This window comes from Vicugna pacos, chromosome 12, assembly GCF_048564905.1.
Source record: "Vicugna pacos chromosome 12, VicPac4, whole genome shotgun sequence".
In the NCBI taxonomy this organism is placed as follows: Eukaryota; Metazoa; Chordata; class Mammalia; order Artiodactyla; family Camelidae; genus Vicugna; species Vicugna pacos.
This window is the reverse complement of record NC_132998.1, coordinates 62,613,410-62,725,891: the sequence shown is the minus strand read 5'-3', so window position 1 is coordinate 62,725,891 and position 112,482 is coordinate 62,613,410. Positions and strand designations below refer to the sequence as shown.

The 112,482-nt window shown below is 54.7% G+C and overlaps 1 protein-coding gene and 2 long non-coding RNA genes across 5 annotated transcripts; 1 reads left to right on the top strand and 2 right to left on the bottom strand.

Annotated features, from left to right (window-relative positions):
• Positions 1-15,361: 15,361 nt before the first annotated feature.
• PHF21B (PHD finger protein 21B) lies at positions 15,362-98,464 on the top strand. 3 transcript variants are annotated; one of them, XM_072973675.1, is made up of 13 exons: positions 15,362-15,840; positions 16,687-16,752; positions 76,847-76,939; positions 79,690-80,040; positions 81,826-81,966; positions 89,810-89,861; positions 90,106-90,182; positions 92,465-92,519; positions 93,616-93,638; positions 94,654-94,812; positions 96,353-96,428; positions 96,764-96,867; positions 98,114-98,464. In XM_072973675.1, exons 1-13 carry the CDS (start codon positions 15,787-15,789, stop codon positions 98,330-98,332), a joined length of 1,470 nt encoding a protein of 489 aa, XP_072829776.1. In that variant the 5' UTR covers positions 15,362-15,786; the 3' UTR covers positions 98,333-98,464. The 3 variants fall into 3 exon arrangements, with proteins under 3 accessions (XP_072829776.1, XP_072829777.1, XP_072829778.1); XM_072973676.1 differs by lacking the exon at positions 15,362-15,840 and adding an exon at positions 16,337-16,517; XM_072973677.1 differs by lacking the exons at positions 15,362-15,840; positions 16,687-16,752 and adding an exon at positions 74,206-74,285 and having other exon boundaries at positions 76,847-80,040.
• LOC140700525 (uncharacterized) lies at positions 60,695-61,453 on the bottom strand. Its single transcript, XR_012078936.1, has 2 exons — positions 61,238-61,453; positions 60,695-61,112 (listed from the first exon to the last, which is right to left on the bottom strand). It is a non-coding gene; the product is annotated as an uncharacterized lncRNA (long non-coding RNA).
• Positions 72,468-74,683, bottom strand: LOC140700305 (uncharacterized). Its single transcript, XR_012078704.1, has 3 exons — positions 74,242-74,683; positions 73,531-73,632; positions 72,468-73,445 (listed from the first exon to the last, which is right to left on the bottom strand). It is a non-coding gene; the product is annotated as an uncharacterized lncRNA (long non-coding RNA).
• Positions 98,465-112,482: the final 14,018 nt, after the last annotated feature.

Genomic DNA, 112,482 nt, shown 5'->3' with positions numbered 1-112,482 from the left:
GGCCCGTCGACACGTCACGCCCTTTATAAACTCGTCCACACTGGCGGTTTAACTTGGATATGTGTAAATGGCCTGACTTCTACATCATGGTCCCTCTCTCTCTGGATATATGTTGTCACACATCCAATACCATACGGAGAACGTCAAGCAGAGGAAAAGACTTTAAATCACTTAAGGACTACCAAATTCTCACTTCTTTGAATGAACTAAATTTCCTCCCTCTGTGCTAAATGTAGGTCAGACTGTATCTGCTCCTGTTCATCTTGAGCAAAGGGAAAGAAACCCTGTGGTAGGATTCTCTTGCTAAAATTCCATCTTGTACTTTGGGGCTACTCCCCAGATTCTGAGCTCAAATCTCAGAGTCTGGCTCTGTCGGGTGTAGTTGCCCACGAGGCAGGAACCAAGCGTCAGAAGACCCCCTGCCGGAAAAAGGCCCGCCCCGCCCCCTGCCGGAAAAAGGCCCGCCCCGCGCCCGGCCTGTCGCGGAGAGGAGGTGGCTGGGAGGGAGCAGCCCCAGCTGCGCACGCACTGCCTGCTGGCCCTGCGCAAGGGGTTCACGCTTTGTGTGCTTTGGGGTAGTGCTTTGTGTCCCTGCCTGGCCCACTCGGTGTCACCATCGGGATGTGTGTGAACCCCTTGGTGCAGCGCCCGCACTCAACAGGAGCTCAGCAAAAGGGGTTCCCAGCGTGACACTCGGATTCCGTGGTAACCCCTGAACTCCCGCTTTGGGTGTGTGCTGGTTTCCCAGGACTGCTGTGAGCAAATTTGGGAGAAGACTCTTCTCCCAAATGAGATCACATTCACAGGTTCCAGGAGTCACGATGGTTGTACATTTTTGAAGGGCCACCATTCTACCCACTACAGGTACTATGTCCATGTCTCCTCCTATTGGCTGTGTGGTATTAGGTGGCCACCAAAATGGGGGACACAGTCCCCAAGAGCCTTGAGTCTCTAACGCTGTAATTTTGAGTCATCCTAGCCCGGCCTCTGGATCCCTGGGATCATTGGCCAATGGCTGTTCCTCTGTGCGTCTGTTTCCCCATTTTTAAAATTAAGAAACTTGATGGGGTTGACTGGATGATTCTCAGAATTTGAGGGTAAGAGTAACTTGGGACACTTTCAAAGTCTAAATGGCTAGGCCCTGCCAGTCAGCTATTCACTGGTTGATTTGATTAATTCTGTACTGCCCATGGTCACATCACTGAAGGTGGAGCTTTGGGGAAGTGGAGGAGTTTGATGGGAAGAGAAATCGAAATCTCTGGAACGTGGAGACGCTAAAGATGTGAGAACAGTTTAGAGCTGTGGTTTCTCGCATCGCAGATGTGGGGCATGAAATCAACTTAGTGGCTGAGAATAACATGAAGAACAGAATAGACACTATTAAGCTGCATAGCTGTTTTTCCCATGAAACTCTGACTCCGTTGCATGTATGTACATACATGACTGTGGGTCCTGGGTTTCTCTGTGCAGTTTGTTTCTTACTGTGGGTCAAGGTCAAAACAGCATAGAAGCCACTGCTCTGGGGGAACCCTTAAACAGAGGTGGTGGGGTCACAGAACCAGCCTTCTAACTCCTGAAGTCCCTGTTGCCTTGTGGAGACTCACAGCCTCTCTGGCTGTGGCTAGCGTTGCTGACACCCAGCTCCTAAGGGACAGTACATGCTCATGGGGACAGCTGGGAAGGTGAGTAGGACCAGTGCAAGTTGACAAGTTAGGAGTCACTGCCTGGAAAGCTTTGTTGAGAAGGATTTGCCGACGAAGCTCAGGCTCAGCCAGGAAGAGAGCTGGGATTGATTACTCATGTCTGCCTCAGGAGCAGGGCCAGTGTAGCAGCATATGTTGCTGTCTCAAAGTTGCTCTATCTGGGGTAAAAAAAGTGGGGTTGGGGCTAAAATCATCCTCCTGCCAATGACTTGAGGCATAATCAAAGTTCTCTAAACCAACCTTTCTTTATAAAGTGAGAGAAAATGGGCAAGATGCGGTCTCCTCTGACTTTGAGTTTAATTGGATTAATAGGGCAGGATCCGTCTCCATTCAATATTGCCTGGAGCCAGGGTGGTGTGTGTGTTTGTGTGTGTGCGCTCTGGACGGGGCGGGGGGTGGGGGATGGAGAGGAATCCATGCCCCTCGGGACACGTGGGTAGCTTCCTTTGGCTTGAAAGTGAGAAGCTCTATCTGAGTAGGGGGCTGGGGGACAGCGTAGGTGCGAGAAGGCTGGTGACTCAGCTGCCTCCTCCCTGCCTCTCCTAAAAGGGCCCTGCACAGTCAACCCTGGACCGAGGGCAGCTGCTTAGTTCACACCCCAAAACCAATTGACAGATCGCCCCAGGAGACCCACGGGGCACAGAAAGTCTGGATGGGGTGTGGGACACAGCTGGATCTGGGGCCTGGAGCCACTTGCTTCTGCAGACTTCGGCTCGGGGCTCCAGGTGACCGAGTGACACAGTTCAGGTCAGTCACCGCTTAATCACCCTGACAAGGGAAAATGAACTGTTTATACCGTGTCTGCCTCACGTCCTTCTCGCATATGTGTTTACCCCTCAGACTCTATTTATAAGCACCGGGTGCCAGTGCCCCTTGGTGCTGCAAACGTGCCCACACGTAGGACTCCTCCGCCCTCTGGTGACCCAGGTGGTCCGTGTGCAGGGCCCTGGGCTGAGTTCGGCGGGACACATGTGGGCGGGATGCCGTGCGTAGCCTCAGGGAGCCCTCTGTGGTGACACAGAGAGACAGACAGACCTGCACCTGGATGCCCGTGGCACAAGGCAGGAAAGTAAACCCAGCTGCGTGGGGCCCACAGGAGGGAAGAGGGGAATTCACAACTCTGGGCAGCTTAGTTCAACAAGCATGGAATGTGGGGGCAAGGCTGCTGGGGAGAGCCCGGGGCGCGGCCAGGCAGCAGCACACAGCCCTGGAACTGGACTGGGCGCCGGGGGGCCCGAGGGAGGGTGCGGAGGCCGCGCGGAGCATCGGGGGTGGGGGATGGTGGGAGGGTTTCCTCGGTCATTTTTTCGAGTGAGAAGAGCAGGCAGGAGCTGGAGCCAGGCTGTCGGGTTTGCAGCCTGGTCCCACGAGCTACTGAGCACTCCTGGCAGAGTCAGATGACATCTCTGTGTCTCAGTTTCCTCATCCAAAACGGGTGGATTTGCTGGCTAAGGCCGCCATAACAAAATGCCGCAGACAGGGGGCCTAAACTACAGACAGTTATTTTCTCACAGTTCTGGAGGCTGGACGTCCAAGATCAAAGTGCCATCAGCACGGATTTCTGGTGAGGCCACGCTTCCTGGCTGTAGACAGCCCGCTTCTCGCTGTGTCTCACGTGGCCTTTCGCCGTGAGTGTGCGGAGCTGGAGCTGGAGCTGGAGATGATAGGTAGGTGGATGGACGGATGGATGGATGGGTGGATAGACAGGTGCAGAGAGGTCTCTGGTGTCTCTCCCTCTTCTCGTCAGGGCTCCAGTCCTACTGGATCAGGGTTCCACCCCTGTGACCTCATTTCACCTTAATTCTTATAGATCCCATCTCCAAATACCATCACATTGGGGGTTAGGGTTTCAACACATGATTTTTGGGGGGACGAAAACATTTAGGTCATGACACAGGGGTCACGGTGGTCCGTTGCTCACAGAATTACTGCCGCAATTAAATGCATCACTTCAGCGAAATACTTTTCTCAACACAGGGACACAGAAGCACTCAACAAATAGCCATCATTACTACTATTATTACTGTTATTATAAAAAACTCCACATCACAGGAACCAACATGAAGTGAGCCGTTGACAACGGCAGCCTTGCAGCAGGTGGGTTGTGGATGGCGGGGCACGTAAGGGGGCAGCTTGGAGGATGACTGGCTCCTTGTGAGGTGCAGAGGGGCCTACAAGCCGGGCTGTGTCAGGAAACAAGGACACACAGTGACAAATGAAGGAGAGACAGGAGCCAAGACCACGTCCCCTTGGGGGTCACCTTCAGCCATGTGGTTTTGGCCAAATCTCTTGGTCTTTCTGAACCCCCATTTCTTGATCAAAATACCCCACAACAGAATTATTGAGAGCTAATGTAAAACATTTAAATTGTTTTTAAAATAGAGCTAATGTTAGTGAAAGAGCTCTGTAGATGGTAAAACATCAGGTAATAAAAAACATCTTCTTAATCAAATGCAAAAATATATATTTTTTAATCAGGTGAAAACAAGGTATTAGGTAAGGCAGTAGGGGAATATATCTAAATAGGACATTTGCACAGACAGAATTGGAGGTTGGATGAATGAAAGCGGGATGTTCTCAAGAGAAGGGCCAGCAGGTGTCCACCTGGCTGCACCTGAGAACCAGCACAAACCCCAGGGCCCGGGGCAGCCCCCAGGGACTTGCTCTAACTGATCCGGAGGTGGCCCAAGCATCCTGCCCACTCCCTCCCGCCACATCCTGGACTCCACCACCTCCTGCCCCAGACAAGTGTCCTCCTCTCTTCCTAGACCAGTTGGCCGTCCGTCTGGGCTCCTTGCTTCCACTCCGCCCCCCACAGCCCGTGCTCTTCCCACAGCCTGAGCATGGCACCCCCTGCTCCACCTTCCCTCACTTCTAGAGCCAAATCTGAGGTCTTCCTCCAGGGCCTGCCCGGCCTGGTGCTCCTGGGGTCCAAGGTATCTCAGGGTTTTGTTTGCTTGTTATGCATTTTCAGGAGGTCTGACATGGCAGCAGTTGTCCTGCGGGGGTACCCTTGGACATGTAACTGCTTTGAAATTCTTCTCTGGGCCCTGTCAGGCAAATATTATGAACTTCCAAATTCACATATTTTCCCACATACTTACATTTCTCCTTCCTCCCTGATTTACAGGCCTGAAACCATCTTCTAATTTCCCAATAAATTAGTAATTATCACAATTAACACTAGTCCGTGGCACTTGTCCTTGTTATAATAATGATCCTCGTTTCATCGTTATAAATGTTATTAATAACCCATAACTCCTTTAACTACTGTTCTCGCCAGTCACTGCCACGTGGCTGTTGAAACATTTTTACTCATGTCCTCACCAGAGGGTGACGAGCCTGGGACTAGAAGCCTGTCCTCCAGCCTCCCAGCGAACAGTGTCACCCACAGGCCACAGCCAGCCATCTGGCCGGTGTCTGTGAGCCCAACAGAGCTGCCTCGTGGGCAGTAGGACACCAGGCTGGGACCTCGGCTAGTTTTAGTTAGAAACAATTGCTTATGGGCTGTGCTTCCCTAGATAAGTCATTACCTAAGTTAGCCTCAGTTTTCTCATCTATATAATGGGGCTGATAACACCTACCTCAAGGGGTCTTTGTGAAGGATTAAAATGATTAAAATGAGATAACATGGAAAGCCTTTAACATAATGCTGGGCATTTAACATGCACTCACTCGATAAGCACATTATTATTATGATAACTTTAATTGCCCGTCGTGGTCCCTGACACGTGGTGGGTGCCAACAAGAGCTCTTTCATTTGGAATCTGCACACTCAGATGCTGCAGGGAGGCGGGCTGGGTCACCCAGGAAGTAAGGCACTGTTCTGTTCTGCTGCTTTGGCATAAAATGGGTAGAGAATAAAAGAGATTTTTTTTTGGAAGTCTTTGAAAGTTTTCAATAAACTATAGGAAAACTATGTGCTGAATATATGAATGAATAATCAAACTCACTTTCTATGCCTGCAAACACCAGCCACTGAAGGAAGAGGGAGCTGGATTTGGGGACGATGGGACATCGAGGTGAAGAAGTATTTCCCCTCATCACGGCCAGACGGAGACTGTTAAACCCAACCCGCTGGGGAGTAAGGGAAGTAACATCTAACGAAGCCAGGCCAGGGGTGACACTATTGAGAAGAATCAGGTCCAGCCTCAGCCCTCCAGTGGAAGGAGATTTAGGACTGATCAGGCTGGCTCCGAGGAGGTGGAATTCGCAAATAAGGCCAGCTTTGGCTGAGTAAGGAAAGGGAGTGTTCTAGTGTCCTGGGGCGGCGGTAACACAGTTCCACGGTGCGCAGCTTTGAACAACAGAAGTGCGTCCTCTCAAGGTTCTGGGGGCCAGAAGTTCAGAATCAAGGTGTTGGCAGAGCCGTGCTCGCTCTGAGGGCTCTAGGAAGGACCCTGCCCCAGGCCTCTCTCTTGGTCTCTGAGTTGCTGGCAGTCCTAGGTGCTCCGTGTCCATGGTCCCGTGGCATTCTCCTCTGTGTGTGTCTGTCTCTGTGTGCCCCCTCTTCTTATAAGGAAACCAGTCATATTGGACTAAGGGGCCACCCCACCCCACGGGGACCTCATCTTAACTCGATGAGGTCTTCAAAGGCCCTATGTCCACATAAGGTCGCCTTCTGAAGTTCTGGGAAGAATGTGAATTTGGGGGGCACATGTCCAACCCCATCGGGAGGGAAGCTGAAGGAGGGGCTGATGACAAGCCTTAGCTCCCCCTGCCTGCCCCTGCACGGGACCCTGGCCCACAAAGTGTCCCCCGGAGAAGCCTTGGGGAGGGCAGGGCCTTAACACCCCAGCACCCCAACCCCCCCTCCCTCACTCATACAATTCTGCTCAGAAACCTGAGGCTGCCCTGGACGCCCTCACTCCCCCCGCCTCGCCTGTCAACCTGTGCCACTTACACCTTCGCACCCCATGGGGCCCCTGCTTCACCCCATCCTGGACAATGGTCCCAGCCTCCCGGGTCGGGGGCCGAAACCCCTCCATCCAGTGGTAGCCGAGTGACTGCCAGTTACCGGCAGGTCCTTGCCCCAAACCTTCAAGGCCCATCTTCTGGCCTCTGATGCCACAGCCTCCTCCAGGTGGCTTCCTCGCAGGGGTGCCATCTGCACTTTGGGGACCCAGCTGAACCCAGCACTAGCAGTCCTGGGGGCCAGGTTCCCCTCACCCCACTGCACCCCCGGCCCTGGCCTATCCCAGCACCCACTGCACAGCTCACTTAGCAGCGTTGCCAAGAGGGAGGCGCTCCATTCACTGGCTTTATGCTCCCACTGGTGTGTCTGCCAAGTGGATAATCCCCACTTTAGAGGTGGACAGACGGAGACGCAGAGCAAATAGCTTATTTCATTTCATCACTTGGCCAATGGATGACAGCCAGACTTCAAAACCCCCTGACATCAGCCAGCTGGGCTGCCCAGCTCCTTTCCCACTGAGAACAGAAGCACAGGACCCCAGAGGGACATCATGGAGCCCCATCACCAGCCCCCAAGGAGGCCAAAGTCCGGGGCAGAGGTGGGGCAGCACAGCAGGGACAGCGGAGAGTCACTGAGCTCTTCTCTTGCTGCTCAGAGCAAACCTGCAGCTGCCTGTCTGGGATCCAGCCAGATGCCCTTCCCTCAGCTGCAGCCGCTGCAGACCTGTCTCTCAGAGCGTGATCCCTGTCCACGTGGCTCGCGGGCCAGACACTCAGGGGTATTTTGGAGCCCCCGTCTGGCCTAGCAGTCCCACCTGGGTGGCCTCAGCTCTAACTCCCCTCCAGCTCCTCAACCCATCTGCCTCTCCACCCAGGGCAGCATCCTAACCCGTCGCCCTGCCCCAGATACCTCCGCATCTGGATTCTGCAGACACTGTCATGGCAGTTTAAGTGTCAATGGCCCCCCGTCACCTGCCGACCATCCCAACTGCTTTGGGAAGCATCTGGCCTCTGCCTCTGTCCCTGGCATGTCTCCAGTCCTCTCCAGAGGGGACAGAAGCTGCCCTGCCCTGCCCCTCCCATGCACTGTGTAGCTCCTGTGAGCACCTGTGACGCTCCAGTCCCAGGAGCAGGCATGGCCTTGTGGGTTCGGAATCGGCCAGAGGGAATGACCCTGGAGGCAGCCCTGACCAGTGGTGGGCAGGGAGCTGGGGGAGAAGTGCCCCAGCTCCCTCCCCTTGAGTACAGCAGCTGGGAGCCCTTGGCCCAGCGCAGTAACCTGCTGCCTAAGTCACCTCGCTTGGACTCCCTCCCCACACCCCGCAGGCACTTCCTGGGGTCACACCCCGGGATCATCTCCCAGCTAAACTCCTTCGCTTGAATCCTAGCTCAGGGCCAGCTTCTGGCTTAAATCCAAGCTGGGCCACCTCCCTTCTCCTCTCCCGGCACAACTGTGTCCACACCCACCTGTGCACTCGGGCACCCACAGGGCCCTGTGCCCCGCAAGACCCTGCCCCACAGCTGCAAGTTGAAAGCAATGAGCTCTCCAGGATCTCAGTCCTCACTGACATCTAGGTGACTTACAAGTAACCTAACAGCCTTGAGCCTCAGTTTCCCCAAGGCAGCTCCCGCCCCAGGTGCTGTAGGGGTCAGTGAGATGATGGAGTATGAAGGCCGCCAGCAGGGAACGGGGCTCCCTCCTCAGTGCGCCCTGCCCCCTTTATACCTCCTGCCCGCATCTGTCCTGATCCCTCTTGGGAGGTGGTGGGCTGAGACTTGCTGTCCCTGTAAGACTGGGACCCCTCGAAGGTACCAGTGTCCCATAGCTTCTAGCACGACACCTGACATGTGGAGCAAAAGAGCTTTCTCTCCCTCTGTTCCCCAGTAACTACTCCCCTGGACGCACTTCGGCCTTGTCCACGGAGAGAGGAACCGGGCTCGGGCTCAGACGAGTGAAAACTTCCGTTCACTATTGCTCTGCAGGAAGGTTCCAGGGTCAGAGGCGCTGCTGGGTAAAAACTTCACCAACCCTGAGAGGGAAAGCCAGAGCACTGATTCCACTCCCGGGCTCTCTGGGACTTCCAGGCGCAAAGGGGAGCGAGAACAAGGGCCTATCCCCGGTGTGTGCGCTTCCTCCTCATAAGCGGCACCCTGCCTCGTGTGCTGCGTGCAGCACCCTGACTCCTCCTGCACGGAGAGCTGAGCAGCTGACGTAGAGTCTCTGATGCTGTGGGTGTGAAGGCACTGCTGAGGATGGGGCTTAGTAACAGAAGCTTTAGGACAAACACACCCTTAGGTGGGGCCGAGGCTCAGCTCCTGGCGGGGGCTGGATTCACCCCGGGTGGGCTTTTATCGAGGTTACCAGGTGAAAAGGGTGTCATCAGGGAAGGCGCTCATCCCACGTGACTGCGTGTGCTTACGCAGGGGAGATGTGGAGGCAGGCATGCAGGGAGAAGGCCTGTGAAGACGGAGGAACTGGGGTGGCGTGTCCACAAGTCAGTGAACACCCAAGATGGCCAGCAAACCCCAGAAGCCAGGGGAGAGTCCTGGAACAGTCTCTCCCAGAGCTCTCAGAAGGAACCAGCCCCACCTTTTCCTGTTTTTTTTTAAACAGCACTTTTAGGGGAAAAAAATTACAAACATTTGTGCTCAGGGCAGAGGCCCTGGATGCTGCATGGCAAGTGGGCTCTGCTTGGTGCCAGGAGGAAGGGTGGACGACCCTCCCTCTGGTGCATTAGGGAGGGTCCAAGGTGTGGGGACGGGGCTGTGATGGACACAGGTCTTGAGCTCCTCTGTTCCTCAGTTCCCTCACTCGTTGCGAGATGATCATCATTCCTGCTCTCCCAGGCCTGAGGAGCCGCCATGTAGATGGACTCAGCGGGGGGCTGACAAGGGAAATCAGCCAGCTTCAGGCGTGCCTTCTGTGCGCGCGGTCCCGCAGGCATGGTGCTAAGTCCCAGACGACCTGCGTTTCCTCCCTGGCAGATTGATGCTCACACTTTCTTGGCAGCAACCCCCACCCCCGACCTGACGGGACAGTTCGCTGCTCTCGTCCCACTTGTCGTGGGGATTCATGCGCCTGGCCGTGGAGATACCGAGGTGTCTGACCCCGCTGGAGATGTCAAGGGTGTTAGGTACATGTGTCACATGACTTTACTAAAACCCGAGATTCTGGTCTCTGTGGATCAGAAGACACCTGGCCCCGTGCCGGGCGCTCACCAGACTCCATGTTCGCTGCTTAGGAGGGGACGCGGGACCGAGGGTAACGTGCAGCGCTGCGGGGCAGTGGGAGCCCGTGCCTGGTCATGGGAGCAGAGGGCTGGAGCCCTGTGTGGGGTGTGGGTTTCCTGGGGCCGCCATAACAAAGCACCACAGACTGGGGACGGGTTGCTTAAAACTGTGGAAATGCTTTCCTCTTTTCACAGCCTGGAGGCCAGCGGCCCCACATCAAGGTGTCAGCAGGCTGCTCCCTCTGGGAGCGCGTCTTTTCCGGGCCTCCTCCCAGTTTCTGGTGGTTCTGACATCGTTGGTGCCCCTTACAGTATCTGAAGTCCCCCTCTGTCGTCACACGGCATTCTGTGTGTGCACGTGTGTGTGTGTGTGTGTATGTGTGTGCTTGTGTGTGTGTGTCCTCTCCCCTTCTTGTAAGGACACCAGTCATATTGGGTTTAGGGCCCGCCCTGACCCAGTGCGACTCTGTCCTCACTAATTACACGAAGTGCATGTGATGGGGGCCTGAGAGAGGAGAGAATGACTCCAGGAATGATGAATGGGCTGCTGCCCTCTGGGGCCAGGGAGCTCAGATTCAGGCATGCTGACACAGTTGCCCATCCAAGGAGATGTGTGGGGGCAGGGGGGCTATGGGCCTGAGCCTGCCAGTGGCCGGCAGGTGTGTCCCAGGTATGCCGTGCAGCCTCTGAGCTGGAGGGCAAGTGACTGGATGGGACCTGGCCACCCATTTTGCAGGAAGCAGAGTGACAGTCTGTGATGCTGGCCCTACTCGACCCTGGTGGAAGCCAAGTCTTCTGCACCGGCGTCCCAGGCTCTAGACGGCGCCATTCCCGACCTCCAGCCACTGCTCTAGACTGAGGGGCACTGTGCCAGGTAAGACAAGGTGGGGCACTGGGAGGACAGCACGCTCTGAAGTCGTGAAGCCTGGAGGGTGAGTTCTGTCTCCATCCCTCAGCTGGCTCACCATGCAACTCACCATCCAGGCTGGGATGCATCTGAGAGTCAAACAGGGAACTATTAAATGTCACTCAGGGTGACAGGCATAAACGGGATGGTACCAGGCTCCGTCCCATGTGTGGATACACCACCTGCAGCCTGTGAAAGTTTCTGAACCTCTTTGAGCCTCAGTGCTCTTATCTGTAAGATGGGGGTAACTGTACTCACCTTCAGGGGATCAAATGAAATAAAGGATGCCTTCTAGAGAGGACGGGGGGAAGGCTCTCAAATGGTGCCCACAACAGTAACACTAATGGAAAGTCCAGTCCCAGGGCAACAAGACTGAGGGAAAAGGAAGGAGAGCAAAACCAAGCGATGGATCTCCCAGCTATCTGCCGCACCCCATGGAAGGTGGCCGTTTGCTGGGATATGTGGGATGTTTTATAGGCCATCCAGTGGGCCCACTGGGCCCCAGAACATTCCAATCAATGGAGAACGGAGCCATGTTGATTTGCTGGCTCCTTCCTGAATCCTGTTTCTAGTTGGTCCAAGTTCATTTGATGAAGTAACTCACTCTCCTGGACTTCGTTGTGTTACTCAACCCCTTGGTCAGCCACTGGGTAGGCCGGATCTGTGCTCGAGGTGCAGAGCTTCACTCAGAAGCCAGAAGAGGCAGGAGCACCTGGGACCCCCTTGGGCCCAGAGGGTTGGACGTGGTCCTGGAGCCACTGCAGCCCCTGCCCTCCCCCCACCTCGTGGCAGGCATGTGAAGGAGGCTGTGCTCTAGGCTGGCCCTCACTTCCAGGCCAGTTAAGCCAGGGGGCCTGCAACTGGGCCTCTCCACTGAGCAAGTAGCCAAGGTCAGAGGAGCTGAGTGGCTCCAAGGGTAACCATGGTTGGCTGGATAATTTCCATTTTACATCTGAAGAAACAGAAGCTAGGAGGTGTTGAATAACTTTCCTAAGATTCGAGGCTGTTAAAGGGTGGACCCAAGTCTCAAACCCAGATATCCAAGCTCCAGTCCAGGCCTCCTGTCCACTTAACCACAGTGCAAGTAAAGAGAAATGTGGACGCTGGAATTAATTGCAGACACTGCTCCTTTCTGTGGCCATTATTAATAGCGTACCTTTTAGATAGTGGGTTGTTTTCCACTTTTAGCATTCATTCATTCATCCATCCCTTCACTCACTCATTCATTGCTAAGTACCTACTTGGCTCCAGGCACCCCATGCCTTCCTTCAACATCCATCTACTGTGCTCTGCCCACAACCCAGACTCAGAATCAGCTCAGGCTCCAACAGGGAAGCAAACAAGTCCCTGTATTATGGGACAGAATGCCCCAGGTGCTAAGTAAGCTCTTCATGGTGAGTCTCCAGAGGGAGGAGTAAAGAATTGATGTGTAGACTGTTGGTAGGAATGTAAATTGGTGTGGCCACTATGGAAAACAGTATTCAGGTTCCTTAAAGTGAGGTGGGAAGCCCCATAAAAAAAACCCAGCAGTACCCCAAGGCAGGGCCACTATTCTCCAGCCAGCACCATCCAGTTCCCTCTGAAACGGCTAACTTCTAGGAAAATGGAGCTCACTCCTGATTGGTCCATTTCCCTCACTCCTGATTGGTTATTTCTCTCCCTCCTGATTGGTCCATTTTCCTCACTCTTGATTGGTTATTTCTCTTACTCCTGATTGGTCCATTTCTACAAAGCTTGTTCCTAATTAGTCAACTTTTGTTATACCTTATTTGCATATGATGTTGCAAAGTATAAACTGGCAGCCTATAAAAGCCTGTGTAAACCTACAGGAGGACTCCAGAGCTTGGAATGTTAACTCCTCTAGGCCTGCTGGTGTAGTAAACCTGAGTTCTCCAACTCTCTGAGTGCTGCTTGGTCTCTCGCCCAGATCCAGGTTGCTGTCACAACTGAGCTGTAACACATTTTTCTGCAACATAACAACTAACAATAGAGCATATGATTCAGCAATCCCACTCCTGGGCATATATCTTGAGAAAACTCTAATTTGAAAAGGTACATGCACCCCAATGTTCATAGCAGCACAATTTACAATAACCAAGACATGGAAGCAACCCAAATGTCCATCGACAGATGACTGGATAAAGAATACATGGTGTATATATATATATACATACATACATACACACAATGAAATACTACTCAGCCATAAAAAAGAATAAAATAGTGCCATTTGCAGCAACATCGATGCTCCTAGAGATCATCATACTAAGTGAAGTCAGACAGAGACAAATATCATATGGTATCACTTAGATGTGGAATCTTAAAAAAAATGATACAAAGGAACTTATTTATGAAACAGGAACAGACTCAGACATAGAAAACAAACTTTTAGTAACCAAAGAGGAAAGGGAGGGTAGGGATAAAATAGAAGTTTGGGATTAACAGATACAAACTACTATATAGAAGATAGGTAAACAACAAGGTCTTATTGTATAGCACAGGGAACTGTATTCAATATCTTGTGATATAATGAAAAAGAATCTGAAAGAGAATATATATATATATATATATGTATGTATATATGTGTATCACTTTGCTGTACACCTGAAACTAACACAACATTGTAAATCAACTATACTTCAATTTAAAACAAAGAATTTATGTGTAGAAATTAGAGGAAGTTCCTAGAAAATGTGGCATTTGAAGTGAATCTCGGAGGATGAAGAGGGTTTTAAAAGGTGGGTTACGGGGGAAAGGGCATTCCAGACCGAGGGCCTGGCATGGGCAAAGGGAGGGTGGTCTGCTGTGCGGGACGCGTTTAGGCAGCAGCACAGGACTCCTCGTAAGTTTTTTTCCTTCACATAACCAGTTTCCTCACTATCAAAGAGCAGCCAGCCCATGGCCTTTCTTGCTTGCTCAGGATTTAGTTAACTTTGAAAACGACAGAGGGGCATGTAAATGATCACCACTGTAACTTAATTAAATGACAGAAACTTGCAAAAGGTACTTAAACATCTCAACAGCTGCTATCCCCCAGTCAGCATCTGCCTGATTCTGCAGGTCACAGACAACCCGAATATCCTCTCCATTGATTAAATTACATACATGGACAATGAAATTATTATGAAATTTTACTCAGAGGCCAGTGAAATCTACAGATTACAAACAGGAACCCTCTCACTTGCATGCTCCCTCTGGCTCTGGGAACACTGGTCCCTAGGCAGCCCACTTTACCTGCAGTCCACTTTACCGGGCTAGTGTCCAGGCCAGCAAAAGCACTAGGTAGTGGGGACACCATCCTAAACTGGGGCAAGCCTAGAGTGGAAGGAGCTAGAGTCAGCCTTTTCGTTTTGCATTTGGTGAGCCCTGCTTCTTTCTGGCTGGTGCTAGACAGGCACTTAGGGCATGTTAGTTTTGTGAGTTTTTAACAAAGCTCACAAAGTAACCAGGGATTCCTCACTGAGTGCTTCCTACAGGCAAGGTGCTGGTGCCAGGGAGAGGCCTCTAGGGTTTGGGGGGGCCAAAGAGACACACACATAAAGTCACTGGTGGCAAATGCTCTGATTCGGAGGCCAGAACAACATTGGGGTCCCAACCTGAAAAAAAAATTCCAACAACTTCTGCTGCCAGTAGAAGAAAAGGCAGCATGTTGGCATATGCTGAAAGGGGCATTGGTTGCCTGTGTGCCTGGGTATTTTTTGTGCTGCAGAGGAATATGAAGTTATAATGATTGATCAGTTTAAACGTTTAACGTGTACTTTGAGTAGATTGCACCATTTCTCCCCAGCATCCCTCAGATGTACTAGGATGCGACCAATACCGCACAGAGCATTCCGACGTTAATGGATGAGGATGATAACTCCACGAGCGTAATATCGACTCCAGAACATTAACCTCCTGGCTGTGGGGCTGGGAGTTTTGAAATGCGATCTCCGCAGCTGTAGTTGTAATTGTTTTATATCCCATTGACCGGGCATGTTTACGATTTTTAACAACAGCCTTAAAAAGTCCAGTGACATCTGTTGAGAGTTTAATTGTGAGTGTAAAAAAAAAGCCATTAAAGGAACAGTCAAGAGATCAATTTTCATACTGTTTAAACAACACGGTGGCCATCAGGCGGTGGGGGAATCTGGCGACACGACTAATTTAATCTTCCAAGTCGCAGCGTTAGTGTACAGCGGCCAGGGGATGCGGGGTGGAAGACAATTTAAATAAAGTAGGAGAGGAAGGCGGACGGAGGCAGGAAAGAGGGAGCAGGGGCAAAGAGGGATCGACGAAAGCCAGAGAAAAGAAACGGAAAAGTGGACATTTCCCTTCCCACCGTAAAGTATCTACAAGCCCGGCCTTAGGCTGAGCGTCCCGTTTTCCTCCGGTTTGGCTGGGCGCCGGGGCGGAGAAGAGGGGAAGCGCCCTCCCGAGCGGCCCCGGGGCGGTGGCCCAAGCCGCGGGCCGGCGAGTTTGCGCCCCTTCGCGCCACCACTTTTGTTCTGCGCTCGGGGCGCCGGGCAGCGGCGGGGCGGCAGTGCGCACGCGCGGGCGGGGCGGGGGCGGGGCGGGCGGCGGGCTCGGGCACCGCCCCCCGCCGCCCCGGCCCGCTCCATCCGGGCACTGCCGAATTAGCATCGTGCCGAGGCACAACTTTGCCGAGGCCCAGCGAGATCCAGGCGCGCGCGCCGGAGGAAATATAGTCCCTGCCGGCGGGCGGCGGAGGAGCGGGAGCGCGCGGGGCTGCGCGGGGCTCCCGGCGCCGGGGGGCCATGCGCCGGGCCGCGCCGGCAGCCCCGGGACCCGGCGCAACTTGCCGGGCAGCCTGAGGAGTTGGGGCGGCCGCGGGCTCGGCGCCGCGGAGCCCGGCTGCTTTTCTTACCTCCTCACCAGACCCTCCCTCCCTTTCGGCCTTGAGGGAGGGGGCTCGTGTCCCCCCCTCCCCCGAGACCTGGTCCGCCCCCGGCCGCCCCCGTCCCCGCGGAGCCGCGCAACTTCCCGGGAGCCTGGGCCAAAGTGAGCGCAAAGTGCTGCCCAAGTTGCAGGGATGGAGCTGCAGAGCCGGCCCGAGGCGCTCTCCGTGGAACTCGCGCGCCACCAGGTAGGAGGTCGGGGACTGGGGGCCCGGGGTTGCGGTTCCAGGCACCGGAGCCCGGTGTCCTCCTCCTCGTCGCAGGGTCTGCAGGGCTGGAGGGCCCTTCCTTGAGCCTGCCTCAGAGGTGAGGGGAGTATGTACATGCACGGACCCCTCTCTGGGCGTCCCCTCTGTCGCCTTGTCCTGCAATCCTGCACAGTTTGAGGGGTTGGAGGCCCGTGGGACCCGAGCCCGGCATCTTCTCTTTCTCGAGCGGGGTCTGCAGGGCGAGGGTACCGGGAAGGGTCCCCTTCGTGAGCCTGCCCGGGGTGCGTGTGAGAGTGTGTGCGCCGACCCCCTCCAGCCCCCACCCTCCGTGCAATCCTGCACAGTTTGCAAAAGTAGTTTTGGCGATTGTTGCTCGGGCGAGCAGCGGCGTGGCGGCCGGAGCCCGAGCGGTATTGCGGCTTGTACGTGTGTGTGTTGGGGAGATTAGGACGCGACTTGAATATTTATGAGCTTTGCTCGACACGGACTCGCCGTGTTTACTTGGCTCTTTGTTCCTCCCCCCTCCCCCGGCACACACTCACACTCACTCGCACACGCACCCCGGCCTGCAAACTTGCACGGCTCGGGGCGCGCCGCCGGGTGGCCTCGGCCCCCGCCCCGCCCCGCGAGCTGCCCCGATGAGGCGGCAGCCACAGGTAAGCGGCCCCGCGCGGCACTGCCCTGCCGCCGCGCGTGCGGGACGCGGCCCAGGGAACTTGGGGCGCGCGGCCGGCGGCCCTGGCTGGGGGCTGCGGCCCGTGGGGCTCCGGGCGAACTTGACCCCCGCGGCGGCCGGCCTGAGCCCGCTACCCCGTGTTTCCGCAGAACGGCGACCTCAAGAAACAGCTTCACGAGAGGCAGACGCGGATCGCCGCGCTCAGCGACAAACAAGTAAGCGAGCTGGAGCCTGCCCCCCGCCCCCGGCCCGGGGTGGGGAGGAGGGGTCGCCGGGCACTTTGGCAGCACCCTAAAAAGTGCTGGCCTTGGCGTCGCGCGCCCAGACTGCGGAAAGAGTCTCTCCAGTCCTCAAAGTTACCTTTTCTGGAAAGAAAGAGCCGGGTTCTTGGAGGCCGAGGGGGTAGAGCGCGGTTCCCGCAGTGGCCGAAAGAGAGAAGCTGCACTTAAAAGGCGGCGAGCAGCCCGGCGTCCATTTTGAGTTGGTGGACATGTTTTTGGAATGTGGAAATTTCACCCGGCTCAGTGTCCCCCGCTTCACGCGGGTATGAGGGTGGGGGGAGAGGGAGTGGTAATTCGGGCCTGGACACCAAACTACTTGGAAGCGATTTCTGGGTTCCGTTGCAAATCTTATTTAAAGAATTGTTCCTCCGGGCCCCCCTCCCCTCCACTTCTCCAGCATCACTTTTATTCTTGGAACCTGACGCCAGCTCCCGGGGAACAAAAGAAAGGCGCCCCAAGGACCCCCCAGTTTTGCCCCAACTTTGGTCTCTGGGCGTCAGGTTTAGACTGGGACACGCGAGAAGCTTCTCGCGGTGGGGGGCTCTGCTGCAGACCCCCTCCTGGCCCCTTGGCGAGGAAAAGTTGTCCATTGTGACTTAGTTGCGCTGAGCTCAGCGGTAGGGGTTTCAGCACCACGAACAGATGCCGCCGCCGGAGCGCGGCCGGCCGCGCGCCCCCGCCCCCTCCCTCCCTGTCGCTCTCGCCCCTCCCCCTCCGCCCCTCCCCCTGCGCTCCCTCCCCGCACACGCACTCCCGCCCCTTCCCCGAGCCGCCCGGAGCCGAGAACTTTGAGCGGCGCAGCCAATGGCGCTCTCGGGGCTCCGAGGCTGGCGGGGGCGGAGGCGCCGGCGCCCTCCCCGCTGCCCTCTCCCCTCCCTCCGCCAGCCCCGCGGGCCCGCCCCCGCCCCGCCGAGCCCCCAGGCCATCGATCGCGCTTCCTTCGGAATGCCGGCCGCCGCCGTCAGCACCAAACTTGGACAGCGCCCGCCCCCGCCCCCGCCCGGGCGGCCGATCTGTCCCCTTCCTCCTCCAACTCCGGGCCGCCCCGGCCTGATCAGAAGCCCCCTCCCCCGAGGGAATGTCGTTGCGGGGAGAGACGTGGACGAGACTGGAGGGGATGGCGGCGAACCTGGCGAGGGAGAACTCGGAGGCCGGGTGTTCATTTCGAGTCTTTAAAGTTGAAAAGTGGTGGGAGGGGGTGTGCGAAAGAGGAGGGGGCCGGGGGTTACGGAAAGAAAGATGGCTGTTCCCGCGGGTCTGCGCCTGGTCGGGGGTGCCCGGCTGGACGGGAGGGTTGGGACGAATGCTTATTAACCCCTTTCTGGCGGTGCCGCGGCCCCCTCCCCGGCCGCGCGCGCCCGCCCGGCCCGCGCCCCCGTCCAGGAGTGGAAGCTTCCATTCCCGCCGGAGGGGGGCCCGGCGCGCGGCCCCGGCGAAGTCGGGGAGTTCGCGGGGGGAGGGGACCCAGGCCCGGCATTACCATTTTGATTGCTTTGATGCCATTTTTGGAGGGGGAGGGGTTGGAAGACCCTTCTCCGCTGAGCACAAAGATGTTTAATCACTGTGTAGAATCGAATCAGGTACTTTCTTTAAAAAGGAAGAAATCCACCACCAAATCTGGTACAGTGTTATAGCTGAGGGTTACTAAGCCCTTTTTTCATCGGGTAAAACGGCAAGTTGTTGACTCTTACGCTCCGAGTAGAAGATTTAAAAGAGAGAGCGAGAAAATCCAATAATCCAGCAGCTTTTATCGCAACAATGTCTCTTTATATGTGCTTCTTCGTGGCAATAGTTTTACTATTTGGAGTGGCTTTTCGGAGCTTAGGTTTGATCATTTCTGTATTTTAGCAACTATTTCAAGGCTGTTTAAATTTTTATGGTGATAGTAAATGAGTAGCTATTTATTATCTGTCATGCCTGAATTTAGATGAGGCTGAAGAGAGAAACGTTTGAAAATCGTGCTTGAAGGTTGTGGTGCCGCTTGGGGAAGGAACTACCCTACTCCCGACTGCCTTCGCCTTTAAATTTGAACTCGGGGAAGGATGCTTGTGAACGGAATGTACCTCCATCTTTTTGTGTGTGTGAGTGTATGTTTAAGAAGAAAGAAAACAACAAAAACTTTTGTTCTCTGGCCTTTAAAAATATTTCTTTTAAATGACTGAAAATAACATCTGGTAAGCAGCCAGGGTTTGTCCTGACTGTTGGAACTAGTGTTTGCCAGTGTAAGTGTGTTGTTTCTCCTTTTCCCTTTGTGGCATTTTATATAGCAAGGGCTCATAAAAGCGAGAGGGAGGGGCTGGGGCCGTGAGGCAGCATGCTAATAAAGCAGCCCTGTCTCTTCCAGGCTCTGCGGTGAAATCTTCCAGAGGTCACCTATAAAACGAGTTGGGTAGACTTAACATTTACTTGTCTCTCTCTCGTTGGGAGAGTTTGGTGGTGATTGGCAGCTTGGCTGGGGAAAGGTCGCTGAGTAAGCTCTCTGAGGTGATGGGGGCTGCCCTCAGGGTCTTGAAGAGGAGCCGTGGGCTCTGCTCTGTCACTCCAGCACCTGCCTATGAGGAGCTGAAATGTAGGGTCAGGAATGAAGGAGCCAGTATTTCAGAGTTTGTTTTTAACTCAATGTAAAAGTAAAGGTAGTGTCCCTTTGGAGACTTGCCTGGGGAGAAACACCATCTTCACCTCTGGAGATGTGTTTTTGTGCTGCTCCCACTTGGAATATGGGATGGAAAGGTCAGGTTTCAATTAAAAGTGCACATGTGGATGATGAGCTGTAGTAAAATGAACGGATGACCCCATCATCCACATTTGTTAGACATACAATAGCAGTGAGTTAATATCTTTTGCTGCCCTGCCATCAATCTCCCATATGTGCCCTTGGCACTGGAATGTTTTTAGTTACTTCTAGAAACATGGACAAGTGCTTAAAGACGCTCATCAAGGACGCTAGAAGTAGATAGGCTGTTTGTTGGTCAGACGCAGAGAGACACAAACTGTGTAACTGGCCGGAGTTTCTCCCACTGTTGGTGGCCTAGGGGATAAACTGGAAACCAGCTTCTATAGGACCTTGCTATGCAGAAACAGAGTTTATATTTTTTCCTTAAAAAAAAAAAAGGGAGATATGGGGCAGTTGGTCAGAGCTGCGTTGTGGCCCAGCCCACCGTGGCCAGGCTGCATTCTCAGATGTGACAGCACCTCACCACTGGGTTGTGATCTCAGTGGAGGATGGACCCCCTCGTCTTAAACAAGATATGATGTGTGAAGACTCCATTAGTTGCTCCAGTGGTTTTAGGCCATGAATTTGCAGCACATGCAGAGAGGCAGTAACATTTTTATCTAAATTGTCAAGCAACAAGCACTGCCATGTGAATAGCAGGCCCATCATAAATACTGAACGGTTTTTGCCTCCCTCTTTGGATTTCTCACGACAACATTCAGATGCCATGTGAAGCGGGCATCTTCAGACCTGAACTTCAGGCGAGTTCACTTCACCATAGAGTGAGAAGAGCCTTATGTGAGAGCTGCAGGCCACGCTGGTGTGTGGAAGACACACACACACACACACACACACACGCACGCCCTAGAGTGAACCTGGGGCCTTGCGTGCTGCTCAATCTGTTGATTTGATGGACTCTGGATTCCGAAGGGCTGTCCTCAAGTGCAGCAATAAAAATATGTCATCTTGAAAGGTATTATGAATGTGACAGTCACCCAGGCGCTGAATCATGTCTTCACTGTGATTCACTAGCTACGTTGGCCACCAGAGGGATTCCATGGTGGAAGTATCCACCAAACAAAACCGCAGGGTGGATTTATCCTGGAAGCTCCCCAGTTGTCTCGGTCCTTCGGTTGAGAGGGTGTTCCATTTTCCGAGCTCTCCCCCCAAGCCTGCTCTCGATCAGGAGGGAAAATTTTAATCTTCCTGACCTGAAGTTCAAGTTCTCACTTTTAAAGCACCACCATTACACGTGAAAGAGAAAGCAAGTGCTGCTTCTCAAAGCTCCATGGCTCATGTTCTGGAAAAGAGCTTGGGGTTGAGACAGCAGAGGCACAGTCCTGGCTGTGCCCGCTGTCACCTGCTCGGCCTTGACCCCTCACTCCCCGTCGTCCAGCCAGAGTCTCCCAGACCCACACTTTTACCTGAGCCGTGTTCCTGGGGCCCCTCTTCCCCTCCCTCTGTCTGCCCCTCAGGTCCCTCCTACCATCGTCTCTTAGCTGAAAGATTACAGTAGCCTCCTCCCTGCAGCCACTTTAAAAAACAGCTTTATTGAAATATAATTCATATATCACATAATTCACCCATGTAAAGTGTACAGTTTAATATTTTTTGTATGTGCACCAATATTTGCAAGTGTCACCACCATCAATTTTAGAATATTTTCATCATCTCAAAAACCCTTTGGGTCTCATCCCCTTCTCCCTCCAGGCCCTAAGCCACCACTAATCTACTTTCTGTCTCCATAAATCTACTTTCTGTCTCTGTAGAGTTACCATTCTGAACTTTCACGTGACTGGAATCATGTCATGTGTGGTCTTATATGACAGGCTTCTTCCACTTAGCATAAGGTTTCAAGGTTCCTCCAAGTTGTAGTGCAGGTCGGTACTTGATTGCTCATGTCTGAACGACCCTCCGCGGTGTGGGTGGACCACATTTGGTATCCCTTCACCAGCTGATGGACACTTGGGTTGTTTCCACCGTTTGCCTCTTGTGAACAGTGAACTGCATCTCCTCTTGCCCCCTCTGGTACATTCCCCACCAGAGTAAGAGTCTGAACACTTGAATGAGGTCACGGCGCTCCCTTGCTTGAGACCTTCTGGTGGTTTTCCACCACTCTCTGCAGGGGTGGCGCTGCCCCCGACAGTGAGCTCCTCGGCTGCTCTCCTGCAGGCCCTCCGGTGCCGCGAACATGCTCCTGCCCTGGAGACCGCTGACCACCAGCTGGCCTCACCTTTTCGTAGAAGTCCGCTGTCTCTGCTGGACTGTGCGCTCCTTGAAGGGCAGGGCCGCGTTGCTCTGCTCCCTTCCCCCGCCGGGTTCTGAGAGCCCTGCCCTGTCCGGGCTGAATGCATCCTTGCTGAGCAGAAGGTGACTGCAGCATGGTGAGTGTGCGGGTTAGCCATGATGTGCAGGACGGTCCTAGACGAGTCCCTGGTGTCGTCCTTTGCCACAGGCTTACAATGAACAGATTTTTAAAATTATGCATGTGAATTGAGCAGACACAGAGCTCAATTCCAAAAGCAGCTCCCTGTTCTTGGAAACCTCACAGGAGAGTGAGGTGTAGATGGCCACATGTCAAGGAGATTCCAGGAAAGTTGTGTGACAGCTATGCTGTGTGGGCCCCTGGAGGTGGCAGACAGTTTCCTGGGGGAGACGGGACAGGGGTCCTCTAGGAGCCAGAGCAAGGAAGGGCCAGGGTTTGTGCAGAGGGCTCAGAAACGGCCTGGGGCTTCCGGGGCTCTGGAGCTGAGGGCAGATGAGAAGGGAGGAGAGTGAGGGGGGCCTGAGCTCGCTGGCTGCTCGGCCCGGCCATGTGAGCTCCTCGATGCCTGTCACCTACTGGGGAGGCTGTTGCAGGGATGAGGGCACCGTGCACGATGTGGGCGGGGGGCTGCTGGACCCAGTGCTCCAGGGGGCCGATACCTAACAGACTGGTGAGGGCAGGGGCTGTGTGTGACCCCCCACTCCTGCCTTCCCCAGAGCTGCTTGGGGCTGAGGAATTAGTGGGGGACACTTCCGGAAGCCTCAAAAGATGACTCAGTGGGCAACTTTGCTCCGTTGATTTAAGAAAGTGTATGTGTACATATGTACATATCTACATTTGTCGTTTACGTTCTTACAATTGATTTTATTTCAACTGTTCATGAAGTGTATGATAACAAACGGTGAGTGCCCTTGACCCTTGAACCACGTGGGAGTTAGGGGAGGTGACCCTCCGTGCAGACGCCGTGTAACTCGTAGCTGGACCTCCCTCCACGTCAGGCAGGTCCTCCGAATCCGCGGGTCGGCCAGCCGCGGATCACGAGCTGCTCTTGTGCTGACTACTGAAAACCTCCGTGTGGAAGTGGACCCGTGCAGTTCAGACCCACGCTGTTCGAGGGTCAGTTGTGTATTGACGTATGCTGATAAATACGCATGAAGTCTACGCACCGTATATCAAGGCAGTTGATACCTTGTCCAGGATTATATTTCTAAAATGAGAGGAAGGATTTGTTGAAGTAAGAAAAAGAATTGCCATCCTCCTGCTAAAGTGAAATCTTCCCGAGGAAGGCGGTGATTAATATTCTTCCTATTATTCCTGTAACACTGAGGAGATAAGGGAGAATTCCACCCGTAACAAAGTTTTTATTGTAAAAGCAGTGCATGCTCGTTGGAGAAAAAATTCCTAGCACAGCCGTGAAAGTCATGAAGCGTGAGCCCCTCTCACTGCTCATCCCGGCACGTGGTTCTGAGGTGTGTTCACAGGGTGTGTCCTGTGCACACGAGCATTTATAACATGGATAAGCATGCTTGGTGGATACACTAATAAGCATGCTTTTCCTAAACTGGACATTGTATTCTTGGAAACAACTCAGTTTAATTCCACAAACATTCAATGAGCTCCTGCCTGGTGTGGGGCTGTGGAGGTGAAGGTGGGTGATGTGCTGCTCTTGGTGATAGCGACATCTCGTTATAAGGCTTTACACTTACAAAATGCTTTCACTTGGTCTCTGCCTGCAGAAAGTTCCACATGTAGTTGGGAAGGGAGTTGTATCCACAGTTACCTAATCCAGTGAGGTGTCTGCACGCAATGTTTCACTGGCAGGCTCGCCTGGCAGGAGACGGGGTGATGTGCTGTGACGAGGTGCCTGGGGTCCTTCTGAGGAGTGACCTTTGCACCTGGAGAGAAGCAGAGAGACAGATCGCACACACGACATGCTGGCTGTCTGCAGCACCGATGCCCTGTGTTGCAGCATGCCTCTGATGGGTGTCTTTTTATTTCATTGTCAGAGTAATCTCATGACTTGGGTCAGGCTGGGCAGGTGAATCTTCCCTGTGGAAGAGAAAGGTCAGGGAAAGGCAGTTTCCCAAGGTCAGACAGCTCGGGACCACCGGGAGGGTGCTCTCGCCTCTAGCCCAGAGAGCAGGGGCCCTAAAGTCTTATCCCGGCTCGCTACCTCCCACTGAGTAGCCTCGGGCAAGCCACTTTGCTTCCTTGAGCTCTGTTTCCTATCTGTAAAGTGGGTGCAATAGTAAAAACTACCTCATGGAGTTACAGAGGTGAAATCAGATAATAGATGAGAAAGTGCGTGTAAAGTACCAAGCAGAGCAAAGGGGCTGATTTGAAGAGGGTGTGTGCGCTGCATGGTGACCCCGGGAGAGGCCCGCCCTACACCGGGGGTGGGGTGGGGGGGACAGTCTTGGAGCCTTTGCCCTGTGGCTTGTCTCCCTTCGGGTGGCGTTGCTTGTCACTTCTGGTTGTTGGGAACCGTGCTGCCTCCTCTCCCTGTCCACGGAGTTGGCTTTGATATGTTAGCCTCTTAAAACACCTGCTGTCGCAACTGTACAACTGATTTCAATTAACTTTGAATTTTTTCAGTGAGACGACTCTGATAATAACTTTGGTAATCCCAGGACGCCTCATTAGAGCCGCTGGCTATGACGATTAGCCCCGTGATTTAGCAAGTTTTTCCTCCAGTGCCTTTGTCTGTTCAGGAACCGAGTTGTGGGCTCGCTGTGGTTTTTCACTCCACTTGTGGGCGGTGGTGCTGAACGTGGCCGCTGCCTGGTCCGCCTGCCGGTGCTGGAGCCCGTCTCGGGGCCTGAGCTAGTGGCGTTCCTGCCCGAGGAGCAGCGTCTCGGGAACCCCCGGTCACACACGGAGGGGCTGGAGGGAGCCCCTCTGGAGGTGTCTGTTGGCCCGTCCTCCAAGGCTCTTGCCTCAGACGCGGAGGACTTTGGGGGAGAGGCGGTTTTCTGGAGGAAGGGTGAAGCCCCTGCTGTCTTCCCTGCACTGTTGGGAATTTACAGCTTTCAAGGAGCTGGGACTCTGGGTGTGACTTTCCTTGCAGAGGAGTGCCACTGAGAAGGCTTTTAACTCCTGTCTCCGAGAGGAACGTGAGAAAGAGGCTAAGCACAGGCTTTAAAACTGGACAGACTGGCGTGGTAAACCCGGCTCCCCGCTCCCCGGGCTGGGAGATGGGAGGAACAGGCATCAAACGTCAGACAGCAGAGCGCCGTGGGTGGGAGGCGCTCAGGAAACGGCGCCAGGAGGGTTAAGTGAGGTCCGTGGATCCCCGGGCCCCTGGTAGGTCCTCAGCAAGAGGGACCTGGGCATCACAGGTCACCGCTGTCCCCTCTGCTGCCGACCAGGCCCCTTCTTGTGCTCTCCGTGGACCAGCTCAGTCACTATGCACACCGCCGTTTGGGGAAGGCCTGCTCTTAGTTTCCATTTTAACTGAGAGGAGGCTGAAGCCCAGAGAGGCTGAGTGGCTTGCTGGCGGCACACAGCTGGCGATTGGAGGAGCTGCGGTCCAGTTCTGGGCCATAGTGGCTCCCAGACCTCAGCCCCTGTGCTGGCGCACGTCGGGGAGACGTGACAACACACTGTGTCACATGTCTGCATAGTTGGGTGTGTCATCTAAGTCCAGGGCACGTGCTCCGATAGAAGGAAATGGAGTTAGCGCATCAGAACCACCAGCAAACGAGCAGCCGTTCATGGTGAGTGGGAGTTCTTTGCTCGAGTAGAAGATGGCAGGATTTTGGAGGGAGCCTGGTCTGCACCCAGCCTCTGCGTCTGTCACGGGGGTGGGGCCGGGGGAGGCTTGGACTGACCCCGAAGCGAATGCTCCTGCAGCCTCTGCTCCGTCGGGGCTGCCTCGCCTGAGCTCCTCCGCCTCGGCTTGTCCTTTGATTATTACCACTGTAGTTGGTTTATACCTTAAGGTGGAGGCGTCTGCTCGTTTGGAGGCGGCTTCTGTTCTCCAGAGGAGCAAACGTGCTTCCTTAACTTAATTTTTTTCCCTCTGGTCTTTAACTTACCGTTTGGTAGTAGTTTCCCGAGTGTGGTGAGACACAGCTTCGTTCTGGTGATGGCCTCTGACCGCTGCTGGTGGGCGTCCCCCACGGTCTCGGATGGGCTGCACTTTGCTTTTGTATTTTCCCCTAATTCTTTCCTCCTTAGCACCTGTGTTGGGCTTGTTAAAGCGCAGCAGAAAGAAGTCCATCTGTGGGGGATTTTTCTGTTTTTGTTCAGAGGTGTGCAGCTCCCCAGCCCCCGAGTGAGATGCGAGGGCAGGTTGTCCGGGTCCTTGAGTCAGAGCGGGGCTAGTGCTGCTTCCCGGGCAGGGCTGTCCCGAGGCTCCGCGAGGACGCGCGTCGCTCGTGTCGCGCGTGCCGGGTGGAATTCCCGGCGCAGCGCGGGGCAGCTGCGTTAGAGGGGGGCTGTTGTCAATGTAACCTTATTGCCAGTGATTCAGGAAGCAGGACACAGGCGGCGCCCCAGGGGCACTGCTGCCGTGGAGGAGAAGACAGGCCGCGGTGGCTTTCTGTCGGGGTAGAAACCCCAGGTTGCTTTTGTCTCCACGGACTGGTGTGTCCACAGCTAGAACGTGGACTTTGGTGGAAGTTGAGGGCACAAGTCCCCCAGACTTGGCCTGAGGGCGTAAAGCGCAGGATGTGGAGGCCAGGGGTCCCTGCAGGGCGCCTGCCCAGGTCCCCTCCTCACAGCTGGAATTGCATCCCTGAGTGGGGAGGGGTGGCCCCAGGCCCCCGGGCCCCGGGGCCCCGGTCTTCCCGACCCCCGCGCAGCTGTGCAGGATGCCTGTTGTTTAAGCCATTCAGTCCCGTTCACTGTTCTCTTTTCTTTTCATCTCTTATTGAAGTGTAGTTGATTTACAGTGTTAGTTTCAGGTGTACAGCAAAGTGATTCAGTTACACACATACATACGTGTATATACACGTGTTTTTAGATTCTTTTCCATTCTGTTCACTGGTGTTTTCTTTCAGGAGCTGCTTGCCCGCGGGGTGGCCCCTGGGCAAGATGTGCTGGGGTCCCACACACCATATCACGATGCCCTTGTACCGACAGCAGCAGCTGGCGGCACCACCCCAGAGGTTTTCAGAATGTAGTCCGACTGTCAGAGTCATTGGCTTCCAATTCACAGTGGTTGGGGAGGCAGCTCTGGCGGGACCAGTGAGTGTGTTCTGGAACTGTCCGTTTTATGAAACTTACTGAATCAAATTGACTCGATCTCCAGGTGCAGGTAACTTTCTGAAAGATGAGTGTCTGGGGCCTGCTCACCACTGGGACCCTCTGCACATGTTTCTGCTTCGGAGTCTACACTGGGGGTGAAGGCGGGTGTGGGCGTGTATAGGCAGAGGCCATACCCTCCACCTTCACAAGCAAGAAAGCATCTGTCAGATCTGGCAAAGTCACCCTCCAAGTAGAAAAGGTGATGAAAGGTGGTAACAGGCGGGGTCACCTTTAGGGAGAATAGTGGCTGCCTTTGGGTCCCTGGAGCGGAGGCAGCAGAAAGGTACTTGAAATGGCAGATGGGGTTCTGCTGGGGCTTCCCTGGGGGGCCCCAGCAGGACATCCATGGGTGATGCTGTAATCAATTTGGGGAGAAGCTTTTTGCCCCAGGAAAGAGAACGAGACAGGGATGGGGCAGGGGAGAGAGGAAGGGAGGGAGACGCATTTCTCTTTGATGTCACTCAGGCGGAAAGCCAATCTGCACATGTAAATGAACTTGAAAATGCAATTAAAATATATACACATTAGAGACTGTGATCCAGAATTTAATGTGAGCTGCAAGTTACAAAGTGACAAGCAGCATCTCCTACAATCAGTGATACCCACTCTTCTCTGTGATTAATGCGTCTCGGCGGCGATAAATGCATCCCAGGTGAACGCTGGGGAGTTTCTTAAGCTGCAGTGTGACAGCCCCACTTTGTGCAGAGTTCCTTTCTTCCTTCCTTCCTTCCTTCCTTCCTTCCTTCCTTCCTTCCTTCCTTCCTCCTTTCTTCTTCCTTTCCTCTCTCTCTCTCTCCCTGCCTCCCTTCCTTCCTTTTCTCTCTCCCTCCCTCCCTCTTTCTTTCTTTGTTTCTTTCTCTTTCTTTCCCTCTTTCCTTCTTTCCTCCCTTCCTTCCCAGGACCTCACGCCTTGCTCTCCACCACTGAGCTATTCCCCCCCCACCTTGTGCCGAGTTTTCTTTGCCTCTGTCACCAACATCCTTCTCCCAGGTGCTGCTGCCAAGGGGAAGTGTGCTCAAGAGGGTCCCTCCAAGGGCTTGTCCTGATTAACAGGAGAGGTGATAAAACAGTGTCATTGTGGCCGGGTCAGAGGGGAGCCACCTGGCTGGGGTCTTAAAGCAGGAGCTAGGGGTGGGGAGGAGGCAGGGAGTTTTGGCGCCAGAGGCTGGAAGGGAACAGGGTGGCAGAACGGGGTGGGGTGTCTCATGCTCTGCTGCGTTTACTCCAGAGTCTGCCCACCAGTGGGTCCGGGAGAGAGCGCTCGGATGGGTGAGGGTGGCGGCCACCACTCGGTGTCAAGTTGTGACATTCACTGCACAGCTACCATGCGCTCACTCTGTGCTGGGCACCGCACAGACAGCAGTGGACGGAATAGGCCCTTGAGACGCACTCACAGTCTCGGGGGAGGAGTAATAAGAGAGAAGCATCATAAGTGGATTACGGAGCAGGTGGGAAGGGGATGGGTGCTCTGGCAGAGAGGAGAGCCAGGTAGCAGGATGGAGGTGGGGGCAGGTGGGTATTTTAAATGTGGTCAAGAGGGGCCTCTGCATTGGAGCCCAGGCCCGTAGAAGAAGCTGGGGAGTGAAGCCTGTGGCTCTCTGTAGGGAGAGTGTCCTAGACAGATGGAACAGCCCGTGCAAAGGCCCTGAGGCGGGACGTACCTAGCCTGTCCAGTGGCGGCCAGTGTGACTGAGAGAGTGAGTGGTAGGAGAGTGTGAGGGAAGAGATCAGAGAGTTGATGGAACAGGGTGGGGACTGACCTCTCCAGCATGACTGACCCCTGCCTTTAAATTGCCATCTGGCCGTGATGTAGAAGCAGACCTTTCATGGGGCAGAATTTTGACTAGAAGCTGGAAGGTACCAGAAGGCCCATTTCAGCTCCAGTCTGGAGGAATTCCCTTCCAGAGGGATCTGCCTGGGGACAGAATTGGTCATTCTGAGACCTTCAACAGCCGAATCAACACCTGCTCAGCAGAGGGGAAGCAGGAGCTGGATAGGAGACCAGGCCGGTGGTCCCTGTGCTGAGTGAGGTCTGTGGCTCATCCAGGATCCCACCCTTGCCCAAGTGTCACCTGAGATGGTCCGTTGCAGGACTGCAGGCTCTAACGCTGGGGGCTGGCAAGTGGTCCTGCCGTGTGGTCCTGCCAAGGCCAGGCCTGCTGGAGAGATGGTGCCTTGTGGGCAGTGTGGGGGCCAGGGAGGCCCAGCACCACCCCTGTTATCACGAGGCAGGAGCCCCAGGCAGCCTGCTTGTTTGATTTTTTTCAAGAGAAGCCAGAAACCCACGCTTACGTGGAATCTGCAGTTTGGACGTGGGCTGTGCATTAAGGCCTTTTCTAAACGCTGTTGGTCCAAGGACACTCCCACAGGCCAGACCCAGATCTCCTCCTCTGGGGGCCCTCTGAGTCCCCTCCCCAAGCCCCGGACCCCTGGCTCCTCCTTCGTCGTCCAGGCCTGGCTGAGGTGGGCATTTGTCCTGACTCCCTGACGGAATCTGGTGTCCCTGCAGCCGGCTCCATCACACTGGGTTGCGATCTGGTAATCTCCCGCCTCCTTCACCCCCATGTCCCCCATTCACCCTCCCGCGTGGCGAGTCAGAGCCTGACTGAGCGCTCAGGCTGGATAACCTTCCAGTTCTGCGGTGATGGGAGTCTGATCGTGAGCCCTGGGGCCTGGGATTCCGCCACCCTAGAGACCCCAGCTCCAGGGGGAGCAGCCAGTGGTGCGGCTGGAGGGCCGCTGAGGTTCTTCAAGAGCCTTTGTCTCTTGTTTAGATAAGTAAGTGGAGCTCAAATATGTTTCTGTAAATAAAACAGCCCCCCCCCCACCGCCCTGGCAGAAGGCGGTGGCTCTTTGGAAGTTAGTTTATTAATGAGTTCTGCTGAGTGGGCTTGAATGGGGCCCGAGCTCTCATATTGCAGATCTAATTATAAACACGAGGGACAGTACCAAATAAGCAGCCTTTAAAGGGAGAAGCGCCTGGCAGCGTGGGTTAAAGTGTCCTTTGATGAACTTCTTTGGCGCTTGTATCTTAGCAGCACATTTTATGACATCCTGGTGCAGCTGGACTCGGGCACAGTAATTTATCCCCCCTCCCCGCCTCTGTTTGGTGACTGGAGGGAGGAATGTACTGACCCACTTTTCCAAGGCTGTTTGCTTCTCTTCGGCTTTGTTTCGTTGATGGAAAAGGCAAAGGGGGTGCCGGGAGCAGGGCACCTTGCTGGCCAGTAGGAGGGACGGCGCCCCCTGGCCTGGAAGATGGGCGGCCGACCGGTTCGGAGGCTGCCTCGTGGATGTGCAGTCTTCCCCCAGCGCACTCTGGGTTTGAGTATTTTTATCTGGACTTCTTTCCTGTAATGACACTCTTTTGGATACGGCGGAAGTGGGGACATTTGCAAATCTTTCCTCCTGATCAGCAAGCCTGTAAGCGGGGGATGGGAAGGGTTCTGGATGAAGTGGACATCGGGGAGGGCGGCACACGGGCAGAAACAGGGCCAGGGGACCGTCTGGCCTGTCTCGGCTGCTCCTGAGCCCGGGGACCTGGGCCGGTTACTTCCCTTCCCTGAGTCTGAGCTTTCTCGTCTGCTGTGTGAGCTTCCTGTAGCTGCTGTAACAGAGTGCCACAAACTGGGCAGCTTAAAGCAACAGAAGTTTACTCTCTCGGGGTCTGGAGGCTAGAAGTCTGGAATCAAGGTGCCGGCAGGGCCACGCCCCCTCCAGAGTCCAGGGGAGGATCCCTCCTGCCTCCTCCAGCCTCTGGGGACTCCAGGGGCTCCTTGGGCTGTGGCTGCATGACCGCAGTCTCTGGCTCTGTCTTCGCTGGACTGTCTTTCCTCTAAGTCCATGTCTTCTCTCCTTATAAGGACCCCAGTTGTTAGATTTAGCCCCCCTCCAGTCCAGTATAATCTCAACTAATCCTGTCTACAGAGACCCAATTTCCAAATAAGGACCCACTGTGAGGTTTTGGGCAGACATGAATTTTGTTGTCTACCCTGCTATACCTGCCAGGCGAAGCTAGTCCCGTCTGCCTCAGGTTACAGTTGAGGGATGCAAGGTGGGGGGGTCTGCTCCACGCTGTCCCCACCAGCAGCGCCGTCCCTCCCCTCCCTGCAGCCCGGAGCTGAGACGGGGAAATCACTGACGTTGTGCTGTGTCGTGGGAGTCTGGCTGTGTCTTCTGCCCATGTTACCCATTGCGGGTGGGAGGGTGCAGCCAGCGCTCCCCATGGCAGGTGAGAATACGCCTTTACTTCTTCCAACAGTTCTGTGAGTCCTACTCCTGTCCCCATTTTTCAGGGGAGGAAACTGAGACGCGGCGGCTACAGTGCCTCATCCAAGGCCTCGGCTCTGGGACTGAAATGAATCCCGGGTGTCTGGTTCCCAGCCGCTGCGCCGGCTGTGGGGCCTGCTGGCTGCCACTGAGGCAGAACTCCCCGCTCACCTGGCACCCCAGCTCCCCGGGGTGCTGTAGGTGTATGTGTCATTTGAGGTTCACCCGTACCTGATGTGGTGTGGCCCTCGGCGTCTCAGGGACAGACAGGCAGGGGTGTCCCTGTTGGACCAAGTGTGAGGGTACCACGTCCCCACTGCATCCCCTGATGGGTAAGCTTTGATCTTCTGAGTCAGTTTCTGCATCTGTGAAATGGGGTGACCCTTCCCTGTCTATCTCGGAGGGTAATTGTGAGGGTGAGATGAAAAAACACAAGGGGAAGGGGAGGAGGGCTCAGTGGTAGAGCGCGTGCTTAGCATGCACGACATCCTGGGTTCAGTCCTTGGTACCTCCATTAAAAAATAATAAATAAATAAACCTGATTACCCTCCCCCCACAAAAACACAATGGTAAGTCCAGCCTGCAGGCCCTGAGGGTCATGTGGCAACAGGCGGGATGTCATCCTGCCATGTTGTGTAGCTGGTTACCCAGCAAGTCTCCTGCCCAGGTGGCTCCTTTGCACACATACTTCCCGCCCCCACCCTGACCGCAGGTCCTAGAGTCCAGACGAGGCACGGGATGAGCCGCGATGAGAGTGGCCTCTGAGGTGGCACACCTGGCGCCACATCCTGCCTCTGCCTCTGCGAGCTTGGCAGGTCAGCGGCCGGAGATCAGATGCCAGCTCTTTGCCTGGTGGCCTGTGGGCAGAGCCGGCCTTGGAGTTTCCCCACCAGGCACGTGGTTCTGGGCAGCACCAGGCCGGCAGCCCTCGGAACCTCCTCCATCATCAGGGGCACCTGTGAGCTCAGCTTTACTGCAGGATCTCAATTCCTTCTTTTTAAAAAATTTTTTATTTTAATTGTGAAATGCACTCATGCACAGCTCACCCTCTTACCGCTTCTAGGCGGGCGGTTCAGGGCTCCAGCTATTCCTGCGGCTCTGTGCCGCCACCACCATCCTCCCGAGCACCTGCTCCGTCCCGGCAGTCAGGGCAGCGCTGTCCTTCCCTGGGATGTGGCTGCGGGTGGCTCTGTCCAAACACTTGCGGAATCTCCCCTGGAGGGGGTGTTAGCCGCACTTCCTGAGACCGCAGAGGGCATGGAGGGGCGGGAGTTACACCAAGCTGAATTTTGGTTTAACCTCAGAGACTTCCTAAGAATCAGGGTGTGCACAGAGAGAGCTGGCTGCCCCAGGAGGTCACGACTTACCGATGCCTGAGCGGTTGGGAGCGGGGGGTGCCAGGCGCGTTTGCACGCGGGGTTGGACCAGGCCAGGCGGGATGCCCTCCGCCCGGGAGGTGGCCTCTCTAACTCGGCCGGACAGCCCCTTCTCCGCCCCGGCCACAGCTTCCTTTTCTAGGTTGCTCAGTGGACATGTTTACTAAGTGCGCTTTGGAAGGGACCAGGAGAGTGAAGTCCAGGGTTCTCAGCAGTCCCTTCCCCCTCCAAACCCAGCCGACCCCCTGGCCAGCACGGAAAAACCAGGGGGAACTCTGTCCCATGTCCCCAGGTGAGTCCTCTTGCTATGTGCGTGGATGGAGGCCGGCAGAGCCAACAGTCTAGCTGGAGGAGGGGGCCGCATGCAGCCACAGAGCCGCCAGCTGGGACCCCATCTCCGGGAAGACCCCTCCTTCTCTGTGTCCCTGTGCTGCGTGGACGTGGCCAGGGCCAGGGCGAGGAACGCCCCTGCTGACTTTAACACAGCCTTCCTCTGACGTGCAGGAATGAGTAGTAAGCCGCTTTTCTTCATTAAACTTCTTCTTGCGTTAGTATTTCTTAAACTTTTGGTGTCTGGGCTCTAGCAGAGGACAGAGTGACGTAAGAAGTAGTGGGCGAAGATTTACAGTTGCTGTGGTTTCTCGGAAGACTTGGGAGGAGGCCTGCGAGCGTTCTGTGTGTTTGCGCGCAGGTAGATGCAGTGCTGTGCTCCTGAAGTCTGCTCCTGGTGGGACCAGGTACATCAGGGGTTCATGGTGTTCTGCAAAGCGTTATCTTCAGGTTCTGCTTCCTAAATAAATCTGACAAAATGCTGGGCAAATTCTCCAAGAATTCCCTCTTTATCATTCCCACTGGGTTGAGATCTTTCTATCTTAGGAGCTTACTATCTCCAAACAAGTCCATCCAGGCCTGGACAACTCTGATCTTCAGAGTGGTCCCCCTTATCTTGAGGTCCATTACTTCCCATACTTCCATTCTTCCATCTGCCCATTGGCGGAGGCCTTTTTGATCAGTGAACCACTAAGTGATGCAGTGTGTGTGTGTGTGTGTGTGTCTCTGTGTGTGTGTTGTTAGGGGCTCCGTAGATTTAAGAACCGTAAGCCTCGGTACCTGCTGTCAGGGCGTGACTTGTTACATGGAGAGCAGGTTCACAGCAGCCTGGGAACAGGGAGTGATGACCAGAGATGGCACCGTCAGTGCCTCAGGGGATCAAAGGACTGGGAGAGCTCTTGCTCCAAATCCTGAGCCTCAACAACTGTGCAGTTTCAACTCTCAGGTCCCATCTCTGACCCTTGTTAGTCTTGTGACCTCAAGCAAATTATTGACTGTTCTTAAGCTTCCCTCTACTCACCTGTGAAGCAGAGGTGACAGGGGCACCTGCCTTGCAGAGCTGGAAGGATGGGGCAGAACGATGGATGATAGAGCTCTGCACAGAGCCTGGTGCGCGGAGAGGGCCCTGGAGAAGCGAGCTCTCATCGTGTGTCTCGAGGCCAGACCGGTACCCTCCGATGCTGAGTATCCGAAGCATCCGTCTCTCTGGGGGTCCTGCTGGCCTTGGCTTTCATCTCTGCTCCCAGCTCCCACTGTCGTCTTGCCAATCTCACCTCCTAACTGTTCTGCTCACTTTTCCCGCCTCTGCTGCTCTGGTTCACCACCCAGCAGCCTCCTGACTGCTCTCTGCCTCCAGTCTGTCTTCCACACCGTCACCAAGGGTGTCCTTCCCTCACGTTACTTCTCTGTGCTTGAAAACGATCGCCCCCCCCAATTCCCTCCCCATTGCCCACAGCAAGAACTTCACGCCTTCCTGAGCCCCTTGCCCCAGCGAGTTGAGTCAGACAGGGCTGCTGTGCTGAGCTGGGTCCCAGCGCACAGCCTGCCCTCTACCCCCAACTGCAGGGCCTCTGGCAGGTGGGAGACACCTGGGGCTCGAGGGAACACAGTCTGTAAGTCAGTGACCTGAGGAAGAAGCGTCACAAAGTCTTTGCTGTCGAGAGCCAGGGCCTTTCATTCTCTGGTTTCAGATCATTTCCTCAGCCTCATCTCCTGGCATGGAACCACTGACCGTTTCCCAGATAGACTGGTGCCTGTGGGTGACGGGCCTTGCCTAGGGTGGCGCTCCTGCCTGGACTGCCCTCTTCCCTTGAGCAAGATCCTGCCCATCCCCCAAAGCCCAGATCAGCTCCTTACCCTCAAGAAAGGCACCTCTGGATTCGCCTGGACGGGATCATGGTGGTGGTAATGACGGTCACGGTGGTGGTGGCGGCAGTGATGGGGGATGGGGATAACGGCTGTGACAGTGATGACAGTGATGCTAGTGGTGATGATGGTGATGACGTCAGTGATGATGGTGGCAGCTTCCGTTTATTGACCACTTCCCGCAGTCGGTCGAAGTGGTTTCCAGTTTAACTTACCTATCATCACAGCACGTCCTTGTGAGGAAGTTTTATCCCCACTGTGCAGTGGAGGGAGCAGACACGTGTCAGAGGCTGGTCCGTCTTGGCTTCACTGCTTTGTGGTGCTCAGACTCCTCAGTCGAACGTCCGTGTCTGATGTGGGCACACAGCAGCTCCATTGTATGTAACGGATGACAGGTGTGCCTGAGAGCCTGGAAATGTGATGGAAATGTCACTGCTGTTACGTTCTGTCCTAAAGACAAGATATTTGTATCAAGAAGAAGCAAAAAGCTTTACAAGTTCTCAAGTCACTGAGGTTGGCACACCCAAGCAACAAAGTCCCTTGTGTCCCTCCCTGGAGCCCCCGACATAATTAATGACAAGATGATGTGAAGTACGAGATGCTGCTGACATTACTTTTAAAGACTGTGGGACTCAGATAGTGTGTTCCGATGCAAGTGTGTCTTTTTTTGCAGTTTTTTGTGTGCCTTTTGATGCCACTTGGTAGATCTGAACAATCCCAGGTCCGCTCCTTGGAGTCGTCTGTTCCTCGTCTGTCTGAGCCTGCCGTTCTGTTCGCTGCCGGCAGATGACCGTGAAATTCTGGAAGGAAATCCCAGGCGTGGAAAACGGTGTATGATTCTTCTTGAAAATTAAAACTTTAAAATGAAAAATAACAACAAGATATGTAGTCCTCCCACCTTGAAAATGTAGTTGGTAAATTGTGGAGCCAGACTGAACACAGATAAGCATACATGTCAAGTACTTTCACTGATATAATTGCTCCTTAACATGTATGTTTAACTCTCCGGTGATCCTCTCCTCTCAACTAGTGTTTTCAGCCTTTGCAAAGTCTCAGGCCCTGATTGGATCTTCGCTCAGGGTCCCCCAGAGCCTGCGCCGTGACTCTCTGCATCTGAATCTGCCCGGAGCTCCATCTGCCAGCAGGTGCCTGGTGCTACTTCACACTTGTGGAACCAGGAGCCCCACCGCTGGGCCCAAGAGGGTGTGTGACATGCTCCCCACAAGATTCTGGGGCCCCTGAAGTGTGAGAACCAGGGCTCTGGGTGAGGATAGCCCTTTCCCTGGCCACCTGACAAAACAGAAAGGTACGGACAGCATGCTTCTTCAGTCCTTGCTGGGTCTTTTCCTCTTGTGATGATGGTGACGGTGATCATTGTGGTGATGGTAGTGATGATGGTGATGGTGACGTTTATTGTGGTACTGGTGATGGTGACGTGGTGATGGTGACGATGGTAGTGAGTTTGTGGTGATGGTGGTGGTGGTGGTGGTGGTGATTGTCATACCTTGCTAACCTCGGGGGAACACTGAGGAGATGAGGGCCTGAAAGGAGAGGCCAGGCCCCAAGTTCCCAGATGACTCATCTCACACACTTCGGTAAGGCGTGGAAACTTCCCGAGCCTCATTTGCCCTGCCTGCAGAATGGAACTAGTAATATCTTTATAAGCTGTAAGGCCTGTGCAAATACTAGTGGTTTTATTATTAAAACTCAGAGGACTTCACTCGATTTTAATCATGCGATGTCTTTGTGTAAAGGGGGAAGGGTAGAAGGAGGGCTTACAATTTGTAGCTTGTCTGTGATGTTAGGCGGTTTTCTCTCTTGTTTTATGTATTTACACATTTCTGTTCGTCTGCATCGGTCTTTCTAGGTTGAATTTTAAACATATTTCTTTTAACACTTCAAAGCAAAACAAACACAGAAATCATCTCACTGTCCTCATTACCTGCCCTCTGGCCTGGGTGCCAGGTGCCATGTCCTGGCTCCTCCAGGCTGGTTGCGGTGGCCTGGGGGTGGCCCTTCCTCACAGCCTTTGCTCTGCCTTCCACGCAGGGACCTTGCCACTCCCAGTCCCTGCAGCCTTTGCTGAGTTGGCGAGTCTCCCCGGAGCCAGGTGGCTGGGACGGCTGGACCGGCCCGAGAGCCACAGCCAAGGTGAGGGGTGAAGGGAGCCCAGCCCTCCTCTCCTGCTTCAGGCTGTTAAACTTTGCCTTCATTCCATCTGAATCAGACCTCGTTTTGTCTTCTGGAGCTTCATGTCTCAATCCCGCTGGCTTTGATCTCAGCCTTCCAGTTGAGACATCTTCCCTTGCTGGCTGCTCACTCCTGGCCCCAGGTGCCTCCTTCTTGCCATGGAGCCTGCTGCTCCTGTAATACATACTTACCCCTAATGAGCTGCTTAAAAAATAAGCATTGATTTCTAGATAAAAATCACAATTAATTTTAAATGCCCTCTGTAAACCTTGTTACAAATAATTGCCAGAAACACACAAAGTCTGAAATTAATTGAAATTGACAGCCTCATTTGATGCGGGATGTGCTTCTCATTTTTAGTTATGTATGTGAGCCACGTGGGTATCGCTCGGGCAGAAGCAGTGGCTACGAGATGCCAGGCGGGCCAATTTGCTGGAGGACTCTGTGCAGCAGTGGGAGGAACACGGGTTTGGAGTGGTCCAGACCCGGCTGACAGTCCTGCCTCCTCTTATGGTGGTTGGATGACTTCCAAGCCTCAGGCTTCTCATCTGTGGAATGGGTTGAGTAATAGCAGCCTCACGGGATTGCTGGTGATGTTGGCGAGAATGTGCCGCCCAGAGTCAGGGCTTGTTCTCACCTGTCCCTCCTCTCTACTCTCCCTGCTGCAAACCAGCCTTTGCAGAGGCTCCATGCTTTCATCCCTTCCCTCCCTCCCTCACTTCTGCCATCAAATAAACAAGCAGAGAGGATGGGAACACCAGACAGTCCCTCTCATCCGGGCAGAAATGCTGGGGCTGGGAGTGGGGAGATGACTTGGCCAGGCCAGGCCAGGCCAGCAGACCCAGCTAAGGACCTCTTTCCACCACCCCACCCACCCCTGCATCTCGAGGCTGGCGTTTGCTGAGGCAAAGGCTGAGGGCCGTGGCTGAGGAGCTCTGTGATCCGCTGACCTCCTGGCATAACGTGAGCCCCTCTCTCAGCAGCGGGGTGGATGTGTCGGGGTGAGGAAATTCTTCTGCAGGATTGCTATAGTAACTGGATGCATTTATATTAAGTTGCATTCATGGTCAACCCTTTGTCAGTTTCCATTCCAGAATTCTCGGAATCTCTCTGGTGTGTCCTTGAGCAGAGCACCCTGTGGCCTTCACACTTCCTCACAGGTCCCTGTGTAGCTATTGTTTAGGGCCGCAGCGGAGCCAGGGCCACCCTCCCCCTGCCCCTCTCCTGAAGGAGCACAGGTTCAGGGCCAGACCCTCCCGGGACTGTCCCTGAGGTCCTGCTCTTTGCTGATCACAAACTCCAGGCTGGTCGTTAGCATCCTCAGGACCCCGGTGTCCTCATCTGCAAACACGGAGAGTGGCGTTTGCCTGATGGTTAGGCTGTCTGTTCAGCAGGGAGGGAGTGTGTTTCCTGAGGGGCGGTGCTGGGAACACAGGCCAGCAGCACAGAGTCCCCACCCTTGACCAGCTCACAGCTGGGTTTGCCACAGATCAGAGTAGCCAACTTGAGGAGTGGAAGTGGGGATGTCAGAGGTCTGAGAGGGTCCCGAGAAGGAGCCACCAGTCCAGCCGAGGCCACAGGAGACTGCATCCCAGAGAGGGTGGTGTGACACAGGGGGAGTGCGTAACAGCCTGCAGGCTGCCTTATGATAGTTTCCCGTCTTCTCCTGCCCTCCCTCCCTCCCTCCTTCCCTCCCTTCCTTCCTCTACTTCCACTTCCCTCCTTCCCTCCCAGTGCCCCCCAGGCATCTCTTCCCCTCTGTCTCCCTCTCTCTTTGGAAGCTCTGGACAGTACAGGCTGGTTCCTCATCAGATTCCTTCTGTGCCTTTGGTCCCAGAGACAAATAAACGGTACCCCCTCCCAGCACCCCCACCCCCATGTCTCTTCAGACAGTGGCTACAGGGAGGAGGGAACAAAGCTTGGGAGCTACTTACTTATTTCTCGCTTTGCAGAAATGTTTATTTGAAAGCAGCAGGGCAAGGTGGAATGGCTTGATTTGATGAGCAAGTCTAAATGTATTAGCAAGACAGAAACGATATTACAATTAGTGGTAATTAGCTGTGCTCATGACTCTGGGTGGCAGTGCCGGGTGACAGATGTCGCTTCCTGGTCCCGGGCTAGCCTGGGAGGGCACTTCTACCCTGGTGAAGGGGCTCGGCTCCCGGGGGGCCTGGGACCCCGGCCCGGTTGTCGGCAAGTCTGAGTAACAGCTGATGAGTCACATCGCAGACATGTACCAGACCTGCTTGTGTTGTGCAGAGTGACTTCGAGATGTTTAGGGGGCTGTGGGCCTGACGTTTGGGGAGCCTGAACTCCTCCCAGTCTGCCCAGTTTTGGCACCACTGATGGGTCTCCATCACAGCACGGCTCGTTCAAACCTTCCATTCACTCAGGTTTACCTGTGCCCTCTTGCCCTGGTACCCGGGCCTGTGCGGCATCTCAGGCCCGGCCAGGGCTGCAGCAAGGACCTTTACGGTGCCTGCCGGGAATTCTGTAAGGTGCTGGCATATGGGACTGCGTGACTGCATGTTTACAAGTTAATTGACCTCAGTGTATGTTGTCAGTGACTTTCAACAAGAAGAGGGGATGGGATGGAAATGCCCAAGACTCCGCAGTCTTCCTGTGGGGGCGCCAGACAAGCAGACATCCTGCAGAAAAAAGCCAGTTGCTTCTTGGGGGATGAAGAAAATGTTTTGGAACCAGATAGATGTGGTGGTTGCCCAACTTTGTGAATGTACTAAATGCCACTTTAAAATGGTTCTTTTTATGTTATGTGAATTTCACCTCAATTTAAAAAAAGAAAAAGGCCAAGTGCTAAGAGGTATTTTGGAAGCCCAAACATGTAAACTCGGGGCATCTCAGAGGCTTTAGTGAGATAAAGTTTCTGAAAACTCGGTGCTGTAAACAGAGCTGATCATGGATGCCAAGTCTGCCTCTGAGGTGGGAAGGAGCCGGAGGGGTGAGCCTCTTGGTGGTTAAGACCCAGGCACAGAGGTGCAGTGCATCTTTTGGGGGAGAGTGAGGGAGAGGTGAAGAGAAAAGTGGGCAGAGGTGAGACCATGTTTCCTTTCTGTTTCTGGCTACCCTCCAGGGACTGCAGGAAGGAGCATTAAGGGGCATCTTTGTGGCTGGGAGGAGGCTGCCCGATGCCCCCAGGCTGCCTGGGCACGTTAGAGACCGCAGCAGCCTCTGGAGTGTGGCCACCCTTTCCCTCGCATCACGGGTGGACTTGGCGCCAGAAGCAGCATCTGCCAGGGCTGCTCAGAGGGGCAGCCCCAGACAGCAGCTCCTTCCCATTTCCCATGGCCCCCAGACTGGCAGGAGGGCCCTCTGGGCTCCAGATCTGTACCGCGCCCTGACCAGGCACTGCATGTGCAGCAGAGTAAGACAGATGTGCTCTGCCCACCACGGGGTGTTGGTCCAGAGCTGCCCGAGGCCATGTCCTGGGAGTGCTGAGGGGAGCTGGAAAGGGATACCGCTTGAGGAAACGCTTTCTGAACAAAGTGCAACTTCAGTTTAAGAGATTATTATTGGAGTGAAGCAGCAAAAAAAAAAAAAAAAGTTTAGCTGCGAACTGGGAAAATCAGCTGCCCTGTGAGGCAAGGTGCCTAGGATGGAGGGGTGGGCTGCCTCACTGTGGGACTCCGGGCAGAGTCCACACAGAGCACTAGCCTATAGAGTCCCCCAAAGGACACGTGTTTGGTCCCTTGGAATGAAACCATGATCCAAAGCTTTCCTACGGGAACTAGAGGTTTGGACAAGCCTTCTTAGAAAAGAAAAAGCTTGGTTAATGAACATGTGAGAAGATGCTCATCCCTGCAGGAGACAAGGAAATGCTCATGAAAACCTCAGTGAGATTCCATTTCCTCCTTGTCGGGTTAACACTGATGGGAGGTGCTGACGCTGCCCGGGGCTGGTGAGTGTGCGAGCCACCTGAACTCTGGGCAGTGCTGTGGGCCAGAAATTGGAGAATTTTGAAAACAGTTTGGAGTCGCCTAGTAAAGCTGACGATACACATTTCCCCTGACCAGAAACCCCACTTCTAGGTGTATATCTTATAGAAATTCTTACACAGGTGTACTTGGAGACCTGCTCTTCTCTAGCAGCCAAAACAAACGAAAGTGGTGAGAACTGAGATGTCTCTGAGGGGAGTTGGATAAACAGGGACATGCCTGGCCTGTCTGACAGAGAAAAGGGACAAGCCAGGCCATGTGCAGTGACAACAGTGAACTTAGGAACATGTAATTGAGTCCAGAAAGGAAGGTGCAGAACAAGGCTTTGTATGAGTCCCTTTACATAAAGTTCAAAACATGCAAAATAAAACAATATATGTTTTTATAAATGTGTTTGGTAAACTATAAAGGGAAGTCAGAGAACAATAAATATGAAATAGCTATTACCTGCATGTGGGAGGGAATAGGGAGGGCAGGCAAGGATATTTCAAAGCTGGTGTTCATTTATTCTTTTTCTTTTCTTTTTTTGAGTAAAAACAGATTTATTCAGAGAGATGCACACTCCATAGACAGAATGCAGGCTGCTTCAGAAGGCCAGAAAAGGGCCACAAGATGTGCGGGTTGGGCGCTCAGTATACACACACTCCATAGACAGAATGGGGTCCATCTCAGTCAGAAGGGCCATTTATTCTTTTTCCTTAAGCTGGGCACTTCGTACACAGGTGGTATTGTTACTCTTTAAATGTCACACATTGTATCATTTCTAGTATCTTTTCAGGACTTAATAACAACACACCTACATTTTAAAAGTGAACCTGTGGTATAGGGCTTCCTGCCTCAAACCCACAGTGAGGTTATGTGCTTTAGACAGGCAGACAGGGGCCAAGGGCTCTGTCCTTCGCCATCAAACCTCCAGGGACAGGGCATCTCCTAGAGGTGCACTGTCATAGAGGAAGAAAGTTGTGTAACTTTCAGAAGACAGCATGGTCGAAAGTGTATGAAGCCAGCTGTGCATATTGTGAAACTGAAGTCATAAGGTGGTTTTTTCCCCCTCTAAAGTAGTATAAAAGCCACATTTTTAAAGTTTTGTTTTTAACCAAAATGAATTCCGGAAATGAAGCAAAACCGATTAGCGCCCCCTCCTGGGCAAGGTGAGAAGGAGCCTTGGAGACCCCAGTGGGAGGACGGCCGCGCCGCGCTGGTTCAGCACCACGGACAGCGCCCGCGGGGCTGCTTCCCCTGCGTTGCCGCAGGTGCATCTCGCCGCGTAGGGCAGCTTTGCTGAGGTGTCGGCTCTGGAGCCTGAAGTCCTGGGTGGGAATCCTGCCTCTTGCACTTATTAGATATGTGGCCTTGGGCATATCTCTTAGGGCCCTGGAGCCTCAGTTCTCTCCTGGCTTCCTTGTAGGGGGAGATAAGCAGGGAAGCTGCTGCCGTAGTACCCAGCCTGAGGTCTGGGAATGGTCATCCTGGTTAGATAACCGTCTGTGCTCCCGGAGGGGAGGGGGCGCCTTTCCACAACACAGGTGGGTCTGAAACGTGTCTCTGAAGTGTCTAATTAGTTGACAGGGTCGTCAAGGGGACTGGGGTGAGTAGGTCAGAGTGGGAGAAGATTCGTCCTGCTGGTGGGAGTCAGGTGACATCTGGGGGACACCTTGAGTGGTGACTAGGGTCACCGGGCTCTTCACACACTTCCTAGACTGGTGGCACGGGGCAGGGGGACAGGATCCCCACTGCGGCTCTGCAAGGCACCTGCCCAGCTGCCCCCTGTACTTCCTGCCCGGGACTACCCACAGGGTAGCAGGGGAGGAACGAGGCCAGACAGGTGTCAGCATTGCCTCCCAGTGGTGGGGCAAGTGGAGGGCACAGAGGTGTCTCAGCCAGGTGCTTGGACCCTTGACCCTCAGTCTCTAGAGAGAGTGGCTTGATGCACGAGGTGGTGGTGGCAGCAGCTTCTGGAAAGTTCTCTGCTCTTTTCTCAGTGAAGTCAAAAGCAAGGGCCTCAGCCATGTGTGCAGCTGGGGATCAGGTAGAGGAGGCTGGAGGACAGAGGTGACAGTGGGGCAGATCATCTGGCCAGGGGAGCCAGCCAGGCCCTGGCTCCGTGCTGGAGGAGGGCAAAGACTGACAGGAAGAGCTTTGAGGATTCTCACAGCTTTAAATCCTGGGGTATTTGCTTCAGTCACAACAACACCCATTTGTTAATTCACATTTTTAAAAATTTATTTGTTCAGTGATAGGCTACTGAGTGGTGTTTTATGATCTAAACTCTCAGTAACAAGGCAAACATAATATTAATTGAAACAAATTGGTTGGCATCTGTATCTCCATATACCACCCTGGTCTTATTAAGTCTAAATCATATTCACACTGGGCAGCTCTGATTTGAACTGTAAGCCCAGCATGGGTGGAAGGATTCCTGCTGTTTGAAGAGCTATCTTTCTTTCTCCTTGATTTGCAGCCTGATTTGACATACACAGTAGTCAGAGCTGGTGAGGTGGTGACAGGAGCTGGAAGTGACCAGCTGTGGGCGCAGTGCATTTGTCTAGCGTTCAGACTCGGTGTAAACCCAAGGATGTGGGGATCGGTGCCGTGGAGCACAAGCACATTCTGGTGTGCAGGTTGTGTCTGTGAGAATGCAGGCTTGGGTCACATCAGAGCATGTTTGTGAAACCTGTCTCCACACACACATACGTGTTTACACCATCTCACACCAATACTTCAGAGCCAAGAATGGAACTATGTTTCACTCCTGTCTGTCGTCAAAACTGCTGTGACCCCCAGTCCAAAGGTCATGGTGCTTTTGGGCCAGGAGGGGTAAACTTAGCCCAGGGGTCCTGAGACACAACCTCCCCGGCCAAGCCGTAGACTTGGATTATTCATCAGTGTCCAAAGTATTGTTCCTGATAATTGTCTTTGTTGTCCTTTCCTGGCTCTTCTGACTTATTCCTGCTAATCTTTTAAGAACTGACTTGGCACCTCCTCCAAGAAGTCGTCCTGACTTCACAGTGCTAGGCTAGGTCTTCCTCAGCTGGTTGCACAGCCCTGGGAGTCGGGGCCACATAGTCTTTCCCGCGGTGCCGCATCCACCTCTGGTGGTGCCTTGTCAAAGCTGGGAACACGGTGGCTGTATTTCAGAATAGTTACTGTTCCCCTCCCGCTGCCAAGCACTGGAGGAGTTTTCTTCAGGTTCTCTGTGAGACCCTGGTGGGATTCTGGAGGTTAAACCCACAAATGTGCCCCCCTCCACCTTCAGACTGGTCCCAAGAGTTTGTAACTCTCAAGCTAGTCTACACTCAGCCTCCAGCAATTTGTTGAAGTTACCTTTTAAGTGTTCCTGCCAGTACCCAGTTGGCCAGCCTCTGCTCATGGTAAGCTGTGATTCTCTGTAGCCGCCTGTCTGTCTGTCCAGGAAGCCTCCTGCCTCTGTCCCCTGCCTCCCCTCCTTTGACCTGGCAGGTACCAGGCCTGTGGTAGGGCCTCAGTTGTCTGGCAGCAGAGACACCATCCCTGCTGAGTAAGGAGCTCCCTGCACACAGCTCTGGTGTTCACTGCTTTGGGGAGGGAAGGGGCTGGGGTCATATTAGCCCCAGGGGTCAGCTCTGCCAGGGCCAGGCACATGGGGGGTGCTCCTTCGGTGTCTGTTGACTGGCTGAGTGAGGGCTTGTAAGTGCCAGGCCTGTACCTGGCTTTGCCCAGAGCACCCCTGAGCTGACCCACACAGAGGTGTTTTGGGCTCAACCATGTGGGCCGTAAGAGCACCTCCGTCCACTCTGGAAGTCAGTTCAGCCAGGACTTAGGTTCCAGACTTCTTTGGCTTTGCAAGGTTCCCCCACCCTTAACAAAATGTTGAAATGCACAATAGGCCAAAATACTCAAATCCGTAACTCATACATTTTCCCAAAGTAAAAAAAAAAAAAGGAAGAGTTCTCCTTAATCACCTTTCATATTTTCATTAACAACATCAAAGCGATTAGGTCTGGAAAAACCAATCTGAATCAGAGTCATCTCAGAAGAAATTGATGAAGAATGCAAAGGCATTTGAATTTCAAAGCCAAGCCTTTATCCCTCATTAATGTTTTCTGCTGTGAGGGCTCCCCCAAGACCCTGCCTCGCGTCCATCAGGGACCTAGCCTGTGAATGGGAATAACGTGGCATCAGTGCCCATAGTCGAGCATTGGCTGCCGACAGCGTGGGTCGCCCCATCGAGCATCGAGCATTGGCTGCCGACAGCATGGGTCGCCCCATCGTGAGCCCCCGTGACCCTCCTCCTCACCTCGCCCCCGCCCCGCCCGAACCCCCAAGCCAGGTTCCTTTCTGTTTGTCAGCAGCTGCAGGGCACCTGTCTTGTGTCCTGACCGGGTAGGGTGCGAGGTGTGTGAGACAGAACCTTTTAGGGAGCTCTCAGCCCAGTGGGGAGACAGACCCAACCCCCATGTGGGAAGGGTCAGCACAGGCTCAAGTCATGGCACGCGGTGACCCAGAGGACAGAGTGTCAGGATGGGGAGATCCCTGAGACAGAGGCAGGGGTGGGTCTGTGCTCTCCAGGGGGCAGGACAGCAGAGGGGAGCGGGCTGCACAAAGGCCAGGCCCCATCTCGGCTGCCTGGAGGCACTGGACATCCTAGAGTCAAGCCAAGCTCTGTTGGGACCCTCAGGTGACCGCATGACACACAGTGGACGTGCCCAGAGTGGAAATGTAAAGCCCCTTTCCACTTCCTGACTCCAGAGGGTCTGCTGTGCGTGTGGGTACCTTGGGGGCACTGCCTCCACCACCAGCCCTCACTGGCCCCTAAAAGAGGATGAAATACTAAAACCAGCTGCAGTGCGTGGAGAGGGACATTCCCCAGGGACTTGAGAGGCCCTCGCATTGAACAGGCTTTGTGGGCATGGGGTGGGGGTGATGAGTGAGGAGACGTGCCGTGAAGTGCCCCAGGGTGTATTAGAGACACCTCCCTGGGTGCAGGGAGAGGAACACCGGAAGTCGAGGTGGGACCCAGATGCAGGTGTCCCGATTTCCAGGCTGGGCTCTGGGACGCCCACCGAGGCATCCTTCCCCAGAGCCGGTCTGAGGACGGGTTGCATCAGAGCGGCCGGGGCAGCTCGAGCACACGGGCCCAGCCCCGCCTTTGCCCACTGAGCCCACAGCTGTAGGGACAGTGGGAGAATCAGCCCTGGAAACTGCTGTTCTGACCCTTGTCATAGCAGCTCTGTGAAGCCAGGGGTGGCTCTGGCCTCAGGAAGTGTCCGTGTCCTTCAGAGGGACCAGTGATGGGTATCCCAGAGCTGAGCATCTTGTAGCGGCAGAAACAAGTTCACGGTGGGGACATGTCAGAGGGACACAGGAGCCAGCTCTTCGAGTGCCCGCGGCTGCAGCTGGAGCAGTTTGAGCAACAAAATACAGTACTGGATTATAACTCAGAGTGTCAAGTAGATGTCAGTTAGCCCATACGGTATCAATAAGTGATTAAATAAACGAGGGAGCAGAGACAAGTCCACGCGGAAGAATTCCGCGTAAATGACGTCCTGCTCAGCCCTGCGGGAGGTGGGGCGCAGCCCTGCCCCCTCAGAGTGTGAGCTGGGTGACCAGTTTGCAAACTCCACAGCGCAGATGCCGGATGCACAACCCCCCACCAGGTGATCAAGGTCAGTGACCAGTGATCAGGCAGGCTGACAGCCCGTGCTCTGGTGTGACGGGGCAGAAAGGTCACTTCTCTCTGCTCTTCCCCCCCAAACCCATAACCCCAGTCTAAGCGTGAGAAAAACAGACAGAGCCCAAACCAGGGGTATCCTACAGCCACCGCCCGGTCAGGCCTCCACAGGGGCCGTGGGAAGTGGTTTCTAGAATCGCCTCCCCCTGCCCCGTGCCTTCCTGTCTTGCTTGGTTCCACTGAAGACACAGCCCTGCCCTCCATGACGGGTGGGGGGTGGGCATGTGGAAGTGGGGCCTTGGGGAATTGGATTCCTGGGTGGGGCTCTGCCTCCCGTGGGGAGGGAGTGATGTGTGTGGGGCTGGGGCTTGGGGTGGGAGGGTCCTTGGTGTTCTGCTCGTGTCCAGGCTGCTGGGATGGGTCCATCCCCGCCATTGCCTGGCATCTGGTCTGGCTGCTGCCTGACCTCCCAGCCAGTGGGCAGCATGGCCTCGGCTCCCATGGGACCATGTCTGAGCTAAGCAGGGCGTTGGGGCAGAGGGGCTGCCTCGAAAGTCTGGCCGAGGCCCTGCTGCTCCAGGGCCCAGAGCCCAGGGGTGGGGGCTGAGGAGGGAGGGGTGGGGATGGCCAGGTTCTGCTAGAGAAGGTGAGGAGCTCCGATGAGGGCGTTTGGGAGCTGAGGAGGGTCAAGGGGGACCCAGATGGAAGCGGCTGGAGTGGTGGGAGTGGGAGGCGAGTGGGGGATGCTCTGTCAGGGCAGTCGTGCGGGGCCACGGGTCCCAAAATACCAGCATCTGGGGGATGTGGCTGGGGGACAGGACGCTGGGGGTGTCCAGCAAAGCCCACCTCCAGGCTGGCAATTCAGGCTGCTGGAGCCCAAGGCTGAGGCTCAGAGTAGCTGTTGCGTCCACATCACATGAGGCGGCCCAGCCGGGAGACCCACCAGCCTCACGGAAGAGAGAGGACGGGAATGAGCCCTGTTACAAATCCTTCCCCAACTGCCTCATCTTCAGTGGATGGACAGGAAGCTAAGATCAGAGGTTAAGGTGCTTGCCGGGACTCACACAGCAGAAAGCAGCGAAAGCAGGTTTGGGCCACAGGCTCTGCCCTGAGAACCATCCAGAGAGGCAGCTTCAGGCTCAGTGTTTGATGAGTCGCGGGGGGCCCAGTGGCAGGGCTCCTTTGGGCCACGGGTGACTCAGGCCGAAACCTGGTGATGGAAGAAGCTTTTACCCCCCACCCCCCACGTAAATGTATAAATGGAGGAGACCCGCTTCTTGTCTAAAGTCACATCAGAACATTCGCTGCAGGCAAGAACTTTCCTCCAAAGATCTCGCCCTGGGAGGTATCGCCCTCTAAAATGTAGTTATCCATCACTGTAGCTGAAATCAGCATAATCGGTTCGTTTACATGCCGGGCACAGTGCGTGAGTTTCTCTCCTGTGGAGTTGGGGGCATCGTCTGTCCGCCGGAGGGCAGCGGTGTTGGGGTCGGGCCTGAGCCCCCAGGGGAGGGGCCGAGGGTGCTGGAGTTGGGCTGAGGGCGGGGTGAGCAGTTAATGGACTACACGGGGTCTCCTGGGGTTGGGGCTCGCCAACCCCCGAGCCGTGGAAAATCCGCTTGTGACCTTCCGGCTGGCCGTCCGCATCCTTGGTTCTGCATTCATGGACTCAACGAGCCTTGGTTTTGAAGCTACTGCTGTGGTACATGTTTATTGAAAAAACTCCACGTATCAGTTCAAGCCCGTGTTGTTCCAGGATGTACGATTTATTACAGGGAATCGGCTCATGCCCTTCCGGGTCTGGGAGATCCCAAGATCGACATCGGCCAGCTGGAGCCCCCAGAGGGCTGATGGTGCAAGTTCCAGTCCAAACGCCGACGGGCTCCAGATCCGGGAAGGGCCCCTGGCAATTCGAGTCCACAGACAGGATAAGGCTGACGTGCAGCTCAGACAGTCGGCAGGAGGGCCCGCGTCTGACTCAGCCTCCGGTTCTGCCCATACCCTCAGTGGCTTGGGTGAGGCCCACCCACGTCGGGAAGGGTGATCTGCTTGGTTCAGTGTATGATTCACCTGTAAATCCCAACCCAGATGCGCCCAGAATCGTGTCCAACCAGATGTCTGCACCCCCACAGCCCAGTCATGACGACCCACGAGATTAACTGTCACACAGCTCGTGGGGAGACCAGACCTTTGAAAGAGCCAGCGGCTCTGGGGGCGCAGGGCACACTCCCTGCTACGGTGCCCAGAAGCGTGGAGGAGCCGGAAGTGATTTCCAGCAGGCAGAGGAGAGGTGGGGGAGGATGCGGACAGCGGGTAGTCTTGGCCCTGGGGGACAGGAGGTTCGGCTGTGTCGGCACGACGCTATCCAAACTGCATTGGGCCACATGGAGATTTCCTTAATACTTGAGACAGTGAGGAAAAAGAAAGGAACGGTGTCTTGATGTTACCTCTCAAAGCCAGCATTTGACACTGAACTTTGGTAGCCGTGGACATAAGCGAGGGGTGGGGTCTGCAGGGCCAGGACACCTGGAGATGATCGGCAGGAATACATTCAGGAGGTGGGACCCTTGGCTCGTGGAGGACTCGGCCTCCAAGGAGCTCTCGAGCGGTTGTTTGTTCCAGGCGGATGTTTACGTAGCGTTCGCAACGTGCCAGGCCTTGTGCTGGATGCTGGATGCGCCACGATGAGTAAGCGCCCTTGGAAGCGGGTCTCAGGGAGAAGGCAGTGTGTGTAGGGAAGCCTGTGCCTGCGCGCCCGGAGAGGGCGCCATCTGAAGTGCAGAGGGGTCGTGCCTGTGCCCCACTCAGACCCAGGGCTCCCGTGACTCTGGGGCCCTGGCCTGACTCACCCCCGCCCTCGCCTTCGCTCCGTTCACACCCCATCCCTGCATCTCCCCGAACACGCTGACCCCCTTCCCGCCTCTCCTGGAGTGTCTTCTCTGCTGTTCACCCGCCCATCGTCGGCTTGTTTTTCAGTCCTCCGCTAGTCGTAAAGGCTTCCCTTCCCTTGGGCTCATCGCTGCACCAGCCCACCGTCCTGCAGAGCCCTGGGCCCTCTCCTGCGTGTCCCTGACACCTGCCTGCCCGCCCCACGCCCCGGCTTCCTCTGGGTCAGAGCAGCTGCAGCAGGCGTTACAGATGCCTGCTGACTGAGAGGGCGCTTCCAGGGGGCTTAGGTGCCTCCTTCATCTGGACCACAGTTAGCAGGAGGCACAGCTGGAGCGAAGGCATGGAGGCACCAAGGGGCCCAGAAATTGTGGGAGGTTCCGAAGCTGAAGCCCCAAGCATCAAGTAGGCGTGTGAGAAAGAAGACGGATCAGGCCAAAGGGCCATCATTTTGTAGCAGGCTGTGATTACCCAGACAGGCCCTCCGGAAGGCCTTCCAGCGCTCTGTCCTGAAAGGGGAGCGGACAGTCAGTGATCACCATACCTTCAGGGAGCTTCTAACAAGGAAGAGACCAAGACAGACAGAAAACAGGGTTGAAGAGGAGGAGGAGGCCATGCAGGAAGCCGGAAAACCTTCCCGAAGCCTTCAGAGTCCTCCGAGTGTTGCTGAAGGCTGGTTCATGTGCCAGTGCACCACGAGGCCAAACAAACAAACATCAGCGTTTGGAGCAGAGAAATGTTTACCTCCGGGCCGAGCAAGGGGTGGCTCCTGCCCGAGAAAACCCCGAACTCTCCAAAGGTTTCAGCAAAGCGTATTTTAGGGCAGGTGAGGAGTGAGGGGTGTTGCAGGGGGCGTGATTAACTCGTGCACAGTTCTCTGATTGGCTGATGTGGAGGTAACAGGGCGGTCAACACTACCAACCTCTGGGTGCCAGCAGGTCTGGGGGCCACGTGCCCTGGATCAACAAGTATTAATTTCTTCCCTTTGGTGGTGGTTTTCAGTACCTGAAAAACTCAGGAAGTAAACACGAGACTGTGTTATGTGGCTACTTCAGGTGTTTCAGAGAGGAGCCACAGCAGAGGACTGGGGGGCTCTCCTAGGAAGACCTCACAGGGTCCTGCTCGGTTACACAAGAAATCAGGCAATCTGCGGTACCCGTGAGGTCGGGACAGGTGCTTGAAAGAGGAATAGCCACAGACCTGCAGGGACCATTGGAAATAAAGTGCGTGACAGTGGGATTCAGCAGTCAGCAGGAGAGCTGGGGGAGCTCTCAAAAAGTAGAATAAAATGATAAATGGATGGGAATGGATAGAGACGTGGAGAAGATTGGAGGGTCTGTCTGGTGGGAAGAGTTCCACGTAAAACGAGGAAAGGGACAGAACAAGACCAAAGAAATAAGAACGCTCTCTGTAATCAGGGGACACAAGTTTCCAGATGGAAGATTCCTAAAGGTCTACCCTGCAGAGCATCACTGTGAAGTCTAGAGCACGTGGTTTGACTTTTGGATTCAAACTTGGGGAGCAGGATAGCACAGTCACTTGCAAAGGAACCAGGAAGGCGGGAGCTGTCCCAGCCGCGGGCCGGAAGCCGGACGCCGGCAGAACCACGCGCTCAAAACACCACGAGGTAATACTGTCCAACCTAGGGCTCTGCTTGAAGACACGCAGGGCCTCGGAGATGTGTGTTCACATGCAGCCCTCTGGGTGAGGTGCTTTGCCGAAATAAGAGAATCAAACCCAGAAGAGCAGGGCATCTAAGCGCAGGAGGAGACCAGTCACCTTGAGAGAAACCCGGTTAGGCTGGACCAGCAGATGGAACCTTCTAGAAAACAAAGGAACTGGCACCCAGTGATTTATACAGAAAAGGGGTTTCTAATTCCGTCAGGAAACCTAGGAAAACGTGGCAAGAGGACCACAGAAAGCCAAGCCAGGGAAAACTCAGGGCAGAAGAAAGCAAGTTGTGAGAGGGAGAGTTGACTATTGATTCTGTACTTGCATTAATTAAATACAAACAAAAATTAATTTAGAAACTCCCCTGGAAGCTGCGTGGAGGATGAGTGGCAGGAAAGAGCCAGGGCCTCATGCACCAGCCCTGCCACGCAGGCTGGGTTCCCATCCCACTCCCAGGGCACCTGCTTTTGTGCCTTCATAAGGTTTTTCGTGCACATAATCAAGGTGGGAAACTTTTTAAAGGGAGTTAGTACTTGACGCAGTCGTACGCTTGACCCATGAAAGGGCCTCCTGGTCGAGCTTGAAGCCCGGGGAGTGGAATCTGTGGTCCCTCAGCAGAAGGGCAGGGGTGGGCCGGGCAGTGGCCGTGGCCGTGGGTCCACAGGATGCATCCTTGGTGGGGCGCGGGGTTGCAGGGAGCCCGGGGAGCGAGCAGGGCCGGAAGGACGCGGGGGAGGGCGGGAGGGCAGGGCCACCAGGTACAGCAAACCAGCGGAAGAAGTACGTGAGGTGATGCTTTTAAGTGATTCAGGCGTCTGGATGCTGCCCTCAGGAGAGCCCTTTCTCCCTCCCCAGATCCAGGGAGACCAGGTAAGGGAGGTCAGAGGATCAGGAGGGTCCACCACCCCTTAATTCTTCCCAAGTTTCCTGTTTCCAGAGAGGGCCAAGTGGATTAAAAAATAGGAACCACTATCCTGGGACCCCAGGGACAAGCTCCCTGAGGACCACGTGCTCCCCGAGCAGCTTGCGGAGGGTCCCCCAGGGCTCCACCCCCAGCTCGCCTGGGCAGCGGCTGCCTGGTGGAGACAGCCCAGCGATTCTGAGGCCCATGATGATAAATCCCAGTATTTCTGCCATTAAACAGCAGCGTCATGAGGGCTGAATTGCCACCTGCAATGAGTAAATTAAATATTGACGATTTCATTGACTGTTAGATTTAATTTGGAGCCATCTTGCTGGGGCCGTAATGGGGCTGGAGATGACTTACTATTTAATCCCGGCTGTCATCCCCGTTACGAGTTGAGTGATGAGGAAAAGACGCACTTGAGATGGTGAGCTGGTCCTGACTCTCAGGCCCCAGGTCAGGCTTCCACCCCGTCTATTTGGCACCATCTGGACCGCCCTCCGCCTGTCCCTCCTGCCCAGCTCCTCCCCAGGCAGAAATACAGAATCGTGTCCTCCTCCTGGGTAAGGAGGATTCGGTTCACTTTGTTTCCCATGAGGATCCTGGATCCCTGGCCTTTGGGGCCGGCCTGTTGGGACTTTGCTTTAGGACACACACAGAACATCTGCTCCATCATTTCCTGTATCATCCCACTTAATAGTCACAACCTCCCCGTGAGCACAGGTCAAGGTTACCCAGATCAGGAAACTGATGCCCAGAGAGGTTCAGGGACCTTTCTGAGGTCACACAGCCAAGGAGTGGTGACCAGGATTCTGCACCAGTCCATCTAAGCCCAGAAATGGGGATCCTGACCAGGCGCCATGCCGCCACCCTCTGCCCACACAGGCCTGACGCAGCCGGATCACTGGCCGGTGGTCCATCCTGTGGTCGCTCTGGGCTTAGCTTGACCGTGGCTGCTGGGCTGGAACTCCATCCTGCCCGCCCTGTGGCACCACTGTCCCCGTTTGCTCACACCTCACACCTCCTTGCTTTGGCTTTCCCTTCTCTTGTCTCTGGAGGGTGGACCCTGCACCATGTGTCAAGATCTCCCTCTTTTTCAAAGCCCAGCTGAAGTGCCCTGTCCAGTGCTCATCCTCCAGGGAAACGGCCCTGCTTCCGTCTGGACAGCCGGGTAGAACAGCTCCGTCGTCACTGTCCCAGGGCACGCGCTTGGGTGTCAGGAGGCCCAGGTCTAGCTAGGTCGACTGCATCTTGCTGTGTGGCCTCAGGCAGATCACTTCACTTCTCTGAGTCTATTTCAAAAGATGTTCAAAAGTACGGGCAAGAGTCCTTAGCCCTCAGTGTTGTCTGGGAGGTGAGCTGAGATAGACTAGTGGTCATGGCAGCAGCTGCGACTCACCGAGCACGTGCTCAGGCCTGACTGCTCCCCGTGCCTCTCTGTTCCTCGTGCAAGCCTAGACAGTCGGGGAGATGGGGCCCAGGGGGTTATGTGCCCTCCCCAGGCCCTCACAGGTACTGAGGACAGAGCTGGGACTCAAACCTGAGCCGGTGGGATTGCTCAGCCCGGGCCCTGAGCCCCACCACCTTGTGGTCCAGGCGGCTCTCGTCTGGCCAAAAGGCCACCATCCTCCTCTGCTACAGAACCTTCTCTTTCCAGCTTCATCGGTGCTGTGTAGATGTTTGCATTCAAAAGCGCCCCTCACATCCCACCCAGCACGTGGCAGCCTGGGTTCTGGATTCACTGGGTTTTGTGGTAGCTGCACAGGGGGGAGCTGTCCCTCTGGCTGTCCCATCTAGGGCCCCTGGTCCAGCCAAGCCTCTTAGTCCTGTCTGGAGTGGACAGTGAGGCCCAGCTGTGAGCTGTATCCTTGTCTGGCCTCCTAGTGTCCTCTGAGGTCACAAACAGCCCCAGAAAGTAATGCACCGTCCACACACGTGTACACGTGGTCAGACACCGGACACGTCCTTCATCGTCGCTTAGCTGGGGGGTCGCCAGACTTCCTGGAAAGGGCCAGACAGGGCATCTGCTTAGCTTGATGGGCCACAGGGCCCCTGTCACAACGACTCAGCTCTGCCGCTGCAGGGCAGTGTGGACAACACAGAGGGAACCTGTGCGGCCATGTTCCAATACAACTTTACTTGTGGACACTGATGTGTGAATTTCATGTAATTTCCACATGACACAAAGTATTAACCTTTATTTGATTCTCCTCCACAGACCATTTAAAAAATCCTGGTTGGTGGGCGTTACAAAAATGGGCAATGGGCCTGATTTGACCTGTGGGCCATAGGAGCCTGGTGGCCTCCCAAGGATCTGGGACCCCCTTGTTAAAGACAGAGGAGCAGAATGAGGTTCCAGGTTCCCGTCTCCCAGGTGTGTCCTGCAGGTGCGGTGTGGGAGGGCTTGAATCTGACGGGGTAAACTCAATGAACTTGATGCGGGGAGGGATGTTACTTCTGGTGAAGTGTTGGTTTCTCAGTTCACCTGTAGCCCTGAGTGGCCCCAGAGAGGCCACACGGAGGAGCAGGTGAGACGGGATGGAAGGTGGGGAAGTCGGGCAGGACCTAACACACAAATACATCCCAGGTGGCTCAGGTTGGCTGGGTTGTCATGATGCGCCCGGTCACAGAAGCTCGGCTGGGGGAGTGGGGCAGCTTCATTCACTGCAGCTGTTTTTAGTGTCTTCCCAGGATGAGAGAAAAGAATTGGTAAGATCCCTGCATGTGCGGGGCTCAGGGTTAAGGGAGAGGAGCCGCTCGCACACGGGAGGGGCTCGCAAAGTCACCGGCACCTCTGAGGTGAGGGTGTTCAGGCCCAGGGGAGGGAGGGGCTGATGTGCCCTGGCGGCTGTGGATTATTTCGGGGGCGGGGAAGCACTGAACGAGCGCTGGGTGCTTATGGAATTTCTTTCTGAGGGGCTTTGAAAAGAGAAAGGAACTATACTGGCCGGTGCATTCGGACAAGGAGACCTCGACGGCACGGGTTTAAACAGCCTTGTTGGCTGTGTGGCTCCCCACATCGCCCGGCATAAACGTGGGCCCTTTCAGGGCCGAGCCCTCGGTGGCTCACACCCCCCTGGGGTGGGGTCCTCAGCTGGGAGGCTCCTTAAGAAGAGCCTGGTTGGAGGGGCTGAAGCTGGAGGACCCGGCCTGACTCCCGGGAGGACCGATGGGGAGGGGAGGCTCTGTGGGGAGCCCCAGCTGACGGGGGAAGGGGCATCTTCAGTCCAAATTAAATACAGCAAAGTCTTAGCATAACCCTTGCAGCCAAACCCACACACCTGGAAGCTGTGGTCTCAGGAGGAGGGTGGGGGGCTCCCCTGGGGAGTCTCCATCATAGCAGGAAGCCCCCGCTCCACTCCCCTCCACGACGCACTGGAAGAGGAAACGTTCAGAGGTGTTGGCTGTGTTAAAAGATCCTCTGGGGCTGGGATTATGTTGTGAGCGGAGAGACTAATTAATAAATTAAAGCAGGAAAAACAAAAAGAAAGGGAACACGGGAAAATGCGAAGCGATCACATCACGAAAGCCCAGTGGCGCCTGCGTCGGGTCGGCTCTGCGGAAGACTTGGGGGCGATGGGGAGGGGCCCACGGGCACTTCAGAGGTGGAGCCGCTGCACGTTACAGTGTCCAGTTTGATGTTTCGAATTGGTGGGACTTCTGCTTAAAACAAAACAAACTAGAGAACTGCAGCCTGACTGGCAAGTGCCACCTGTCCCAGGGTGCAGATGCCCCTAGCAGTCGTCCGCGGTGTCCCCGCGGAGGTGGCTGTGGAGGCAGTCTTCTCTGGCCCCAGTGTGCACTAGCTCAGGGCCGCAGCCAGGCCTGGAACGGGGGCTCCTGGCATCCAACCCACCCACCCCCACCCTCCTTGGGCGGCTGGAGAAAAACCCTAGGGTCTCCAGAATGGTGAGGAGCTGGGTCAGGAGACCGAGTACCCACTATTCAGCTCCTCTGAGGGCTGACAAGGTGGGCCCTGAGAGTTTGCAGTGTCCCCAAGACTCCAAGCCCACCGCCTCGCGGAATGAATAAACAGGTGACGCAGGCTGGGGGAGAGGGAAGAGCGATCCGGGCGGAAGGCACAGCCCTTTGATTCCGGTGCGGGTTACAGCGTCTTCTCCATTCACTGCCGGGACTGGGAGAGCGCCTGTCCCACCTGAACGCCAGCCCTCTTGGAGCCCCAAGATTCAGGTGTGTCCCAGCTGTCACCCCCGTGTGCTTGCCCACAGCTGCCTGCCAAGGGCGAGGTAAGCAGGGCCCCTTACAACCCCCCATCCTGCCGCCAGTATCTGGGGGGAGCCTGGTCAGGTGGCAGAAGACAAGGGGCTGCCAGGAGCCCCATCACTGCCTGTCCCCCGACTCCAGCCCTCCTGGAGGTGCTTCGCCCTGAACCCAGTGCAGGAGACCTGAGCAGAGCAGAGACCGGGGGTCGGGGCCACGGGCCAGGCTGCCGGCCGCTGGCCTGGGAACCAGCCCACAGGCGCTCACGGAGCAGGACACTCGGAAGCTCCGGGTTCCCACTCGGAGCTGGAAGGGGCGCAGATCCAGGCGTGTGTCTGCGTGGGAAGCACCGGGCCTCATGTCATTGGCCGGAGCAAAGTTGCCCCATTTCTCAGGGGAGGGGGTGCAGGGGAGCCTGGGCAGACCCCGGCTCACCCGCCGCTTCCTCCTGGCTCCCGTGAGCACCAGGCCTTCCTGGGGAGGTGGGGCCTCCTGAGGTGCAGGAGCAACGTGACGTGAGCTACCCATGAACCGAGCTTGATCGGAACCTGCTCCCGCAGCTCCTCACACTCGCGGAGGGCTTTCCCCTCCTCATGTCACTGAGGCGTCGTCGCCAGCAGCTTACAGGGAGTTAAGGTGGCGGGGGAGGTCAAAGCACCTTCTGGGTGCACCGTCAGCCCTCCGTGCAGATACCTGTGTGACCCCAGGAGGCAGACATCTCTCCAGCTGACAGAGGAGGAAACCGAGGTTCAGAGAGGCGGACTTGCGACAGGGCGGAGCGAGTGAGCACCGGGGAAGCACTCTGCTGACCCCAAACCCGACGCTCCCTTTCCCTGCGTCCTTCTTTCCACATCCGTGACTTTATTTCTATAGCGAATACTGTCCCCTAAGCCCCTCATTCATTCACTCGCTCTCAGGAGCCCTGCCTGTTTCCTCCTCTGCTGCCCTGAGGACACACTCCCCACGTGGACATCCCACTTAAAAGCATGGTGTCCTCACCCCCATCCATCGACGGGGGTCCAGAGTCAGCAGCCTGGCCAAGCGTCGGGTCCGCTCGCTGGTTGGCAGGCAGGGTTTGGAGCGCACACCATCCGGGGGCCTGGCTCCGTGTCACCAGCCCCCGGGGCCAGGTTTCAGAGGAGTGTCTGCCTCTTCCCTGGGTCTGGCTGGGAGAGAGGAATGAACACTCGGCACAAATGCGGGTCCTGAGTCTGGCCTCCCAGGGCCCCGCTCCTCCTTGCCAGACCTTTGCCTGCGCCGTGCTGCCTTGTTTCGTGGCCTGGCTGACTGTCCCCTCCTCTGGGCGGGTGACCTACTCCCTCTGCCCCCACAAACAGGGCAGGAGGTCTGTCCCCACAACTGGGAACCCCTGGAGGACAGGCTGCCTCAGATTCATGCCTGGAATAAAATACAGAATGAAGAGAGGGAGGAGGGAACCAACGGAGGAGTGAATGCAGCTCCAAAGGCTGGACGGGGCCTCCCCACCCCACGTTGCTCCGGTGTGGCCCCCACTGCCCTCAGCTTCGTCAGTCACCATCCGCGGGACCAAAGGCCCGCCCGCAGCCCTGTGCCTGGCACACAGTAGGTGTGCAGTGCGGGCCTTTGAGGCGCGGGCTGTGAGAGTCGAGGCTGAGCCCTCTGGGCCCCTGTTTGTGTGGATGACGGAGTTGCCCGTTTCACCACTTTGCACCCCGCGTCTACCACAAGGTCAGAGAATCGGGGCGTCCTCAGCTTCCGTGGGGTCTGTAGTCCTCTGGTCTTTCTGCCTTCATCTCCTGTGCCCATTGCTGTTCTGACCGAGATGAGATGAAGCCAGACCTGCTGGAGAAGAGGAGGAGAGAGGCTGTGGGTGCAGGACCTGAGGCACAAAGGGGCAGGCTGCCCTGACCTACCCGGGCAGATGGCCCCCCAAAGGCCAGCTCCATGGCCGACTGGGGTTACCACCACGCCTGGCCCCCAGGAGCCCAGCACTGCCCAGCTTGCAGGGAGGCCTGGCACCTGGGGACACTGGGAGGGGGCCTGGCGGTGCCCTGGTGCACTCCTCCCCAGGGTCTCTGGGATTCCCCCCGCGTGGATCACGGGCTCAAAGCCGAGTGACCTTGGGCAGGTCACTGAGCCTCCTGGCCCTTTGTGTCCTCCTGGGTGGAAGGAGTAAATACAATCATGACTGTGTGGCATGTGGCAGGGCCTCGGTAAGGGCCAAAGTTGCCATTATTCTCTAATCCCTCTACTCATTCAACGAATATTTATTGAGCCTTTAAAAGTCGGAACAAGCTGGAATGTTCAGAAGTTGACATACTAACACAAAATTAAATTCCATGAATGACAGTAAGCTGGCCGGTCCCCAGGTCAGGCGGATACCTCCCCTGTGCGTGTCTGTCTGCTCCTGTGCACAGTGGACCACAAGTCCACCTCACTGGAGGATGCAGGCGAGGATGTGGGCCCCGGTTTGGCCAGCCCACCCCCAGCCTGGGTGGGAGGGGGAGGTCCCAGTTGGGGGAGGGGGGAGGCCCATGACCCCTGAGGGCAGGGAGCCCCCGTGCATCTGCCGCTGCCTCTGCCCAGCGGGGCGGTTCGGGGAGCAGGTGTCCCAGGCCCTGCGTGCGGTTTGGCTGTTGGTGTCTGTTTCCTCCGTGGCCTCTTGATTCTCCTTCCTGAGTGCTGCTGCTTCATTGTTTTTACCCTCAGCATTTGGGGGACCCCAGGGCATCCAGGCTGCGCCAGGGACAGGTGCGGGTGCATTCGGAGGGGCCGAGGGCTGGGGTCGTGGCTGAGAGTGACCCTTCTTTTCCCCCCTCAGTGAAGGCTGATGAGACGGGCTCCCTCTAAGCTGTGCCCTACTTTGTCCCAGCCCCCGGGTGTGTGCAGGAACAGGGCCAGGTGGGGATGGCATGAGGGGCCCACGCATCTGTGCAGCTTGAACAGAAAGTCCCCCTCCCTCAAGGGCCCAGCCCGGCAGCCCAGGCCCGTCCGTGCCGTCCGTCCTCCAGCACCCCGACTGACCCGGGCCGCGTCTCGGCCTCCTGCTCCGGCCCCCAGGGGTGGGGCCTGCTCCTCCCTCTGGTTGTCCCTCATAACTTGAGACCCCAAATCTGAAATTAAAATGTTCCTCCATCCTGTGGGCCCCACTGCTCAGCGCGGCCTCATTTATTCCAGCTTATTAACACAAGGATGCGGTGCTGGACCACAGTGCCTCTGAAGCCGCTCGCAGCGGGCGGGCGGAAGATCAGCAATGCTAATGCTGATAATTAGAACTCGCAGCGGAATTTACGGGCCGGGTTTCATGTTGGGAATAATCGAGTGGACTGGAGGGGTGGAAGCAGGCCTGCCTGGAGCCCGGCCGCAGATCAGGCCCTCTTGCCACGGGGAGGCGTGAATCATTTCCTCACCATCTAACCACACGGTGCCTGGTGGAGGTCGGCGGTGTTTCCCGTGACTGTTCCCTTTTACAGGTGGGGACACTGAGGCTCAGAGCGGCAGAGGCTTGTCCACGCGCTCTACCCCCCAGCCCCTGGTAGTGAGTTTCCTGAGGGCGGGGGCGACACCCCTTTCGTGTCTGTGTCCCCACCACCGAACTCCGGGCTCTGCCTGGGATTTTTCATGACTCCTGTCACCCTCCTGCTTAAAACCCCCCTCCTGGGCTCCCTGGTCTCCATGCCTTGTCCCCATGTCGCATGTCCCCCTGGGGCCACTGCTCCTCCTCCCTGGCCTCCCTGCCTCCTCTTGCGCTGCCTCTGGTCCACCTCGCGTCTCTGGGCTGTTCCTCCACTGCCAGTGCTGCCAGCACACGTGTGCCCGCCGGGAGCCGGAGTGCAGTCTGGGGACGTCCTCTATCCCTCTCAGCCCCTAACCCACCACCCCTTCTCTGCAGTTTCAGGTGCTCATCAGAGGGATGAGAACAGAAGTCGGTAACAGGACAGTGAAGTCCTGTCTATGATCGTGAGGCCAGTGTGTGTTTTATCTCCATAAACGGCCCATGTCGATTCCAGCGCTGTCTCAGCGCCACCCAGAAACCACACCTGCTCCTGATCCACTCCCGGGTCCCCGGTCCCCTCCTGGAGATGGCGCCTTGCTCCTCAGGCCCTGGTTGACGTGCCTAGGACTTGATTCCAGTCTGCACGTAGCACGGGGGCTGTGAGGCTGCCAGGAGGTGGCGGGGGTGGGTGGTGACCCTCGTCCTCCCCCGGGGGCCGTGGGGCTGCACTCCAGCCCGCGCCCCTCCAGCAGCCCCCCGCCCCCGTTTTCCTTTCTTCCCGTGGGGGCTGGAGCTGCAGCTCTTGCTGTTTTCTTAAATACATAATTTTTTCTCTTTGCGATATAATTTACATACATTGAAATTCACACGTCTTTACTGTTTGATGAGTTTTGACAGTTGTACACACCAAGTGACTTACCCCCCCCCCGTGAAGACAGAGCATTCCCATCCCCCCAGGAGGGAGGGGCCCTTGTGCCCTGTCCCATCACTCCTCCCACCTTCCTCGCTTCCATGAGCTTCGTGTCAGTGGGACCGATCAGTAAGTGGCCTTCCTGGCCCCCTGCGTTCGCTCGAGGCTCCTCCCTGCTGCTGGTGGGCCCGCCTCGCCCTCTGCTCTGTTCGTCACATGGCCCGGATGTGTCACCATGGCTGTCCACTCTCCAGCTGACGGACGCTTGGGTTTTTCCACTTTGGGGCGATAATGAATAAGGCTGCTCCGGACATTCGTGGGCATGCAGTTCTGAGGACACATTTTCATTCCTCTATGTCAGTACCTAGGAGAGAAGTTGCCAGGTCCTAGCGCACAGGCTGTGTTTAATTTGTAGGAAACACCAAACTCTTTTTCGAAGTGTCGTGTCGTCTCTCCTACCCCCGCGGTTCGTGAAGCCCAGGCTCCCACCTGGCCAGGGGTGTCGGAGAAGGCTTCCGTGATGGAAAGAGGGGCCGGCCTGAGCCCAGGCGTGACACGGGCACAGGGTGGCAGTGGTGGGACCCCCTCCCTGTCATGAGGGACCCAGGAAGAGGAGCTGGCTTGAGAGGAAGGGGAGGCGTCCGGTAGAGGGGTTGTCCTGTGCGGGCCTGGAGCTCAGAGGAGAGGGGTTTGGGAGTGGGGGCATTTACAGTGAGATGGGGGCTGCAGGCCAGGGGCCGGCATTTCTGCCAGGACAAGGGGAGAGCGTGAGCTCACAAAGGCCTCTGCCAGGAGCCAATGTGAACTGGTCTGGCTGCTAGTGGCTTCCCTGGTCCCTGCCTCCACCGCCCAGCACCACCCTTCCCCTGTTCGACACTGCTGGGAGGAGCCCTCCGGGGCCACCTGGAGGCGGGGTATTGGAGCAGGACCCCGTGCATTGCCATGGCCCCAGCACTCATTTCGGGAGAGAAGGCGGCAGTGCCGCCTGGTCAGGACCCTCCTGGGAGGCGATTTTGGCTACATTTAGCCTGTGAGGGTTTGTCCCTCCCCACCCCGCCCCAGGACATTCAGCTCAAAGTCTAAAGCTTGTTTTCAACACTTTATTCATTTCCATCAGAAATACTGTTCCTTGTAAAACTACCCCAGCAGAGAGGACAGAGCGTTGAGTGTCCCCCGGGGGACACCGTCTGCACGCAGAGCACAGCTCAGCAGGTCACTGGGCCCAGCTCGCAGGCTCTGCTCAAGGCCTGGGGTTCCTGGAGGAGGGCAGAGACGGGGCAGCTGAACACCTTACCTTCCTAATCTCTGATTCTTCACCACTCTAGGAAGATGACATCTGCATCCCCATTTTAGAGATGACGAAACGGAGGCTCGGGGAGGGTGGGTAGCCTAATCAAAGGCACGGCTGCCTGAGGCCACGTTGTCCTACCTCTGTGCAGCTTTTTCGGGGACTCCTAAGCTCCAGGTGCGTGCCACACACTCCTCTTTTAACCATCACAGCCAATCTGCATGCATGTTAATTGTCCCTGTTTTACAGATGAGGAAAACTGAGGCTCAGGGAGTGTGATGACTGTGCAGGGTCTTACAGCCCATCGGTGGCAGGGCCAGGATTTGACTCCAGGACTCTGGGCTGCTTTCCTGCAGTTCCTGGCTGGCCTCCCAGGGAGCACGTTGGGGCGGACGTGATGGTGGAGGTGACAGTGGACAGACCCCCACGACTCCTTGGGACCACCACGGGCAGCTCTTGCACATGTGGGCATTTGGCTGGAGTGGCATTTTGAAGGCTCTGCTTTTTTCCTTGACTCAGAGTAGGTACTTACATTGTATGCAGGTGTGTGTTTAACCAGGTGTCAAGATTTCAGAGGCCCCAGGGGTTTCCCCATGGGCGAAGCAGGCGCTGCCTTCACCCCCAAAGCAGAGAGCCACAAGTATGGGGCTCCCACTCTGTGCCCTCCCCTTTACTCACGAGGTGAGGGTGACACCCTGGGCCGTCATCAGTGTGAACCAGCCCAGTGGTGATCTTCCGGGGCCCCAGGGTCAGGGGACAACCTCCAGTTCCTCAGCAAGGATCCCTGGCAGGACAGCATCTTTCTCCCTGTTGGAGACTCAGCCCCAGGGAAGGATTCTGATTGGCTCCACTGGGTCATATGCCCGCCCACTAGACCAATAATAGGTCCCAGATAATCCAGTGCTGTGATTGGCCAGGTTGGGTCATGTGCTCCAGTCTGAAGCTGGGGGAGGGTCTTGGTGCCCCGCCCACCGCCCAGGCAGTGAGTCCCTGGGGGCCAGGCAGCCAGCGCTTCCTTCAGCAGCCCTGGGCTTGGGGAGCATCACTGCTTTACTGAGTGAGGTCCAGGGAGGGCTGGTGGCCCAGCACAGAAACGGAAGGGTGTTCCAGGCAGGGGGCAGTGTGCGCACGTCCGTGTGTGTGCACTGGTACCTGTGTGCGTGCAAAGGCGCGGAAGTGTGAAGAGATTCTCCCCCACCATCTTCTGGCTCAATTTCATACTCATCACTACTAACTACGGACTGGCCTAGGGATGGTATTTACAGACCACCATCCCTGGGGACTTGCCTGGCCAAGGTGAATCAGAGGAAAGGTCCCGAAAAGTCTGCCCAACTATTCACCTGGGAGTGAAGGAAGGAGCCGTTCAGGAAAGCTCATTGTGCCTTGGCGTCTGTCTGGCACAGGTGTGCTTGGGGGTGGCTTTGGCCCCCTTGTGTTGCTTACAGGGTTGCAGGGGACACCCATGCTCTGGGGAATGTCCTTTAGGACAGGCTGTGTTAGGCCATGCCTGGGGGGGACTTGGCAGTAGTAGGGCCTCTGGCCCCAGTTAAGCTCGCTGAGAGGAAGGACAGCCATGCAGTGTCTCCCGTCATGTGACCCCATGTCTGTGGCCACCTGGCAGATCTACCCCGGCCTCCCCCATGCAGAGGGTCAACCTCTGGATGTGGGGAGGCCAGAGGCGGGTTCTGGTGGGAGTCGGCCAGTGTCCACACGGTATCTGCTCCTGCCAGCCTTGCCCGTGTCCCCTCGCCTTTGCTCCACGCAGATCTCAGCAAGACCAGGAAGCGGCCCAGAGGCGAGCCCTCGGTCCTTGCTCCGCCTAAGGAGGGTCTGGCCCCCAGCAGTCTGCTGGGGAAAGACGGAGGATCAGGCGGGGGCTTTCTCCCCCGCAGACTGGGGGTGCCGGCTGGCGCCTGCCGCACAGGGCACTCTGTGGTCATTGCTCCTGCCGCCCCCACCACGCTTCCTGCCCTTGGCCTGGGTTGTCTCACTGCCAAGTTCCGAAGGTATTGTCTAGTGGCCTGTCTGCCGCCTCCCCTAGGTGCTGATGGCCCCATCACAGACATGGGGAAATTGAGTCAGGAGGTGAGGGTGCCGATCGGAGTCACTCCTGGAGGCACCACCGGGGTTGTTTCACCAGGTCCTCCCGCCTCCCCCTCCCCGAGCTCAGTGTGGTTCCCACCGCCCAGGGCCACATGCAGAAGAGTGACCCCTGGGATCCACCATCAGCATCATTTCCCAGTTCCCAAAGTGCTGCCACCAAGTGTGGTCCCCTGTGTGTCTGAGCTGTGTGCCGAGCCCCCCAGGGTCCCTGAGCCCTCTGTGAGTCGTCCCTTCCTCCCTGTGGCCTGGTCTCATCCTGCAGGACCAGGTGGAGGAGGGGAGAGAAGGGAGGGTGGGGGCGGGGTGGTGGAAGGACTGTCCACTTAAAACCTGAGGGCCACAGTCCCCCTCAGAGTCCCCTCCCACGCATGTCTCACCAGCCACTCGCCTGGGGCAGGTCACTTCATCTCCCTGCACTTCCCTCATCTGCACGTTGGGACCCTGAACTCATCCCTTAGAACTGTGGAAGCCACCTCGACGCAGAGGTGCCTTGTGTACGTCAAACACCCCCACGCCCCTTCCCTGATGGTGGGACCTCCATCCACCAGGTCCCTGCTGGTTGGGAAGTGTCAGATCCTGGCTGACATCCTGGACCTGCGCTGGCTTGGAGCCTGTCACCCACAGACAGGGCGGCACCCTTGCCTTGCTTACTTCTGTCCACACAGGGCCTGGCACAGGGTAGCTGGTCAGTAAACATGCTGAGTCTAATTAGTGCCAGCGGATTAAGTAGTGGGGATTTAATCCTGTTTCCCTATCAGTTGCCGGGTCGGTAAATCGAATCAGGAGCTGGTTGCCAAGGGCAGGACCTTGCTCCCCCAGCCAGACCGTCCTTTGTGGGGCTCCCAGGAGCCTCCAGGGCCCGTATCTTGGTCTGGGTGGTGGTTACTTGGGTGTAGACGTTTGTCGAAACCCCCCCCAGTTGCCTCCGGGGGTTGGGGCGAGCCCCTCCCCACTACTGCCCACATGAGGCTCACTGCAGGGGGCCTCTCCCAACAGGGGAGAGGGACCCGGCTGTGGCGGGCACCCCATGGAGCCATGCAGATGTGTGTCCCCTAAATTAGATTCTGGGGCATTGGAGGTGGCAGGATGATGAGGCTGGGGCCAGTGGGAGTGTGCGTCAGCCGACCCCATGTGGAAATTAGATCCCCTAAATGACTGTTTTATGGAGGTCTGGGGTCGGTGGGGGAGAGCCCGTTTAACACGCCTGTAGGTTGCATTTCACCCTCACTGGGATCTGTTTTGATGATGCGTGCCCCTGCATCCGAGGGCCCAGGGAGCAGCTCTGGGGCCTCCTGCCAAGGGGCAGACACAACGGCTCCCGAGTCGCAGATAGCGGGGAGCACGAGGTGAGCACAGGCAGTCCATGGGGACCAGGGGACCAGGAAGGGTGGGCACCACCACTCCACGCCTTCCTCTCGCCCCAGACCCCGGGGAGAGGGAGCGGTCCCTGTGGTGCCTCCTCCCCTGCAGCCCTGGAGACCAGCCCATGCCCTTCGGTACCAGATTTTGCTACATCATTCCAGAGGTCAGACAGGAAGGGAAACTAGCCCCAGGGTCTTTCCAGCATCCAAGTGAGGCTGCAGCCCCAGCCCCTGGGTCCTCTGTGTGCCACACCGCCTCACCCATCCTGCCTCACCGCTGAGAGGCTGGCCTCCTCCCTAAGAGGCCCCTTCAGTGGGGATGGGGCAGCGTCCAGCCAGGGGCCCCCATCCAGGAGCACCCCTCTCCCGTGACCTGGGACATGCCCACAGCCAGAGCTGGGCAGGAGGGCGGTACCTCCCCCTCGGGGAACTAGCGCCTGCAGGGCCCGGCGGAGGGGACTGGCGGGGAGTTGTGACTGCCCCCCCCCCAGGCCAGTTCTTCTTCAGACGCTGCGTTTGTTTCCCAGGTGAGTTGACGGGCTGCGGCCTTGCGGACGCCCCGCCCCAGAGCTGGTGCGGCTTCCGGCTTCCGAGGCTGCTGTCTGTAGGGAAGTTTCCAGCATGCCCCACCCTCACGGCCTCCCAGCCCCACACCTGTGGTTGCCAGGGACTCATGGCTGGTTTTTTTCACACTCTCAAGATCACAGCCCCCAATTCTTAGTCCACGATGCCATTTGGAATGTGTATTTCCTACTAAATAGCGTAAAATTACACCCTTTCAAGTTAATTAAACCACTTTGCCACACTGGGTGTTGCCAAAAGGGTGTTTTAAATGTCAGCACAGAGTAGCCACTTGTGTTTTCTGGGGCTTTCTGATTAAGAATGGCCTCCTCCGTAAAGACCACTGCATTGGTTAAGTGGCCCCGGGCAGCCTGCCTCAACCAGCCCTGCTCGGCCAGGGTCACCAGGACCCAGTCTGGCTGGAGCCCCCTGTGCTGGCAGCTGTGCCCCCACCCGCCCCAGGTGCTCAGTAAACAGGTTTGCTTTGGGGCGGGGAGTAGGCAGCGTCCCTAGAATCGGAGCTTCAGAAAATGACTCCCCGTGAGGGGCTTGAAGAAGCGGGTTTTGGAGGAGGGTGCTTGTTTTCAAGACTCGGTGTTGAGGTCTCCTGAGAGGCCCCGGGGTGTAGCTCCCCTCTCCCAGGAGCTGCTGAGCACTGGGGAGCACGCCCCAGACCTGGGGAGAGGGCAGGATGCCCAGGGCAGGGGCCAGTGGGTGTGGGTGCCTGTGGACAAGAGCCTGACGACCACGGCTGGTCCTGGGAGGGGAGATCTAAACAGGTCTGCGCAGCGCTGTGAGCCACTCGGACCCCCTGCCCCTCCAGCCAAGAGCCTGCGTGGACTCCCCGACGCCTCTTTTCCATCATGAGAACATTCCAGTTGATCTGTCCCAGGGGACAGCCGAGCTGTTCCCAGTCTTCCCCGTCGCAGACACTGTTGGGAACCTGCTCCCGTGTGGTCCCTGCGCACATGGGCACGGGTGGCCTCAGGAGTGCCCAGAGGGGGACCCACAGGCCTGGGCATGCTTGTCCCTCCTTCATCAGGAGACCTCGTTGCCCTCCTGCCATTGCCATCCCCCTCGAGTCCTTCCCTCCGCCTCCCTTGTCACCACCCGGGGTCCCTAACAGGCATCTGTGAACCGAGGACCCACTGAATGAATCACACCCGTGGCTCTGGGCCGGGTGCCTCCTGTCCGCCCCTCTGGTCCTGGGAACAGAGAAGGTGGTTCTTGATCCCCTGCTCCGGAGGTGAGGACGGGATGAAATTCGAGTGCGGGTTGGTTGGCCCCCACCGGTAACACGTGCTCCGGGTGTGTGCTGGGTCTCAGCTGTAGATACGACCTGGGCCAGGAGGAGGGGGACTTCCAAGACACGGGGCAGCGAAGGGAGTTGTGCCTTTCCCTGGGTTTTCACATGAACCCCAAAGGCCCCTGACAGCCCCCCGTGGACAAGCTCAGGGCTAGTGGAGGCAGGGAGCAGGCGCGGGGGCCCCGAGCTGGGGCTGGCAGAGCCCGCCAGGAGCACACGGAACTACCCCGTCTCCTCCGCAGCAATAAAGGCGGCGGTCAGGTTTCATCTGTGAATAATAAACCGGTTTCACACGACGGTAAGAGTGGTGCTTGTCTGATGTTAACATTTATTGGCACTTACGGATATTGGAGCCGCATGCTTACCTCTGCCCCACGTCACAGGGGTGCAGGGAGGCGGGGAGGACTGCAGCTCGAGAAGCTGTGCCGCCGCTCGGCCGGCCCGCGGCCTGGAAGCGGGCTCCTCCTGGGCTGTCCTGCGTGGCTCTCAGAGGCCTGGGGCTGCTGCCCCACTCTCCCCACCCAGCCAGGCGGAGGCAGGAGCCTCGTGGGGTGCAGAAAGCAGGAGCCCTGCTCTGGTCAGCTCAGCACATGTTTTCCTGGTCATCGGAGGGGCTGGAGAAGGGGACACTGCGGTCCTTGAAGCCCCGCTCAGCACGCAGACCTGGCAGTGAGTGCCCTGGGCCCCTGTGGGACATCAGCCTCCCAGACGAAGTTAATAGTGGTTTGTGCCCCAATACAGGGCACCTGGGATACAGGGCACTTCCTCCTCCTGCAGGGGAGCCAGGCTCCCAGGAACTCCTGCTCCGTGTCCACAGTGCTGACTGGGGCCCAGCTGCCCAGGTCAGATGAGGAGGAACATTCGTCTCTGTGTGGTGTAGCCGCATTCCTCGGGGACCGCTGCTCCGGGGATGTAGTCTGAGCTCCTTAGGAGTCAGGCCATGACCTGGCCTCGGCTCCCCTGCTGATCACGCCAGGGGCACCAGCTCCTGGGAGGCGCTCGCTTGCCCTCCTGCCTCCTGAGCTCCAAGTCCTGAATTCTCTCCTTTGGCTCAGAATCTCAGCCCAGGACTCACCTTGCACCACAAGGATGTTTGTGGGCAGGGCAGCTGAGCAGGGGGTGATGCCAAGCAGGGGCTGGGGATGGACTCACCTGGAATGAAACCAGGGGGCAGATCAGTAAGGATGTTTGGGGACTGAGGGTGTACGGGCCCCAGGAACCCTCCGATGTTTGGGGTTCCCGTGGTGGCCAAGGGCTCTCCGGTGAGATCGGGCCCTACCATAGACTGGCCGCGTGGCTGTGGTGTGACATCCAGCCCCTGGCCTCGGCATCCCTCGGTGGGGAGGTAGACATGGCAGAGTGTCCCAGTAAATGCAAGGGGAACCCAGCACCTGATGGCTTCCTTTAGCAAAACTCAACTTCTGCTTTTTCTTCCCCGGTGGGCGATGAAGAGACACAGAGGCCTGGCCAAGGGCCTCCCAGGCCAGGCGTGGTGCGAAACCGTGTTGTTTCAACTCAGCAACAGGCTGCTCCAGTCCAGGCGCCGTGTCCCCCGGCCGCTCAGGGCGCAGACCTTTCCCCTGGGCCAGTTTGGGGCTGTGCTTTCAGAAGCCTCTGAGGGGGTTGGGGGGCTGCTTTTTCCACTATTCAGTGAGGGTTTTCCCTGGAAGGAACCAGGAACCATGAACCATATCCTGTGATGGGTGCTGAGGGTACGGAGGACCCGCCCACTCCTCGGCAAAGGGCAAAGGCTGGGTCTGCAGGGGGACCTGGGGGTGCCCCTCCCAGCCTCAGGGCTTCAGCGGACAAAGACCAGCCCCCTGGCTGCCCTGGGATGGGGGTCGAACCTCTCAAGAGCCTTGTCCCCCTTATTCAATGAGGTCTGGATTGGAAACACATGGCATCCTCCAACGAGGACTGCTGGACGGCTCTGTGATGTCGGGGTGTGCAGTACGTTGGAGCAACAGGCTCCCCCTAGTCTGGAAGGACTGGCTGGGGATTGGAGGCTGTAACTGGAACCTGGTGGTGTGCGGATGGCCTGGGGGGGACACAGCAGCTTGGGTGACCTCATACGAAAGGCACGGGGGCATGAGAGTCCCCACCTCCTCCCCTGGGGAAACCAGGCGGTGGCCTCGTGTTTGGGGGCAGTGGGAGGTTGGTGCAGCCGTGTGCGGCAGGTCCCGGTGACACGGCTCCGCGGGGGATGTCCTGGCATTTCAGGTGTGTGCTCACGTGGTGGGGGCAGGGCGTGCTGTGGGTGGGCTTCCCTGTGTGTTTTTCTACAGTTTTACCTGCAGATCTGTGTCGATACCAACACTGGTATGCAGGCGAGAAGAAACCCAGCCCTCCTGAGTGTCCCACAGCGGCGGCCTGGGGGAGGGGCTGAGAGGCCGCGTGGGTGGGTGGGGGGATGCACTGTGACCCCCCACCGCCTCCACTCCTGCAGGGAGGACAGAGAGTCTGGAGGACTGAGCTCCCTGACCCGCGCGTGTCCGGGGCCGTGGCGCGTGGGAGACTCGACCACCGTGAGCTGGTCGTGTGGTTCTTGTCTCTGCTTGGCCTCCGGTTCTGGTGCTGCCTGTGGTGCCTGCCAGTCCCCCTGCTGTCGGAGCCCTTGGAGTCAGCTTAGCAGGCCCGAGGCTGTGCCGCCGGTCCAGCCCCGTGCATTCCGCCAGGGCCCCAGGGTGTACCTTCCTCCCGGGCACACCCTTAGCACCCTCCTGTCCCTCCCCAGTTCCGGGCACGGCCGGGGCTGCCCGCTCCCCCTACCCAGCGCTCACGGAGCGGGACGCACACCGGGCGCAGTGCTGACTCCTTGGCACCCATCTCTTTGACCCTCTTCTGCCTGGTGCAGCAGGAACTCCCCGTGTCGTGGAAGACGAGATTGGGTGCGGGGAGCTAAGGGGCACACACAGCGGGTGTCAGAGCCAGCTTGTGAGCCCAGCTCCCCACCGCGAGTATAGTCGGCACGCCGCCTGTCTCCTCGGTGCCTCCCACCTGCCTCGGCCGTGACTGAGCTTCTCCCCGGCGTCGCAGGCTGCCCCCGGGACTCCACCGATGCAGGAAAAATGCGAAGTTATCTTTGACTTTTATGGCCCTTTTTTCTCCCTATTAAAATGCTTAGAGCTGTAAGCGTAGTCATAAGGAGCTCATTTATCTTGACAAAAGTGCGGCTATAAACTCTCCGGTGCTTGTGAAATAGTCTCTGAGATGATTGTTTCTGCCGCTACCGATAAATTCCGCCTCGGAGCAGAAAGGTCAGCCCCTGCCAGATGAAATGTCTCTTCAGCTTGTTAATTAAAGGTTTATAGGGACGTGGAAGAACGCGCTCCGGGGTCGGCCTTCGAGCAAGAGAAGCAAATAGATGGCGACTGGAGGGCGCCTGGAAGCCCTGGAGCACAGATGGGAGGTGGACGGCCGTGGACGGGGCCGTGGTGACCTGGGGGGAAGCCCACCGCTCCCAGAAGCGGTGCGGCCGAGGGTCCGCTCAGCAGCCTGCTTGTAGCAAGCTCCCCCCCAGAAGCCTGGGACTTCGGGCTGTGACCCGGGGAGTTGTCGGGTCGTCTGCGCTCCTCCTGCTGCCCGGGCACAGAGGGCACCCCGCACACTGGAGATGCTCCTTAAAGAGCTGCCGGGCACCTCGAGGCCCAGGCAGCGATGTGAATGCGGCCATTGGGCGGGAGTCGGGAGGTGAATGCTTTGGTCTGTGAACATCCCACAGGTGTTCAGCGTTTTCCCCTAGTGTCTTTTTCTTAGTAACTGAGTATTTGAGAATGCAGTCAAACTGAAGCTCCCCCTGTCTTTCCCCCGACCCACCCCACCCTCGAGGGCTCTGCCTCTCCAGCAGCCTCGGCCCATCCCTCCCTCTTGTGGTCCCCCCTCCCCTTCCCTGGCTGTGAATTTCTAAGGCCCATGGACAGAAGTCGCCGATGTCCTAAGACGGGAGAGAGTGCTGAGTGCCAGTCTGGAAGGAAGGCTTAGAACCACAGACACTGGTGCCTGCGAGACCCATGGACACAGAGCAGAAGAGGTACCCAGAAAAGAATCCATATGGAAACACAACAGGGCACATGCCCCAAGGTGGATGCCAGAGAACCAAACGGCTGGTGCAGTAATGCGCCCAGACACGGACACACAGCTGCCCTCACGCCTCCTCGCAGACTCGAAGGTGCACACAAGCCAGGAAAGCGGAGGCACACACGCCCCTCATCCAAAGTGCTTGTTTGGAGATCTTCACTGGCAGGGAGTCCCCAGGGAAAGCAGCTTCGTGCCTGCTCTCTGGCTCCTGTAGGTGCTGGACCTGGATTTGTCTTAGTGGTTCTGGGGCCCATCACCCACGCGTGAATCCCTGCTCCTAGGGGTCCACGTGGCTCCACCCACTGATGGAGTGATGGCACACCTGCGGGCCTTTCATTGCCGAACCTGCTGGAGGGACAGCCCAGCTTCTTTTTGGCCCATGGCCCCCACGTTGGCAGAATCACCTGGAAGCTCGTTAATCAAATAGTGCTTCCCCCAAGCCTGCCTCCCACCTGCGCAAGTCTAGGCCGGGCCCAGGGATCTGACCGCAGACAGGCTGCGCGGGTGACGCTGATGTGACAGCAGGTCTGGCAAGGGGGAGGGCACAGCCTTCCCTTCCTTTACGGAAGCCGGGGCAGGATCTTTGAGAATGTGGGCACAGGGCAGTGCTGGAGGCGGACAGGAAATGGCACAGTGGATGGAGACGCTTTCTCATAAAGTGACTGCGTCTGTTTTTTTTTTTTTTTAATTGAAGTATAGTCAGTTTACAATGTGTCAGTTTCTGTTGTACAGCATGGTGTTTCAGTCATATATATATATACGTATACATGTATTCCTTTTCATATTCTTTTCCATCATAGGTCACTATAGGATATTGAATATAGTTCCCTGTGCTTTACAATATAAACTTGTTTATTTTATATATAGTAGTTAGTATCTGTAAATCTTGAACTCCCAGTTTATCCCTTCACACTCCCTTTCTCCCCCTGGTAACTATAAGTTTGTTTTCTAGGTCTGTGAGTCTGTTTCTGCTTTGTAAATAAGTTCATTTGTGTCTTTTTTTTTAAATTCCACTTACATGTGATATTGTATGATATTTTTCTTTCTTTTTCTGGCTTACTTCACTTAGAATAACTATCTCCAGGTCCATCCATGTTGCTGCAGATGGCATTATTTTATTCTTTTTTATGGCTGAGTAGTATTCCATTGTAAATATACAACTTCTTTATCCCACACCTGTTTTTAATGCCCTCTGTCTTGCATGTAAAGCTCCATTCCACCACATGTCCACAGTGAATTTATAGGTAAATATGGATAATTTGGCTCCATGCAGAGGCAGGCAGCTGGCTGGAAGGATGTGAACCTCAGAGTTTTGCCCACTTGGGCCAAGTGGCACGTTCCAGAGGAGGGAGGAACCATCTTATCATTATTGGGACAAGCAGCTCTGGAACTTGTGGGGCCTGAGACCCTCTGCTGTGTTATCTGGGGAAGGATGACACTCATTCCAGGGGCAGAGAGCAATAAGGGGGGAAAGAGGAAAGGAGTTTATTTTTAGCAGCTTTGTTGGAGTAACATATACAATATACATATTTAGAGTGTGCTATATGTTTGACAGATGCACACCTGTGAAACCATCACCAGAATCAAGATAGTAAACGCACCCTTCACCCTCAGAAGTTTCTCCTTTGAAACACCTTCCTCCTCCTCTCCCCACCTCCATATACCCCCTGATCTGTTTTCTGTCCCTTTAGATTAATTTGCATTTTCTGGAATTTCATATGAATGGCCTCATACAATAAAACATCCTCCTTTCTTGTCTGGGTCCTTCCACTCAGCAAAACTATGTTGAGATTCATCTATGTTACATGTATCAATTGCTTGGTTCCTTTTTCATGGCCGAGTAATATTCCATCGGATGGACATACCACAGTTTGTTCATCTGCAGAGCCACTGATGTATGTTTGGGCTGTTTCCAGTTTGGGTTATCACAGGAGAGCTGCTGTGAATGTTCACGAACAAGCCTCTGTCTGGAAATGTGCTGTCATTTCTCATGGGTAATGCCTAGAAGTAGAGTGTTTTAGTCAGGACTGCTGTGACAAAAATATGATCTACTTGGTGGCTTTAACAATAAACATTTCTGTCTCACCGTTCTGGAGAAGCCCAAGATGAAGGTGTTGGCTAGTTTTGTTTGTGGTGCGAACCCTCTTCCTGGTTTGCAGATGGATGCTTTCTCGGTCTGTTCTAGCTGCTGTAACAAAACACAGGAGACTCAGTAGCTCACTGTAATCGGCGGTTCATTGCTCACCGTTCTAGAGGCCGGGCTTCGGAGATCAGGGTGCCAGCACTGTCAGGTGAGGGCTCTCTTTCTGGCTGCAGACTTTTCATTGTATTCTTTCCTGGGGGAAGGGCTAGGACTCTCTGGAGCCTCTTTTTGGGCACTAATCCCATTCATTTCATCAGGATTCCACCCTCAGAGCTTAAGCACCCCCTAAAGGCCCGGCCTTGTAACTCCATCAGGTGACTTTTAGGGGGACACACTCAGATCATGGCAGACTCCTTCTTGCTGTGTCTTCACCTGGCAGGAGGCGGGGGAAGCAAGCCCTCTCAAGTCTCTCCTTATAAGGGCGCTGACCCATCATGACGGCCCCACCCGTACGGCCTGGTCACCCCAAAGCCTCATCTCCAAATACCGTCACCCTGGGGGTTAGTTTCCTCATAATTCTGGGAGGACACTGACACCCAGTCCACAGCAGTACAAGCATGTGTAACTTTTTACAAAACTGCCGAACTGAGTTCCAGTGTGACCACACCACTTTATGTTCCCAAGAGTGATGGGGGCCCTGCTCCACATCCTTACCAGCTCTGGACTTGTCTGCCTTTTCATTGTAGCCATCTGAATGGGTGCGTAGTGGTCTTTACTGTGGTTTAGTTCATATTTCCCTAATCACAAATGGTGTTTAGTATCTTTTCATTTGCTTATTTGCCATCAGCATATCTTCGTTAGTGAATTATCTGTTCAAACTATTTTTAAATTGGGTTGTTAGTTTTCTAGTTATTGAGTTTTGAGAGTTCTTCTATATGTTCTGGATACAAGCTTCTGTCAGAGAGGTGATTTGCTCATGTTTTTTTCCCCCAGTCTGTGGCTCGTTCTTTCATTCCCCTAACACTGTCTTTCCAGCTTCAATAGTTTTTAATTTTTTTGAAGTTCAGCTTATTAATTTGTTCTTAGATGGATGACGCTTTTGGTGTGGTATCTAAGACTCTTGCCTAACCCACAGCCCCAAAGATTTTCTCCTATGTTTTCTTCTGGAAGTTTTATAGTTTTAGACTTTACATTTAGGTCTCTGATCCACCTGTTGTTTTTTTTCAATATGTGCATGGTATGGATTGAAGTTATGTTTTCGTTTGTTTTTATGGGTATCCACTTGTTCCAACTCCATTTGTGAAACAATTGTCCTTTTTCCACTTAATTAGTGGACTTTGCAGTCTTTGCTGAAAATCAGTTGACCATATGTGTGAGTCTGTTTCTGGACTCTACGCAGTTTCGTTGATCTATTTGTGTAACTTAATACCTATACCACAGTCTTGATTATAATAGCTTTATACCAGGTCTTGAAGTCAGGAAGTGTAAGTCCTTTATTTTGTTTGATGTTGTTTTTGTTTGTTTCAAGTTGTTTTGGCTGTTGTGGGTCCTTTGCATTTCCACGTGCATTTGGAAAGGATCTTGCCAATTTCTACCTTTTTTGGGGGGGATAGATTTTAATGGAGGTTGCATTGAAGCCACAGATCAGTTTGGGGAGAACTGACATCTTAACGATACTGAGCCTCTGATCCATGGTTATGATGTGTCTCTCTCTTTAGGTAGGTCTTTTAAAAATTTCTCTCATTAAAATTTCAATAAGAAATTCCTTATTTCTTGATTCAACTGCAAATGGCTAGTAAACATTTTTTAATTTCTAAATGTTGGTGCTAGTATGTAGAAATTCAGTTGCTTTTTCTATGTTGATCTTGTATCCTGCAACCTCACTAAACTCATTTATTAGTTCTAACAGCTTTTTTTTTTGGTAGAGTCCATACGAGTTTCTACATAGATGCTACTGCCATCTGCAGAGGCAGTTTTATTTCTTCCTAATCTGAAGGCCTTTTCTTTCTTTTTCTTGGCTTATTGCAGCGGCTAGGACTTCTAGTCCAGGGGCGGCAAGGAGTGGAGAGAGAGGACACCCTGCCTCAGTCCTGACCTCAGCGCAGAAGCGTTCTCTCTCATCATTAAGTCTGAGGGTAGCGGCTCACATTTTATAGATGCCCTTTATCAGGTTAAGGAGGTTATCTTTCATTCCAGTTTGCTGAAATTTTTTTCATGCGTTGAATTTTGCTCAGTGCTCTCTCTGCAGCTGTTGAGAGAACCGTACCATTTTTCTGCCAACTGACTTCCCCGCGGTGGGGCAGCCTCGCGTTCCCGGGGCGCGTTCGGTGTGTTCAGCACGTGTTACTCGTTTTTTATTATTGTTGGGGTTGATTTGCTAACACTTCGTTAAGAATTTCGGCTTCTAAGTTCAAGAGAGAACCTCCCTGGTCACTGGCCACTGGTGGCTTGGCTGGCTCCGAGTGAGAGCGCCTCTCTCCATCAGGCAGGCCTGTGGGTACCACGGCAGCTGCGTGGAACTGTGGTGATTCCCAGAAAGGGGACCTGAGGTAGACAGGCACCCCGAAACACAGCCTCTGCACCTGTGTGGGCCTGGGGCCCCGGGGAGGGTGTCGCCGCCCGTCTCCCCACCCTAAGTGCCCGCCCTGCTGCTGCTGTGGCCGCCCGGTCATGCGTGGAGAGAGCCCTGACTGGGAGGCTGAGGTCTGTGTCTGCGTCAGAGTGAGCCCTGGTCGTCACGCCTCCTGAGTAGCCTGGTGGGAACTTGTATCAGGGGCCCCACATAGTCCTGCCTCCTGAAATTCCCACCCACTGACCCCTGTTTTCAGACCCTTGCAGAAATTCTCTGTGATGTGGCAACGGCATCAATCACAGAGATGTGCGCTGCAAGCACTGGTTATTAATCAAAAAAGGATGGGGAAAAAACCAAGTTTTTTTAAGAGGAGGGGATTGGTTGAGGAAATACCATGACATCTGCTGAATGAAAGACGATAAAGGAGTGATTTATGAAGAGTGTAGCCACATCGGGAAATCTTACATGTGTTTAAGTAAAAAATGGAAAAACCGGTTACAGAATTCTCTGTGCAGCTACACAGGAAACGTACGTACAAGGCAGCTAACGTGGGACAAAGGGTGATTGTTCTCTGGGATGCTGTTCTTTCTCTGGTTTCCAGAAGTTCCTGCATGATACATGTTACTTTTGTGACTGAACAACTTGTAATTCAGAGAGAGAGCAGAGCTCACTGTTTCCAGGCTGGGCAGGGTCACGTGCACCCCAGCGTCATGTCCCATCTCAGCACTGCCCTCCTCTGTCTTCCAGGCTTTGGGAACCATCACTGCAGTGCCTGTCACGGGTCCTCAGGTCAGCTCCTTGCAGAGGTTGGCCGGGCAAGGAGCGGCAGTGCTACCTCAGGTAAGCCACCCACGGGCAGGCCCCGGGGTGTCTGTCTGTCTGTCCATCCGCGGCCCCTCAGCACTGAGGTTTTAGGTGGGCACTGAGCTGGGCGTGACCCACGTGGGAGTTCCCCCCCCCCCCCCGTCTCTTTTGCCCATCCTTCAGAGGAGACATTTGCACCACATGCGGTTTCCACACCGGGAGGAGCTGTGAGTCGATTTAGTGAGTTATGACCGGAATTCTTTTTAATGACATAAGCCAGGCTGGACTAGAACAGAAGAGAAAATACCAAGAGACACCATAAGCATTGTTTCGTGAGCAGTTTGTTCCTGGACTGGGTCACGTGTCATGAAGACTTCTGAGTGTGGGTCACAAGCGGTGCCCTCTGGGAGACGGCACAGACGCTGGGCCGGGGCCCCCTGACTGGGCTCCGCACTTCGGACAAGTCGCCTGGCCTGTTAACCTTCCTGGCCAAGTCGGCCTGTCTGCCAATGGGGGGGGGATGCTGGTGCCTCCTGGGGGCCGTGAGGACAGAACTGGGCGGCACAAAGCCTTTACTGTGGCGCCCGGCCCGGAGCAGAAGCCCGAGGGTTACCACCCGGTGCTCAGCTCCGTGGGGCACCTGCCGCTGAGCTGCCAGGGGCTGCCGGCTGCACAGGTGACCACGGCTCCTGCCTGTCCTGGGGCCACAGGGCTGGGCAGAGGCCCCCAACTCGGGGACAGGGAGGGGCTGCCCTGGCCCTCTTGTCCTCACAGCAGCCTCACTCGCTGAGGGCCTGCCTGGGTTGAACTTGACAGGTCCTGCCCCTAAGAGGCTCAGATTCCAGGAGGGGGCAGATGAGGAATCAGACGAACCCAGAGTGACTGGGCTGAGTCAGAAGGATTCCCAGGAGCTCTGAGAGCCCTGCAGAGGCCCATGCCTACTTGGGGGTCAGGGAGGCCTTCCTGGAGGAGGTGGTGCTTGAAGCAGGCCTCTGAGGGTGGACAGTCTTGGCAGTCCAAGGTGGAGGCAGGCCCCAGGGAACGGGCATCCAGGTGAGAACTGCAGGCAGATGGCAGTGGGAGGCTGGAACCGCGGGCCTCGCAGCACTGGAGGGGGAGGCGGGAGCAGGCACAGAGGTGGAGACGTGGGTCTTTGGGGGCCTCCCATGTTGAGTCATGGAGTTGAGCTTTGGTTGTCAGTGACTTGCTGGCAATGGGGAGCTATGGAAGGTGTTTGGGCAAGGGACAGTCAGGACTGGGCCTCCAGGGAGAGGCTTCTGACCAAGGTCAGTGCTGTGTCCCTAGGAGCTGTCACTCTCATGTGCCCCCCTCAGCTGTGAAAGTCCAAGGCCCGCCCCTCCCTCCATGCCAGCGTGTGCACTGCAAACACACACGTGCACACACATGCCGCACACGGACGCGCACAGCTAAACACAAAATACGCAGGCATGAGCCATCTTCACGTAGCCACTCAGCTCGGCCTCTGCACCTTTCCTGAGCCTTCATCTCCCCTTGCTGCTCTGGGACTTTGATCGCATGTGTTGCCCTTGCATCCTCCCAACACACGTCTGGACCTGCCATTGACTCGGTGGCCTCCAGGTGGGTCAGCTCAGGCCAAAAGGTGCCCACCAGCTTGGCTGCTGGCCGCTGCTGTTGCCAGAAGCCACGTGGGGAGCAGGAGAGGCAGCCTGCATGGGGCCCGACCCCAGACCCAGAGAAAGGAAGGCGCGTGGAGGGCGGGGAGGACCCCTGGAGGCTCCTTTGGGAGGAGGACCGGGCCTGGGGCCAGGTAGCACCAGCAAAAGGTCCTGAGCTCTGGGGTCTCTCGAATGTGTTTCTCTGGGTTGAAGGCCCACATGTTTGAGCCAAATCTTGAGCCTCTGGCTAAGCTTATGTTCAGAGTCTGGCCCCGGTGGCCTGGGGCCAGCTGACCCACATTGAGAGTCCGGATGGTGTACTGTTGGCTGGCCAGTGTGAACCAGAACACGTGGGCAAACCTTGAATGATGGGGAGGGGCTGACAGAGTGCAGGCTGGCTCCCTGGGATGTGAGCCGGGATCACAGCTGGGGTCCTCGCTGACCACCACCCACCCCACCTGCCCCACTCTGGTCCAGAGCAGAGCAGTCCCCGAGCTGGTGACCGTCTGCAGCCACGGCCTGGTGAGGACCAGAGGAATTCTTTCTGTTTTCCACTTTCGGTATCAATGTCTGTGTCCAGCTCCGAGCCTGGTGTCTGGGGATCAGAGGCCCTGACCACTTGTGTCAAGGTCAGAGCGGGACAGGCTTGTCCGACCCCAGGCTGGCCACCCCCAGGGCAGGCATGAGGCCTTCACCCCGGCCTCTGCGCGTCCTCTGGTGGTGGGGATGTCGGTTCTGTGCTTAGAAGGCAGGCCTGCTGTGCTGAGGGCCCGCCGTGGTGGAGGAGGAAAGGCCACCTGAATAAAGACCAGCCCTGCAGGGAACTTACAGACAAGGTGCCCGCCTGACTGAGGGGACCTCCTGAGGTCACGGAGCCCTGCGGAAACCACCTTAGACCTCTCCCTCCACTCAGGTTACTGGAGACCAGAGCCCTCAGGCCGGTCGGTGCCAGTCCAGGACCCGGGCAACCTTGGTGGCACCACGGCTTCGCAACTGCCGTCCCCTCTCCTCGAACATGGGGGTGTCTGAGCCAGGTCGTGTCCAAGCCTGTGCTCTGGATTCTTCCTGAGTCCTGGCTCTGCTCGGGGCTGCATGTCATCACCCTGTTTGTGCGTCTGTCTGACCACGCAACTGTCCCTCCCTCTCCAGGTTAGGCCAAAGACTCTGATTCCAGACAGCCTCCCCGTCACCCCAGGCCGGGACCGGCCCCCCAAGCAGCCCCCAACATTCCAGAAGGCCACCGTGGTCAGCATCAAGAACCCTAGCCCAGCCCTCCCCACTGCCAACAACACCGTGAGCCATGTGCCAACGCCCAGCAGCCAGCCCCAGGCCCTGGCCGAGGCCGCCGCCATCACCTCCCCACTGAGCAGCGCCGGTGTGGCCTACGCCATCATCTCCACCGCCCCCAGCAATGCCGCCGCCATGGCCCCCAGCACCGCCGTGTCCGTGGTCAGCGACAGCATCAAAGTCCAGCCCCTCCTCATTAGTGCCGACAACAAGGTGAGGGGCACCCACACCCATGGGAGGCACTGGCCCGGGAAGGACCAGAGGAATGAGGCCCCGGGCAGAATGAATGACCGGGTGGCAGAACCATCAGGTGGTCAAATGAATGAATGGAGTGTGAACAGATGAGCAAATAAATGGAGTGTGAATGAGCAACTAGTGAAAGGACCAGTGCATGAATGAATGAATGGAGGGGACAGTGAACGACTGAATGAGTGAGCAGGGGAATGAACCGGTGTGGGAGTGACGGGGGTACAAGCGAATGAGCGTGTGATGGGCAGAATGTGCAGCTGAATGAATTAATGCCCGTGGAAGAAGAATGATTGGTCGGTGAATGAATTATCGTTGGGATGGTGAATTAACTAATAACGTGTGTGGCCAAGCGGGTGCCCGGACGAGGCCCCAGTACTGAAGCCTGGTCCCCGCTGATGGAGGGACGTCAGCCAGGACTTTTTTGGACCCCCGGTGCCTGAATGGAAAAATCAGTGATTTCTTACCGAGATTTAGAGCTGAGACCCTTCCTGCTTTCCTCCGAGCGCCTTGGTGGCTGTGTGAGGCTTCTGGCGCCGCGTGGGCGATGCCATCTCCTCTCTTTGGTCTTTCTTTCTCTACTCTCAGTTCAGGGTCCACCAGGCTGTCCCACTCTTGCTCACGGCCGGTGTCCCTTCCACCTGCTAGCCTGAGTGTCAGCTGCTTTCACGCAGCCGCATGTATTGCGCTCAGTGTATTTCTGGGAGTATGCTTTTGTGCTCCCACTCGTGGGCAGCGTCCCCAGGGGTTCTCCACGCCGAAGGAGTTACCGCCGGCCAGGGTCACATGGCGAGGTCCCGGGAGGAGCAGAGGGCCAGTCAGCAGCACCGGGTCCAGAGCGGGCGCTTAGCAGACGCCTGCGGGATGAGTGTGCCTGCTTCACTGCACCCTCACTAGCATTCGGGGTGGTCATTTTGAAAGGTTTTTTGCTCATTCAGTCCATGCAAACAGATGCTGGTTGTTGAAAGCTGAATTGGTTAGTATTGAGCTCGAAGGTTTCCCAGCACTTTTCAAGAATCCTGTCTCCTGTGTGACTCATTTTAGGATATTCTTCCCCCTTTTTTTCTGTTGGGGATCTTAATGTTTTCTTTCTGTAAATATAAAAAGAGAACATTTTTTTCCACCCAGAGAATTCTGGGGTTTCAAAATTATGATTCAAAGAAGAACAAAGTACTTCCCCCTCAGCCGGCAGAGAAATGGGGTGCATTTCCTGTGACCGCTGAGGAGTTTCACCTTCACAAGTCGCTACATGTTCTTTGGGCGAAAAAACAAGCTACTCCTGGCTGAAGCCAGACCCAGGGCTGCTCCTGGTGAATTCTTTTGCCCAGGTCCATGAAAAAGATAGCAATGCTTTCCCAATTCATTGCCCCCCAAATAAATAATTGATTCACACAAGGGGGAGATTCCGGCCCAGGGAGCGGCCAGCCAGCAGAAGTCAATCTTTGACTTCTCAGCTGCAGGCGTTTCAGTCCAACCAAACGCTGCGTGGGCGCCGCGAGGACTGCCGGGGAGGGCTGCTCTCCGCCGTGCTGAGTGGGCCTGACTCCCCTCGCCCTTCTCCATGCCCCCAGGATCGCCAAAGCCCCTCAGAGTGAGCACCCCCGGACTAGAGGGGGGGGTGCAGGCCTCCTCCTGCCTCTGGGATCCCACCACCATCCTAGCTCCCGCACCCTTCTGGGGGCAGACACACCCAGCCCCGCCCGCCCTGGGCCCTCCAGCCCCGTCCCCCTCACCCTCCGCCTCGTCTTCCAGGTCATCATCATTCAGCCTCAAGTGCAGACGCAGCCCGAGAGCACGGCAGAGTCGCGGCCGCCCACGGAGGAGCCATCTCAGGGAGCTCAGGCCACCAAAAAGAAGAAGGAGGACCGGCCCCCGAGCCAGGAGAACCCCGAGGTGGGTGGCTGCGGGCTGGGGGCCGCCGTAGGACATGGCTGCGCAGGGGGTGGGGACGGGCCTCACTCTGGGATCGCGCGACAAGCCCGGGGCGCAGCCGCCCGGGGCCCTGGGCGCTCCGGGCGGGGACTGGCCCAGAGAGTGGCCATCTCAGCCGTCTCGCGTCACCCGTTTGCTTGCTGAGCAGCCGTGGGGGGCGGCGTCAGCACAGATTCTAGACCAGACTGCCTGGGTTTTGCATCCTCTAGCTGCCTGCTGCCAGTGGTGAGACTGGGGGGCGGGGCGGCGGACGGGGTCCATTTCCTCATCTATGAGGTGGAGGGGTAAGTCTGTCTGCCTTCCTGGCCGCGTTGTTGGGAGGTCTCCCTGAGTCAGAGTCTGCGGGGAGAGGGCCCAGCCCTGCTGTTACCACCATCCCTGTCCTCAGGACCCTCCGTCCGTGGGACAGTGCTGTGGTCCCAAAGCAGCCCTGCTCCTCTCTGCCCACCCGTGCCCCCCTTCTGAAGGCAGCACAGCAGGACCCCGAATGCCTTAAAAGTAAGCTGTTTGTTGAACTTTTGTTCACAGCAAGCGACACCCTCATATTCCTGCGTTTATGCTCAGCCACCCGGGGCCAAAATCAACCCCCTCTGGGCCTTTTTCCATCTGATTGCCCCTGCCTAGCCCCCTTTTCTCTCCCTACCAAACCCTTGTTTATCTTGCAAGATTCCCTTCAGGAATTATCTCCTCCAGGCAGCCTTCCCTGACCACCCACCCCCAGCAGGCAGAAGAGGTCCCTCTGGGCTCCTCCAGCTCCTTAGAATTCTATCAAAGTGCTGCTGTCCAGAAAAATCATTCATCCATTCATCCATCCAGCATGCTTTTGCTCCATGCCAGGCTCTGTGCTGAGGATGGGGACACGGAGATGGGGCTGATGTGGTCAGTCCTGGCCCTAGGGAAGCCCACAGCTACTGGCACACACAGGCATGGCCACTAGGACTTTGAATTTGGGTTAAAAAAAAAGTCAGGTGTCATCAGAGAATTACAAATTCTGAGCTGTGGGAGATCCAGGCAGAGAGAGCGAGCTGTGTTTCTATCTGGAAGGACCGCGCAAGGCTTTACAGAGGAGAGGCATGATTACAGGGACCAGAGGGACGGGTAGGGTGTCCAGCAGAAGGACAAGAGGCGGGGTGATGGCAGGGCCGGTGGAGGGTACCACCCGGGCGTCGCATGGAAGAGAAAAAGGACTCCGCACACCCCAGAAGGTCAGCTGGCCTGTCTGGTCTGTTTGGATCTCGGGTAGCGTGTGTGTGTGTGAGAATTTCTAGACACGGGGTTAAAGAGTGCCGTCGGAGCCTGACCCTGGAAGACCTGCATGTGGGCTGCCAAGATGGAACTTAATTCCTTGGGTAATGACTTGGTTATTAACGTCCTTTGATAGGTCCTAAAAGCCCGCTGGGAATTTGTAGAGTCACCCACTCACTGAGGCTGAAATGGAACCCGTCTCCTCTGTGGCCCCAGGCCCAATTTTGTCTCAAGAGAGACCGTTGGTTCCATTCAGTGGCAACGTATGAGCACCTACTGTGTGCATGGTGGGGCCTGGGGCCAGCTCGCTGCTCAAGCGCCCACGAGCACCCTGCCGTCCTCTCACGGGGCTTGCTGCACCCTTGACATTCGGGAAGGGTTTCTGGGTGGATTCTCTTTGTTCTTTCGAAGTGTATCTTAGTCAATTATTGTGCATTTATACAATTAGTATAATTGCATCTAACTACATAATTAGCGTAAATATGTGTAATGACTTAAATAGAACTTGCAATTATAACATGTCCTGCTGTAAAAGGCCTTCTTAAAGTTGCTTTTAGAAGAGGGTCAGGAGCAGTCTGGCGGCACAGACGCGACTTCTTGTGGCAGCCTTTGGACCCGTTCGTGAAGAATCTATGTCAAAGCACTTGAGGCCACAGCAGCAGCTGCCCCAGGAAGTTCCCCAGATGAGCCAGTCGGAAGCTCAGGGGTCACGGGCTGGGGCTTCGATTTTGGTAAAGAGATGTTAGCTAGTGTTTGTAGGGCTGGGTTGTAACGGTGGCTTCTGGGGCAGTGGCTGGCGAGGTCCTGGTGCCCACACACCCTGCACACATTCAGCATCTTCTGAGCTCACGGCCGCCTGTGAGATGAGCAGGGAGCTGGGCTCAGCCACACGATGGGACAGTGCCCGCCCAAGACGTCGGAGGGACACGGGGCAGGAAGCGCGCTTCTTTGCCGAGCGAGCCTTCCGCGCTCACTGTGCGTTCTCCCCTCTCCCGCGGCCTCGCGGCTGCTCTGCAAGGTGGGCGCGGCAGGAAGGCCAGCGTTCAGCTCACAGACGAGCGGACGGGCTCAGAGAGGCCAGCCGGGTACCTGGTCGCCGGGCTGAGCACTAAGTCCAGACACGTCGCAGGCTCCTGGCCCGGGCCCTGGCGGCTCCCTTCTGTCCCAAACCCCCCGCCCTCTTTAGGACAGAGCCTGGCCTCTTCTGTGCTGCTCACTGTCCTGGCCTCGGGCAGCATCTGACCAAGGTGATTACCCTCAGGTTAACCTGTGCCCCGCAGAGGGGCGGCCGGCACAGGAGTTCAAGCCCTGACACCACCCTTGCCACGGCCTCCTCTCGGGGCGAGACCCGTGCACCCAGATGCTCCTTCCCTGCACGCCGTCCCTGCTGCCCCAGCCCCACCCTGGCTGTCCCTGGGCTCCCAGCCCCGACACGGGTTCCTCCCTGTCTGCGCCCCCTGCAGCTAGAAGGATCTTCCTAAAATTCAGAAATAACCAAGTCCCCTCCACTTCTTGCTTAAAATATTTTTCCAGCTTTATTGAGATATAATTGGCATATAACACTAAGTGTAAGATGTACAGCGTAATGATTAGATACATGTGTATGTTGCAAAATGCCACAGTAATTGTAGTGAACGCAGCCATCACTTCACGTGGTTATTTTTTGTGTGATGAGCACTTTTTAAATTTACAATACAGAATTGTTAACCCTAGTCACAATGCTGCACAGTACTTGTTTAGCGTATAACTGGAAATTTGTATCTTTTGACCACCTTCACCCATTTCCCCCACACCCCACCCCCTGCCACTGCCAACCACCAATCTGTTCTCTGTTGCTATGAGTTCATTCTTTTTTAGATTCCATACATAAGTGAGATCATAGGGTATTTATCTTTCTCTGACTTATTTCACTTAGCATAATGCCCTCAAGTTTCATCCATATCGTCAAAAATGGCACGATTTCCTCGACTTTTTTTTATTGGTCACCCCTCCCTTCCTGAAATCCATCAGAGCAGCCCTCCCCCGCCCCCGGGGTGGCACTTGGACTGGACCTCCCTGCTGCGGACCCACAGCAATGACAGATAAGTGCATGGAGAGACAGTGGTAAGATGCAGCTGAGCATCACCATGTCCTAGAAACGCAAGCAGTGAGAAGGACCCGTGCCCCAGGCCGTGGCCTCCATCTTCAGAATCTGACAAAGGTGACCAGGAGAGAGCGCAGCTCCTGAGGGGCAGTGGGTCCTGAAAGCTCCAGCAGGAGAGGAGCAGGGAGGCCAGCCTGTGCCTGGGGCCACACCTGGGCGGGGAGAGGCCCCCGCGCTTGCAAACTTGCTGTAGGGGAGGGCAAGCCGTAGGGAGAGGGAAGGAAACCTAAAATAAACAGAGAAGAAGTGGTGCTCCGTATGCGTCTGCAGACAGAATCCTAAAACACGTGACACAATGAGATGCTAAGAAGGACACTCAGTAAAACCAGCCCTGGGGACAGATTTCCTCAGGATGAAGCTAACTTTGTGGGAGGCTCATAACAACGGCTTTGAAATGTGTATGTTTCAGATACTCCAGGAAGTTAAAAATAAAGGAATAACATGCACTTGAAATAAATAAGGCATAATGAAGCAAAAAGAAACATGAAAATAAAACATTCATCAGATGGATAAAAATTACTTGAAAATCTGGTAATAAAAAACACCATGATTGGTTAAAAAAAAAAACCTTATTACATTGAACCAAGATAATTAGTGCTTTAAAATATGCTACCAGAGAGAGAGCACAGAGATGCAAAGAAGTAAAACATTATATACGTATATGTGTACATATAGATGTGTGTGTGTACACACAATGCAGTCACCTGAGTTGTGTGTGTGAGGCCTTGCCGAGGGCCAAGGGGCTGCAGGCTGCAGAAGGAGTCAGCCACACATACTGCCTGAGGATTACAAGTCCATGTTCAGAAAGTGCAAAGGGCAGGCAGTGTCTGTGAGCCGCAGTTAGGGTAGACGGGGCCGGGTCAGGCGAAAGCTGGGGCCACATGAGGGAGTGTGGAGAAAGAACACACAGAAGAGGGGGAGTGTCTGGTGCTGGCACGTGTCAGAAAGCACGAGCAAAAACGTCCCTCCTGAAGACGTTCGCAGCTGTGACCTGTGAGGCATTCAGGAGCAGGGAAGAGGCCACAGGCCCTCCTGGACCTTGTCGGGGGACAAGGCGGCTGGTGAAACAGAATCCCACGGAGGCACCGTATGTGAAGAATGGAGTCAATACGGACTCACTGTAAGGAATCATACGAGAAAGAGAGGCGATTCCTACCACACATAAAGAACCCTCACTACCCGCAAAAATCCAGTAGGTTACTACGAATTGAAAGAAAGAAATCAATCAAATGATCACCGCTAAGTAGGCGCCACGATGCTGAAACCCAGGGACTAAGGGAAGGTGGCTGACGGGCCCCAGTACTGGAGAGAAAGAAACGTGAGCAGAAAGCTCTCAGGAGAAAATAATAAAACCGTCACATAAATAAATACGTAACTGGATGAGCACGGGGCACCTGGGCACAGCAGAAGACCTGGTAAGGGACACAGGCAGGCATGAGAATGGTACACAAAACAAAAAGAAAGAATTAAATATTAGGAAGTGTACCTACAAGCAAGCAAAGAAGATACAACAGATGGATGATTGGAGGCTTTGAGAAAGAAAACCGGGATGATGGAGAGGGAGAAACACAGTGAGATTTTCCCACAACCCCCCACAACGTGAACGTGGCTGTAACACGTTAGGACGTTTGCTCCTGCTGCCTCACGTGAGCGTGGACTGAAGTTAACATCTGCGGAGGAGGGGCCGGAGGGAAGGCTGCGTGCAGAACCAGGAGTCCACCGGTACTGGCCCAGACCAGCCTTCCCAGACCAGGCCAGTGAAGCGGGCGTTGGCCCTGGCGGATTCTCAGAAGCCCTGCCACTGCCCGGTCCAGCACAGGCCCCCAGACGTGACACTGAAACCAGGCGCCACCAAACTGCAGCCTGTGCTGGCATCTGTTGGCTGAAGCTTGCTGGACCCCAGAATCCTTGTCTCAGCAGCTCTACAGCCACCTCGATCATTTTTTTTTTAACTTTTATTTTTTTTTTATTTTGGGGAGGAGGTAGTTAAGTATTTATTTGTCTGTTTTATTTTTAGAGGAGGTACTGGGTATGGAGCCCAGGACCCTGTGCATGTTAGGCACGTGCTCCACCGCTGAGCTGGGCCCTCCTGCTCGACCACCTTTGTGAGTCCCATGTCAACGTGCGCGCACGTCTCGGACTGATTTTATGGGCCCCACTTTTCATGCTGTGGTGAAGCCTCCCTGTGTTTTTAAATATAATTTAAGAAAAGTTTACTGAAATAAAAGAAGACTTTCATTTCCATACTGAAAGGACCCATCAGGTCCCAGGGAAAGCTGGTGCCTATACCCGGGGGAATGGTCATCACTGGGTCACAGCCCAGTCAAGTCACTCACTTTTAATGGAAACGAAAGGGTCCTGTAGGCATCCAGACAAAAATAAGCAAGTCATTTTAGAGGAAGAACAACTGGGCTGGCATCTTACTTTTCCACGGCAACATCTGCCCCAGAACCCAGGAGGGCATCGTGGACAAGACCGGGAAGAAAGGCGAGAGAGCTGGGACTTAAGTCCAGCCAGGCTGTCCTTCACGTTAAAAGGCGACAGACTAAGAATTTTAAATCCGCCAAGAACTCAGGAAATGCTGTTCCCATGAGCCATTCACAAAAACACTGCTAGAAACTCAACCCTGGTCAACCACTAGACGATTGGGGTACGTTCGGCACCGACGCTGGGTGCACATCGTGTGTATTTAACTACAGAATAAAACTGGAACAGGATAAGGGTTTCGGGACAGAATGTAAATATTACACGTGTAAGATGACAGTAAATACCAACGTATAAGATTCATCTACGTGAACGGAGAGGGAAGGATGGGGAGAAGGTGGCAGGGGTGAGCTCTCAGATTGTCACGTCTGTAGAGCTGGGACTTTCAGTGACTCAAAGAGTATCATTTAAAGCTGACAAATTGAGAACTATTTTTAACAGCATTGAAGTAAAAATTGGAAAGGAGTAGACAGTTGTTATTTGAGATGATGTAGAAACCCAAGAGAACTGATGGAGAAAGTATCGCAGACACTTGAGAACCTGGCGTTGCCGCGGGTGTGATGTTAACATGCAAACATCAGTAGTCTACAGAAACACGTAGCAGCCTGCTGGATGCTTTCTAGATGGCCCCGTTTGTGATCGCTGCAGAAGGATGGAATGCCTTGAAATGAACGTAAAAATATTCAACGCCCGTTTGAGGAGATGTTTGCAACTCCTGAAGACAGACAGAACAGAGGCATCCCACGGTTTTGGACGCGAAGATGTAATGTTATTAAGCTGTCATTATTCTTTAAGTTAACTTATCATTTTAACATCAGCCCAGTAAATAGACCAACTGATTCTCTCATTCTCAGAATGGCCTAAGATGGTTTCTAAATTTCACAGGAAGAAATAAGCAAGAAGAGGAAGCTCTGAACAGGAAAAGCAGGAAGGGACTCTGATCCTATCATATTACTGTAAAGCCTTGATACTAAAAGTGAGGCCACAGCTCACGAATATATAGGCAGATGTAAGGAACAGAATAGGAAGCAAAAAAAAAAAAACAGACCCAAGTGTGTATGTGTGTGTGTGGGTGTATATATGATATTTTAGTGCATGATTAAGGTAGCTCCTTAAGTCAGTATGAAAAATAGATGGAATTTTCAATAAGTGGTATTGGAACAAATGCGTAGCTGTATGGAATAACATGACTCCACAGACGCCATAAAGACCAGGATGAATTCCAAAGGGATCAAAAATTAAAGAAGTGAAACCATAGATACTAAAATAAAAACATAAGCAACTTGCTTTCTAAACTTGGTCTCTAGCTAAGATGGAAAAATCCAAACACTGCAAAACAAAATACTGATAAATTTTACTACAATTTTTTAAAATGTCTTCATGACCAAAAAAAAAAACCCAAAAACAAAAATTCAAAACACCAAAACCCCCCCAATTCCTTAAGTGTGATCAGTGCACAGTGACTTCCCGACAAAGAGGACAGTGGGGATGGCGGGGTTGGCGGGGAGTGACTCCACAGCACAGACGCCTGACGCCACACCTCAGCCAGGTGATGGGGGCCAACGTCACAGCGATCGGCCACGGTCAAGGCACGGGCCCCGATGGGATGAGATGGAAAGGTCGCTTCACTTCTGTTGGCTTCCCCGTAAAACCCAGCATCCCCGTCTAAGCCCAAGTAAAACATCAGACAGGCCCCAATCAAGGGGCGTGCTGCACGAGTCCTGGTCAGCACTCCTCACGGATGGCCAAGGTCATCAAAAACAAGGGAAGTCTGAGAAACCGTCACAGCCCCGAGGACCTAAGGAGACAGGACGACTGATGGGATGGGGGGTCCTGGGTGGGGTCCCGGGATGGAGAAGGGGCATCAGGTGCACACTAAGGAACCTCAAAACAGAAAAGCCGTGTTAACCCTTCTCCGATTCCTTCCCTCAGAAAATCGCCTTCATGGTAGCGCTGGGCCTGGTTACCACGGAGCACTTGGAGGGTGAGGACCGGGGCCGCGGGGCTGGGCCCGGCCGGTGTGGGGGGCGGGGGGCTCGGGCGCGCGGCCGTCTGCTGAGCTGGCGTCAGACAGGAGCGGCGGGGCTGGGACTCCCGGTCAGATGGCAGCGCCCGAGTGTGACCCACCCTCTGCGAGGGGACGGTGGCGCCCAGGGTTTGCAGGGGCCGCGGGCGGGGTTCCCCGGGGCAGGAAGAGTCCAGTAACGGCTGCACCTGTGCCTCCTCAGAAATCCAGAGCAAGCGCCAGGAGCGCAAGAGGAGGAGCACGGCCAACCCCGCCTACAGCGGCCTCCTGGAGACGGAGGTGAGGGCCTGGCGCTGCGCGGGGCGGGGCGGGGGACGGGGGGCTCCCTCACTTGCCCCTCCTGGGATCAGCAAATAATTCTTTCTGTACCTCCTGAGTTCAGCATCAGGTAAGAGCCAGATGCGGGAGACCAGCATGTCGGTGTGTTCCTCCCACGGGCTGCCCTGGGGCGCGCGGCCTGGAGGCAGGGGGCGGCCAGCTCCCTGATTCTCCCCAACGGCCCCCATGATCAGGCATGAGGTCTGGTCACAGGCAGACCCTGCTCCCCCTGGGCCTCCTGGGACCACTCAGGCCTGACGGTGGAGCCCGGCCAGCTCAGCCCATGCTCCTGATGTGGAGAGGCGGAGGCTGCGAGGCTCAGAGAGAGGGGACTGAGCGAGGCCGGTTCCTTCTCCCGCGCGGGAGGAGCGGGGTGGGAGGAGGGAGAGGAGCGGCCGTAACTCCAGCTGAATTCCCTCCGTGCGGAAACCTGAGAGACGGTGCCTGGCATGCCCAGCTTTGTCTCCCAACCCTCTGTGGCTGGCCCTGCGCCCGGGTCCCCTTCACACGGTGGCACCCCGGCTCCAACACGGCTTCCTCACGGTGGGCAGCGTGCGTGCTCCCCAGATAGCCGAAACTGGGGAAATAGGGCACTGAAGTAGGCGCCAAGGAACTCTCGCCCAATCCAAATCCCATCCAGACCACCCCCCAAGGTCAACTGCAGCCCTACGGGGCGGGGGGGGGGTACGCGATGAGAGTAACCAACTCCAGCCCGTGATGCACTGTCAGGACTTAAGGACGCCTTCCAGGGAGCACCTTGGCCCCTCCCATCCTCACATTCCCAGGGAGGAACTGAATCCGGAATGAAATCTTGCAAATTCAAGTCCAAAATTCTAGGCTAAACTCCAGATGTCACCTCCCAGAAGCCAGCTCGGCGTCGTCTGCCAGCGACCTTTCCCAGATGCTCTGGGGTTTCCTAGGAAAAAGGCCCTAGAACCTTCCCCCAGGATGGAAGCCGTTTCCTGAGGGCCGCAGAGCGGGGCAGCCCTCTGGAGCAGAGCCGCATCTGCAGAGGCCAGCGCTGGCACGTTCCGGGCCGCCAGCTCTGCAGGGCCTAAGGAGGGGCAGGAGAACGACCGCTCGCCTCCCCCGGGGTCTTGGTCAGTCTGGGCCCGTTGCCCCAAATCTGTGGCTCACAAGCTGGGGCTCAGTGGGAGGGAAGGAGGGTGTCCACGGAGCAGGAAGGGCTCGGCCCTGCGACTGCCCTGTGCCTGCGTCGCCCGGCTTCCCAGCCCGCACACGTCCCCGCCGGTGCTCGCCTCCTGCTCGGGGAGCACACCTTTATAGCCGTTCACCTCCTCCCCCATTTTCTGAGCAAGCGTGTCCTGAGACAGTGCCCCCAGCACTGGGCACCGTTGGTACGAGTGTCCCTGAGCTGTTTCCCCACCTCCCCAAGGAGACGGCGTGTTCTCTGTACAGTAAGGGCCCTGTTCCCTTTGCTGTGCTCACTGACGGAGCCATCCCTGCTCTGGGGCAGAGCCGTGACCTCCGAAGTCTGTGGCCATGGCCACAGGTGACCTGATTAGCAATCAGAGCCAACACAAAGCCCTGTGACCTTGAGCCCTGGACACAGATGTCGCCCCCAGAGCAGCCCTTCTGTGAGTCTCTCCCTTGGTCCTGAGCACGGACCTACCACATGAGAGAATGTTTACAGTCTGTCATCCAGGTCTAGAACAATCTTCTTGCCACAGCCAAAGCCATCTCGAACCACCAAGGTCTGAACCCATGGCCTGTGGTTGCCAAAGCCCAGGATGAAAGCCACCTTCTGGAATGTACCAGAACCTTCCATCTACACATGATGCTTTGGGCGCCAAGGCCACTCTGTTGCCAGGGTTCCTGGACCACATGCCAAGAAGTGGGGCCAGTCTGTAACACCCCTCATTTCCCCACCTGACCCAAGAACCGGCTAAGAAAGAAGATGCCGGGGGCAGCCAGATGTCAGCTTTGTTACTCGTTTGCCCCGGTCAGAGATTCCTAACCGTCCTTCCTGAGTGAGGCAGGCGCAGCCCCGGGATGGGCTCCGCGGCCACCTGTGGGGCAGAGCCTCTGCTGGCTTTTGTCCCGGCCAACCCGCCCGTCCCCTCCCCTGCACCCCCGTACCTGTCCCTGGCTCTGCCTCTGGCTGGGCGTGGCCGGCTGGAGCCCAGAGCCCAGCGTGGGGAGCCCGTCTGGGGCGGGGTCACGGCAGCCAAGGAGGGGTCCCCACGATCTGGTGGTTTGGTTTTGTTTTCTGTCCCCTGCAGAGGAAGCGGCTGGCGTCCAACTATCTCAACACGCCCCTGTTCCTCACAGCGAGAGGTAAGGCAGGCGGGGCTGGGCCGGGGCCACCTCCCTCCGCGGCAGCGGGCCTGACCGCCCAGCCTGCCTCGTCCACGGTGGCGGCCACTTACTTGCTCCTGGCGGGCGGCGCGTTCCAGGCACAGGCCCCCGTGCTGTGACCTCCCTGAGCAGGCGTGTGGGCCGGGGCCGCGCACAAGGCCCAGAACCCGGGGCTCCGGGCTGCCCTCTGTCCCACCCCTGAGTGTGGCCTTGAGCAGAGAACCAGGCCACGTGGTGCCAAAGAAACAAGGAGTCCTAAGGGCAGAAGATGACCGCCTGCTTCCTGGGACTCTTGGCGGCTTTCAACACGCCACATTACCGCCCTGGGCCCTGGTTTACTGATCTGTAGAAAATGGGCCCCTAACAGTAACTGCCTCTCTGAGCTGGGACAGTGACACGAGCGGTGAGCGTGACAGCGCTTTGTAAACTGTCGAGCGCTGTGAATGCACGGGAGCCATTCTTCCCACTGGATGGTATGATTTCCAGAAACTGAAAGGAAAACTACTTTTTAATTTTTTTAAAAATTTTTAAAAATAAAAAAAAATTGGGGGGGGTAGGTTATTAGGTTTACTTACTTATTTTCAGAGGAGGTGCTGGGTTTAGAGGAAGTGCTGGGGATTGAACCCAGGACTTTGTGTATGCTGAGCACGCGCTCTACCACGTGAGCCATACCCTCCTCCTGGAAAACTGTGTTTTGTGATCATTAAAACGTGGTTTGGCGTCACTTACTAGAACGTAAGTGAGTGACGGCCCAAAACGAGTTGACAGTAAGTCACTCTGAGGGATCCCTGGAGTGATGTCCCCCCACTGGACAGGACAGCTCGCTGCTGCCGTGTTCTTCAGGGAGCTCGGGGCCACGGTGCACCTCTCCCTTGGCGGGTCCTGACCAAGGCCAGGGCAGAGACCTTTACTCCCATGAGCCCTGGGTGAGAACCCAGGCGTCCCCGGGGGGCCTGTGATACTCCCATCATGCCCTGGGTGAGAGCCCCTTTCACGCTGGACCGCGGACTCCAGTCCTGATCAGTGCTCCTCCCGTGCCCACTAACGTGCTCTCCGCCCTTCTTCCCTGTGCTAGCCAATGAGGACCCCTGCTGGAAGGTACGTGTCCCCTGGTCTCCGCAGCTGGGTGGGGTGGGGCACGCCTTCCGTACGGTCCAGGTTAGTGTCACTCCTGCTGCCCTGGAGTGGAGCTCAGGGCCTCAGGTTCTGTCCTCGGTGCCGAGAGCTTCGTACACCACCAGTCCACTTTCCAGCCTGCCTGGCGATCGGCTCCACCACAGGGCCCAGCCCACAGGCGCAAGCAGGGGCCCTGCTCAGTACTGAGGCCTCAGGGGCCCTGGATGGAAGCAGCTGATGCTGGGCGCCAGCGGGCTCTGTCTGGCCTCGCTGTGTGACCCCAGGCAGAGCCGGCCCTCTCTGGTCCTCATTCCCCACCTGGTGAGGGACTGGGCTTGGGTCTCAGGGTCCCACCCCACACACCCAGATTTTGCGATCATGCGAGAGCCCAGCCCCCCATGCACGCACCATGACCCGGCTTCCCAGGGTTGGCTGGTCCTGACCTCATTTGTGGGCATGGCTTCAGAGTTTATTCACTGTTTCAGTTTTTTTTTTTTGCAAAGTTGCAGATCTAATTCTAAGAGAAATTCCCAGGCCCTCCACGCCAGTGAAGGTCAAGCCACCAAAGAGCAACAGGTGCTGAAACTCCCATTAGGCTGAGCTGCTGGCAGTAATAACCCTGCAGTGTCACAGGTCGGGGCTGCTGGGGCAGCGTTTGTCCACAGCCACCCTGACGCAGCCAGCCCGGCCACGGGGACAGGGGATGCCTGGAGCCCGAGTCCTGCTCTGCAGAGCCCACAGTCCTAGAAGGGCCCTGGCTTTGAGGCAAGAGACCCGGATGCTGCTCCTCCTCCTAGTTTCCAGGCCTGTCCCCACACTGTCATCACCGCCCCCCGCCTGGGTTTATTCCTTTATTTCTTTATTCCTCTCTCCCAGGGCTGCTGAGAAACATTGGCGGAGGAGAGGGTCCCCAGCAGGTCGGGGTGGCAGCTGCCTGGGCCCCCGCCCCCCCAACCCCAGCCCGGCTGACCCGCCTCCACCCTCCCCTCTCTTGCAGAACGAGATCGCCCACGATGAGCGCTGTGCTGCCTGCGGGCGAGGGGCCGACCTGCAGCCCTGCGGCGCCTGCCCGGGGGCCTACCACCTCAGCTGCCTGGACCCGCCCCTCAAGTCAGCGCCCAAGGGCGTGTGGGTGTGTCCCAAGTGTCAGCAGAAGGTACGGGAAGCTGTCGCCCTCACCCTGTCCCTGTACCGCAGGGCCCTCGCCCGGCACAGCATCTGAGGCTGCTCAGGCCGTCTGCACTTCTTGGGTTGCCTCAGCCATGAGCAGAGACGGGGAGGGCTGAGGAGGAGGGAGAAGAGGGGCTGGGGAAGAACAGGCCTTCCCACAGCCCACGTTTGGGACTGGATGATCCACTGTGGAGGGCTGCCCTGTGCACTGTAGTCTGCTCAGCAGCGTCCCTGGCCTCCACCCACTGGATGCCAATAGCATCCCCCATCATGGCCATCTCAGACATCGCTGGGGAGGACCACTGGTGCAGAGTGAGCACAGGTGTCCCTCTGCAGCTGTCTGACTTTCAGTGACTCCAGATTCCCCTGGGTAGAACCAGCCTAGCAACACAAACTGCAAAACTAGTGCCAGTTGACACATTTGATCTCACGGATAACAACCCACAAATGAAAAGCTATCAAATCAGCAAAAAGCAGTAACACTCCCTTCTGGTGGTGATGCAGTGAAGCAGGCACTCTCAAGCACTGCCTTAAAAATTGTACACTTTTTAAACCCAGAGTCTTGCTTTGGGGAATGGAGTCTAGGCAATATAGGCAAAGTTCTGTGCACAGAGAAGCCCCTCAGCCTTTCTTTATTAAAGGGAAAAGCTGGAAACAGACCAGCTTCCCCACAAGGAGTTGGTAAAATAGGTTCTAGCTCTTTACTCTCTGAGATATGTGATCACTGGATTTTTTACAAGGATTTTGTGGTTCTTTTGGAGTTGTTCTCTATGTGAGATCATGTCTTTAAAAAATAAAAATCAAAACCAGGTTTTATAGCTGCTGTGTAGTTCATCAGCTATCTGAGAAAAAACTATGCAGAATAAAAAACCTGGGAGAAAATATTTCCAAGTGTTAATACTGTGCGTGGCTGGGTGAGGGGAAGTATCAGTGTTTTGTTTGTTTAATGCTTTTTAAAAAGTGTGCTTTTCTACAGAATGTATTACTTGTAAAAATCATTGGGGAATCACGTTTATTTCAAAAAAAAAATACTAACGCTTGTGAGTTCCCATCATCCTGGGTTTTGTAGAGACCGAGGGAGACGGTGGGTGCAGTCGGCTGTGTGCCCCTGTGGGGCTGCTCCCGGAGGCCACCAGCCCTGTATTGTGACTGCCTCAGCCGGGGGAGGGGGGGCGGTCACAACTCTTTGAGGGGATGCAGTCCCCAGTTTGTCGCTGGCTTGCCCGGGACTGCTCTGAAGTCCCTGGGACGTGGGAAGAAGACACATGATCATTCGTTCATTTAAGAAGAACTTGCGCCTGCTTCCCACCGGGCACCACGTGGGGACCTGGCGATAAGCAGGTTCCTGCCTCTGGGAGCGAATCCTGTTGAGAGGCCTCTGTGAGACAGACCAGGAGGCAGGTGCAGCCCCAACCCCAGATCACACCAGAACCTACAGCCCAAAGAGCTCGTGCCTCCCCGAGGGCGAGCCAGGGTGGGGCGGGCCCCAGGCTGTCCACTTGTTCAGCTCCCCATCTGCCCTCCAGGCCTTAAAGAAAGACGAAGGTGTGCCCTGGACCGGGATGCTGGCCATCGTGCACTCCTACGTGACCCACAAGACAGGTAAGACAGCCTTGGGAAGTGGGAGGGGGCACTGACTCCCCTCTGTCCCACCTGCCCCCAGGCCTCTCGGCTCACCCGGGGCCCATCGGAGGCTGTTCTGAGCCAAAGCTCTGAAAAGGGGGACCCTGGGACTAGTCCTGTGTGCAGGGCGGTTGCTGCGGGGTTGGAATTCCAGTCCCTGTTCATCCGGCAAGAGCCGCTGGCTCCTGCAGGAGGCCGTAGCCAGAATGGTCTATAGGCGGGGGCCTAGGATTCTCTCTGCTTCTCCTGCTCAACCACAGCCCAGCCCCTGCTTACCTGCCGCTCCTGGGGGGGCATGGCCTTCTCTTCCCCAGTCAAGGAAGAGGAGAAGCAGAAGCTGCTGCAGAGGGGCAGTGAGCTGCAGAGTGAGCACCAGCAGCTGGAGGAGCGGGACCGGCGCCTGGCCTCAGCGGTGAAGGTGTGTGGTGTGGGTGGTGGGGGATCTGCCTTCAGAACCACGAGACCTAGATCCAAAGCTTCACTGTCCGCTTACCGAGGCCCCAGGAGAAAACAGACTCGCCAGCATCACTCAGCCAGTCAGCAGGTGCAGAAGGCAGCTCTGTGACTCATTCCACAAATAGTTATCAAGCAGCTGAGCATCTGGCTCTGCTCCTTCTCAGCTCTGGGACCTCAGCAAGGCCCTGACTGCTTCTGAACCTCAGCTTCTTGTATAAAGTGAACGCGATGATTTCTCCTCTGCAGAGTGGTGATCAGCAAGATGAGGGTGGTGGTGGTGACGGTGGTGATTTTGATGATTATGTTAATGATGGCGACGTGATCGTGATGGTGGTGATGATGGTGATGATACTGATGGTGACGATGATACTGATGGTGGTGATGACATTGATGATGGTGATGATATTGATGATGGTGGTGATGGTGATGGTGGTGGTGATGGTGATGGAGGTGGTGATGGTTATGATGGTGGTGGTGATAAAGGTGTGCATGATGATGGTGATGGTGACGATGGTTGTGATGAGGATGATGATGGTGGTGATGTTGATGGTGGTGATGATGATGGTGGTGGTGGTGATATTGCCAACAGCAGTGTCAGGTCCTGGTAAAACCCTTTAAATGCAGTATCTCATTTAATCCTCTCAATAACATGATTATTCCTCTCTCAGTGGTTTGGACACGGTCTCAGGGAGTTTCAGTTACCTGTCCAAGCAGCAGATGAGTGAAACTCTCACTTGAGGCATCGGCCCTTACCACTTTCCTGTGCCACCATGATATATACAAAAGCTAGCAAAAGCCACGAACACAGCAGGCAGGAGACAGAGTGGGAAGCCGGCCAGGGATCGGAAGGTCTTCCACAGCTGCTGCTGCTGAGCCCAAACAGGCTGTGAGCTTCCTCCAGCAGGAGGAGAGAGAGATGGGGTCTGCTCGGCAGTGTCACAAGCACGAGGGAGAACTTTCCCACATTCCCACACACGCACACCATCTCCAGCCCTCGACTGTAAAACAAGTATCTCCTGTGGGTCTGGCTGCTGTTTAATTCCACTTTTGCTGCTGCCTGGTGTATGTGAGGCCCTCTTCATGGTTTCCTGAAGGCCTCTGCAATAGAAGGGAGGGGCTTTGGGAGAAGGGGCTGAGGGGTGGCTGTCGCAGGACACCTGCCTAGCTGAATTCTGAGACCCTACTCTCTGACTCCTTGCCCCCGACAGAAATGCCTGGAGCTGAAGACGAGCCTGCTGGCCCGGCAGAGGGGCACCCAGTCATCCTTGGACCGCCTGCGGGCCCTCCTGAGACTGATACAGGGCGAGCAGATGCTCCAGGTCACCATGACAACCACCAGCCCCGCCCCACTGCTGGCTGGGCCCTGGACCAAGCCCTCAGCAGCCGCCATGCACTCTGCCCTCCAGCATCCCCAGGGGCACAACTGACCCCAAGGGACCCATCTTCACACCCACGGAAAGTCACTGGGACCTTGCTCACAAGACCTGAGGGTTCTGTCAGCCTTAATTCATAAACACTATGAATTGCAGACAAAAATAAAACCAGACAGAGACAGAGGAGCGAAGGGAGAAGGAGCTGGATGAGAAGCCTAGAGCCTGGACGGGTGGGGATGGAGTCCGACACCCATCACGTTCAGACGGGACGCCCAGGAGCCAGGTGGGGGCATACAGTTAGCTCCTGGCTATTGGGGGGCTGCCAAGGCCTCCGGCTTCTGGGCACAGGTGTCTCCTCGGCTTTGTGCCACCCCCGCAGGAGAAAGAGGGCTGAGGCCCCGGAGGGGCCAGGAGGACTGTGCAGCCCAGGCCCCAGGAGGAAGGCCCGGGGGTCCTGCGGGCGGGGAGCTGGGGCACAACGTAGCTGAGCAGTAGAGGTAGCTGGGGCGAGAGTGGGTAGCAGATCTAGGTAGAAGCCGCCGCCCTCCCTCACGGGGCCCGCTGGGCGCGAGCCAGGCCCGGCCCCCGCCTCCCAGACGCCCCTGCCCCGCTGTCAGTGTTGCCGTTCCGACCCGCAGCTGTTTAACGTGAAGGAGGCGCCTGGGGGGATGCCAGGCTCCGCCGCCGCGTCTTGAGAGCCCTGGCTGCCCGCCTCCTTCCTCTGCTGACTCTGGGACCTGTTCTGCTCTCGCTGTCTTTTTCTCATGGAGTTTTGGGGCAAGAGGGAGCTGCAGCCGTGCCGTGGAGGCGTTTGGTGGGTTTTCTATTTTGGGTTGAATCGTTCAACTTCCGACCGAAGCCTTTTGTCTTCTCCCTTCGAAGAGCCGATAAAGTCTCCCACTCCTCTTGTCTTGCCAGTACAGACACTATGCCAAAAAGAAACTTTACATTTTTGTATGGTGTTTTTATCGTGAGATAGTTAATGTGAAGGGGACACTTGCTACCTTCTTTTTCTGCTCCCAGTGGTCTCTGCTGCCAGGGACCAACGGGAAACCCCTCGGGGGCGGGGTGCTGCCAAACTGGACGGATCCAGAGGGGTTTGAAGAAGTGGGGTGAGGGCTGGGGAGAAGGGAGGGGTGGCCTTGGGAGACCGGAGAGGCCCTCTTCCTGCCGTCTCCCCCCCCCCCCCCGAGAGCCGAGGGTGCCCGCCAGCTTACAAGCTGCGGGCTCGTCACACCCTCAGCTTCTCCAGTCCCCAGGGACTTAGCACAACAGGATGAGCATCTGGGAGCCACAGGGCTCCCACCCCCAGCATATCACACGGTGCCACATTGCGCTGAACACACGTGTGCGTGTGCATACGTGGCCCCCGACACGCACGCACACACGCTGCCAGGTGCAGAGCAAGGAGGCTGGCCGGAATCCCACAGACTGCCATGGTCCCTCCTGTCATTTTCACGACTCCGGGAGAAACTGTGCTGTACGATACAGATCTATTTTAATACACTCAACACTGGGTTGAACAAGATTTTTATATTCTTTTATTGATGAACAAAGCGAACTGTGAGACACATGTCTTATATATTGGTTACTCGAGATGCCAATTATGCATTACTGCGTGGCTTGCAATGTAAATGTCTTCAGGTTCCTTTTCTGTTGGTTTGTTTTTCTTCTTGGATGGAGTGAATTAAATTTTTTAAAAATGTACTGGGAGGATATGAAAGGTTGGACCCAGGAGGGGTAGCTGCCGATGTGTCTTGAGACTTAGTTTTTTGGACCGAGGAGGACCGTCCAATGGATAGTGAGGATAGAGAAAAAGTGTTTGTCTTAAATATGCTGATGTAGTTTCCCTTCTGTACGATGCATTAAACTCGATGGATGATTTCAAAGTCCTGCGGTTTGTTTCCTTGCCTTCGTCGGAAAAACCTCTGGGAGCACATGGGGCAGGGAGGTGGAAATCGGAGAGGCTGAAAATCAGCGTTCTGCCCTCGCCCCACCCTGACAGAGGGAGGGAGGTGGGGGAGGCTCTCAGGCGCCTTCCATGCACTGGTCCCCTTAGGAGGTGGCATGTGCACCTGTTAGGACCAGGATTGATGGTCACAAGTAACAGAAACTCAGGCCAGGTGCCATGTCCACACCCTCCCTCCCTCCCTCCCTCTCAGCATCAACATCCTCGCCTTCTCTGCCTCCCAGGCAGCCTGGCAGCGAGGTTAGCCAAAACTGCCCCGGGGCTTAGCCAGACTGGGAAGCCAGCCTCCCTGCACCCCTGCTCCAGACGTACAGAGGCCTCTGGTCGGCCCAGCTGGGCGAGGCCCCCACTGCTGGACAGTCAGCTGTGGCCAGGGAATGGGACAGACTATAAAGTGGAGCCCCGCCACAGGGGTCTGCCACAGCACCGTCCTGTCCCCAACTGGCCCAGGGTCACGGAGATGGACCCCTCCAGTTTCTCTTCTGCCTAATCGCTGAGTGCCGGGGGGCCCACCTCTCCTGAATTCTTGCTGGCCTGGTCCAGCCTCTGGGCTTTCTGTCTCTGTGCTGGTGGCTCCTCAACCTCCATCTCCAGCCCACACCTCTGCCAGGGACCCCCTCGCTGTGTATATCCGGCTGCCCGTGGCCAGCCCCACTGATGTCGGCAGGTATCTCAGATGGCTTGGTCTCCCGCAGCCCCTCCTGCACCTTCCCCATTGCGGGGGGAGTCAGCCTTCCTGATACGCAGGCCAGCACCTCTGCAGTCACCCTTCACTCCTCCCGCCTGGTCATCGGCAATCTGTCAGCTGCATCCTCGGACCATTCACAGGATGTGCCTGTATCTCACCACCCACACCAACATCACCTTGATCTCAGCCATGATCTCACCTGGATTACTGCCACCACTGCCTGAACATAGGCAGCCCCATTCATGTGGGCAGTGTGATAGCCCCTCTGTTAAAATCCTGCTGTCACTCCTGCTTAGCAAAAGCTGAAGTCCTCAAGGCCATAGGCACTGCACATCTGGCCCCTTCAGCTTCCCTTCCTGCTCTTCTCACTTTCATGGCTCTCTCCCAGCCACGTGGCCTCCTTGTGCTTCCTGGAACCCATGAGGCCTGCTCCTGCCACAGGGCCTTTGCACAGGCTGTGCTTGCATTTGCATGTTCTTCTCCAGCCGTCTTCCCTGCTGGCTCCCCCACTTGCTTGGGAACTTGACCACAGTCCCCTCAGTGCAGCTGTCCCAGGCACTCTCAGCAAGACAGCATTTCCTCTCCTTCCTTGCTCCATTCGATTCCTTTAGGTTTTCATAACTTACTATGAGTCACCTTTTTATGGTTTTGTCCACTTCACAAAGGCAGGGAATTTGAGATTAAAGTGTCAGCAGGGCTGGATCCTCCTGAGGCTGTGGGGGAGAATCTGTTTCCGGCTTCTCTCCCAGCATCCGTAAACCTCAGGCACACTGTGGCTCGAAGATGGCTGTCTCCACACTGTGTTTCCTCATCATTTTCCCTCCATGAGTGTTTTCCGTTCCCTGGCCTGGAGACTCACCACCCCGTCTCCGCCTCCACCTTACGTGGCCTTCTCCCCGTGTGCGTGTCTGTGTCCAAATTTCCCTTTTTCATAAGAACACAGTTGTATTGCACTGGATCCATCCCAGGGGTCTCATTTAGAGTCAGTCACCCTATTTCCAAATCAGGTCATGCTCGCAAATACTAGGGGAACACAATTCAGCCCATCAAGGACACCTTTCCATAGGTCACCTGAAATCTGCTTCCCTGTGGCTTCTGCACCCCGGGACCACCCAGGGCTGCCCCGTCTGCCTCATCTGGCCCCCACAGCCCACAGGCTGCAGAGCCGGTTCCCTGACGACCTGCTGTGTACCCACCCAGCCTGGCTCTTGCCTCGGACCTGAAACACAGGGACCTAAAGGGACACATCCAGGTCACACAGCCAGCCAGTGACTTCATCCCGGGCTGTGGCCCTGTGCCTGTGTTTCTGGCCACTCTATCTCTGCCCACCGGACAATGATCACGTCGTGGGGCACGTGCGGATGGCTGGAGACCACGCCACCAGGCCGCATGCATGCATACTCCTAACCTGGTGACCTTGCCAGCCTGGGGCTGCAGGTGGCCACCTGGGCCTGGGTGGCCCCATGACAGTGGCGTGAGGAGCAGATGAGGGAGCAGAGGCGAGCTAAGCGCTACTAACCACACGCTGCCCAACCCCCCCCCCGCCTTTCAGCCCAGACTGTGAGTCCCATGGTGCACTGCGGTGTTCCCTAGACTCTGCTTTGCCCCCAGTCCACCTCTCAAGCTCCCCCACGGCTCCCCGAGAACAGTGCCTACAGTTTCCGGTAATGCTGCTGGGTGGTTTAGCCCTAACCTTGGTGTCCTTCCCTCCTCTGAGCAGCATTTCTGAGCGTGGCTTGGGGTGCATCCCGGGAGAAGTCTGAGAGCTGGCTGCAATCTGAGCGCGCGAGACCATCTGGCAGGCCAAACCATCCGCACCATCCTCAGCTGTCCTGCCTTAGGCAGCTGCCGCTCACCCCGCCCCCAGCCCCCACCCCTACCTGCTTGGTCCTCCAGACAAGACCCCTGGGAGGACCCCGCATCGGGGCACACAGAGCTGGGTGCTGGCCGCGGATGCTGCCGCTTCCCCTGGTCATCTTCCGCAGGGCGAGCCCCCAGCACCTACCCTCAAGGATCCCTGGTTTCCAAACAGAACCCCAGGACGCCAACCCACCTGCAGGGCAGTGCCACTCTGAACATGTCCCATCTTGTCCTCAGGTGGCAGAGGCCTCGTTCCAGCAGCAGCAGGCAGGTCCCTGCAGAGTAAGAAATCCAGGCCAGGGAAGGCTGGCTCCAGGAGGACATGCGCAGCTGCGCGTCTACCCCCAGCCCCTCCCACATCCGGGCTAAGTCAGGAGGCGGCGCTGTTCCCACGGCCTCCACGGGTGGGGCCCTGGAGGCAGAGGCGCTGCCCGGAAGCGGAGGGACGGCCCGGCCGGACCCGGCCACCACTGGAAGGGAGGCGCTGACGCCAGAGAGGCTCACACCAGCCCCAGAGAGTCACTGCATGCATCTCTTCCAAATCCACATCCAGTGACTTCATGCATATAGCTTAAAATCGGCCACGGTGGGATCATTCACACCACGGAAACTGGCAGATGCCACAAATCAGGGCTCTGCATTCCGAGAGCCAGTGGTTAAATGTTTACAAGCAGACTGCTCCGTGTGTGTGTATGTGTGTGCAAATGACATCGAATTCAAGGAGGGTGGTTCCAAAGTAAACATGTCCGGCACTAGCGAAAAGTTGCTCGGTGTGAAAGCACAACCCTAGATTTCTTACCGAATTTCCAGACAGAAGATAATTCTTTGGCTCTAGCAGTTGGCCAAAAATGTATGGCTCTAAACTGCAACAATTTCACAAGGAGGCTTCTGTGTGTTAATTAACACTTTTTCCTGCACTGATGTAAATGAATCTGGGCAAATACTACAAAACCATAGTTGGACCAGCCTTTCTGGGGGATCAAGAAAAATTATCCAAACCTTGGGTATAAGGCAGGCCTTTAATGTCACTCAAGGGGAGCCATTCTCAAACTCAAGTGAGAATCAGAGCCACCAGAGGGGCTGGTTCAAGCTCAGATTGCTAGACCCACCCCCAGCTATGTTGTTCTGTTAGCGGAAGGGCCACACGCCCCAAGCCGTGTAGTGAGAGAGCTCCCAGGAATTCAGCTGGCACCGTCGGGAAAGAAGCATCCGGCACTCAAGGTCGTGTGAACCAGGGCTACTTGGGAGCCATTTCTTTCATTGTTTTTAAACTTTTACAATTATTTAACACCCCAATTCCCTCTGTATGACTCCCTACCAACTTCAGCTTACCTGCCACCTACAGGGGTGTTACCTGCATGTCCAGCGACTGTGGATCAGCTCTGTCCAGGCAACCCAGCAAACGTCACCAGCCAGAAGGCTGCAACCACATTTTCAGCAAAGGGGTCTGAATCCCAGCCTTGGGAGGGGAGTTTTCCTTCCAGGTGTCCCTTCCTTGGGTACTGTCCTGCAGTCCTAGGGTGGTCAGGTGATTAGAGATCGCTTTATACTTTCATAGCTATTCCCCACTGAGTGATTGTTTATATAAAACAATCTAAAACTCTTCCTTTTCGAATTATTGTGTGGTTTCTGTTTTCTGATTGAACCCTGATTGACACACCTTATATCCTGAAACCATGTTATATCACCTATTAGTTATAGTAGCTGCTGAGAGGATCCCTCTTGGCTTTCTACATAAACAGTTACATGATCTGCAAATTAGACACAGTTTTACTTCTCTTTTTTCAAACTTGATGCCTATTATTTTTCTTGCCTTATTGCGATAGCCAGGACTTCCAGTATAATTTGAAAGGAAGTGATGAGGCTAAGCATCCTTGTCTTGTTTCTGATTTTAGGGAGGAATTTTCAATAGTTTGACCATTAAATATGTTATTTTGTAGATAGAGGAAATTCTCTTCTATTCTTAGTTTGCTTAGATTTTTTAAAAAATCATGAATGGTCACTAAATTTTGCCAAGAGTTTATACTGTATCTATTTAAAAAACAAGTGGATTTTCTCCTTTGTTCTGTACATACAGTGAGTTATATTAATATTTTCAAATGTTTAGCCAATCTTGAATTCTTGAGATAAACTCTACATGGTCATGATGTATCTGTTTTATATTGCTTTCCTTGATTTGCTAATATTTGTTAAGTATTTTTGAACATATCTTTGTGAGGGATATTGACCTATGGATTTTTTTCTTTGCAATGTCTGTCAAATTATGGTGTTAAACAAGTTGAAATTATTCTGCTTCTGAAACAGCATCTTTATATTTGTTAGAATTCACTAGGGAAGCCATCTGGGCCAGGAGTTTTATTGTGGGAAGATTTTTAAAAATTTCAGTGTATTAAATATGTAAGATTATTCAGATATATTTAATTTTGTGTCATTTTCAGTTAAGTTGAATTATTCAAGGAGTTTGTTATCTCGTCTATATTGAATTTTTGACATAAAATTGCCCATAATATTTTTTATTATCATTTTACCTTCTGTAGACCCTAAAGTGATTCTTGCTTTCTCATTCTTAATTTGTGGTTTCTTAATATATCTGGCTTATGAATTTTATTTACCTTTTCAAAGAACTAACCTTTGGCTTTGTTCATTTTCTCTATTGTTGTCTGGTTTTGTTATTATTTCATTCTTTATCATTTCTTTCCTTCTACTGATTTGGGTTTATTTTGATACATATATCAAATTGGCCCAGTAGGGTGAGAACCCCATGCCTGGACAATCAGCTGTGGCCAGCGGGGGTCAAATATATATACAGGCAGACCTCGTTTTATTATGCTTCCCTTTATTGCATTTCTCAGATATTGCGTTTCTTACAAATTGAAGGTTTGTGGCAATCCTTCATCGGGCAGGTCTGTCTGCACCATTTTTCCAACAACATTTGCTCACTTCATGTCTCTGGGTCACATGTGGTAATTTTCACAGTATTTCAAACTTTTTCAATATTATTATTTTTATGGTGATCTGTCATCAGTGATCTTTGATGTTACTAATACCACTCCCTGAAGGCTCAGATGATGGTTAACACTTTTTAGCAACAAAGTATGTCTTTAATTTTATTTATTTTGTGGGGGAGGTAATTAGGTTTACTTGTTTATCTTTTTAGAGGAGGCCCTGGGGATTGAACCCAGGACCTCATGCATGCTAAGCATACACTCTACCACTTGAGCTATACTCTCCCCCAACAAAGTATTTTTTAATTAAGGTATGTGCCTTGTTTCATTAGCCATAATGCTATTACACACAATACACTACAGTGTAGTGTAAATGTAACTTTTATATGCACTGGGAAACCAAAAATTTCATATGACTTGCTTTATTGTGGTATTCACTTTATTGCAGTGGTCTGGAACTGAGGCTGCAGTCTCTCTGAGGTGTGCCTGTATATACAGTTTCTTAAGGTAGAACATTAGTCATTGATTTCAGGCTGTTCTTTTTAATTTTATTTATTTTATAAGCATTTAGACTTCCCTCCAGGCACTGCTTTGACTGTTTCCCAAATGTTGATATTTTGCACTAGTGTTCAGTTCAAATTATTTTCTCTCTTCTGCTATGATTTCTTCTTTGACACCTGGATTCTTTAGAAATGTCACTCCTTTTTCTTTCTTTACAAATTTTTTCACATATTTGAGTTTTTCCTAGATGTGATTTTTTTATGACTAATTTGATTCCATTGTAGTCTTCACATGATTTCAATTCTTTTAAATTTACTAGGACTTGTTTTATGTCCCAGAATCTGGTCTATATTGGTGATTGTATCGTGTACACTTTACAAGAATGTGTATTCTTCTGTTGTTGGGTGTGGCACCCAAATGTCAATTAGGTCAAGGTGGTGGTAGCGTTGTTCAGATTATCTATGACTTTTACCAACTTTTTGTCTAGTTGATCTTTCAGTTGCCAAGATACGGTGCTATAATCTCCAACTACAATTATAGAAATTATTTAAATCTGTTGTGGGTTTTTTACTTCATGTATTGAAAGTTCTGTTATTAGGCGCATTCATATTTATGATACATATGTCTTCTGAATAAACTGACCATTTTATCATTATCAAGAGGCCGTCTACGTCTAGTAATACTCTTTGCCTTAAAAGTCTAGTTTATCTATTATTAATATAAACACCCCAGACTTCTGATGATCACTATGTGTGTGTATATTTTTGCATCCCTTTACCTTCGACCTATCTTTATACTTAAAGTGTGTGTAGCTATGTCTTGCTTTTATGTCCATTTTGACAATATCTGCCTCTTAACTGTAGCATTTAGTACCTGAACATTGAAGATAATTATTGATGGAGTTTAATTTAGGTTTACCATTTTATTATTTTTTTGCCCCCTCTGGTTTTTTCCCTCCTGTTTATCATTTCTTGCCTTACTTAAATTTTCTGAATATTTGTTTAGAAGTCACTTTTACTTTATTTTCAAGGCTCTGTCTTTTTGCATTATTTTTAGTAGCTGCTCTAGGGATTACAGTATGCATCCTTACCTTTTCAGTTCACTTAGTACTAATATTGTACCACTTAACATAGAAGGTAGAAACCTTGAAACAAGCCCCTTTCTGCTGTACTTAGTGCTGCAGTTGTCATATGCATTACACCTACATATATTATAAATCCTGTCAGACAATATTATACATTTTTTCCTCACACAATCCTGTTTATATCTTCTAAATTAAGAGGGGAAAGTACTGGTCTATATAGTCCAGATATCTATCATTTCCAATAGTCTCCATTACTTCCTAAATGTCCAAGTTTCAATCTGTTGTCATTTCCACTACCTTGAAGAAATTCCTTTGGCATTTTTTTTTTTTTTTTGTAATCCAGATCTGCCAGTGGAAAAAAATTCCTTGGTTCTCTTTTACAAAAAGTTTTTTTAATCTTCATTCTTGAAGAGTATTTTTGGCTGACATAGAATTCTGGAATTTTCCCTCCTCCCTTGGCCCTTTACTGTTCCTTTATTGTATTGAAACAAGATTATGTTCTACTGTCTTTTGGCCATCATAGCTTCTGCTGCTAAGTCGGCTGACTTCCATCTTTGGTCTTCTGTGTGCAATGTTTCCTTGTTCTCTGGATGCTTTAAGTTTTTCTCTTTCTCTTTTGCTTTCAAAAGCCTATATAGTGTGTTTAGGTGTATTTTTCTTTGATTTGCATCCATCTTGGGGTTTCTTGAGATTATTGAATCTGACAATTTATGTCTTTCATCAAATCGGGGATATTTTTGGCTATTAATTTTCAAAAATTTTTTGTACCCTATTTTCTCTCTTCTCTGCCTCTGGAGCTCCAAATATGGGTGAGACATTCTGATATTGTGTCACAAGTCTCTAAGGCTCTGTTCATATTTTCCCAATGCTTTTACTCTTTGTTCTTCAGATTAAGTAATTTCCATCAGTGTAGATTCAAGGTCACCAACTCTTTACTATCATCTCCATTCTTCTGCTAACCACAACCAGTGGGTTTCTTTTTTGTCTTTTCTTTAAAAAAAAATTCAGGTATTGTTTTTGCTCTTATAGAATTTCCATGTTTTTAAAAATAATTAATTAATTTTCTATGGAGGTACTGGGGATAGAACCCAGGACCTCGTTCATGAAGCACTGAGCTATTACCTTCCCCCTCAATAATTTCCCTGTGTTTTTAATAGCTATGTTTTAATTTTTTACTGAGATTTCCTATCTTTGCATTTACTTTAAGCACATTTTCCTTTATGTACTTGAAGATGTGTATAATAGCTACTGTAACATCCTTGATTGCTGTTTCCAACACCCACATCACTTTAAGGTTGGTCTCCACTGATTGTTTTAGAGTGAGTTGCATTTTCTTGTTTCTTCGTATGATTAATAATTTTTAATTGTATCCTGGATGTTGTGAATATTATGTTGTAGAGACCTTGGGTTCTGTCATATTCCTCTGAAGAGTGCTGGGTTTTGTTTGCTTTAGCAGGCATTGAACTTGGATGGACTCAAACTGCAAACTCTGTACATTGGTAGCTCAAACTTCAGTTCAGTTCTTTTATCATTAGCTGGTGTCTGTCCTGCACAAGTGTGGCTCAGGGATCAGGCAAAAGTTTGAGCAGTTTATGCACAAAACGCAGGATCTCCCTGTCTGGCTCTCTCCTGTCTGGAATTCCCTACCCACCTTCTAGGGACTGTGGTTGTCCCAAACTCTGTCCTCTGTTTTTCAAGCCAAAAAGACTGTGATTTTCTATTGGAGATATAGCCATTCTATCGGAATTGCCAACTTTGGGAGGGCTCTGGTTAAAAGCCACATAATGGAAGATCATCCCACGTCATTCACTTTGCCAAGTGTGGATGTCCCTCTGGGATCTGTCCTGGTTCATACTCCAGTGCCTTCAAGTCACTGTTGATTTTCTGTTTGTTTGTTTACTTGTGTTCCTTTGTATTTTGTCTAAAGTTTTTAGATGCTGTCTATGGAAAAGTCAAGTCCCAACAGAGTCATTCAGCCATACTGGAGGCAGAACACTTAGCTATACTAAGAATACTTGGAAAAATTTAGATAGATAGAAGCTATTAAAGACTCTTGTTCCTCTCCTCCATGAGGAATTTGGTGTGTCTCCTTCCTATTCACTTTTTAAAAATTCTTTCTGTATATTGTTCAAAAAGGGTAATATTTTCAACTCATAAGCTCTACATAGGACTGGGGAGTATTAAACCTTTACACAAGTGACGGTACCTGTGTTGATCATTCTGAACTTTTCTCCCTCTTAGTATTGTATTCGGAGATCTATCCATGTTGAAACATACTGACCCAGTTTATCATGTGAACTGAAGGACACTATGCAATCGCATGGATGTAACTTTGATTCACCTGCCATTTCTTATACTGTTGGACACTCCGGCTGCATCTAATTATCTGCTCTGCCAGCAATGCTGCAGTAACGCTCTGGACCTACCTCTTGGGTTCTTTCCCTAGACTTACAATTGCTGGATCAGCCTTAACCTTACCAGCTTGCTAAATTGCTCTCCAAAGTGACTGAACCAATTTACCGCTCATCCAGCAGCATATGAAAGTGCCCATTCCTCAAAACAGTAACAATGGCTATCTACGGGTGGTAAAAATTTGAACAATGCTCACTGTCTTGTTTGCACTTTCTGTCATTGAATATTTTTTCCCCTCTGAGCAATTATTTGTCTTAAAACACTAAAGCTTTTTGTTATCAAACCAATAGCAAGGCTCTCTCTGCCTCTTAAACCCAGTCCATCTCAGGGGAGAACACTACCCTCAGAGGCCCACACAGCTCAAGCCAGAAAACTAGGAGGTTCCCGGGATCCTCTTCTGTCTCCTGTCTCCTTCCCGCACCTGCCTGTGTCCTGTGCATACAGCCTTAGCTCTAGAAAGACTTATTTCCTGTGTTTATTTATTTTCTCCCCAACTCTTCTGCAAGCCCCTTGAAGGCAGGAAATGTATCCGACTCACCTCTGTCTTCGTGAGACTGACACTGCCTGGCATAAAGCAGGTGCTTAAAGGGGGGAAGGGTCTAGCTCAGTGGTAGACTGTGTGCCTAGCATGCACAAGGTCCTGGGTTCAATCCCCAGTACCTCCATTAAAGATAAATAAATTTTAAAAACCTAATTACCTCCCCACCAACACAAAATAAAATAAATTTTAAAAATTAAAAAAAAATAAAGCAGGTGCTTAAAAGCACACAGGGGACGGCAGCATTGTTCTCATTTTACAAAGGAGAAAACGCTCGGAGAACTTACCCCAGGCGTCCCTCTGGTGGGGGGCAGAGACACACGCTGAGTCTTCTGACTTTGGACTCTTCCCAATGTACAAAATGACTTGCCTAGGGTCACACAGCCGGGAGTCTCAGCTGTACCAGAAGTGGGGTGCCCAGTCCCGGCTCCCCGATGACAGCAGCCTGGCTCTCTTCAGGGTAGACCAGTCACTTGCTTTGCTTACAGACTTTCCTGTTCTGGGCAGGATCCATTCGTTCCTGGTGGACGCCAGGCTACAAGTTCTGGGCAGCCTGCCTAATCTCTGGAGTCACTTAAAATCTCGGCCATTTCTGCAAAAGTGAATGTTTGGACAATTTATTTCACACGTCCTGTCAGGAGAGACACCCTAGAGCCCTCACTTCTACATCACGTTTCACTGTTTTAGGCTGATATGCGCCGTGTGTGCTTCCAAAACATTATCACTGTAATCGCTCTCTCGCTTTGATCCCAGGGAAGGTGACAGGGCCACGCCGTGCTCAAGCTAGGATTCCACAATTATCGTTTGTGAAAGGGAGACTGTTATCAAAGCAGCCACAGGAGAACGTCTTGGGGCCACCACTCGGAGTCAGAAAATTTGAAACATCTATTTCACAAATGTGCTTTGCACTGTAAACCTCTCTGCATAATGCATGAGATTTGATTTAATGTCGTTGTTAATTCTGGTGTTCGCAGTGGTGTGCTCTTCAGGGAGACATCATTTTTATTTCAGTTTTTTTTTTTCCTGGCAACAGAACTCCGAGGCCGCTTTAGGGTTGCTCTGAATTGTATGAGTACAAGACACCTTCCTGGGGGCGAGGGAGCAGGTGCCAAGCCGCTTTTCCAGAGGCTGAGGCCAGGGGAGGGGACAGACGGCGGGTTTGCCTTGGGCTCCAAACTGAACTCCTCTTGGGGGAGCCCACTCAGGCCCAGTCTGGGCCCCCTGTGCCTGGCTGTGGTTGGTTGGAGCTGGAGGATTGTGTTTTAAAAAAAGAAAAAAGGATGAAAGGGGGAAAAAAGAAGGCTTTGTAGCAGAATAGAAAAGAAATGAAACAATCATCACTTTTCAAGTCGTACAAGAGGATGATTCTGGCTGAGATTAGCTGTGAGGGGTGGGCTAGAAGGAACGGCAAAGACAGACAAGGAAGAGAGGTGGGGGGGTGCAAGAGTGGTGAGGAAGAGGGCACTGGGAGGGGGTGGGTGAAGAGAAGCCTGTAGGCCATACCGCTCAGACCAGCAAAGCCTGGGGGCTCCCCAGATGCCCAGGACACAGGACAGGAGCCCAGCACTAGGAGGACACAGACTGGGGCCAGACAGCTCTGAGGCTGGCTCAGAGCAAGCAGGGTCTGGGGCCTCTGACGTCATCCCGCCCGGAAGGCTGCCGGCGACTCTGACAGCCTGAGTGCCGGGGGTTCTACAAACCAGTGCCCTCTGCTCAGGGCCACTGCAGCCGCTGGAGGTGACCCCAGTGGGCCACACAGAGGGAGGGGCAGGGACGGCCCTCGGGGGGACCAAGACCTGTTTTAAACCCAACGATGTAGACAGTTCCAGTACAACCAGGAAAAATCCAAAATACAGTGTGTAGCAGACAAACCTTTTTTTCTCCAGTTTTATTGAGAAATAGCTAAAGTACATCCCTGAGTGTGAGGTGTAGAGCATGAAGGGCTGATTTACATACCTTGTGAAGCGTTCATCACAATAGGTTAACATCCATCATCTCAATATAGATACAGTAAAAAGAAAAAAAAATGTCCTTGTGATGAGAACTCTTAGAAGCTGCGCTCGGCAGCTTCCCTGCAGATGGTGCAGCAGGGTCAGCTGCAGGCACGCCGTACGGCACATCCCTCGTACTCATTCATCTCGGAGCTGAAGTCTGTACCTTCTGACCAGCGTCCTCCAGTTTCTCCTCCCCCCACCCCCTGCCTCTGG

What these genes read in the sequence shown, in the direction of transcription:
- PHF21B (XM_072973675.1), top strand. Translation starts at nt 15,787, where the DNA reads ATGGAGCTGCAGAGCCGGCCCGAGGCGCTCTCCGTGGAACTCGCGCGC. An exon ending in CCGCGCTCAGCGACAAACAA is followed by an intron (nt 16,753 to 76,846) that starts GTAAGCGAGCTG and finishes TCTGTCTTCCAG; the next exon opens with GCTTTGGGAACCATCACTGC. An exon ending in TCATTAGTGCCGACAACAAG is followed by an intron (nt 80,041 to 81,825) that starts GTGAGGGGCACC and finishes CTCGTCTTCCAG; the next exon opens with GTCATCATCATTCAGCCTCA.